The 143,502-nt window shown below is 43.4% G+C and overlaps 2 protein-coding genes, 2 long non-coding RNA genes and 8 pseudogenes across 5 annotated transcripts; 9 read left to right on the forward strand and 3 right to left on the reverse strand.

The window, feature by feature from the left end:
- The first annotated feature begins 1,486 nt into the window (after window positions 1-1,486).
- LOC115898334 lies at window positions 1,487-10,837 on the forward strand. Its single transcript, XR_004058044.1, has 4 exons — window positions 1,487-1,888; window positions 5,910-6,020; window positions 7,112-7,243; window positions 10,554-10,837. It is a non-coding gene; the product is annotated as an uncharacterized LOC115898334 (long non-coding RNA).
- A 1,067-nt stretch (window positions 10,838-11,904) lies between these two features.
- LOC115898335 lies at window positions 11,905-15,954 on the forward strand. The gene is made up of 3 exons (XR_004058045.1): window positions 11,905-12,128; window positions 14,181-14,239; window positions 15,892-15,954. It is a non-coding gene; the product is annotated as an uncharacterized LOC115898335 (long non-coding RNA).
- Window positions 15,955-20,632: 4,678 nt separating this feature from the next.
- On the forward strand, window positions 20,633-20,732 carry LOC115898429 (annotated as a pseudogene).
- A 20,881-nt stretch (window positions 20,733-41,613) lies between these two features.
- LOC115898332 lies at window positions 41,614-43,972 on the forward strand (annotated as a pseudogene). Its single transcript, XR_004058043.1, has 2 exons — window positions 41,614-42,552; window positions 42,645-43,972. The product of XR_004058043.1 is annotated as a putative uncharacterized protein FLJ46235 (transcript).
- An 837-nt stretch (window positions 43,973-44,809) lies between these two features.
- Window positions 44,810-46,179, forward strand: LOC115898320 (proline-rich protein HaeIII subfamily 1-like). The gene is made up of 3 exons (XM_030932928.1): window positions 44,810-44,839; window positions 45,346-45,800; window positions 45,938-46,179. The coding sequence occupies exons 1-3, from the start codon at window positions 44,810-44,812 to the stop codon at window positions 46,146-46,148; spliced, it is 696 nt and encodes a 231-aa protein (XP_030788788.1). The 3' UTR covers window positions 46,149-46,179.
- Window positions 46,180-46,540: 361 nt separating this feature from the next.
- LOC104675899 lies at window positions 46,541-47,315 on the forward strand (annotated as a pseudogene).
- Window positions 47,316-47,413: 98 nt separating this feature from the next.
- On the forward strand, window positions 47,414-49,814 carry LOC115898321 (annotated as a pseudogene).
- A 5,018-nt stretch (window positions 49,815-54,832) lies between these two features.
- Window positions 54,833-58,299, forward strand: LOC115898331. The gene has a single exon (XM_030933013.1). The coding sequence runs from the start codon at window positions 55,338-55,340 to the stop codon at window positions 55,875-55,877; it is 540 nt and encodes a 179-aa protein (XP_030788873.1). The 5' UTR covers window positions 54,833-55,337; the 3' UTR covers window positions 55,878-58,299.
- On the reverse strand, window positions 56,103-61,157 carry LOC115898322 (annotated as a pseudogene).
- Window positions 61,158-72,501: 11,344 nt separating this feature from the next.
- LOC104675882 lies at window positions 72,502-73,016 on the reverse strand (annotated as a pseudogene).
- Window positions 73,017-139,972: 66,956 nt separating this feature from the next.
- On the reverse strand, window positions 139,973-141,290 carry LOC104675883 (annotated as a pseudogene).
- Window positions 141,291-141,623: 333 nt separating this feature from the next.
- LOC104675900 overlaps window positions 141,624-143,502 on the forward strand; it is a 7,366-nt pseudogene continuing 5,487 nt past the window's right edge.

The raw sequence follows: 143,502 nt of genomic DNA on the forward strand, positions 1-143,502 counted from the left end.
CATGAGCCACTGTGCTCCACCACAAAACACTTTTTTTCTTTGAGATGGGAGTTTCACTCTTGTTGCCCAGGCTGGAGTGCAATGGCGCGATCTTGGCTCACCGCAAACTCCACCTCCTGGGTTTAAGCGATTCTCCTGCCTCAGCCTCCTGAGTAGCTGGGGTTACAGGCATGCACCACCACGTCCGGCTAATTTTGTACTTTTAGTAGAGATGGGAGTTTCTCGATGTTGGTCAGGCTGGTCTTGAACTCCCGACCTCAGGTGATCTGCCTGCCTCAGCCTCCCAAAGTGCTGGGATTACAGGTATGAGCCACAATGCCGGGCCCACAAAACACTCTTTTAAAAACTTTTGTCTATTTTTCTGGAGTGGTGAAATTATCTCTGTGGTGAGGACTTCCTTTTTATTTGGGAAAAGATATTTGCTGTGGGCCTATTGTTTGTGCAAAGATACTAACAGCTAACATTTTTTGAGTGTCCATTCATTCATTCAAAATATATGTACCGGGGCCAGGCATGATGGCTCACGCCTGTAATCCCAACACTTTGGGAGGCAGAGGCAGGTGGATCACTTGAGGTCAGGAGTTCGAGACCAGCCTGGCCAACATGCTAAAACCCTGTCTCTACTAAAAATACAAAAATTAGCCAGGCATGGTGGTGTGCGCCTGTACTCGAGAGGCTGACGCAGGACAATCGCTTGAACCCAGGAGGCAGAGGTTGCAGTGAGCGGAGATCACGCCACTGCACTCCAGCCTGGCGACAAAGCGAGACTCTGTCTCAGGAAAAACAAACAAACAAACAAACAAAACAAAAACAAAACAAAAAAAAAACAAAAAAAAATTAAGAAGTTCTAGTATCTAAAATGAGCAAAATCGTCGGGGGAGGTGGATCACACCCGCAATCCCGGCCGATCGCTTACATTTTTAAAAAGATGTTTTCTTCGTTTCCTAGCCCCTTCTACCCCGCTACGAAGTTTCAAAGGTTTAATGCTATTACAACCGGCCGTCAGAGGTCAAGCTCGGGGGTGCAGCTCCCTAATACGTGGCAGCCTCAGAGGGGCCGACCCTGCCCAGGATGAGCGGCGCCAAGTGGCGGGGGACGCTCCCGGGGTCCCCGAGCCCTGGCTGGGGAAGGTGTTGTGGGACGCACGTGGCCTCAAGTGAGTCCAGTGCGCCGTCAGGGCTGCAGCTGGCGCTGGCCATTGAGGAGCTTCTGCGCTACCTCGCGATCGTGCCCGGCACTTCCAGCAGGCCGGGAAATGGTAAAGCTCCTCCTGGTAGCTTATAGGCGGAGGCGGCCGGGCAAAAGCCCGCGGACAATGATCGGCAAGTTCAGTTGATGCCTGCCGGGCAGCCTGTGGCCGCCTGCTGGCCACCCGCCCGCGAATGTGCGCTCCTGGAAGACCCAGCAGCCCCGCTTCGAGTTCCGATTGGCTCAGCGTGAAAGGCGGGCCTCTGCCACGTCACAAGGGCGCGCCTCCGTCGACGTCACAGGGGTGGGCCTTCAGCGACGTCTTAAAGGTGGTCCTTCGGCTTCGTCACAGGCGCTGGCGTTCGGCGACGTCACCTGGGCGGTGCGGTGCTTGGAGCTGGGTAGTCTTCTTAGAGTGGAACCTGGTAACCGCGACCTCCCCGCCAGGTCCTGTGTGTTGCTGGCTGGAAAAGGGTGGCTGACAAACTCCGACCCATTCACAGTGTTTATGTGGTCAAAAATAGAAAACTATGTCCGGGCGCGGCCAGCGGGAGGAGCCCTTCAGGCCAAGAGCAGCCTGGCAGCGTGGCGCGACCCCATCTCTGTAGTCTTACCTCAGCTCCCCAGCTACTTGAACCCTAAGGTTCAAGGCTTCAGTGAGCTATGATCCCACCACAGCATTCCAGCCTGCGAGACTGAGGTAAACCCTGTCTAAAAAAATAAAAAAACTAACCAAGTGTGCAACAGGGAGGGACTGCTTAAAGAAAACATGAGGCTGGCTGGGCCCTGTAATCTCAGCACTTTGGGAGGCCCAGGCAGAAGGATGGATGGCTTGGGCGCAGGAGTTCGAGGCCGGCCTGGGCAACATGAGAAAACCCCGTCTCTACAAAAGATACACAAATTAGCCCAGCGTGGTGCGCGCCTGGCTTAGCTTTTGTATCTTTTGTAGAGCCCGGGGAGCGCGGGGGGGAGGTCTCGCTATGTTGCCCAGGCCGGTTTCGAACTCCTGGGTTCAAGTGATCTTCTTACCTTGGTCATCCGAGTTTTCGGGATTACAGGCTTGAGCCACCGCGCCTCGCCCGGGTTAGGCTATTTAATAGCATAAGAAAGTGTTAAGTGGCTCACGCCTGTAATCCCAGCACTTTGGGAGGTCGAGGCGGGTGGATCACCTGGGATCAGGAGTTCGAAACCAGCCTGGCCAACATGGTGAAACCCAGTCTCTACAAAAAATACAAAAATTAACCGGGTGTGGTAGAGCATCCCTGTAGTCCCAGCTTACTGGGGAGGCTGATACAGGAGAATCGGTTGAACCCGGGAGGCGGAAGTTGCAGTGAGCCGAGATCCCACCACTGCACCCCAGCCTGGGCGACCGAGCGAGACTCCAAAGTTTGACATCAGCCTGGGCAATGTAGTGAAACTCTGTCCCTACAAAACAAAAGACCCAGGTGTAACTGTCCACCTGTGGCCCCAGCTACTTAGGAGGCAGGAGGATCACTTGAGGCCAGGAGCTCAAGGCTGCAGTGAGCTGTGATCATCCCAACTGCTTTCCATTCTGAGCAACAGAATATGAAACCATGTCTCTGGATAGCTAGCTAGCTAGATAATTGATAGGTAGTTTTCTATCATAGTTTTTTTTCCTAGATTTGAACATGTTTTTCTAAAGTAGCATTCAACACATCAGCATTTTACAGTGTTATTGTTAATATTATGTTTTTCTGAAATACAGTATCCTTCACAAAAGCAGTTTTGTCTTTCAAAGCACATAGATAGGACCTCAAGTGAATTTGTCTGATGTTGGCGACCTTGGTACCCTTTTGTCCACTTCATTGGAGCAGTCAGTCAATAATTTCAGGTCACCGTTGGTCTTAGAAAAAGAGCCCAAAGGCAACAAGCAAGGGTGCTGGTGTCCAGTCACCTTCTAAAAGCATTTTCACCTTCCCTTGATGAACATAGAAGTGCTGTATGTAGAATTGACACAGTGCTGTCCTGGCAACTTTGTATATTAGGCCAAATTTACATTTTTTACCTTTATGAGAGGCACCCTGGTAGGCTAGTGGAGTTACACACAAAGTCTGATCTCAGCTGCACTGTCCAGAGATGCAACACGGTCCAATCAAATAACATTCTCTGAGCCCATTTCTTTAGCTGTAAAGTAAGAATAACAATTATACTGATTTAAAAAGACAGCTTACTGTATTTGAGTGGTCTTTTATTTTCTTTGAAACTGTCTTTAACACAGTAATTATTTTCATTTCCATACCACATGTGTTTTTTGTTTTGTTTTTGATTTTTTTTGAGATGGAGTCTTTTTGTTTTTTTTTTTTTTGAGATGAAGTTTTGCGTTGTTGCCCAGGCTGGAGTGCAGTGGCATGATCTCCACTCACTGCCACCTCCGCCTCCCAGGTTCAAGAGATTCTCCTGCCTCAGCCTCCTGAGAAGCTGGGATTACAGGTGCCCACCACCACACCTGGCTAATTTTTTTTAATTATTATTTTTAGTAGAGATGGGGTTACATCATGTTGCCCAGCCTGTTCTCAAACTACTGACCTGAAGTGATTCACCCGCCTTGGCCTCCCAAAGTACTGAAATTATAGGCGTGAGCCACTGAACCTGGCCTTTTTTTAAAATAAGGATTTCTTGGCCAGGCATGGTGGCTCACACCTGTAATTCCAGCACTTTGGGAGGCCGGGGTGGGTGATCACCTGAAGTCGGGAGTTCAAGACCAGCCTGACCAACATGGAGAAACCCTGCCTTTTCTAAAAATACAAAATTAACCAGGCATGGTGGTGCATGCCTATAATTCCAGCTACTCGGGAGGCTGAGGGAGCAGAATCGCTTGAACCCAGGAGGCGGAGGTTGCAGTGAGCCGAGAACACGCCGTTGCATTCCAGCCTGGGCAACAAGAGTGAAACTCCATCTCAAAATAAAAAAAAAGATTTCCTAAAATGATATTTTCAGTATTTTATAGATGATGTGTGTGCAGCAATCTTAATAGGACGTTACCTGACACTTTGCAGGACTAGAAGATGATGGTGGCAGCTGATTTGATCCATTTGTCTCTAATTCTTTTTTCTTTTTTTTTTTTTTGAGATGGAGCCTTGCTCTGTCGCCCAGGCTGGAGTGCAGTGGCATAATCTCGGCTCACTGCAACCTCTACTTCCCGGGTTCAAGGGATTCTCCTGCCTCAGGCTCCTGAGTAGCTGGGATTACAGGCACGTGCCACCACGCCCGGCAAATTTTTGTATTTTTTTGGTAGAGACGGCGTTTCACGACGTTGGCCGGTCTGGCCTGGAACTCCTGACCTCAGGTGATGTGTCTGCCTCGGCCTCCCAAAGTGTTGGTATTATAGGTGTGAGCCATCGCGCCTGGCCCAGTTGCCTCTAATGCTAACGTGAGATGTATTGCAGGATCATAGCAGAGTGAGTTGCTGGTGTATCCACAGGGAGATGAGCATGGAACTCTCACAACAGCTGCCCTGAGTAGTGTGTGTGTGCTGTGCTTGAATACCTCACTGCTCATTTATACACAGGCTTTCTGGTAACTGAGTCAACAGTATCTGTTTCATAAATAATATATCCCTATTTCTTTTCTTTCTTTCTTTCTGTTTTTTTTTTTTTTTTGAGACAGGGTCTTGCTCTGTTACCCAGGGTTGAGTGCAGTGATGTGATCTCGGCTAACCGCAACTTCTGCTTCCCGGGTTCAAGCGATTCTCCTGCCTCAGCCTCCCAAGTAGCTGGGATTACATGTGCCACCACTCCTGGCTAATTTTTGTTTTCTTTTTTTTTGAGACGGAGTTTCACTCTTGTTGCCCAGGCTGGAGTGCAATGGCACAATCTCGTCTCACTGCAACCTTTGCCTTTTGGGTTCAAGTGATTCTCCTGCCTCAGTGTCCTGAGTAGCTGGGATTACAGGCATGTGCCACCGCGCCTGGCTAATATTGTATTTTTAGTAGAGACGGGGTTTCTCTGTTTTGGTCAGGCTGATCTCTAAACTCCCGACCTCAGGTGATCTACCCTTCTTGGCCTCCCAAAGTGCTGGGATCACAGGCATGAGCCACCGCGCCCAGCCTAATTTTTGTATTTTTAGTAGAGATGGGATTTCACCATGTTGGCCAGGCTGGTCTCGAATTCCTGACCTCAAGTGCTCTGCCTGCCTCAGCCTCCCAAAGTGTTGGAATTACAGGCGTGAGCCACCATACCTGGCCAGCTCTATTTCTTTAAGCCTACACATTTTGCACATATTAAAAGTATTTGAACATACAATTATCCAGCTTCCCTTGTTTATGTATGCTTGAATTTTGTATAATCTTGAACTTTTTTCCAATCTAAGCTTTATTTTATCCCCTTCTGTATTCGTATAGCTTTAGGTGGCTGTCTTCATTGAAAGTTTTTTCTCAAAAGCCTTAAAATAGAATATAGTTCTTGGCAACAATTTGAAAGTTATTTGAGGAGAAGGGAAGATTTATAATGATGATTCAAATGAAGCAAACTCAAAAATAATGAAGCAAGACGGAGGAAAAAGCAGTATTCACTTGAGCACATCCCAAAAGAATAAAATTTTAAATGTAACTAGAAAAAAGTGTGCTGAAGATCACAATACAGAAATAATTATTAATACTCAAAATACCTTTAAACCTCCACTCAACTTTTGAATGTTGTTGACCAGGAGGTGGCTGTAACTCTACGATGGTTCCTTCAACAATGACCATTTTCTTTTTCAAGATGATGATGATTCTCCACCTTCTAAGAGACCAAAGACCAACGAGCCACCACAGCCACCAGTCCCAGAACCCGCCAATGCTGGGCAACGGAAAGTGAAGGGGTTCAACTCTGGTAAGTTCTCAGTGAAATCTACAACCTTTTCCTTCATCTTCTGGACTCTCAATGTGACTGATGAAAGTTACAACATGCTCTGCAGGGGGAAACGCTTTAGCATGTATTACTGCATTGTAATCTCATCTTTGTAAGGCCAGGAGCATTTTGAAAGTCACATTACAGACAGTGTTTAAATATAGTTTGAATTTACCAAAACATAGGACATTGTATTATCTCATATTAATTAGTTGGCTTAAAATTAGTACTAATGACTTCGTAATTCAATGATTTTTCTTAGCTTAAAAACCTTCTTTATTTCAGAACCATTTCACCTCTTGGTTTTCATTTTTGCTGTGTGTCACTGCCTACTAGCTGCTAATTTATTAACTCCCAGTGGTTCATGTGTCCTGTGAAGGGACTGCATGAGATTTTAGTAGCAAATTATGTTGATGATTTGTATTTTGAATAAATAGTTTGAATAAATAGAACATTAAGCTTGTAAAAATTTTAAAATAGTATTTTAATATTCTACTGTGTCATGTGTCATAGTCACAATGATTGGATGTATATTGAATTTATATGTACATTAACTTGTTATATGTTTATATTCTTTAGCATTCTGATTTGCAACTATATATCTGTTAAGGCCTTTTTTTTTTTTTTTTTTTTTTTTTTCCAAGAAGATTAGACTCTTGATTTATTGAGGCATCTGTTAAGTGGCCCAGGCTCTGTGTAGGCGGTGAGGTTAAAGTAGGAAGAAGGGTAGTGAGAGGCAGGGGTGCCAGGATTAGATTGGAATACTTGGGATGCTCTGAGGCTTCTCAAGTTTCCCTGGTCCTGGCTGGCTGTGCTGCTGGCCTGGGCATCTGATGAGCCTGTAAGGGTGAAGCCCAAGAGGTGGGTGATCCAGGGGCTAGGGCAGGGACTTTGGAGTCACGCTGTTGGCTTTGAATTTAGACTCCTACACTTAGTAGCTGTGAACTCTCCATGCCTCAGGGACCTGCAGAACTGAGCTCTGTCTGAGCCAGGTCCCATCCAGGCATTGGAGATCCATCCAGAGGGAAACCACTATCCACTGTCTTCTCAAGCAGAGCCTTGTCTCCTTCTAGGCCCTCACAATCCAGTGGAGGAGGTGAAACTCATCTGCCTCTGTCCCTTTGGTTGCCCCTCATGCCAGGTGCATCAGTGGACATGGGCCATGCTCCTGGGCCTCCGATGTTGGAGAAGGTTGCCAGGCTCAGGTGGGTACATTAGAGCAGCTGCTGCCCTCTGAACACAGTGACAAAAGAACACTGTGGGCCTGGAGCCCCGGTCTGGGGCATTGGGCAAGGCTCTTGCACTTCTCTGAGCCCATTTCCCCATCTGGATAGTGTGCTGATTCTATCTCCCTGTGGGCACTGAGGGCTCAGTGTTAGAGAGTCAGCATCTGGGGTTTGGGCTGTAATTCCCCTTCAGCCCCATAGCTGGGGGGAGCCAGGGACTTTGTCGGGATTAACCTAGGTGTCATTCTAGCTTCCTGTCCCTGGCTTGGGCTCAGCATCTGAAGTAGTCTAGGCGGCAGGTGGTCATGGTGGGGGTTGGGGCTTTTCCCCACTCTGAGGTCACACCCAGAGCCAGAAATGTTGGTGCCTGCTCTGGGCAAAGGTGCCAGCCTGTGCGACAAGAGCGAAACTCCATATCAAAAAAAAAAAAAAAAACCTTCCACCATTTCAAGGGGCTCACATCTCCCTAAGGGCCCGGTAATTGGCCTGATCTGGCCTGCACTTGGCCCCCAGGGTGCAGGTAACACCCCACCTTACCTGGCTTCTTTCTGCCGGGGCCAATCTTCAGACCTCAGGACTTTCCAGCCTATCCCACCTCCCTCTCTGGCCAGCCTTGAGCCCTTATGGGTCCAGCACATTTTCCAGGCTGTCTCCTGGTTGTCCTTCTGCCTCAAGGCCTGGTTCATGCTGCTCCCCCTCCCACTCACCAAGACCCACAAGGTCCACTCCACACCCAGCTCAGCCCCATCCCCTCGGATAGTCCTTTCTCTTTCCTCAGGTGGCCAGCTGCATATCTTGGTGTCAGGACCTTCACTGCACCTGGGAATGCCTACTGGTCACCTCGGTGACAGAGACCAAGGCATTTACTTGATATGACTGCCCTGGTTCACTGTCTACATGGCCAGGGAAGAAGTCAGTAATAGGCTTTTGACTTGCTGGAAGGACCAGTTCTCCTGGCCTCATGGTCTAGGGATGGAGGATGCTGCAGGAGATGCACCCCTCACTTCCCAGCTGAGGACTGTGGGTCATCTCAGGGCAATTTCACAGTCCCCATGTCCCCGACCTCCTCAGCTCTGCAAATACCAAGCAGCGCAGCCTGCCTAGGGGACAGTGGGCTCAGGTGCCCAGGTAGTCCCCAGAATGCCCTTGGCAGGCCCCTCACCTAGGTGCTCCCACAGCTCTGCAGCAAGAGTTCTAACCTTTTTTGACTGTGGAGCCTGCTGAGAATAAGCTGTGGACTGTTTTCCAGAAAGGCATGTACATGCTCTCCATGCAAAATCTTGCATTATGGCCAAGCGCAGTGGCTCACGCCTGTAATCCCAGAACTTTGGGAGGCCGAGCTGGTCGGATCACCTGAGGTCAGGAGTTCGAGACCAGCGTGCCCAACATGGCGAAACCCCACATCTACTAAAAATGCAAAAAATTAGGCGTGGTGGTGGCCACCTTACAGCCTACTCTGGAGGCTGAGGCAGGAGATTCACTTGAACCCGGGAGGCGGAGGTTGCAGTGAGGTGAGATTGCACCACTGCACTCCAGCCTTGGCAACAAGAGCGAAACTCCATCTCCAAAAAACAAAAACAAAAAACCTTGCATCCTTTCAGGGGGCTCACACCTCCCTAAGGGCCCGGTAGTTGAACCCCTTGGACCTGAGGGTGAGAAACCTTGCTTCAGTTCTTCCCTGGGTGATCAGCCCAGGTTAAAGAAGGAGATGCCAAAAAGGAGGACCCATGAGAAGGGCCCCCTCCTGGAGTCTGAGGCCCACTGTCTCCTCTCCTGCCTGTCCTCTGTCCAGGACTCCTCCCTGCTGTGCCCCACTCCTGGGGCCATAACCATTTGGAGCTGTGTTTTTCTACAGGCTCCTGGGCACAAAGTGGGCAGGCTCACCTGGAGGGGATCAGAGTAACATGGGAGGAAATGAGGGGGAAAGCTGCCCTGGAACCGCGCCTCTCTTCCCCGTCATGTCACTGGGGTGCACTCCTCCCTCACCTCACTCAGGCAGTGACATGGGTTCCATGTGAATGCTGTCCTGCTTCCTCTGCTGCCTCTTTTTTTCCTTAGGGCTGTCATAAAACTTTCTCTTTCCCAGCTCTGCCAATCTGGTGGGACATTGGGCTTCCCTCTCACAGGGTCCTGGGGACAGGCCCATCCTGTATCATACCTGCAGAGAGACCCTGTTTTTCTCCAGGGCCTGGGGAGCAGCCAGGTTCCAGAGTGAAACACAGATCTGAACCATACCAAGCTGGTATTGGGGTCCACACTCTCCTCTACTGAGAAGGAGCTAGGGATTCCAGCTAGGTGGGAGGGAGAGTGGACAGAGCCAGACCAGACCAGGACTGATCCCCTGGAAAAAGCCTGCCATCAAAGGCCTTGGCGAGTGCTGGGTGCGGTGGCTCACTCCTGTAATCCCAGCAGTTTGGGAGGCTGAGACAGGTGGATCACTTGAGGTAAGGCGTTCAAGTCTTGCCTGGGCAACATGGCAAAACCCTATCTCTACTAAAAATACAAAAATTAGCTAGACGTGCTATGTTCCTGTAATTCCTGCTACTCAGGAGGCTGAGGCAGGAGAATTGCTTAAACTGGGGAGGCAGAGGTCGAAGTGAGCTGACATTGTGCCACTGCACTCCAGTCTGGGAGACAGAGTGAAACTGTCTCAAAAAAACAAAAACAAAAACAAAAACAAAAAACACCATAATATGGCTTTGGCAGAGAGCCTGGCCCGGCAGTGCCTTCCTTTGGGTTTCTCCTGGGTGGATCTCTGCCATGAGGAGGTGCTTCGTTTTGCCTGTCCATGGCCCACAGCAATGGAATGTCTGCTTCTGGGGGTTGGGTGGGGGACTGCTGGCAGAACTGGAAACTTCTTCAGGTGGGTTTTTTGGTTTGTTTTGTTTTCGTTTTTGAGATGGAGCCTCGCTCTGTCACCCAGGCGGGAGTGCAGTGGTGCCGTCTCAGGTCATTGCAGCCTCCACCCCCCCCACCCCGGGTGCAAACAATTCTCATGTCTCAGCCTCCTGAGTAGCTGAGATTACAGGTATGTGCCACCATGCCCGGCTAATTTTTGTATTTTTTGTAGAGACGGCATTTCGCCATGTTGGCCGGGCTAGTCTCGAACTCCTGACCTCAAGTGATCTGCCCTCCTCGGCCTCCCAAAGTGCTGGGATTACAGACATGAGCCACTGAGCCCAGCCCCTTCAGATTGGTTTTGAGGTTTCACTACAATACTAGTTTCCCGTGGCTGCTGCAACAAATTACCACACACTTAGTGACTTAACACAAATGTATTCCCTTACAGTTCTGAAGACCAGAATTCTAAAGTAAGTCCCACTGAGGCAAGGTTTGAGCAGGGTTGTTACCTTCCGAGGCTCTGCGGGCGAATCTGTCTCCTGGCCCTGGAGGCAGCCTGCACTTCTCAGCTTGTGCTGCACGTCCTGAATGACTGGAGTTTCCTGCTTCCATCACTACACCTCCTACCCTCTCCATCACCTTCTCTGCTCTTATAAGGATCCGGGTGAGTACATCAACCCTGCCAGTACAAGCCAGCCAAAGACCCTTAACTTCATTGTATCTGCAAAGCCCCTTTTGCCATATAAGGTCATGTTCACCAGTTCCCGGGATTAGGATATGGGCATCTTGGGGGCATCAGCCTGCTACAGCTAGGCTGCAAAACTGTTACACCCTCCTGGTATTTCAAAGATTGAGAGTAAAAGGGTTGGCATTTTTTGCTTAGGGGTCCCTCTTAAACTTGTACCTTTAAGGTCTGGGGTCCCTTTTAACCTTATGTTTTTGTTTTTTTTTTTCTTTTTTGAGGTGGAGTGTTGCTCCAGGCTGGCAGTGGCATGGTCTCGGCTCACTGCAACGTCTGCGTCCTGGGTTCAAGTGATTCTGCTGCCTCAGCCTCCTGAGTAGATGTGACTACAGGCACCCACCACCATGCCTGGCTGTTTTGTATTTTTGGTAGAGATGGGTGGGGGTAGCGGGGGGTTTGGCTGTGTTACCCTAAGCTCAAAGCCATCCACCTGCCTCTGCTGCCAAAGTGCTAGGATTACAGGCCTGCACCACCACACCCAGCTGCTGTAAAGTCTTATTTCCACACAGCTGAGACATGTTTTAGGAAGTTTGCTAAAAGACCCCTGGAGACCTCTGCATTGTGGCCTCCCTGTTACCGTGTTTAATTTGACTGAACTTTTCTGCCCTCCTGCTTTTCAACTTCTCTAATAGTCTCTCATTAAACCAATTCTAAGAACCACCAAAGAAGGGAAAATTTTTTTTGAAAGTGGTAAAATGATGTGGACTGTTAGAGTGTAAAATATATGAAATAAATTCTTTTTTTTTTTTTTTTTGAGGCGGAGTCTCGCTCTGTCGCCCGGACTGGAGTGCAGTGGCCCGATCTCAGCTCACTGCAAGCTCCGCCTCCCGGGTTTGCGCCATTCTCCCGCTTCAGCCTCCCGAGTAGCTGGGACTACAGGCGCCCGCCACCTCGCCCAGCTAGTTTTTGTATTTTTAGTAGAGACGGGGTTTCACTGCGTTAGCCAGGATGGTCTCGATCTCCTGACCTCGTGATCCGCCCGTCTCGGCCTCCCAAAGTGCTGGGATTACAGGCTTGAGCCACCGCGCCCGGCCGAAATAAATTCTTATATGTTAGTGCTGCTCTGACATAGGGATGTATTATTGAGAAGCAGCTTTTGCTCAGTTTTCAGAGAAATGGAATAATCGTATTGCTGATCTACATAAACAAGTTGAAGAGTTGTCTGAAAGAAAATATGGTATGTCTAAACTGGAAAAGTCCTGTAATCCTGTGTTCATGAGCATTTACACAGTGGAGTTACTCTTCATCATGGGGGTACTGTGGACAGGCCCAGGGCTGCCGGTGAGTCATGCCTCCTTACACGTTTCTCCTTGTCAGGTGCTTTGTAGTGTCTAAATATTGGAAACAGTCTCTGTTTCTAAATTGCAGCAAAGCTAAGGAAAAGTTGCATTTCTTTAATTATTAGCATTTCTTTTAAACTTTCAGCATGGAGATTGGGAATTTATTTACATATTTATCGCAAAGCCCTGGATCTTAGGGATTTCGCTGAATTATTACTATTATTTTTTGAGACAGAGCCTCACTCTGTTGCCCAGGCTGGAGTGCAGTGGTGTGATCTCTGCTCACTGCAACCTCTGCCTCCCGGGTTCAAGCAGTTCTCTGCCTCAGCCTCCTGAGCAGCTGGGATTATAGGTGCCAGCCGCCACGCCTGGCTGATTTTTGTATTTTTAATAGAGACGGTATCATGATCTTGGCCAGGCTGGTCTTGAACTCCTGATCCACCTGCCTCGGCCTCCCAAAGTGCTGGGATTACAGGTGTGAGCCACCGTGCCTGGCCAAATATTATTTTTTTAAATGAATTGTTTCTCTTAGTCTGCTTCGTTAAATTTGGAATTTGTCCAGGCGTGGTGGCTCACGCCTGTAATCCCAGCACTTTGAGAGGTCGAGACAGGCAGATACTTGAGGTCGGGAGTTCAAGACCAGCCTGACCAACATGGAGAAACCCGGTCTCTACTAAAAATACAAAATTAGATGGGCACATGTCTGTAATCCCAGCTACTTGGGAGGCTGAGGCAGGAGGATTGCTTGAACCCATGAGGCAGAGGTTGTGGTGAGCCGAGATTGCACCATTGCATTCTAGCTTGGGCAAAAGGAGCAAAACTCCATCTCAAAATAAATAAATAAATAATTAATTAAATAAATAAAAATTCAGTACTCACCAAGGTGCCCTTATTGTCTCTACTTTTATCTTGATGCATCACTGAGTTGACATTAGATTTCAAATTCGTCATTGCACTTACACTATTCTATCCTGAAGCTACCTTTATATAATGATGAAAGAAATTAGCAATTTGTTATTATCCTCTGTTGGTATATATCAATTGCTTACCTAAAAAGAGCAATAACCAGTGGAAAACATCATGTGTTTTACTATTTGGATGACTATTTACTTGTAATCTACTAGCAAACTATAAAATTGTATGAGATGCAGAATTTTAACTGAATTGCTTTAAATGAACGTTTAAACATGATAAACCATATTGATGGTATTTATGTTAATATACTTAAAGTGAACATTTTTTTCTTCATCATGAGTAATATAACCTACTCCTCAATGAAAATCTAGAATTAAATTTGCTAATGAATTCAATAACATTTTCATATTTTTAGTTACGTGCTTAAGGTTCTCTTAGTGTTTCTCCCACTTTTTAATAGCTTATGCCTTTTTTGCCTTTGGTTTTTTTTGGTTCATTTTAAAGTAAAAATCTCACAACATGTGATACCTGGAAGCAGTGTAACGGTCTCACCTGGTGGTAAGACCATAGGCTCTGGGGACACAGGCTGGCCATGTCTCTTCTCCTGTCTCAGCTTTAGCGTCCTCTTTTGTGGTCATGAGAACTGAAGATCTATCCTGAAGATTTGATAAGACAGTAAAGTGCTTCACATAATACCAGGCATATACATGCACAGTAAATGCTTCCTCCTTACATTTTTACTGATTGATTGAGACAGAATCTTGCTGTTTCGCTCGGGCTGGAATGCAGTGGTGTGATCGTGGTTTCTGCAACATCCGCCTTCTGGGTTCAGGCAATTCTCCTCCCTCAGCCTCCAGAGTAGCTGGGATTACAGGTGCCTGCCACCATGCCTGGTTAATGTTTGTATTTTTAGTAGAGACAGGGTTTCACCATGTTGGCCAGGCTGGCCTCGAACTCCTGACCTCATGATCTGCCTGCCTCAGCCTTCCAAAGTGCTGGGATTAAAGGCGTCAGCCGCCGTGCCCAGCCTGTCTTTTCTTACGACAACCACCCTTGGTGATGAAATGTTAAATATGTACTAGTGGATATTATTTTGCTTAATGTTGCCTAGTGAATGTTAATTATTCTTACCTTTCAGACATGAACTTATGAATTCAACAGGTGAAGATTTACAACTTGATTAAACAGCTTCAGGAGGTAGGTCTTCAGTGTTAAGTCAGATTAGAAGATTATGTGAAATACTTATTTAAGGTTTAACATTGAATTCTTTTAATGGTACCCTCCACGTGAAATAATATGCCTCTAAGTATTAATTATGTGCCAGACAAGAGAATTCATGTTGTCAAAATTCTCATACTCTCTAGAACAATGAACTCATTTTCTTTTTATTAACCCGTTAGAAATACATGTAAATATTGCATTTACGGGTAGACAGAACTGGAAGAACAGTATTTGTCCTACTTTTGAAATGCAAGATTTATCTGGCGTAATGCATTGAACAGATTATTATTGAAGTCTACACCGGTCAACTGAACAAGCATTTGTCAAATGTCCATGATACGTAGGACAGAAGGTTTTCTTTTAGAGTATGGAGCCATGCATATTATCTTTTAATTAGATTTAGTTAGATATGTTTTTAAAGAAATAGAAATATAATTGATTTTCTTGTTTTGGCTCTGGAGTGGGGACGAAACAAAATGGAATGACACTGTTTAGATTTACTAAAATGGAAGGATAGCCAGTGAGATCATATCCCGTCTCCCTGGACTTTGGCTTTTACAGGTTGAGCTATAAGAACAATTAGAAAAAGGGGTATCATTTAAACACAGTATGTAGAAAAGAATAATTTCTACATATTGTGAGTAATTGCACCTGCTAGCAGTTTTTTTTTTTTTTTTTTTTTAGATGGAGTTTTGTTCTGTTGCCCTTGCAGTGCAGTAGTGTGATCTCAGCTCATGGAAAGCTCCACCTTCTGGGTTCAAGCAATTCTACCTGCCTCAGCCTCCCAAGTAGCTGGGATTACAGGCACCTGCCATGATGCCTTCCTAATTTTTGTAATCGTAGTAGAGTTGAGGTTTCACCATGTTGGCCAGGCTGTCTTGAACTTCTGACCTCATGTGATTGATCCACATTGGCCTCACAAAGCACTGGGATTATAGGCACGAGCAACTGGGCTTGGCCATAATTTTTTTAATAATGTTGTTTTATTTTAGGAAGGTAAATACAATGAGTAGGACTTTTGTCCTACTCCAGTTTTCTCTTACTGTTTTTTGTTTGTTTGTTTTCTTTTGTTTTGTTTTAAGATAGAGTTTAGCTCTTGTTGCCTGGGCTGGAGTGCAATTCCGTGATCTTGGCTCACTGCAGCCTCCGCCTCCCGGGTTCAAGTGATTCTCCTTCTTCAGCCTCCTGAGTAGCTGGGATTACAGGCGCCCTCCCCAATGTCTGGCTACTTTTTGTATTTTTAGTAGAGATGGGGTTTCACTGTGTTGGCCAGGCTGGTCTCGAACTCCTGACCTCAGGTGATTCACCTGCCTTGGCCTCTCAAACTGCTGGGATTACAGGTGTGAGTCACTACAACCGGCTTTAATGGGGTATTTCACTGCAGACTTTGATAAACAGAATATTAACATTTTTGCTGTTGTTTTTATTTCACTCATGCTCTTTTTCTTTAGACTCAATTATATTAACAGAAGTAAAGATAAAAGTATAAAAGTTAAAGACCAATACAGATTTAATAGTTACTCTATTCTACATATTGTGTTTAAATGATGTCCCTTTTTCTTTTTGTCCTTATAACTCAAGCTGTAAAAGCCAAAGGTCCAGTGATGATCCCATACCCTTTTTTCCAGTGTCATGTTGAAGATCTTTATGTAGAAGGCCGTTCCAAAGGAACTTTTTTTTTTGTGGTGGGGGATGGGGTTTTCATTCTTCTTGCTCAGGCTGGAGTGCAGTGGCGTGATCTTGGCTCACTGCAACCTCTGCCTCTTGGGTTCATGTGATTCTCCTACCTCAGCCTCCCGAGTAGGTGGGATTACAGGCGCCCACCATCATGCCAGCCTGATTTTTGTATTTTTAGTAGAGACGGGGTTTCACCATGTTGGCCAGGCTGGTCTTGAACTCCTGACCTCAGATGATCCTCCTGCCTCAGCCTCCCAAAGTGCTGGGATTACAGATGTGAACCACTGTGCCCAGCCAGGAATTTTTTTTAAGAAGGCTGTCTACTAATGGAATTCCTGGCCTGGAGAGGATATTGCTGTCAAAGGAATGGATTCATTTTTTTATTGAAAGGTAAGACTCTTGGATTCTTTTTTTTTTTTTTTTTTTTTTTTTTTTTTTTTTTTTTTTGAGGTGGAGTCTCGCTCTGTCGCCCGGACTGGAGTGCAGTGGCCAGATCTCAGCTCACTGCAAGCTCCGCCTCCTGGGTTTACGCCATTCTCCTGCCTCAGCCTCCCGAGTAGCTGGGACTACAGGCGCCCGCCACCTCGCCCAGCTAGTTTTTTGTATTTTTAGTAGAGACGGGGTTTCACCGTGTTAGCCAGGATGGTCTCGATCTCCTGACCTCGTGATCCGCCCGTCTCGGCCTCCCAAAGTGCTGGGATTACAGGCTTGAGCCACCGCGCCCGGCCAAGACTCTTGGATTCTTATTGGACTCTCCTCTCTGTTGTGAGTAATAAATTTTTTTTATTGTTGACAAATATTTATTCACCACCAGGGTTATATTTAATTAAGTCTGAGTTATTTTATGGTTTTGTTTGGTTTTTTTGAGATGGAGTTTTGCTGTCCTTGCCCAGGCTGGAATGCAATGGTGCGATCTTGACTCAATTCAATGTCCGCCTCCTGGGTTCAAGCGACTCTCCTGCCTCAACCTCCTGAGGAGCTGGGATTACAGGCATGTGCCACTATGCCTGTCTAATTTTGTATTTTTAGTAGAGTTGGGGTTTGTCTATGTTTGTCAGACTGGTCTCGAACTCCCGACCTCAGGTGATCTGCCTGCCTCGGCTTCCCAAAGTGCTGGGATTACAGGCATGTGCCACTGCACCTGGCCTATTTTAGGTATTTTTATCTTCCACTTTTTAATTTTTCTGGGTCCAATATTGAGTAGCTTTTAAAACGTGAAGATTGCTCTCACCTGACTGGCACGCAATTGACGTTTTCCTTCACAATTTTTTGCTACTTTTGCTAAAGAAAATAGTATCCATGTCTTGTTTTTAAGCCTGAGATTTTAAGCCTATGTGGGAATAAATGATTGTTTTTATAGATGTGTAGAGGAAGATAGTCTTGAATGCAATGTGATATTAAAGGATCCCATTTAAGATTATTGTAATATGTTTCAAAGACCTGTGGGTTGCAAAGTTAACCAGTTTACTTGTGAGGACACATCCTCTATGAAGCACCTGATGAGACCATTTGCAATTATTATTTTGTTTGGTTACTGTATAGAAACCTCAAATGAAGATTTAGTTGTGCTCACGCATCCCGATTGTCTTTTCTTTTCTTAATTAATTAATTAATTAATTTTTTTTTTCCCTCCTGAGATGGAGACTTGATCTTTCACTTAGGCTTAGAGTACAGTGGCATGATGTTGGCTCCCTGCAATCTCTGCCTCCTGGGTTCAGACAATTCTCCTGCCTCAGCCTCCTGAGTAGCTGGGATTACAGGCACCTGCCACCACACTTGGCTAATTTTTGTATTTTTAGTAGAGATGGGGTTTCACCATGTTGGTCAGGCTGGTCTCGAACTCCTGACCTCAAGATCTGCCTACCTCAGCCTCCCAAAGTGCTGGGATTACAGGCGTGAGCCACTGTGCCCAGTCTGTCTTTTCTTTTCACACCCACCCTTGGTGATGAAATATTAAATGTGTACTAGTGGATATTACTTTGCTGAATATTGCCTAGTGAATATTAAGTATTTATTCTTACCTTTCAGAGATGAACTTATGAATTCAACAGGTGAAGATTTACAGCTTGATAAATCAGCTTCGTGAGGTAGGTCTTCAGTCTTAAGTCAGGTTAGAAGATTATGTGAAGTAACGTTTAACATTAATTTCTTTTAATGGTAGCTTCTACATGAAATAATATGCCTCTAAGTATTAATTATATGCCAGGACAGAAAAATTCATGTTTTCAAAATTCTCATATTCTCTAGAACAAACTCATTTTCTTTTTATTAACCCATTTTTAAATACGTGTAAATACTACATTTTGGGTAGACAAAACTGAAAGAACAATATTTGTCCTACTTTTGAGATGCAAGATTAATGTGGCATAATGCATCGAACAGGTTATTATTGAAGTCTACACCAGTCAACTGAACAAGCATTCATCAAATGTCCATGATATTCAGGACATAAGAAGTTTTTTAAAATAGTATGGAGCTGTGCATATTATCTTTTAATTAGATGATTTAGTTAGATATGTTTTTAAAGAAATAGAAATATAATTGATTTTCTTGTTTTGGCTCTAGAGTGGAGTGGGGATGAAACAGAATGGAATCACGCTGTTTGCAATTACTAAAATGGAAGGATTGCAGCAAGATCATGTCCCTAGTCTCCCCGTAGCAAATGTCACATACTAGCTGTTTTTTCTTTTTTTGTTTGTTTTTTTAAGATGGAGTTTTGTTCTGTCGCCCATGCTGGAGTGCAGTAGTGTGATCTCAGCTCATGGCAAGCTCACCTCCTGGGTTCAAGCAATTCTCCCTGCCTTAGCCTCCTGAGTAGCTGGGATTATAGGCCCCTGCCACCACGCCTGCCTAATTTTTGTATTTGTAGTAGAGTTGGGTGTCACCATGTTGACCAGGCTGGCCTCGAACTCCTGACCTCAGGAGATTCACCTGCCTCAGCCTCCCAAAGTGCTGGGATTATGGGTGTGAGTCACTGCACTTGGATTTAATGGGATATTTCACTGCAGACTTTGATAAACAGAATATTAGCATTTATGGTGTTCTTTTTATTTTACTCATACTATTTTTCTTTGGACTCAATTACAATAACAGAATTAAAGATCAAAGTATAAAAGTTAAAGACCAGTACAGATTCAATAATTATTCTTTTCTACATATTGTGTTTAAATGACATCCTTTTTCCTTTTTGTTCTTATAGCTCCAACTGTAAAAGCCAAAGGTCCGGGGATGATCCCATACCATTTTTTCCAGTCTCATGTTGAAGATTTTTATGTAGAAGTTCTTCCCAAAGGAATTTTTTTTTTTTTTTGAGACAGAGTTTTCACTCTTGTCGCCCAGGCTGGAGTGCAATGGTGCGACCTTGGCTCACTGCAACCTCTGCCTCCTGGGTTCAAGCGATTCTTCTGCCTTAGCCTCCCGAGTTGCAGAGGATGAGAAAAAGGCTGTGAACAAGCTTGCTGCTCTCTCCCTGTCCTACAAAAGAGCATACCTCATCTGTAACCAGAAGACCCTTTTGATTAGTCAGGGCTGGGCAGGCTGAGATGAAGGGGGGTGTGTGTGTGTGTGTGCGCGCGCGCGCGCGCCACACCCAGCTCATTTTCTAATTTTTTTGTAGAGATGAGGTTTCACTGTGTGGCCCAGGCTGGTCTTGAACTCCTGGCCTCATGGGATCCTCCTGCCTTTGTCTCCCAGTGGCTGGGATTATAGGTATGAGCCACCTCACCTGACCTGCAATGTTTTTTCAACAGTATACATTCTGTTTTACAAAGCCACCTAAGCTAAAGATTCCCTTGAGAACAAGTACTGTCCTGTGGTTTCATGGCCTTTCTTCCATTTGTGGTTCTTGCCAAGTGGAATTTAAATGACATCTTACCAAGATGGATAAACCCAAGTTTCCCAGTGCTGGAATATAGAAAATGGATGGACAAGTAAGTCGCACTTAGTACCCATAGCCCAGGCATGGGGACCTCAACACACCTGAGCTCCAGACGTCACCTTTCATTGTGAGTAGCTCTGAGATGACACTTCTGGTTGGTAAGTGCCTACTGGCAATAGTTTATATAACAGCAAGTGAAGGAATAAATAGTCACCAAAACATTTTCTGTCCCCAATTCCAGCATTAATTGGATTAGATAGTTATTTTATGAAGAATTTTCCTATGCCACAGTCCTGACCATATCTTCAAGTGAACAGAAAAATTCTATTAAAAAGTGAACCTTCTGTCTCACTCTGTTGCCCAGACTGGACTGCAGTGGTGCAATTATGGCTCACTGCAGCCTCAACCTCCTGGGCTCAAGCAATCCTCCTGCCTCAGCCTCACAAGTAGCTGGGACTACAGGTGCTTGTCACCACACCTCACTAATTTTCCCATTTTTTTAATATGTGGATTCCACAGGACTGACTTCAGAAACTTGAGTATGCATGGATTTTGGTTTACACAGAAATGGGGGAGCTGGAATTAATCCCCCCATATACGAAGGGACAAATTGTATCTGTTTTTACAATTATGCTGTAGGATACATTATGTTCCATGACAGTGGTAATTTTTAATGACAATTTTTAAGTGAGTGAAATTACCGTAAAAATAATTTACTGAGCTGTTACTAGGTGTCTGTAAGTACTGTAGATTTTTTGAATTCCCCATATCTCTTCCTTATTTCACTTAACCACTCTATGTTAAATTACTCATGCTTGCTTCAGTAGCACATGTACATAAGTTGGAACAATAGAGAGATTGGCATGGCCTCTGTGAAAGTATGACATGCAAATTTGTGAAGCATTCCATATTTTTTTAAAAATGAGAAAAAAATTACTCCCAGATTTTCACTGTGTTTGTGCATATGACCTTTTGTTTGGGTTGAATTATATCCAAAGATGGTATTTCCGGAAGTGAGATTACTGTGAGTGACAGGGTATGAGCATTCTTATTATCCTTGATATAAATTGCTGAGCTTTCAGGCAGGGTGGCTGTCAGCCTATAATTCCAGCACTTTGGGAGGCTGAGGTGGGAGGATTGCTTGAAGCCAGGAGTTGGAGGAGGCAGTAAAATGAGTCACTGTCTGTATTATTTTTAAAAAATTTCCAAGCTTTATTCTGGAAGGCTTATATACAATTTAAACACCACTGATACTACAAGAAAATGACCATTTCATTGCACCTTCACTGGCACAGGTATTATAATTTAACAAGTTATTTTCTGTGTGATAAATAAAAGACTTCATATTAGTCACTTTTTTTTTTTTTTTTTTTGGAGACACAGTCTTGCTCTGTCGCCCAGGCTGTAGTGCAGTGGTATGATCTTGGCTCACTGCAACCTCTGCGTCCCAGGTTCAAGCAGTTCTGCCTCAGCCTCTTGAGTAGTTGGGATTACAGGCGCACACCACCATGCCTGGCTAATTTTTGTATTTTTAGTAGAGATAGGGTTTCACCATATTGATCAGGCTGGTCTCAAACTCCTGACCTCGTGATCTACCCGCCTCGGCCTTCCAAAGTGCTGGATTACAGGCGTGAGCCACGCACCCGGCCTATTTGTCACATGTTTTAACTTTCCTTATGTTAGCTTATTAACTTTATTTTTTTATTGTCCTTTTTTTTTTTTTGAGATGAAGTCTTGCTCTGTCTCCCAGGCTTGAGTGTAGTGGCACAGTCTCAACTCACTACAGCCTTGACCTCCTGGTCTCAGGTGATCCTTCCACCTCAGTAGGTGGGTCTATAGGCACATGCCACTATGCCTGGCCAATTTTAAAAAATTTTTAGTAGAGACAAGGTCTTGCTTTGTTTCTTAGGCTGGTCTGGGACTCCTAGCCTCAAGCGATCCGCCCAACACCCCCTCCCAAAATATTAGTATTATAAGCGTGAGCCACCATGCCTGGGCTGTCCATGTCTTTTCCATTTATTTATAGAATTAATCTGTCTTTTACTAATGCGATGATCTGTTTAATCTTTTATTAAATTTTAAAAATAGTAAATACTTTTAAATGAATAAGTGAAAAATTGCCTTCACTCTTTAGACCCATAATCTTATCTCAGGAAATAATTGCTATTGAGAAAATGGGCCATATCCTTCAAGATACATACATGATGATTGAACATCACTTCACATTTTCATATTTCGGGGACATTTGTGCCAATACCTATTGATCTATCTTAATCCCTTTCATGGTTGCATAATATTTTATTATATAGATGTATCACAGTTTACCCATCAGCTGCTGTAGGCATTTAGGCTCCTTCTAATATTTGCTTTGAGTTCTTTATATAATTAAAAATTAACCCCCTTAGCCAGGTGTGAGGTCACACCTGTGTGGGAATGTAGGCAGGTCACACCTGTAATCCCAGCACTTTGGAAGGTTGAAGTGGGAGAACTGCCTGAGTGTGGGAGATCACCACTTGCCTGGTCAACATAGCGACACTTTGTCTCTACTAAAAATTGAAAAAAAAAAAAAAAAAGAGCTACACATTGCACGTACACCTGTAGTCCCAGCTACTGGGGAGGCTAAGACTGGAGGATCACTTGAGCCTAGAAGGTTGAGGCTACAGTAAGCTATGATCACACCACTGCACTTTAGCTTTGGTAAGAGCAAGACTGCAGTTTCTTAAATAAAATAAAAATTAAATGGGAATATTGCTCGAGCCCTGGAGGTTGAGGCTTCAGTTAACTGTGATTGCCCCACTGCAGCCCAGCCTAGGTGATAGAGCAAGACCCTTTTTCTAAAAATAAAATAAAAAGTAACCTTCTGTTATATTTCCCAGTAACACCTTCCCTCCTATGTTTCTGCTGGAAGCCCTTGCATTTTGTTTGTTTTTCACATACCATTTAAAAACTTTTAAGTACTGATGTCTGTCTGTGTCATCCCTCTTTTTTCTTTTTTTTTTTTTTTTTCAAAGAGTGTATTTTTGTCACTCCAGCTGGATCTACCATGAAAGACTTCTGAATCCAGGAAGAGAGACTGACTGGCAACATGTTATTCAGGTACAAAAAGACTTGGACTATAACTCAGAAATGATCAAATAATAGTGCATGCATCAAGTGCAATGGGAAGCTCTTCTGGAGGGTGAGAGAAGCTTCTAGTTAAGGTGACATTGAAGCCAGGTCCTGAAAGATGAGGAAGAGTTGTATGAGAGTGGGGAGGGAAGGGGGAGGTGGAGGGATGAGGAATGGGCTGAGATGGGATGGAGTGAGCAGCCCAGGCAGGAAAACCAGCACTGTACAGACCTGGACAGTGAAGATGGCACATGTTGTTCAGGGAATGGTGAATTAAGTGTGGCAGGAATGCTTTGTAGAGATAGTAACTTGCTTGTGTGGAATTTTGCCCGAGACCTCATTACAGTTTCTAAGTTTTTGATGTTATCATGCATCACTGTCCTTGTCAAACAGTATGATGATCACAATAACATCAAGCATAGTATTTCATTAATTCTCACAAAAACAGGTAGGTGCGACAGTTATCCCCATTTTATGCACGAAATAATGAAGACTTGGGGTTAATGAGCGATTTGCCCAAGCTCACCTGGATATTAAGACCGAGTCAAATGTTAGGTCTGGTCTGACTTTAATGCTTGCCTTGTTCATGAACACCATGCATTGTCTCTCCTATGCAGTTAAGGAGGTAGACAGGTGAGAGAAGAACTCATGTTTTTTTCTACTCACACACTTCTAACCAAATGTGTATGTGGAGTTTCTACACCAGTTCTCCAACTCTCTGGATACCAACTGCGTATTCCACAATTCCATTCCGACACTACCTGGGGTTAGTGCAGACCTCACAGGTTAGGGGCTCAGTCCCACGAGACCACCCTCACTTCAGATGCCAATTGCAAGTCCTAGGTTGTCACCTGTATTTCAACCAACCAGTTAGAAATCAGTGTTTCCCATGACTCTCTTCTTGAGTTTAGTTATTTGCTAGAACAACTCACAGAACTTAGAAAAACAGGTTTTTCCTTTTCTTTCTTTTTTTTTTTTTAAGAGACAGGGCCTCGCTGTGTTGTCCAGGCTGGCGTGCAGTGGTGCAATCATAACTCATTGAAGCCTCAGCCTCCAGGGCTCAAGTGATTCTCCTGCCTCAGCCTCTCAAGTAGCTGAAATTACAGGGTTCCCACCACCACATCTGGCTAATTTCTTTTATTTTTTTGTATAGATGGGGTCTTGTTATGTTGCCCAAGCTGGTCTCAAATTCCTAGACTCAAGTGATTTCCACCCACCTCTGCCTCCCAAAGTGCTAGGATTATAGGCATGAGCCACCTCATCTGGCCAGCTTATTTTCTGTTACTGGCTCAATGTAAAAGCTCCATCTCAGGAACAGCCAGTGAAAGAGATGCACAGGGCAAGGTAAGTGGGGAGGGGCACAGAGCTTCCATGCCCTCTGTTGGGCACGCTACCCTCCCAGCACCTCCTTGTGTTCAGCGACACAGTTCTCCAAACCCTGTTGTTTGGGTTTTTATGGAGGCATAATTGATTGGCCATTGGTAGTTAAGTCAATCTGCAGTCTCTTTTGCCTCCTGGAGTTCAGCAGGTGAGGCTGAAAGTTCCAAGCCTCAACAAATGTGGGTGGGTCTGGGCACAGTGGCTCATGCCTGTAATCCGAGCACTTTGGGAGGCCGAGGCGTGTGGATCACTTGAGGTCAGGATTTTGAAACCAGCCTGATCAACTTGGTGAAACCCCATCTCTACTAAAAATACAAAAATTAGCTGGGCATTGTGGCACATCCCTATAATTCTAGCTACTCAGGAGGCTGAAATAGGAGAATTGCTTGAACCTGGGAGGCAGAGGTTGCAGTGAGCTGAGATTGTTCCATTGCACTCCAGCCTGGACTACAAGAGCCAAACTCCGTTTAAAAAAAAAAATTTGGTTGGTTCCTCTGGCAGCCAGCCTTCCTCCTGAAGCAGTCTGGGAGCTTGTAGCCACTCTAGTCAGCTCAAAAGCATCCCCCACATGGCATTCTTACCATGCTGCAGATCTGAAAGACCTTAGAGACCCTTGTGTCAGGAAACTGGGACTAAGACTAAATATTAAAACAGAAAATGCTCCTATTACCTCCGTCACTAAGGACTTTATAAGAGCTTTAGAAGTTCTATGCCAGGAACCAGGGGCAGAGACCAAGTGTATATTTCTTTTCTTATATTTGAGACAGAGTTTCACTCTGCCACTGAGGCTGGAGTGCAGTGATGTGTTCATAGCTCACTGCAGCCTTGACCTCCTAGGCTAACGCGATCCTCCACCTTAGCCTCTCCAGTAGCTAGAACTACAGGCGTGCATCACCATGTCCAGCTGATTTTAATTTTAATTTTATAAAGGCGGGGGGGGGGTCTTCCTATGTTCCCCAGGCTGGTCTCGAACTCTTGGCCTCAAGCATTCCTTCCTCTTTGGCCTCCCAAAGTGTTGGGATTACAGATGGGAGCCCCCATGCCCACCAATCACAAGGATCTTTATAAAAGAAAGAAGGAGGTAGGAGAGTCAGAATTAGAGAAGGAGATGTGGTGATGGAAGAAGAGGTCAGAGAGGGAGATTTGAAGATGCTGCACTTCTGGCCTTGAATATGGAGTCAGGGGCCATCTTCAAGGTGAGTCAAGGAATGGGGGTGGCTTCTAGAAGCTGGAAAAGGCAAGGGAGCACATTCTCTCTAGAGCCTCCAGAAGGAATGCAGCCCCTCTGACACCTGACTTTAGCCTTAATAGACCTAATTGGGCTTCTGGACCCCAGAACTGTAAGGTGGTAGATTTGTGGTGTTTCAAGCCACTAAATATAGGGTAGTTCATTGTAGCAGCAAGAAAAAATGAACATGAAGCTGGGGCTTTATGTTACAGTTGCTCATGCCTGTAATCCCAGCACTTTGGGAGGCTGAGGTAGGAGGATCGCTTGAGCCCAGGAGCTTAAGATCAGCCTGGGCAACATAATGAGACCTCATGTCTAAAAAAGTTTTTTTTAAAAAAGACTGGGCGCGGTGACTCACATTTGTGATTCCAGCACTTTTAGGAGGCCGAGGGGGTTGGATCATGAGGTCTGAAGTTCAAGACCAGCCTGGCTGAGATGGTGAAACCCCATCTCTACTAAAAATACAAAAATTAACTAGGTGTGGTGTCTGTAATCCCAGCTACTCGGGAAGCTGAGGCAGAGAATCACTTGAACCTGAAAGGCAGACTTTGCGGTGAGCTGAGATCACATTGTTATACTTCAGCCTGGACGACTGAGACTCTGTCTCAAAAAAAAAAAAAAAAAAAAAAATAGCCAGGTATTGTGGCATGCAGCTGTAGTCTCAGTTCCTAGGGAGGCTGAGGCGGGAGGATTGTTTAAGCCTGGGAAGTTGAGGTTGCTGTGAGCTATGATTGCATCACTCTACTCCAGCCTGGGCAATAGAGCAAGACTTTGTTTCAAAAAGAAAGAAATGAGCATGGTGGGAACGGGGACAAATGGCAATGTTGAGTCGAGTGGTCAGGGCTGGCCTCATAAGTGAATATTGAGCAAAAGTTTGAAGCAGATGATGGAGCTGGCCAAGGTGCTGAGGGAAGAGCACTGTAGGCTGAGTCAACAGGATAAAGGCATTAGGAGGAAACTCCCTGGTGTGTCTGAGGCTCTGGAAGGAGGCCAGTGGAGCAAAGAGAGAGAGGGAGCGAAGTTGGCGAGGAGGCCAGGGAGTTGCTGGCCTTGGTACAGATCATGTAAGCCCTGGGACACTATTGCTGGGGCTTTGGCTTTTACTCTGACTAAAATGGGAACCACCGAGGGGTTCTGAGCAGAGAGGCAACATGATCTGTCTCCTGATTTAAAGCACGCCCTGGCTGCCAAGTTGAGAAAGACTCTGGGAAGATTTGTGTAGAAGCGTGGGGGCCAAGCTGTGGCAACATCCCGGTGGGAGGTGATAGTGGTCCTGACCTGGTGCACGGTGGTGGTGAGAGATGGTCAGAGCCTGGATACATGTTGAAGTCAGTCAATAGAATTTCCTGACAGACTGGATGTGAGCTGTGAGAGAAAGCAGGGGTCAAGGTTGAGTTTGATTCTAATTGAATTATTAAGTAATTTAAAAAAAAACCCTACTACCTTTCCGAATCCTACCAAGTAAAGGATGCTAGATTAAAAAAATCCCAAGTCAGGCCAGGGGCAGTAGCTCACACCTATAGTTCCAACAGTTTGAGAGACAGAGATGGGAGTATGTTTTAAGGCTATGAGTTTGAGAGCAGCCTGGGCAACATAGTAAGACCTCCTCTCTACAAAAATAAAAGAAAGAAATTTAATAAAATAAATATAGCCAGGCATGGTGGTGTGTACCTACTCAGGAGGCTGAGGTGGGCAGATCTCTTGAGGCTAGGAGTTTGAGGCCAGCTTGGGCCACATATTAAGACTTCTCTCTCTCAAAAAATTAATAATAATAAACAAAAGCCTGACATGGTGGTACTTGCCTGTATTTCCAGGTATTGGGGCAGCTGAAGCAGGAGCATCTCTTGAACCCAGTTGGTCAAGGCTGCAGTGAGCTATGATTATACCACTGGACTCCATCCTGGGTGACACAGTGGGACCCTGTCTCAAAATACAATTACAAATGAAATGAAATCTCAAGTCAGACCAGTCCCTTCTAGGCTATGTGGCATGATCGGGTTTGTGTGGCTGCGGATGAGGAGACCCCTGCCCAATTGTTGTTGGCTTTATAATCAGTTGATTTTTCAGTATAGTAATCAACTATATTTCATCATACTTGATGGTCTCAGATATGTGTGGGTTTTGGAATTCCCCTTGGAACAGGTTGTAAGATCTTATTTGCTCCATCATTTCATAATTTTAAAAATCTGATCAGTGTTTAATAAGATCAGAATTGATATTAGGACTACCTAGTCAGTTTTGATTATTGAGAAAATGAAATTGTGTTGTTTGCACTTTATCCAAGATTGGTGTCATGTTGGGTAAATCTAATCAATACTTGAACAAATGCAAAATTAGAGCTTTATCATGAAAAACTATGTTATTCTTGAAGAAGATGCCATTTCTTTTTTTATTTTCTTTGTTTAAGATAGAGTCTTGCTCTCGTCACCCAGGCTGGAGTGCAATGATGCGATTTTAGCTCACTGTAACCCTTGCCTTCTGGGTTCAAGCAGTTCTCCTGCCTCAGCCTCCCGAGTAGCTGGGATTATGGGTGCCTGCCACCACATCCAGCTAATTTTTGTATTTTTAGTAGAGACAGGGTTTCATCATGTTGGCCAGGCTCGTCTTGGACTCCTGACCTCAGGTGATCTGCCTGCCTCAGCCTCCCAAATTGCAGGGATTACAGATGTGAGCCGCCACGCCTGGCCTCCATTTCTTTTTCGTAGTCTTTAGTAAACAGCTGGTATTGTTGCAGACTTGCTATTTAGGCACTTAGGAATTTTTCACTAGAAGGCGTGTAAAGAAAGACCGTGGGCATTTGTAATGAATTTAGCATTCATTTTTTGCATGACTATCCCCAGAGCTGTAACTTTACTAATGAATTCTTTAGAAACCACTTAGCCTAGCATCTGAGCCTAACCAGCCACTCATCCTGGTTGTTCAGTGCTCTTTTGTTCTTGTCTGTTTCTCCTCCAACTTGGCTACATTCAGAAAGTGATACAAACTTGCATTTGTTTTCTTTCCTTTTTAGAGACAGGGTCTTGCTCTGTTGCTCAGGCTGCAGTACAATGACATGGTCATGGTTCACTGTAGCCTCAAACTCCTGGACTCGAGCAGTTCTCCCACTTCAATCTCCCAAATAGCTGGGACTACAGACGTGTGCCACCATGCCCAGCTAATTTTTTCATTTTTTATCATAGAGATGAGATCTTGCCAGGTTGCTCAGACTGGGCTCAAAACTCCTGACCTCAAGTGATCCTCCTGCCTCAGCCTCCCAAAGTGGTGGGATTACAGGCAGGCATGACTACCTGTGCCCAGCCCCCTATTATTATTTTAAATAATAGCTTTATTAAAATATGATTCACGTGCCATTCACTTTGTTTATTGAAATCTGCAATTCAGTAGGTTTTAGAATATTCAGAGAGCTGTGCATTGATCACCACAGTCACTTTTAGAATCTTTTATTACCCTATAGAGAAATCCATACCCCTTAGCCACTACCTCCTACTCCCCCCACCTGCCTTGGCCCCCAGCCTTAGGCAATCATTGATTCATTTTTTTGTTGCTATAGATTTGCCTAATCTGGACAAATAGAATTGTACAATATGTGATCTTTTGTGGCTTTTTTCCCTCTTAGCACAATGTTTTCAAAGTTCCTTTATGTCATAGTGTGATCAATATTTCATTCCTCCTATGGCTGAGTAATATTCCATGGTAGAGACATGCTGCATTTTGTTTATCTGTTCATCAGTTGGTGGACATTTGGGCTGTTTCCATGTTTTGGCCATTATGAATAATGCTGCTATGAAGATTGTTGTACAATATATATTTGTGTGGATATATATTTTTATTTCTCTGGGATATATGCCTAGGAGTGAAATTGTTGCATTATATGATGACTGTACATTTTGAGAAACTGCCAGACTGTTTTCTTAAGTGGCTACACCAGTTGCGTGTGATGGCTCACACCTGTAATCCCAGCTACTCAGGAGGCTCTGATGGGAGAAATTGAGCCCATGAATTCAAGACCAGCCTGGGCAAGATAGTGAAACCCTGTCTTGATTAAAAAAAAAAATCCAGTTGAAATGACAGGAAAAGTAATACCCAAACAAAGTGTTTACACGATTTTATGTTCCCACCAGTAATGTATGTGGGTTCCAATTCCTCCACATCTTCACTGACATTATTTTTTTTTTTTAGATGAGGCTGCTCTATCTCTCAGGCTGCAGCCCAATGACACCATCACAGTTCACTGCAGCCTTGACCTCCCAGGCACAAGTGATTCTCTCATCTCAATGCCTGGCTAATTTTTATATATTTTTGGAGTGATCGGATTTTACCATGTTGCCCAGGCTGGTCTCATACTCCTGGCCTCAAGTGATCTACCCACCTCAGCCTCCCAAAGTTCTGGAATTACAGGCTGAGCCACCATGCCTGGCCTTCACCAACATTTGTCATTATGTTTTTTTTTCTTTTATACTTTAAAGCGGTATAAGAACAAGTGTCTTCGATTATAGGAAACAATATAATCCCAGAGCATTGGGAGGCTGAGACAGGAAGATGTGTTGATGCCAGGAGTTTGTTTTCTGTTTTTTTTTTTTTTTTTTTTTTTTAAGACAGAGTCTCACTCTGTTGCCTAGGGTGGAGTGCAGTGGTGCGATCTTGGCCCACTGCAGCCTTCGTCTCCCAGGTTCAAGTGATTCTCCTGACTCAGCCTCCCAAGTAGCTGAGACTACAGCTACACGCCACTACTGCCTGGCTAATTTTTGTATTTTTAGTAGAGTCGGAGTTTCACCATGTTGGCCAGGCTGGTATCAAACTCCTGACTTCGGGTGACTTGCCTGCCTCAGCCTTCCAAAGTGCTAGGATTACAAGCATGAGCCACCATGCCCAGCCTGATGCCAGGAGTTTTAGACCAGCCTGGGCAACCTAGCAGGACCTTGTCTCTACAGAATATTTAAAAATTAGCCAAATGTGGTGGTGCCTGCCTATAGTCTCTCTCTCTCTCTCTCTCTTTTTTTTTTTTTTTTTTTTTTAACTTTTTGAGACATGGTCTGTCTCTGTCTGAAACTCCTGGGATCAAGTGATCAGTCCTCCTACCTCATCCTACCAAGTAGTAGGGACCACAGGTGCATGCCACCCAGGTCTTGCTATGTTGCCCAGGCTGGTCTTGAGCTCCTGGCCTCAGGCAGTCCTTTCACCTTGGCCTCCCACAGTACAAGGATTACAGGTATGAGCCATCATGCCTGGCCCCCACCCTGCCTATTGAGAACCAAAAGAAGAATCCAAATTCTCCCTAGTTCAACTCGAGCCATTTCCTGATTGCATCATCAGCAAGGAGCTGGTTATTGAGCTGTCCAGACCTCCCAAGTGAGGTGAGGGAGTTTTCCTGCTGCTCCACTCTGTGAGGAGTTGGAAGATGATGTTTACTCGTTTGCAGAGAGAGATACCTTGTAGGCACCTTAGGATGGAGGGGACCCTGATTCCAATGTCGTTTTTTTCTTTAGAAACAGGACCTTGCCCTGTCACTCAGGATGGAGTTCAGTGGGCCAATCATGGCTCACTGTAGCCTCAAACTCCAAGGCTCAAGCAGTCCTACCACATCAGCCTTCTCAGTAGCTGGGACCACAGGTGAGCACCATGACACTCAGTGAATTTTGTTTTTATTTTTTTGTAGAGATGGGGCCTCAACTATGTTGCCAGGGCTGACCTTGAACTCCTGCACTCAAGGGATTTTCCTGCCTTGGCCTCCCAAAGTATTGTGTATTACAGGCATGAGCCATTGTGCCTACTGTCTCTGGTTCTTAACCTTCTGCCTCCCTCTTTCACTTTTAAAGAATTGCATGTAATTACATGGGCTCTCCTAGATACTCCAGGATAATCTTGTTTTAAGGTTAGCTGATTAGCAACATTAATTTTATCTGCACTCTTAATTCCCCCTTCCTATGTAATTGTGCTGTGTAACATAGGAATGAGCAATTGGTGGGGGTGGGGGTGGGGGTTATTACTTTGGCTACCACAGTAACTGTTTTGTGCCAGGTACTGAGCTAAGCACTGGTGAATTAAGCATGAATAACACACTCTCCCTAATCATCATCCACTCATGGGAGGAGCACCTCACCTGCCGTGCTCCAGAGAATCTGGGGAGTCAAGGAAGTCTTCCGTGAGGAGGTGATGCCAAAGCGGACAAGTGATGGAGGAGCTGAAGCTAGCCAGGAAGAGAGTAGAGGTTTAAGGGGAAGCGTATTATAAGCAGAGGGTATCACCCACTTCAGAGACTCCCAGAGGAGAAAGAGTGTGCATTCAGGGGACAGATGAGGCTCAGGTGGACTCCATAGCAGGTGAAATGGAGAGGGGCAAGCAGTGAGGCTGCCTTGCAAGGCAGGGCAGAGCAGGGGCTGTTAAGGAGTTTGGACTTAATCCCCGAGGCAAGGAGAAGTGATGTAAGTGGGGGAGTAACGTGATGAGATTCACGAATTAGAGACATGGCTCAGGCTGCTATAGAGAAGGCACCGGGGGAGCAGATGGCTCAGTGGGTGTGCAGGAGACCTCTCACTGAGTTTAGGGAGACGTTTTTAAAATAGAAGAAGTTTGAGTAATTTAAATGATGGTGGGAAGGAGCTAAAAGTGGGGGATAGGTTAAAGATACAGGAAAGTGGGAAGAAGAACTGACAAGTGAGGTTCCCGAGAGGGCAGGAGAAGAGGAGATTCCCATAGAGGGATTTACACTTTCTTTTCTTTTCTTTTTCTTTCTAAGACAGGGTCTTACTCGGTCACCTAGGCTGGAGTACAGTGGCATGATCTTGGCTCACTGTAGTGTAGACTTCCCAGGCTCAAGGGATCCTCCCACCCCAGACTCCCAAGTAGCTGGAACTACAGGCGTGCACCACCACTACACCTGGCTAATATTTTTCTTTTTTTGGTAGACACAGAGTCTCACTATGTTGTGCTGACTGGTCTCCAGCTCCTGGCCTCAAGCGATCCTCCTGCCTAGGCTTCCCAAACTGCTGGGATTACAGGCATGAGCCACAATGCCTGCCTCTGCTAGTTCTGTATTCTCTAGAGACATCTTTACTTTGTGCTAGTGTGTCCCTCATTATGCTGATCCTCTGTTAAAATTAATACCTTTTTTTTTTGAGATGGAGTTTCACTCTTATTGCCCAGGCTGGAGTGTAATGGCGCTATCTCGACTCACCGCAACCTCTGCTTGCCGGGTTCAAGTGATTCTCCAGCCTCTGCCTCCAGAGTAGCTGGGATTACAGACATGTGCCACCATGCCCAGCTAATTTTGTATTTTTAGTAGAGATGGGGTTTCTCTGTGTTGATCAGGCTGGTCTCGAACTCCTGACCTCAGGTGATCCACCTGCCTTGGCCTCCCAAAGTGCTGGGATTACAGGCATAAGCCATTGCGCCTGGCCAAAATTAATACTTTTTACATTAAATTTACATATATGTATTTTTTTCTTTTTGATACCGGATCTCACGCTGTCACCCAGGCTGGAGTGCAGTGGCACAACCTCTGCTCATCGCAGCCTCCACCTGCCAGGCTCAAGCAATTCTCCTGCCTCAGCCTCCCACGTAGCTGGGATTACAGGTAAGTGCCACCACACTGAGCTAATTTTTGTGTTTTTTGTAGAGATGGGGTTTCGCCATGTTTCCCAGAGTGGTCTCAAACTCCTGAGCTCAAACAATCCACCCACCTTGGCCTCCCAAAGTGCTGAGATTACAGGTGTGATCCACCTTGCTCATTCTAGTTTAAACTTTTGAGTTGATTGTGTCTCCTGATTGGATTCCTACAAATACAGAATTGATGCTAGGAAGGAAACCAGGAGATAGACCCACACAGATAGGATTTGGGAATAGGTTTGGTTATCCAAGAAGCAGTGCTGAACTCCTTCCTAATGGGATATAGGATGCTGGTGATTTCCAGGAAGTGACCTCACAATGACTCAAGCTACTGTTGATTGTGATGAAATGCCAGGTGAAGCATATGCCCTGTGAGCTTAGGGGTGCTACAGTTGACCACTGCCGCAGTAAATATGACTCTGAAGAATGGCATGGGATGGATCCTTTCGAATGCACTTGAGCAGTGGTCTCCAACCACAGGGCCACAGAACTGGAGGTGAGCAGCAGGCGAGTGAGGGAAAACTTCACCTGTATTTCTAGCCCCTCCCATCGCTTATGTGACCACCTGAGCTCCATGTCCTGTCAGATGAGCAGCAGCATTCGATTCTCATAGAAGCACGAACTCTGTTGTGAAGTGTGCATGCGAGGGATCTAGGTTGTGCACTCCTTACGAGAATCTAATGCCTGATATTCTATCACTTGTCTCCCATCACCCCAGGATGGACAGTCTCATTGCAGGAAAACAAGCTCAGAGATCCCACTGAGTCTGCATTATAGTGAGTTGTAGAATTATTTCATTATATATTACAATGTAGTAATAATAGATATAAAGTGCACTATATATGTAATGCGCTTGAATCATCCTGAAATTATTCCCTCCACTCCCAGTCTGTGGAAAAATTGTCTTCCACACATTCACTCTGTTTTTTGGTAGAGACAGGGTCTTAATATATTGCCCAGGCTGATCTCAAAGTCCTGGCCTCAAGTAACATACCTCTCAGCCTCCCAAAGTGCTGAGATTATAGGCATAAGCCACCACCCTCAACCAAGACTGTTTCTTAAACCAAATAAAAATTAAGTGAGATTAGTTGAGCCCAGGTGGTCGAGGCTGCAGCGAGCCCTGATTGCACCACTGCACTCCAGCCTAGGTGACAGAAAATAAAAAATAAAATAAAAATAATGTCTCAAAAAAAATAAAATAAAAATAATGTCTCAAAAAATAAAATACAAATTAACCCTTTATGACATTCCCAGTGACTTTCCCTCCGAAGTGTTCCCCACAAGTCTTTGAATTTTGTTTGATTTTCACATACTATTGAAGATGTTTAAGAACTTGTATCTGTCTGTGTCATCCCTTTATTTCCAAAGAATGTCTTTTTGTCACTTCCAGCTGGATCTACCATGAAAGACTTCTGAATCCAGGAAGAGAGACTGACTGGGCAACATGTTATTCAGGTACAAAAAGACTTAGAGTGTAACTCAAAGATGATCAAATAATAGTGCATGCATCAAGTGCAGTGGGAAGCTACCAATTAAGGTGACCCTTGAAGCCAAGTCCTGAAAGATAAGGAAGAGTTGTATGAGAGTGGGGAGGGAAGGGGGAGGTGGAGGGATGAGGAATGGGCTGGGATGGGATGGAGTGAGCTGCTCAGGCAGAGAAACCAGCACTGTACAGACCTGGACAATGAAGATGGCACATGTTGTTCGGCAATGGTGAATTAATTAAGCGTGGCAGGAATGCTTTGTAGAGACAGTAGTCTGCTTGTATGGAATTTTGTCTGAGAGACCTGACTACAGTTTCTAATTTTTTGATGTTATCATCCATCACTGTGCTTGTCAGATAGTTTGGAATAGGGATAATGATCACAATAACACCAAGCAGAGTATTTCGTTAATTCTCACAGAATCACAGGTAGGTGCCACAGTTATCCCCATTTTATGAATGAAGTGATGAAGACTTAGGAGTAATGCGTGATTTGCCCAAGCTCACCTGGGTATTAAGACTGAGTCAAATGTTGGGTCTGGTCTGACTTTAATGTTTGCTTTGTTCATGAGCACCACGTATTGCCTCTCCTATGCAGTTAAGCAGGTAGACAAGTGACAGAAAAACCCGTGTTTGTCTCTACTCACACACTTCCGACTGAATGTGTGTATGGAGTTGCTACACCAAATTCTCCAATGCTCTAGATATTAACTGGGTATCCCACGATTTTATTCTGACACTTCCTGGACTTAGCACAGACCCCACAAGTAAGGGACTCAGTCCCACGAGACCATCCTCACTTCAGTTGCCAGTGGCAAGTCCTAGGTTGTCACCTGTACTTTTGACCAACCTGTTACAAATCAGGGGTTCCCATAACTCTCTTCTTGGGTTTAATAATTTGCTAGAACAGTTTACAGAACTCAGAAAAACAGTTTATTTTCTTTTTTTCTGAGAGAGACGGTCTTATTTTGTTGCCCAGGCTGGTGTGCTATATTTCTTTTCTTTTTTTTTTGAGACAGAATCTCCCTGTGTCATCCAGGCTGGAGTGCAGTGATGTATCATAGCTTATTATAGCTTTGACCTCCTGAGATCAAGCGATGCTCCCACCTCAGCTTCCCAAGTAGCTGGGACAACACATGCATGTCACCCATGCCCAGCTCATTTTTGTAGTCAGAGTTTCACCATGTTGGCCAGGTTGGCCATGTTGGCCAGATGGGGTCTTGTTGTGTTGCCCAGGCTGGCCACAAATTCCTGGGCTCAAGTGATCCTCCCACCTCATCCTTGTAGAGATGAGATTTAGTTTATGTCGCCCAGGCTGATCTCAAACTCTTGGGCTAAATTGATTATCTCACCTCATCCTGTCAAGTAGCTGGGACTACAGGCACACACCACCATGTCGGGCTAATTTTTATTTTTATTTTTTTTTCTAGAGGTGGGTCTATGTTATTCATGCTAGTTTCAAACTTCGGGCCTCAAGTGTTCCTCCTGCCTTGACTTCCCAAAGTGTTGGGATTATGGGTGGGAGCCACCATGCCCAGCAATGACAGGGTCTTTATCAAAAAAAAGAGGGTAGGAGATTCAGAAGTGGAGCAGGAGATGTGGTGATGGAAGCAGAGGTAAGAGAGGGAGATTTGAAGATGCTTCACTTCTGGCTTTGAAGATGGAGTCAGGGGCCATGATCCAAGGAATGGGAGTGGCTTCTAGAAGCTGGAAAAGCCAAGGGAACACTTTAGAGTCTCCAGAAGGAATGTAGCCCTGCTGACACCTTGATTTTAGCCTTAATAGACCTAGTTTGTGTTTCTGGCCCCTAGAACTGTAAGATGGTAGATTTGTGGTGGTTTAAGCCACTAAATGTAGAAAACTGCAAATTACGTTGCAGCAGCAAGAAGAAATGAACATGAAGCCAGGCATGATGGCTCATGCCAGTAATCCCAGCACTTTAGGAATTTAGGCAGGAGGATTACTTGAGGTCAGGAGTTCAAGACCAGCCTGGGCAACATAGTAAGACCTTGTCTCTACAAAAAATGAAAAAATTGGCCAGACATGGTGGCTCACACCTGTAATTCCAGCACTTTGGGAGACTGAAGTGGGCAGATCACCTGAGAGCAGGAGTTCGAGAGCAGCCTGGCTACATTGTGAAACCCCGTCTCTACTAAAAACACAAAAATTAGCTGGGCGTGATGGCATGCACCTGTAATCCCAGCTACTTGGGAGGCTGAGGCAGGAGAATCACTTGAATCTGGGAGGTGGAGGTGGCAGTGAGCTGGGATTGCACCATTGCACTGCAGCCTGGGCAAGAAGAGTGAAACTCTGTCTCAAAATAAAATAAAATAAGATACTAAAAAAAAAAAAATAGCCAGACATGATGGCATGAACCTGTAGTCCCAGCTACTCGGGAGGCTGAGGTGGGAGGATTGCTTGAGCCTGGAAATTTGAGGTTGCAGTGAGCTGTGATTGTGCCACTGCACTCCAACCTTGGTGACAGTGAGATCTTGAAAAAAAGAAAGAAAGAAGGCAGAAAGTAAAGAAAGAAGAAATGAGCATGGTGGGCATGGGGACAGATGGCAATGTTAAATAGAATGGTCATGGGGTGGCCTCCTAAGTGAAAATTGAGCAGACTTGAAGGAGGGGAAGGAGCTGGCCAAGGTGCTGAGGGAAGAGGCTTGTAGGCAGAAACAACAGAATAAAGTGTCTGAGGTGTGTCTGAGGCTCTGGAAGGAGGCCAGTGGAGCAGAAGGAGAGAGGGAGAGAATTAGGGGAGGGGGCCAGGGATTTGCTCAGTGGGGATCAGTACAGATCATGTAAGCCCTGGAGGTTATTGCTGGGGCTTTGGCTTTGACTCTGACTCAGATGGGAACTGCAGGGAGGGTTCTAAGCAGAGAGGCAACATGATCTGTCTCCCGGTTTAAAAGCATTCTCTGGCTGCTGAGTTGAGAAAGACTGTGGGAAGATTTGGGTAGAAGCATGGGGGCCAAGTTATGGCAACATCCAGGTGGGAGATGATTTTGGTCCTGACCAGGGTCATGGTGGTGTTGAGAGATGGTCAGAGGGGAGAAGTAGGGGATGAGGCCAGGGTGTTGCTGGGTGGGGATCTTTAGTATGTGTTGAAGACAGTCAACAGGATTTCCTGACAGACTGGATATGGGGTGTGAGAGAAGGCAGGGGTCAAGGTTGAGTTTGATTCTTACTGAAATTATTAAGTAATTTAAAAAAACACGGCCGGGCGCGGTGGCTCAAGCCTGTAATCCCAGCACTTTGGGAGGCCGAGACGGGCGGATCACGAGGTCAGGAGATCGAGACCATCCTGGCTAACACGGTGAAACCCCATCTCTACTAAAAATACAAAAGACTATCTGGGCGTGCTGGTGGTTGCCTGTAGTCCCAGCTGCTCGGGAGGCTGAGGCAGGAGAATGGTGTAAACCTGGGAGGCGGAGCTTGCAGTGAGCTGAGATCCGGCCACTGCACTCCAGCCTGGGCGACAGAGCGAGACTCCGTCTCAAAAAAAAAAAAAAAAAAAAAAAACACTACTGCTTTTCCCAATCCTAGCAAGTATGGGATGCTAGATTAAAGAAATCTCTTCAAGCTCATTGCAGTGGCGCATGTATGTAGTCCCAGCTGTTTGGGAAGCAGAGATGGGAATATCTTTTAAGGGCAGGAGTTCAAGACCAGCCTGGGCAACACAGCAAGATCTGCTCTTTACAAAAATATTTTTCAAAATTAAATAAATGTAGCTAGGCATGGTGATGTGTACTTGTAGTTTCAGCTACTCAGGAGGCTGAGGTGAGCAGATCTGTTGAGGTCAGGAGTTTGAGGCCAGCTTGGGGAACATAGCAAGACCCCTCACTCTACAAAAAATTTTAAAAATAGCCAGACATGGTGGCACTCAACTGTAGTACCAGCTGCTGGGGAGCTAAGGCAGGAAGATGGCTTGAACCCAGGAGGTTGAGGCTGCAGTGACCTGTAAGTGCACAATTGCACTCTAGTCTGGGTGACAGAGCAGAACCTGTCTCAATACAAATAAAATAATGAAATCTCAAGTCAGAGCCTTTCAGCTCTGCAGCCCTTGCAAACCCTGAGCCGTGCAGTGGGGTTTGCATCGCTGGGAATGAGGAGACCCCTGCCTAGTGTTGTTGCCTGACTAATCAGTGTTTTAAGCATATATTAATCAGGGTGGGCGCAGTGGCTCATGCCTGTAATCCCAGCACTTCAGGAGACTCAGGCGGGTGGATCACCTGAGGTCAAGAGTTCAAGACCAGCCTTGCCAACATGGCTAAACCCTGTCTCTACTAACAGAATACAATAATTAGCTGGGCATGGTAGTGGGCGCCTGTAATCCCAGCTACTTGGGAGGCTGAGGTAGGAGAATCGCTTGAACCCGGGAGGCGGAGGTTGCAGTGAGCTGAGATTGCACCACTTCACTTCAGCCTGGGCGAAAGAGCGAGTATTATATCAACATGTAATGGTTTTATTATTAATATGTATGAATGTTAAATATTTTAAGAATCTTGTATTACTTATATCAACATGTAATGGCTTTATTAATATGTGATGAATAATATTTTTAAAATTTTGTCTTATTTTTTAGTTTTAATATAATTATTTATATAAAGAAATAGTCTTAGAGGTCTTTAATAAAGTTAAAAAATGTAAAGGCATCCTAAACCCCAGAAGATTGAGAACTTCTGGTTTAGATATTCAGAATAAGCCACATACAACTTGCTACTTGAACTATTTTTTTTCTTTGTTTTTTATTTTAGGAGATGGGGTCTCACCCTGTTACCCAGGCTGAAGTACAGTAGTACTATCACAACTCACTGCAGTCTTGAACTCCTGGGCCAAGGATCCTCCTGCCTGAGCCTCCTGAGTAGCTGAGACTATAGGTATACATGACGACACTTGGCTAATTTTTAAATTGTTTTGTAGACATGGGGTCTCACTTTGTTGGCCTCGCTGGTGTCAAACTCCTGGCCTCAAGTGACCCTTTCACCCCTGCCTCCCATCCTACAGGTATGTGCCAACACAACAAGCACTTGTTCAGTTTTCTAAAAAAATAAAAAATTTCTAAAGTAAGGCTGTGGGATGATGGCAGGAAGATAAAAATGGAAAAACAGAAGAAGTTCAAATGACTTATTCACACATATTCTTTTGACAACAAAAATAACTTTTAGTATATACATTCCTTACAAACAAACCTAAGGCAAATAAACAGTGTTGTATAGGAACGTCAACACACACTGTACAATATTCCCATTTTGCTGACATGAGTTATGGAAATTTCGTGGTTTACTTGAGTATCGCTATCAGTATTTTGCTTCTCTGATTATGTTTATCAACTTCTCATCTGTTAACTTCTCTCCAAGGTATGTCATATCGTGACATACTGCTGCTTCACGAACATGGCCAATGTTTTCCTATTAAACATGTAGAATGCTTTCCTAATTTCTTTTACCCTCTGTCTCTGTGTTTTGCATTTTTCTTACCTTTATTGTCAAAAACTCCAGAAAGTTAATCCTACTAATTTATCACCATTTGCTTTATTAATTTATACTTTGCTTATATGGAATTTTGCCCAACAGACCTCATTTCAATTTCTAACCTGTTTTGTTTTATTTTGTTTTTTTCTGAGACAGGGTCTCGCTCTGTTGTCTAATCTGGAGTGTAGTAGTGCTATCACAGCTGACTGCAGCCTCAACCTCCCAGGCTCAATCAATCCTCCCGTCTCAGCCTACCACGTGGCTGAGACTATAGGTGCTTGCCACTATGTCCAACTAATATTTGGAATTTTCCTGTACTTGGGTTCCAGAGGGGTGACGGTGAAACGTGAGTCAGCATGGATTTTGGTATATGCAGAGATGGGGGGCTGGAACTAATTCTGTCTGTATACTAGGGATGACTGTATATGTTTTTACAATTGTGCTATAGGACACATACTGTTGCATAGCCTTGAAAATAATAATTTTTAACTGAGTGGAATAATAATAATATTGATAAAAGTAGCAGCCGGCCAGGTGTGGTGGCTTACACTGGTAATCACAACACTTTGGGAGGCTGAGGCAGGAGGATGGCTTGAGGCCAAGAGTTTGAGACAGGCCTTGGAAACAAAGGGAGTCACCATCCCTATAGAAAAATACATGAATTACAGGCATGTTCCTGTAGTCCCAGCCACTTGGGAGGCTGAGGTGGGAGGATCGCTTGAGCCCAGGGAGGCTGAGACTGCAGTGAGTCATGATCAGGCATCTGCATTCCAGCCTGGGTGACAGAGTGAGACCCTGTCTCAAAACAACAAAAAAGTAGCAGCTAACATCAACTGACCTTTTACCAGATGCCTGTTAATACCATGGTTTAATTTCTTATAACTGTTTCTTATTTCCGTTAACCAGTCTGTCTTCAGTTACTCCCAGATTTTCACTGTGTTTGTACAGATGACCTTTTGTTTACATTGAATTGTCACCCCAAGGTATTTCCAGAAGTAAGATTGCTGTGAGTCATGGTGAATGGACATTCTCATTACCCTTGATGTAAATTGACAAGGTTTTGGGTGCCTCCCAGCTATAATCTCAGCACTTTGGGAGGCTAAGACAAGAGGATTGCTTGATGCCAAGAGTTGGAGGAGGCAGTATGACAGTATGGTGAGACCCTGTCTCTATTATTTTAAAAAATTGTCAGACTTTACCCTGGAAGGCTTATATACAATTTAAACACCCCTCATAGTATAAGAAAGTGCCCATTTCACTGCATCTTTGCCAGCACAGGGTATTATAATTTAATAAGTCATTTTTTGTTTGATTATTTTAAATAGGTAAAAGACCTCATATTACTTTACTTGTTACATTTCGACATCTTTCCTTAGCTTATTAGCTCTGTTTCTTTTCTGTCTGTAAATGGTGGTGGTTGTTGTTTTGTTCTTTGAGACAGGGTCTTGCTCTGTCACCCAGGCTTGACTGTAGTGGCATAATCATGACTCACTGCAGCCTTGATCTCCCAGGCTCAAACTTCAGCTTCCTGAGTAGCTGGGACTACAAGTGTGCACCACCACTCCCAGCTAAGTTTTTTCTTTTTCTGGAAAGAGACAGGGTCTTACTGTGTTGTCCAGACCGGTCTCTAGCTCCTGGCCTTAAGCAATCCTCCTGCATTAGCTTCTCAAATTGCTGGAATTTCAGGTATGAGCCACCATGCCTGGCCTGGGCTAGTCCTGTTTTCTCTAGGGTTCTCTTTACTTTGTGCTAGCCAATCTCTCATTATGTTTTTCCCCTGTTACAATGAATAATTCTCTGGATTAAATTTTACCACTTTAAACTTTTGAGTGGTTTATGTCTCCTGATTGGACTCTAATATGCTCGGAAGGGTCCCAGGAGATGAACCCACACAGATGGGATTTGGGCATAGGTTTGGTTTTCCAAGGGACAGTGCTGAGCTCCCTGCCAATGGGAAATGGGATGCTGGTGATTTCCGGTAAGTGACCTCACAGTGACTCAAGCTACCACTTACTGTTGATTGTGATGAAATGCCAACTGAGGCACATGCCTTGGGAGCTAAGTGGTTGCTGCACTGGACTGCTATGAAGACTGGTGTTGGAAGGGTCCTTTTGGATGCACTTGAGCAGGGGTCCCCAACCCCTGAGCCATGGAGCTGTAAGGAGCCACACAACAGGAGGTGAGCGGTGTCGAGTGAGGGAAGCTTCATCTGTATTTACAGCCACTCCCCTTTGCTCACATTCCCGCCTGAGCTCCACTTTCTCTCAGGTCAGCAGCAGCATTAGATTCTCATAGGAGCATGCACCCTGTTGTGAACCATGCATGTGAGGGATCTAGGTTGCGCTGTCCCTATGAGAATCTAATGCCTAATGATCTGCACTTTCTCCCGTCATGCTCAGATGGGACCATCTAGTCGCAGGAAAACAAGCTTAACATGCCCACTGATTCTACATTATGGTGAGTTCTATAATTACTTTACTATATATCACAATTTAATAATGGAAATAAAGTACCTAATAAATGTAACATGCTTGAATCTTTTGGCCCAGGTCTTGCCTCCCGGCAGCCTCTCCAGGCCCAGAACTTTCTCCAGTTGGCCTTTACAGACCAAGCTCATGACTCACAATGGTCTATTTAGGCCCATACCCTACGTCACAGCAGTTTCCGTGGATGAGGCTGCTGCCTCACAACAGCATCCACAGGCCCAGCTCCATCGTTACAACGGCCTCTTTAGGCCCAGCTCCTGCCTCAGAACAACCTCTTTTGGCTCAGCTCCTGCCCAGCTTCTAGTGGCCTTTGAAGACCCAAAAGTGCCTCAAGTCAAACTTTCCAGGCCCACCCTCTGCCTCCCAGTGGCCTGGACAGGCCCAGCGCCTACGTGACAATGGCCTCTCCAGGCCCAGCTTTTGCCTCATGGACATGTTCCCCAAACAAGCTCCTACCTGCCTCCCGGCCATCTTGATGGGCCCAGATCCTGCCTCACACTAACCTCATTACGCCCAGCTCATGCTTCACTGTGGCCTGTCCAGGCCCAGGTCCTGCTCCCCGACAGGCTGTCCGTGCCCGAAACGTCCTCAAGTCAGCCTCTCCAGTCACAGCTCCTGCGCAACATTGGCCTCTTTAGGCACGGCTCATGCCCTGGTGGCCTCTCCAGGCCTCTCCAGGCCTCTCCAGGCCCAGCTCCTGCATCCTGGCAGTTCTCTAGACCAAGAACTTTCTCAGGTCCACCATCCCAGGCCGAACTCCTACCTCCCGTCAGCCTCTATAAGCTCAACCTCTGCCTCACAGAAGACTTTCCTGGCCACCTAGGCCAAGCTCCTGCCTTTCAGCAGCCTCTGCAGGCCCAGCTCCTGCCTCTCAATGACCTCTCTAGAGCAAGCTCATGCCTCACAGTGGCCATTCTGGCTCAGCTTTTGCCTTTTGGCAGCATGTCCAGGCCCAGAACTTCCTCAATGGGCCTCTCCAGGCCCACCTCTTCCTCCCGGCTGCATCTCCAGACCCACCTCCTACCTCACAACAACCTCTTTCAGCTCAGCTCTTGCCCAGCTCCTGGCAGCCTTTATAGGTCCAAAGCTTTCTCACATCTCGTTCTCCAGCACAACCTGCCTCCCAGCAGCTTAAATAGGTCCAGCTCGTGCGTGACCATGGCCTCTCCAGGCTCAGCTCTTGCCTAACGGAGTTCGTCCTTGGCCAAGTTCCTGCCTGCCTCCCAGCAGGCTCGAAAGGCCCAGCTCCTGCCCCCGACCGTCTCTCCAGGCCAAAATCTTCCTCAAGTCGGCCTCTACACGCTGGTCTCTTGCCTCATACTGGCCTCTCCAGGCCCAGTTCCTGCATCTTGGCAGCCTCTCCAGGCTCAGCTCCTGCATCTTGGCAGCCTCTCCAGGCCCAGCTCTTGCCTCGTGGCAGCTGCCCCAGGCCAAGTTTCTGACTGACTGCCAGCAGCCTCAACAGGCACAGTTCCTCCCTCACACTGGCCTGTTTAGGCCCAACTCATGACTGTCAGGCCCTATCCAGGCCCAGTGCCTGCCTTCTGACTGACTCTTGAAGCCCAAAACTTCCTCAAATCAGCCTTTTTAGGCCCACCTTCTGTCTACTGTTGGACTCTATAGACCAGCCTCTGCCTCACAGTGGACTCTCCAGACCCAGATCATGTCTTACTGTGGCCTCCTCAGGTGAAGCTCCTGCCTCACAATGGCCTCTGTAGGCCAAGCTCATGTCTCCCGGTGGCCTTTCCTAGTTTAACTTTTGCTTTTTGATGCATACTCCAGGCCCAAAACTCCCTCCATTCAGCCTGTCCAGGCCAAGATCTTCCTCCCAAAGGCCTCTGCAGGCCCAAATCGTCCTGAAGTCAGCCTCTGCAGGCCTAGGTCCTGCCTTCCAGTGCTGTGTAGGTCAAGCCAATGCCCCACAGCAGGCTTTCCAGCCCGAGCATTTGCTTTTGTGCATCCACTCCATGCCCTCAAATTACTCCAGTCGGTCTCTCCAGGCCCAGCTCTTCCTCCCAGCAGCTAAACTGTCCTCAATTCGGCCTCTCCAGGGCCAACTCCTGCCTTCTGGTGGCTTCTGCAGGCTAAAATCGACCTCACGTCAGCCTCTTTAGGCCCGGCTCTTGACTCTAAGCAGACTCTCCAGGTGTACAACTGCCTCAAGTCAGCCTCTCCAGGCCCAACTCCTGCCTCCCAGTGGCCTCTTTACGACCAGCTCATTCTACGTAATGGATTTTCCAGGCCCAGAACGTCCTCATGTCAGACGCATAAGACCCATTTGCTGCCTCATGGTGTTCTCTCCTGGCCCGGGTCTTCCTCCTGACTGTTTATAGACCCAACTCCAGCCAGACGACAACCTCTATGGACGTACCACCTGCCCAGCTTCTGATGGCCTGTATACGCCGAAAACTTACTCAACCCAAGCTCACTAGGCCAAACTCAGGCCACATGGGGGCCTCTGCAGGCCCAATCTTGAACTTGACCCGTCCAGGTCTAGCAACTGACTCCTGAAGGCCTCTGTAGACCCAGTCTGTCTCATGGCAACCTCCCCAGACCAAGGTCTTCCTCATGGCTGCATATACACGCCCAACTCTTGCCTCACAAAAAACAACTTCTTTTCGCTCAGGTCCTGCACACCCAGTTCCAGCCTCTGTAGGCCAGAAACTTTCTCCAATGAAGCTTTTTCGGCATCCCAGTCCAGAGCTCCTCCTGCCTTTCGGCAGCTGCAACAGGCCCCGCTCCTGCCTCCCTGTGGCGTCTTTAGGCCCAGCTAATTGGTCACGGGGAACGGCCTTTCCAGGCCACGTCTTTGCCTCTTGGTGGGTTCCCCAGGCCCAGAACTTCCTCAGGCCGGCCTCTCCAGGCCCAGTTGCAGCCTCCTGGCCTCCTGACCAGGCCAAGCTCCTCCTGCTCCACGCAGCGGCCCCAGGCCCATCTACCTCCCAAAGGCCCACTCGGGCCCAGCCTCTGCCTCACAGCGGACTCTCCACGCCCAGCGCTCGCCTCACTGCGGCCTCCCCAAGCCAGCGCTCCTCCTGCCTTTCCGCAGCTCCGACAGCCCCGCTTCTGCCTCCCAGTGGCCTCTTTAGGCCCAGCTCATTCGTCACGGGGAAGGGCCTTTCCAGGTCCTGTCTTGGGCTTCTGGTGCCTCTCCAGGCCCAGATCTTCCTCAGGCCGGCCTCTCCAGGCCCAGTTGCGGCCACCCGGCCTCCTGTCCAGGCCCAGCTCCTCTTGCTCCCGGCTACGGCCGCCGGCCCAGCTCCTGCCTTGCAGCAACCTCTTTGGACTCGGCTCCGGCCCAACTCCTGCTCAGCGGTCTTTATAGGCCCCAAACGTCCTGAAGCCAGGCCCTCCAGGCCCAACTCATCCTCCAGTCGGCCTCCGCTGGGCCAGCTCCTGTCTCTCGGCGGCCTCTCCAGCTGCCAGACTTTCTCAGGTCAGCCTCTCCAGGTCCAGCTCCTCCTGCCTGCCACTGGCCTCTTCAGACCCAGCCCCGCTCACGCCTCTGGGCGGCCTTCCCAGGCCCCGCTTCTGACTTCTGGCGGCCTCCTCGGGCCCAGGACTTGACCTCCAGTCGGCCTCTCCATGCCCAGCCTCCTGCCTCCCGAAGGCCTGCACGGTCCCAGCCTCTGCCTCACAGCGGACTCTCCACGCCCAGCGCTCGCCTCACTGCGGCCTCCCCAGGCCAGCGCTCCTCCTGCCTTTCTGCAGCTCCGACAGCCCCGCTTCTGCCTCCCAGTGGCCTCTTCCTCACGGGGAAGGGCCTTTCCAGGCCCCGTCTAGGCCTTTCGGCAGCTTCGAGAGGCCCAGCTCCTGCCTCACAATGGCCCCTTTAAGCCCAGCTTTTTCCTCACAACGGCCTTTCCAGGCCCAGTTGTTCCCTTCTGGCCGTCTCTCCGGGCCCAGAACTTTCTCAGGCCGGCCTCCCCATACCCAGTTGCAGCCTCCTGTCGTCCCCTCCAAGCCCAGCTGCTCCTCCTCCCGGCTGCATGTACAGGTCCAGTTCCTGCCGCACAATCACCTCTTTGGATTCAACTCCTGCCCAGCTCCTGGTGGCCTTTGTGGTCCCCAAACGTCCTGAAGCCAAGCTCTCCAGTCCCAGCTCAGTCCTCACGGTGGCCTCCCCGGGCTCAGCTCCTGCCCTCCAGCGGCATCTCTGGGCCCAGAACTTCCTCCAGTTGGCTTCTCTGGGCCCAGCGTGGGCCTGCCGGCGGCCTTGGCAGGCCCACATCGTCCTCACGTCAGCCTCCCCGGGCCCAGCTCTGCCCTCACGTTGACCTCTCCAGGCGCAGAAGGTCCTCAAGTGGGCTCCTCCGTGGCTGGCTTCTGCCTCCCGTCAGCTTCTACGGGCCCAGCCTCTGCCTCCCTCATGGCAGCCTCGCCAGGCTCAGCTCTTGCTTCTCCTGGCCACATCTTCAGGCCCAAGTCCTGCGTCACAACCAACAACCTCTTTTGGCTCAGCTCCTGCCCAGCTCCTGCCAGCCTTTTTAGGCCCCAGACTTTCTCCAGTCAAGCTCTTTTGGCCCACCACCTGCCTCCTGGTAGCCTGCACATACCCAGCTCTGGCTCCAGAACAACCTCTGCAGGCCCTGCTCCTGCCTCCCAAGGGACTCTCCAGGCCCAGCTGTGGCCTCACGGCGGCTTCCTGGGGCCATGTTCCTTCTTGCCTGCCTGCCAGCAGCCTCAGCAGGCCCAGCTTCTGAGGACCCTCACGGTGGCCTGCTTAGTCCTAACTCGTGCTTCTCGCAGCCTGCCCAGGTGTGAGCTCCGGCCTCACACAGGCCTCTCTGGGCCGAGGTCCTCCCTCATGGTGGTCTGTTGAGGCCAAGCTCATGCCTCTGGTGGGCCCCGCAGGCCCATCTCCCGCCTGTGGGTGGCCTCTAGCGCCCCAGCCTCTGCCTCACAGTGGCCCCTCCAGGTCCACCTCTTGCCTCACTGTGGCCTCCTCCGGCCACGCTCCTGCATCTCGGCAGCCTCCGTGGGTCCAGCTCCTGCCTCCCAGTGGCCTCTGTAGGCCAAGCCCGTGCCTCAGGGCGGCCTTTCCAGGCCTAGCGTTTGCTGCTTTGCATCCTCTCCAGGCCCAGAACTTGCTCCAGTCGGTCTCTCCAGGCCCAGCTCTTCCTCCCAGCGGCCCACACTGTCCTCCAGGCGGCCCCTCTGGGGCCAGCTCCTGCCTCTGGGTGGCCCCTGTGGGCCCCAATCGTCCTCCTGCCTGCCTCCCCGGGCCCAGCTCTTGCCTCTCGGCAGCCTCTCCAGGTGCAAAACTTCCTCGAGTCAGCCTCTTCTGGCCCAGCTCCTCCTGCCTCCCAATAGCCTCTTTAGTCCCAGCCCAGCTCATGCCTCTCGGCGGCCTTCCCTGGCCCTGCTTTTGACTTTTGGTGGCCTCTTCAGGCCCCGGACCTGATCTCCAGTCGGCCTCTCCAGGCCCAGCCTCCTGCCTCCCAAAAGGCCTTTACAGGCCCAGCCTCTGCCTCACAGTGGACTCTCCACGGCCGGCTCTTGCCTCCCTGCAGCCTCCCCCGTGCGCAGCTCCTCCTGCCATTTGGCAGCTTCGACAGGCCCAGCTCCTGCCTCCCAGTGGCCCCTTTAGGCCCAGCTCGTTCCTCACAATGGCCTTTCCAGGCCCAGTCGTTCCCTTCTAGCAGCCTTTCCGGGCCCAGAACTTCCTCAGGCTGGCCTCTCCAGACTCAGTTGCAGCCTCCCGGCGTCCCCTCCAGGCCCAGCTCCTCCTCCCGGCTGCGTCTACAGGCCCAACTCCTGCCTCACGACCACCTCTTTGGACTCAGCTCCTGCCCGGCTCCTGGCAGCCTTTGTGGGCCCCAAATGTCCTCAAGCCAAGCTTTCCAGTCCCAGCTCAGGCTTCACAGTGGCCTCCCCGGGCTCAGCTCCTGCCCTCCGATGGCGTCTCTGGGCCCCGAACTTCCTCCGGTTGGCTTCTCTGGGCCCAGCGTAGGCCTGCCAATGGCCTCGGCATGTCCGCGTCATCCTCATGTTGGCCTCTCCGGCCCCAGCTCCAGCCTCGCGACAGCCTCTTCAGGCGCAGAACGTTCTTCTGTCGGCCTCTTCCTGTCCAGCTTTTGTCTCCTGTTCGTCTTTTTAGCCCAAGACATCCTGAAGTCGGCCTCTTCCAGCCCTTCTCCTGCCCCCCATCAGCCTCTCCAGGTGAAAAGCTGTGTCCATCAGTCTTTCCCAGCCCAGTTCCTCCCTTTGAGTGGCCTTTTTAGACCCATGCCACCTCATGCATCTCCGCAGTCTTCCCAGGCCCCACTTTTGATATTTGTCATTCTCTTCAGAACCAGAAGTTGACCTCAAGTCGGTGTCTCCAGGCCCAGATTTTTCCTTACGAAGGTTTTACACCCCCAACTTCTGCCTCACAGTGGACTGTCTGCGCCCAGCTCTTGCCTCTCTGTTACCTTCCCTGTCCAAAACTCGTGCCTTTCAGCAGCTTTGACAGGTTCAACTCCTTTCTTTGAATGGCCTCTTTAGGCCCACCTCAGTTCTCTCAACTGCCTTTCCAGGCCCAGTTTTTTCCTTTTGGCTGCCTATCTAGGCCCTGAACTGCCTCAAGTGTGCCTTTCCTTCCCCAGTTGCTGCCTCCTGGTGTCCTCCTCTGGCCCAGCTCTTCCTCCTGGGTGCATCTGCATGTTGAGATTTTGCCTCACAACAACCTCTTTGGATTCAGCTCCTGTCCAGCTCCTGGCGGCCTTTGTAGACCCAAAACTTTCTCAAGTCCAGCCCTCCAGTATCACTGCCTTCCTTGTGGCAGCCTGAACAGGCCCAGCTTTGGCCCAACAATGGTTTCTCCAGGCAGCCTCAACAGACCCAGCTCCTGCCTCACACTGGCATCTCTAGGCCCAGCTGCTGCCTCTCACTGTCCTCACCTGGCCCATCTTTTTCCTTATGCCTGCCTCCCATGTCCCAGCTCCTGTCTCACTGTCGTCCCTGTCATACCAGCTCCTGTCTCACGATGGTCTCTTGTGGCCCATCTTCGGCCTCATAGTGACAACTTGAGCCCATCTTCTGCCTCATCATGGCCTTTTCTGGCTTTGCTCTTGCCTCGCAGTCACCTCTTCTGGATCCATCTTTTTAGTCTTTGATGGTCAACAACATTAAGGAGCCTAAAGCTTCCCTGGACTCTTAATTGTTGGTAACTTTACAGCAGAGTACCTTAGCAAAACACCTGCCTCTCCTTTTAGCCTTGACAGTGGATTTGTGACAAATTTATAATAAATTCTGCCTGCGTGGTTTCATACTAATTTTTGTTTTATTTAGTGACTCATCATTTTTCTTGTTTTCTTTGGGTGGGAATGGGAATGAGCCTCTGCTTCAGCCCTTTTTCTTTGCTCTGGACATGGTAACTTCTCACTTCATGTCTTCTATATTTATATTTTTTACAGTTATCTTTTTTGTTTTGTTAGGGTCTTGCTCTGTCACCCAGGCTGGAGTGTAGTCATGTGATCATGGCTCACTGCAGCCTTAGCTTTTTGGCCTGAAGTGATTCTCCCAACTCCACATCTTGAGTAGCTGATACTACAGGCACGTGCCGCCATGCCTGGCTAATTTCTGATTTTTTCTGAGAGGTTGGTTCTCACTGTGTTGCTCAGGCTGTTCCCAGACTTTTGGACACAAGCAGTCCTTTTGCCTGAGCCTCCCAAAGTGCTGAGATTATAAGCATGAGCCACCATGCCTGGCCTGCTATTTGTTTGTCATGAACTATTAAGAATTTACTTTTTGATTAATATACTATTTCTGTATAGATTTATGTATATATAGATATTTTAAATTTTTCATGGATACCAATTTTTTCCCTCTTTTTGAGACAAGGTACCACTTTGTCATTCAGGATGGAGTGTGTGTGGTGGTGTGATCCCGGCTCACCACAACCTCTTCTTTTCTTGGCTTAAGTGATCCTCCCACCTTAGCCTGCTGAGTAGCTGGGACCCTAGGTGTGAGCCACCATACCCAGGTAATTTTTATATTTCTTTTAGAGAGGGGGGTCTCACCATGTTTCCCAGGCTGGTTTCAAACTCCTGGGCTCAAGCAGTCCTCCTGCTTCAGCCTCTTGCAGTGCTGGGATTACAGGTGAGAGCCACCACATCTGGCCTACCATTCTCTTTTCATGGATCATTAAGAATTTACTTTATGCCAGCACAGTAACTCACGCCTGTAAATCCCAGCACTTTAGGAGGACAAGGTGGATGGATTACGAGGTCAGGAGTTCAAGACCAGCCTGGCTAAGATGGTGAAACACCGTCTCTACTAAAAATACAAAAATTAGCCAGGTGTGGCGGCAGGCACCTATAATCCCAACTACTCTGGAGGATGAGGCAGGAGAATTGCTTGAACCTGGGAGAACTAGGTGCCAGTGAGCTGAGATCATGCCACTGCGCTCCAGCCTGGGCAACAGAGTGAGACTGCATCTCAAAATTTTTTTAGTATTTTATTAGTATAATGTAAATATATAAATATGTGTGTGTATATTCATATGTGAATATATGTGTGTATGTATTTTCATAGTGCGCACACACACACACATTGTGAAAGAGATATTTGAATACCTAGAAATTGATAAGCTTCTTCCAGGTTTTGAAACCACTCTTAGCACAAACACAAAAGAAGTACAAACTATCATTATTAATGACCATGGACCAAGATGACCGTAAGTCAGCACTTTGCACTTCAACCACCTTCCAGCAGAGCATCTCAAAGGGCTGGATATATCTGAACGTCACACACTTTCACATAGACTAGGATGGTTTTACCTAGTTACCTCTTTTTTTTTTTTTTTTTTTGAGATGGAGTCTCGCTCTGTGGCCCAGGCTGGAGTGCAGTGGCCAGATCTCAGTTCACTGCAAGCTCTGCCTCCCGGGTTTACACCATTCTCCTGCCTCAGCCTCCTGAGTAGCTGGGACTACAGGTGCCCGCCACCTCGCCCAGCTAGTTTTTTGTATTTTTTAGTAGAGACGGGGTTTCACCGTGTTAGCCAGGATGGTCTCGATCTCCTGACCTCGTGATCCGCCCGTCTCGGCCTCCCAAAGTGCTGGGATTACAGGCTTGAGCCACCGCGCCCGGCCCTAGTTACCTCTTTTAAGACCTCATTGTGATCCTTGTTAGAGTGAAATCAAACTATTTCTCAAACCACAGAGATACAGAATAACAGCTTTGGTCAGGAAATAGGTATTTCATTTGGTTTGTCATGACAAGCTCCTGGCCTAGTCAGATGGAATATAGCAGAAGTGTGTGTGTGTGTGTGTGTGTGTGTGTGTGTGTGTGTGTGTGTGTGTGTGAACATTCTTGTGCACAGAAGTGGGGATGGAAGTGGGGGATTGAATTTGATAAAATCAGCAGGGGACAGGCTGCCGGGAGGAGGGCACTTGTTTTGGCAGCATCTGTGTAACTCTAGAATGAACAAAGGCTTGTAATCCACAGTTTTGTCTCCTGAAAAATAAAGATTGTAATTCCTGCCTTGATATGTGGACTAGGTGATTTGCTGTATGCAGAATATCTAGTATATAATAGGTGCTGAATTAATACTACTTTCTGTAGCTCATTCTTAATCACTGCTTAACTTTAAAAAGTTTAGGATGACTACTACTTTCGTAAAAATTATTTGTAATTATTATATAAAGTCGAAGTCCTATAGAAAAGTACAAAGCAGGCCAGTGCTATAGCTCACACCTGTAATCCCAGCTCTTTGGAAAGGCAGGGTAGAAGGATTACTCGAAGCCAGGAGTGTGAGGACAGCATGAGGAACATAGCAAGATCCCCTCTCTATAAAAAATTAAAAACCAGTTATGGTAATATGTACCTGTAGTCCCAGCTACTGGGGAGGCTGAGGCAGGTGGATCACTAGAACCCAGGAGTTTGAGACTGCAGCCTGGGTAATAGAGTGAGACCCTGTCAGACGGAGTGAGAGAGAGAGAGAAGAGAGAGAAAAAAGTACAAAGAAACAATAAATCATGAAATTTTCAACCACCAAAAAATAACTCTTAACATTATGTGATATTGCTAGGCCTAATAGCTCACGCCTGGCTGAGGCACGAGAATTGCTTGAGCCTCGGAGGCAGAGGTTGCAGTGAACCAAGATTACACCATTCTACTTCAGCCTGGGCAACAGAGACTGTCTTGGAAAAAAAAAAGGGGGGGGGGGATAATCCATACCTCTTTTTGTGCAAATAGATAATTAGGTAAATTGATATATTAATGCATTAAAAATAACTTTGCCTGGTGTGGTGGCTCACGCCTGTAATCCCAGCATTTTCGGAGGCTGAAGTGGGCAGTTCGCGAGGTCAGGAGATCAAGACAATCCTGGCCAACACGGTGAAACCCTGTCTCTACTCAGAATACAAAAATTAGCTGGGCATGGTGGCAGGTGCCTGTAATGCCGGCTACTTGGGAGGGTGAGGCAGGAGAATCGCTTGAACCTTGGAGGCGTAGGTTGCAGTGAGCCAAGATCGCACCACTGCATTCCAGCCTGGCAACTGATCAACACTGTCTGAAAAAAAAAATAGCTACGTATTTTATATGTGTTTCAGTTTAAATATCTATAACTTTCATTTTGCTTGATACAACAGAAGCTGAAGAAACTAAAGTAAGGTGGGAGAATTTCTAAACTTCAGATAAGGCCGGGCGCGGTGGCTCAAGCCTGTAATCCCAGCACTTTGGGAGGCCAAGATGGGCGGATCACGAGGTCAGGAGAGCGAGACCATCCTGGCTAACACGGTGAAACCCCGTGTCTACTAAAAAATACAAAAAACTAGCCCTGCAAGGGGGCGGGCACCTGTAGTCCCAGCTACTCGGGAGGCTGAGGCAGGAGAATGGTGTGAACCCGTGAGGTGGAGCTTGCAGTGAGCTGAGATCCGGCCACTGCACTCTAGTCTGGGCGACAGAGGGAGACTCCATCTCAAAAAACTAAACTAAACTAAACTAAACTAAACTAAACTAAACTAAAATAATGAAATAAAAATAAATAAACTTCAGATAAATGCCTATGTGAAAGTGGTATCTTTTTATTCAACATTCATTAAAATTATGAAAAAAGATAAAGTATCATGATTCTTTTTAATCTGCAGTTTCTATTTTCACCCACAGCTGCTGTGTTTTTGGAACTGGTGCATGTTTGAGAGTTCCTGTTTAATGCATTTATATTTGGATAACTTTTTTTTTTTTTTTTTTTTTTTGAGACAGAGTCTTGCTCTGTCACCCAGGCTGGAGTGCAGTGGTGCCATCTCGGGCTCACTGCAACCTCTGCCTCCCGGGTTCAAGCGATTCTCCTGCCTCAGCCTCCTGAGTAGCTGGGATTACAGGTGCATGTTACCACGCCCAGCTAATTTTTGTATTTTTAGTAGAGACGGGGTTTCACCATCTTGGCCAGGCTGATCTCGTACTCCTGACCTCAGGTGATCTGCCAGCCTTGGCCTCCCAAAGTGCTGGGATTACAGGCGTGAGCCACCGGGCCTGGCCTCTAATTTTTTTATCTTTTGTGTATAAATTCCAAAAGTATGGAATTTTGGAATTGCAGCCACCATTATATAAAAATTCTGGGAGGTAATTATTTCAGAGTGAGTTTCCGCACCAGGCCCCAACAGATCATGCCAAACCAGCATGAGGTCAAGTTTTACATTATTATTATTTGGTGTTAAACAGCTTTAATGTCGGTCATTGCAGCTTCTCGGCACAGTAAAAAATATCTCACATGATCAACATGTTCTGTTCTGGGGACGGGGGCAAAGGCAGGGGGAATCACCTTCTTAAAAAGTACAACTCAAGTTGGGAGGGCAGAGGGGATGGGGAGGAAACCCTCCCGGTGCCTGTAGCAAAGTGCAGGAGTCCCAGCCCCCAAACTAACCTGAGTCCGGCCCCATCTGGGGAAAAAAAGGGGTGTATGAACTCCCCCTATTCCACAGGTGCTTCCCTGTGGCCCAAGGCCCGCACCATAGTCCATCCTGCAGCCCTGGCAGGAGCTATTTTGCATTAAGTGGAAAGCTCTGAAGGTCACACACTCCAAGTTATGTACAGGGGCTGGGAGGAGGGAAACTGCTGCTGCAGGTCCCCCAGCTCTCCCCCTCTCACAGCTGCAGGGGTAGGGGGTATATATATAAGAGGAGCAGGCCTTGGCCGGGTGCGGTGGCTCACACCTGTAATCCCAGCACTTTGGGAGGTGGAGGCGGGAGGATCACGAGGTCAGGAGATCGAGACCACCCTGGCCAAGATGGTGAAATACCGCCTCTACTAAAAATACAAAAATTAGCCGGGCATGGTAGCGTGCACCTGTAATCCCAGCTACTCGGGAGGCTGAGGCAGGAGAATGGCGTGAATCTGGGAGGCGGAGCTTGCAGTGAGCCGAGATCGCGCCACTGCACTCCAGTCTGGGGGACAGAGCGAGACTCCGTTTCAAAAAAAAAAAAAAAAGGAGCAGGCCTTATTCTGCCCCAAACTGAAAGGATGAAATGACTTTACCCAGGAGAAGATAACCATCCTGCCCTCCATTGCTACCCCCACATACTGTCCGTGTCCTCAGGGGGTACTGTGAGTCTTGGGATCTTCTCCGGGGTCCCCCACCTGCCTGTGGTAGTTATGGAGGGACCCGGGGGTGGGGGTCAGGACTGGGGAGTCCCCTTCCAGCCAGGCTGTCCGAGGCCCTGATTCTGGGGCAGAGGCAGTGGCAGAGCAGCCAGGGTTGCACCACAGCATGAGCAGGGTCAGGGGTCAGGCAGGCCTGGGAGTCAGAGCAGGGGCAACAGCGGTGGACTAGCTATGTACACATCTTCTCCTCCAAGGTTTGTGTGCAGAACATCCTGCCCACGCTGCCCCAGCAGCTTCAGGTGGCACCTGCCCCAGCCCAGCCTCTGGGACCCAGGCAGTGTCTCCCAGCGGCCCTGCACCCACCACCAGCATCGGTTTCACCTGCAGTTGAAGATCCGTGAGGTGCCCAGAATGTCATGCAGTTGTCACTGCCACCGAGCAGCCCGCGGGGCTGAGGCTCCTCTCATTGGACCACCCCCGAAATGGCACCACTGCTGCCCCTGCTCCGACTACCAGCCTCTCCGGACTCCTAGAGGCAGTGGCGAGGCAGTGGCGGGGCAGCCGGGGCAGCGCCAGAGCCCCAGCCAGGTGAGGTGTGGTCAGGACCCTCGCGGGGCTGGGAGTCCGGGCAGGGGCAGAACAAACCTTGGAGGGGAAGATGTGTGCATAGCAGGCCTGGAGGGCGGCTGTGTCTGGGGGAACTGGAAGAAGCCGTGGGCCTGGAAGAGCTGCATGACCAGGGCCGACACTGTTCCAGGACTCGCGCACTGAGGAGGACAGCGCCTTCTCGGACTTCGGTTCCCTGAGCCCGTCCTCGGCTTGTCTGCCTGTACAGGCAGAGGGGAAGCTGTCCCCCTCTCACATGGCGCACTTGGGAGTGTTGGGCTCCAGGCTGCAGCTGGAGCATCTTCTCATCTTGCATTTGGGAGTGGTGAGGTCCTCGGGTGCGGGATCCAGGTCCGTAGGGTTCCCTCTGCCCCGCCCGCCAAAGCCCAGTCAGTTTCTCCTCTGCAGGCCCAGCACCCCGGGTGGCTCAGCCCAGCTGCTGCCTAGGAAAGCCTTACTGTCGGGAGGGGCCACTATGACTGAGGGGCCGCCTGGCTCCAGGTCGCCCACACTTTCAGGTCTCTTGTGCCAGAAGGTGGCAGGATCCGTTGGGAGGAATCAGGTGGCCTCGGAAGGTGTTGCTGGGCCCCCAGCCCCAGCGGGTAGGAGCCTTAGGGGGGCCTGCTCTGCTGCCCTGACCAGACTCCTGGGCCTTGAAGGCTCCTGGGCCCAGTTAGAAGGAGGTGAATGCCAAGGTTGAGGAGGAAGCATCCGAGTATGTGGAGGAGCAGGACAGGGCAGGACCATAGCCTTTGCCAAAAACTGCAGATGGATCAGGGGGGCCCTGGGGGCTCAGGATCCAGCAAGGGGCGGCAGGGGATAAAGGAGGAAGGGATGACAGGTGCAAATGCCTTCCCATCAAAGTCCTTGTTGCCCTCTGGCTCCTTCCCAGATCTGCCCCCACTCTCAGTCGGTCACCCACTCCTTGAACTTGAGATCAGTGTCAGTGGTGCTGAAGCCATCATCAGCAATGACATCATCACCCCTTCCTCTTCATGGATGACCATGTGCTCTTGGTCACTCGCTATGTCCTCACTGGCCACATGCTGGGAATAAACAGCTCAAGTGGGCAGCAGCAGGGCTGCCCACTGGTCACCTCCTTCACCAGGGACTGCAAAGTGGCCTGGAGCTCCATACTGGGCAGAAGGCTTTGGGCCAGATATGATGCAGCCCCAGACACCACCTGTGTCAGTTCCTGTAGTGCCTGACGGTCCACTTCCTTGCTGTCCAGGCTGTGTACTCCACTGTGGCAGAAGGCTCAGGCCAGGCTGAGCCAGATTCCCTGACTGTGTGCAACTGTTCTGCCCCACAGAAGCTGCTCCTTGGTATCCCAGCTCTGGAGTGTCTGGGCTGCAACTGACAGGAGCTCAGAGGACATCCCAGGGGCATTGGCAGTGCCTGTCTCTGACATGCTCTGCTTCCATGAGCCCTTGTGCCCTCCTGCCAGCCCCTGGCTTGTGGGCTTGGCCTCCGGGCTGGACTTCTTTCAGTCCTTGTTGCAAGTGGGCCACCTTCACCTGGGAGGTCAGGTCATGGTACTTCTGCTTCTCATTGGGCCCCAGGGTGTTCCACCACTCACCCAGGATCTGGCTGATGGTCCGGTTGTCCTGGTTGGGGTCATGCTGGTGGGCCCCGCCAGGACTTGGTGCTGCTTGCTGAAGATCATGACCGCCACTTACGGGCCGCCGGATGTGGTCTTTGTCCCATTTGTTGGGGCTGCATTCATCCTTCTCAGATGAGTCCAGGCAGACCACTGAGGGACTGGGTCTGACATATTCTGGGTGCTAGAGGCAACTGGGTGTCAGGAGACATGACAGAGAGGAAAGCATCTTCATGGTCATTCTCTGTGTCACTGTCCAGCAGGGGCTCCCCTGAGGGGCCCAGGACTCCTCCTCCATGGTGGGAGGTGAGCTCTTACCAGGTTCAACCACCCCCAAAGTGTGTGGGGGTCCAAGCCCTGGGCTTTCAGGGCAGGTGGCTCCAGGAGGCCGCCCAGGGTGAGCACTCCCTGTCCCACCTGGTGGCCGCTCATGAGCAACAGCTGCTGACTTGGCAGGTTCTTTTGTCTGGTTGGAGGCCACTGAGTGACTGGCAGGTTGCTGGGCCTCACGCGGCTACAGGGAGGGGTCAGGAAAGGGACAGAGTGCCAGGGGAACACGGCCACAGAGCAAGGTTCCATGTTCCTCCACCTGAAGATGCTGATGCCACTGGAGGCCTTGCTAGACGCAGGCATCAGGGGCCTGTGTGCCGAGTACTTGGTCCTGGCAGTGGGTTCCTGGCAGGCTCTCACACCTCCTCAGCCCCCTCCTCAACCAAGACAGCTTGGACCTACAGAAGGGAGGGTGGGAGGGGAGCAGGAGCCCAGGCCTTAAGTTTTTTTTTTTTTTTTTTTTTTTTTTTTTTTGAGATGCAGTTTGGCCGGCTGGAGTGCAGTGGTGCAATCTCAGCTCACTGAATCCTCCACTTCCTGGATTCAAGCGATTCTCTGGCCTAAGCCTCCCAAGTCTATGCACCTTTGCCGCTGAATATTGTATATTTTCTTATGCTTTCATGTGATTAACTGGCATTCTTTTTTTTTCTTTTTGAGACAGAGTGTTGCTCTGTCACCTAGGCTGGAGTGCAGTGGTGTGATCTCGGCTCACTGCAACCCCCGCCTAGTGGTTTAATTGATTCTCCTGCCTCAGCCCCCCGCTAGTTGGGATTATAGGCACCTGCCACCACACCTGGCTAATTTTTTGTATTTTTAGAAGAGGTGGGTTTTCACATGTTGGCCTGGCTGGTCTTGACCTCCTGACATCAGGCGATCCACCCTCCTCGACCTCCCAAAATGCTGTGATTACAGGCATGAGCCCGGGCACCCAGCTGCTTTCTATCATTTTTACTTGAAAAACTCCATTAAGCATTTCTTTCAAGGTAGACCTAGTGGTCCTGAATTCCCTCAGCTTTGTTTGTCTAGGGAACATGTTATTTCTTCTTTCTTTCTGAAGGATAGCTTTGTCAGACATAGTATTAGTTGCTGGCAGTTTTTTCTTTCAGCACTTTGAATATATTCTTCAATTCTCTCCTGACCTGCAAAGTTTCTTCTGAGAAATCTGCTGATAATTTAATGAAGAGTCTCTTGTCTGTGTCATGCCACTTTTCTCTTGCCTCTTCAACATTTTAAAAAAATATTTGACTTTTGATTATTTGATTATATTGTGATTATGTATATTTGGTTTGAACCCCTTAGGAATCTTTAAGCTTCATGGATTTGGATGTCTAAATCTTTCCCTCAATTTAGGCAGTTTCAGCCATTCTTTCTTTAAATAAACTTATTTCTCCTTTCTCTACTTTCCTTCTCAAACTCACATGACAGTGGATTGCCTAATGATGTCTCGTTGGCTTTCTTTTCTCTCTCCTTTTTTTTGAGCTGTAGTCTTGCTCTGTCGCCCAGGCAGGAGTGCAATGGCATGGTCTTGGCTCACTGCAACCTCCCACTTGGGCTCTGCAGCCCAGCCTGTCTTATAACTGCTGCCTCCTTGAAGCGACACCTGGAAGATTCTTCTTCCCTTTGAGGGAGAATCATCATTGATTGCTTCATCGCTAGTAAGGGACTGAGGTGGGAGAATCACTTGAACCCTGGAGGCAGAGATTGCTGTGAGCCAAGATCACACCACTGCACTCCAGCCGGGGTGACAGAGTAAGACTCTGTTATTTAAAAAAAAAAAGTTCTGGAGATGTATGGTGGTGATGATTGCCCAACACCAAGGAACTGTACAGTTAGAAATGGTTGTGATGGTGAATTTTACATGTATTTTAGCACAATTAAAATATACATATATGATAATGTATGTATCTATGCATCTAAACCAGATGCTGAGAGACAGGAAGAGGAGCTGGTGAAGGCATGCAGTGCCTGAGGGGGACGGTCCCCGCCCAGAGTCCTGGGAAGGCTGGCCACTGCTCTCTGCAGACAGAGCTGGTTGTCCCGGCTGCCCTGGACTCCCTAAAGGCAGGTGCGCACACAGCCACTAGTGGGCAGCATGGGCCCTCGAACAGGGAGCCTGGGCATGAATGATTCCATCATCAACTTCTCCAAATGTAAGAGGGGAAGGGTCATTCTGGCCCACCCGCCACGCATGGTTGCAGTGAAGCTGAGAGGAGAGGACAGATCGCAAAACTAGAAAGTGTCCAGCCAGGGCCGGGCATGGTGGTTCATGCCTGTAATCCCAGCACTTTGGGAGGCCGAGGCAAGTGGATCACCTGAGGTCAGGAGTTTGAGACCAGCCTGACCAATATGGTGAGACCCTCGTCTCTACTAAAAACACAAAAATTAGCTGGGCATGCTGGCATGCGCCTGTAGTCACAGCTACTCAGGAGGCTGAGGCAGGAGAATCGCTTGTGAAAGAGATCAAACACACACACATTCACACATTCCTCAGCCCTGGGCCCAGCACAAGCACATTCCTCCATATATCTCAACTTCCTGAGCCCAGCACAAACACATTCCTCCATATATCTCAACTTTGGAAAAACACCACCTGGAGAGTCCCCTGATAAAGGTCATGAGTGTTTGAAAGAGTAACTGAAACTCCCAGAAGGCGGGAACCAATCATAAACGGCCAAATCGCCTTGTTCAAATATCAGCCAATCCCAAACCTGTATTGCATAAAAATCCCCTGTGACTCTGTGCCTGTTTACTGCTGACTATATAACGCTGTCTCAGACCCAGCCGGGGGCTCTCGAACAGTTTTTGGTCGGGAGTCCAGGTTCGAACTTGTATTAAAGATCCTTGCCATTTGGCTTTGACCTCGGATTCTGGTGGTCTTCTTTGGGGAATTAAAGGACTGGGGCACAACACTTGAACCTGGGAGACAGAGGTTGCAGTGTGCCAAGATCCTGCCGCTTCACTCCAGCCTGGGGGACAGAGCTAGACTCCATCTCAGAGAAAGACTCTGTCAAACAAACAAACAAACAAAAAACAGAAAGAAAAGAAAGGAAAAAGAAAGAAAGTGTCTAGCCTGGGCAACATGGAGAAACTCCGTCTCTACTAAAAATAGAAAAATTAGCCGGGTGTGGTGGTGAGAATCTGTGGTCCCAACTATTTGGGAAACTGAGGTGGGAAGATCAACTGAGCCCGGGATGCAAAGGTTGCAGTGAGCTGAGATCGCACCACGCCACTGCACTCCAGCCTGGGCTACAAAGCGAGACCCTGTCTCAAAAACCAAACAAAGCAAAAAAAAAAAAAAAAAAACTAGAAAGTGAGTGATACGGATGTGGAATTGCTGCAGCTGTCCTGCAGACACGACCTTTTGGAGGGAGACCTCTGTCAGGAGACTGAATTCTTCATTGGCTCAAACCTCCACCTCTGGGAGGGGCCCACCTGGAAGTCCCCATGCTGCTACCCTGCAATTCCATACTTGGGCACAGTAAGCACAGAATCAGAGATGAGACAAAGGACAGCATGGCGCACTGGGGAGCCCTGAGCCTTTCCTATGGTCACCCTGTCCCCAGGGGCTCCTTTCCTGAGGGCACACCCAGGTGTGAACTTCACCCAGCACAGGCCAGCCCCTCCAGGGCAACCCAAGCCCCTCCCTACCCTGCTAGAGAGACAAATGGTAGAAATGAGGAAATGAATGGAGAGCTGGAGGGGACTGGGATGGGGAGAGGGGAGGAGGCTGGGCTAATAAGTAAGAATTGCAGGGACTGAGGACATTTTCCAAGAAATGTTCTCCTCACCTGAATGTAGCTTAGGTAACAAAATAATCTATGAAGTAGCAATATTGACACATCAATATTGACACAGCAATATTGGCACATCAGAGAGCTGGTATAACTGCACAAGGCCGCACAGCAGAGACAGGATCAAAGCAGGTCCAGTGAAAACTCTGTAGGCCTCCACTACAGACCCACGTCAGAAAACACATTCTAGAATGTTCCAGAACCAATCGTGTAACACAGGTGCCAAAGTCCAACTTAAAAAAAAAATCCTTAATGTCTTGAGCTCTGCCTTTTTTTTTTTTTTTTTTTTTCGAGACAGGGTCTTACTCTGTTGCCTACGCTGGAGTGTTATGCCCAGACCGTTTATTCCCTGAAGAAGACCACCAGAGTCCAGAGTCAAAGCCAAGGGGCAAGGATCTTTACCGCAAGTTCGAACTTGGTCCCTCTGCTCCACAGCATACAAGAGGGCCTCGAATGATGCATGTGCTCGCTTTTTATAGCCCGATGTAAACAGGATATGTAAGGTTACAGAGAAACAAGGGAATTCTTTTGGTTACAGCATTACAATTGGTTAACATTTTAAGTTATACATTTAGCAGTTTTTTTTTTTTTTATTGGTTCCCGCGCTTTCAGTAAAACCACTCCACAAACGGTTGTGACCTTATCAGGGACTCTTCAGGTGGTGTTTTTCTAAAGTTGAGACAAATGGAGGAATGTTTGTACTGGGCCCAGGACTGAGATATATGGAGGAATGTGTTTGTACTGGGCTCGGAAGTTGAGACAAATGGAGGAATGTTTGTACTGGGCCCAGGAAGTTGAGACAAATGGAGGAATGTTTGTACTGGGCCCAGGAAGTTGAGACAAATGGAGGAATGTTTGTACTGGGCCCAGGACGTTGAGACAAATGGAGGAATGTTTGTACTGGGCCCAGGACGTTGAGACAAATGGAGGAATGTTTGTACTGGGCCCAGGAAGTTGAGACAAATGGAGGAATGTGTTTGTACTGGGCCCAGGACGTTGAGAGATATATGGTTTATCTCTTTCATTTCCCCCTTTCTCAGGTACCTCTGGAGCCAATCTTGGGTCTTATAAGTCTGATTCTGTTTCCGCGTTTACAGGTTGGTATTGGGCTCTGAGGACCATGAGCTGTATGGTGTCAAACCTTTTCCTGACAAACTGCAAAATTCGGTTAATAACACAGGGTCCTATGGTAAACAGAAATAGTAGGCTTAGCAGGAGTCCAAGGAAGGGAGCTAACAGAGAAAACATGGAGGAATTCCACCATTGGTTTGCAGCTGAGGCAAATTGCTGTTTTTTCATTTCTATGCTTAACTTGCCTAACTGTTGGACCCGGTTCTCTACAAGCCCTGATTCATTTATGTAAAAACAACAGTCTTCCTTCAGGAACATACATGTACCACCTTTTTCAGCAGTGAGTAGGTCTAGGGCCCTCCGGTTCTGCAAGGTTACCTGAGCTAGGGATGTGAGCTGTGGCTGAAGGGAGGCAAGGGACTCAGCCAACTCCTCCATAGCAACGGCAAATTGTTGGTACAACTTGTTGCTTTCTATGAGGGTGTGACCTAGGGCTCCCCCTGCCAGTCCGGCCGCAATGAGGGATGTGGTGAGGGAGATTCCCGCAATGAGGGGGAGAAATATGGCTCGTGCAGGTCTCGGTCTAGGGGCTGGGTGTATAGCAGTGCTAGTCCAGTTACCGGTGTACCCCAGGAACTCGCCAGCAGTTGGTAGAGTTAACCGGGGAACTAGTGTGACAGGGAGACACAGTAGGTTGGTAACAGAGGGACCAGATGGTCTTAGATAATGTTCCATTACACCAAAAGAATATGCCCGGCGGGGCCCTCAGGTTGGTATTAGGGGGCATTACAGTGATGTTGCAGAGGCTAGAGTTAGTGCCTGAAACACAGTAGGGAAACTTCTCCTGACTGGGGTTCCGGTACAGTGGCACATTAAGAATAGGGGCATTCGAGAGATTCCGAAGGTTGTTAGTTTGGGTAAAGGATTCCCATGGCAGAGGGACAGCGGTTAGCGGTGGACGCCCTAGGGTGGCACACAGAAAGCAGCCAGACAAGCTGTGAAGTCCTGTAAGGTTAGCAAGTTCTAATCTTTCTTGTAATAATTCTAACCAGGAGAAAGGACGTAAATCTTGTGTTAGTCTGTCTTCCTGTCATTGGATATCCCCATGGACCAGGGGCCGTACCTGAACTAGGCCACGCCACAGAAAGAGGTGACTGCTAGGCCACGTGGAGGAAGAGGAATAGTATACAGCCCCATGTTGAGGCGTGGTCCAGCGGGAGTTCCAAGGGTCCTTAACTATCCAAGTATAGATGCCACCTCTACCCTGCTGGTAGAAGTTCCACCCGGATTGCTCATTCCACCCTCTGACTGAGTGCATTTTACAGTAACTGTAGGGGCAGCCTGCGTTTTGGTGCCACCAATAGTGTTTACAATTGTACTTAGTCTGATCAAACTCAAAACATATTATTGGCGCCATTGGTTTGGCTATCTGAAAACCAGTAAAATTCAGCAAAATTGGGTCACTGCACCCTGTGGAGGGGCAATCAGCACTGGCCAATAACTTCCCGGGCTTACGAGGTTGCCCAGGGTGGGTTCGGTTTTCGTAAAGCCAGAATCTCCAGACAAAGGGGTTAGGAACTGGTTTTGTGTTTGCCCCAGCAGCCACTAGGGCGACTAACGTTAGGGTTAGACTACCTAGCTGCATGTTTGCAGTGAGCTATGCTGCCGGCGCAGGGTGAGTTTTAAGGGGTTGTTCTTAGCTCTGTCCACAGTCCACGTGGCTGGTGCTTCAGTCACTGCCGTGATTAGTCCAAGAAGGTCGGAGGTTGGGTCCACTGGTTTGACGTGGGTGTAGTGGATCCACGACGCGATGCCTTCTACCTTTAGGGTGGTGGGCATGGTTAGGAGTACCTGGAGTGGTCCCTTCCACCTGGGTTCTAAGGTCTCTTGTCGGTGTTGCTTAACCAGGACCCAGTCTCCCGGCTGGTACGGATGGGGTGTTGGTGGGGGACCGGTCTCATATAGTTCCTTCAGCTTAGGCCAGATTTCTTGATGAATTTTCTGCAAGGCTTGTAGGGAAAATAAGAGTTCAGAGACATTTTCTGTTTCAGATTTGAGCAGATCATCTTTTAGGCTGGGAACCAGGGGTGGGGATCTGCCATACATGATTTCATAAGGGGTAAGACCCAGCCTGTAAGGGGTATTACGCACCCGGAACAGAGTGTAGGGGAGAAGGACCACCCAATTAGCGCCAGTCTCCATAGTCAATTTAGTTAAGGTCTCTTTTAAGGTCCGATTCATCCTTTCTACCTGTCCTGAACTTTGGGGCCTGTAAGCGCAATGTAGTTTCCAATTTGCCCCAAGGATGGAAGCCAAATCCTGACTTACCTTAGCAACGAAGGCCGGCCCATTATCTGACCCTAGCTGGATGGGGAAGCCATACCTGGGGAGGATGTCTTCCAGAATTTTCTTTGCTGTAACCTGAGCGGTTTCTCTTTTGGTTGGGAATGCTTCAGTCCACCCTGAAAAAGTATCTACAAAGACAAGTAAGTACCGATACCCGTATTTTCCTGGCTTTATCTCAGTAAAATCTACTTCCCAGTAGATACCAGGCCTGGTTCCCCTGAGCCTTGTTCCCGTTGCAGCCTGGGATTGGGGATAGGTGTTGTTAAGCTGGCAGACTTTGCAACTTGTCACGATGCTGCTGGCCGTCTCAGCTATATGTCTGATCTTGAGCTTGGAGCGTCTGATCAGGTCTATCATCTGCCGGGCACCCAGGTGGGTGGTTCGGTGGATGTGTTCCAACACTTGTTGTCCTAATTTTTCTGGTAGGATAGTTTGGTCATTAGTATCAGTCCACCACCCATTTTGGATCCGTTTCAGGGGAAGTTTGTCAATCCACTGGAGATCTTGTTCTGAATAATCAGGGAGATATGGCAAGTCCTGGGGGCCCGGATCAGGGAGCTGGAGTGCAAGGAGTTGGTTGGGAGCCTTTGCCACACTCCTTGCAGTTTGGTCTGCCAGAAAGTTGCCTTGAGCAATTGGAGTGGTTGGTTTCTGATGCCCTGGGCAATGTACAATAGCCAATTTTTCTGGTCTCCATAGGGCTGTTAACAGGGCTAGGATCTCTTGCTTGTTTTTTATCTCTTTTCCTTCAGCCGTTAGTAACCCTCGCTCCCTGTAAATGGCCCCATGTATATGCGCCATAGCAAAAGCATATCGGCTGTCTGTGTATACTGTCAGTTTCTTCCCTGCCCCTAAGGTAAGAGCTTGGGTGAGCGCTATCAGTTCGGCCTTCTGGGCCGATGTCCCCGGGGGCAGGGGTTCCGCCCAGGTTACCTTAGTCTCTGAAGTCACTGCTGCTCCTGCATACCTCTGGCCTTGGTGTATGAAGCTGCTCCCATCAGTGAACCAAACGAGGTCAGCATCAGGAAGTGGGCGGTCCTGCAGGTCCTCTCGAACTCCGTGCACTTGAGCTAGTATCTCGGTGCAATCATGGAGCGGGGCGTCCAGGTCTGGGTTGGGCAGCAGCAAGGCAGGGTTTAAGGTTGTTGGGGGCAGGAAAGTTATCCTGAGGGGGTTTAGTGGTAGTCCTTGGTAGTGGGTGAGCAGGGCGTTACTTATCCATCGATTAGGTGGATGTTTGAGTACACCCTCGATGGCATGTGGGGTAACGACCCGTAATTCTTGACCCATGACAAGTTTATCAGCATCTTGTACCATCAGGGCTGTGGCTGCGATCATTCGGAGACATGGGGGCCACCTGGCAGCCACTGGGTCTAATTTCTTTGACAGGTAGACAACTGGCCTCCGCCAGGGGCCTAAGTTCTGAGTTAGCACCGCCTTGGCGACACCCTTGCTCTCGTCCATGTATAAGTGGAAGGGCTTGGTGACATCAGGTAGTCCTAGTGCAGGCGCAGAGAGTAGGGTGGTTTTGATCTGTTGGAAAGCCGACTCGGCTTCTTCTGTCCAATTAAATGGCTGCTGTCCCCGTGTTGCCTGATATAAGGGTTTAGCCAGCTCTGCGAACCCAGGTATCCATAGTCTACAAAATCCCGCCGACCCCAGGAATTCCCTTACTTGCCGGGTGGATTGTGGCCTGGGGATCTGCAGAACAGTCTGCTTCCGGGCATCTGTTAACCAGCGCTGCCCTCCTTTTAGCAGGTACCCCAGATATATTACTTCTGGTTTACAGATTTGAGCTTTCTTTGCCGAGACCCGGTAGCCTAGATTCCCTAGAGCTTGCAAGAGACCCTTGGTCCCTTGGAGGCAAGTTTCTTGGGTCTCGGCCGCAATCAGGAGGTCATCACCATACTGTAGTAAAGTTACTTCAGGGTGTTTGCGTCGGTACTCACCCAGGTCTTCATGGAGGGCCTCATCGAACAGGGTAGGAGAGTTTTTGAATCCCTGCGGCAGTCTGGTCCATGTCAATTCGCCACTTATGCCCCTTTCAGGGTCAGTCCACTCGAAGGCGAAGAGCTTTTGGCTCTGAGGGGCTAAAGGCAAACTGAAGAAGGCATCTTTCAGATCTAAAACAGTGTACCATTGATGTTTAGGGTTTAGAGTACTCAGGAGGGTGTATGGGTTAGGCACAGTTGGATGTATGTCCATAACCCTCTTATTGACTTCGCTCAAGTCTTGTACAGGTCTGTACTCTCCGCTATTGGGTTTCTGTACTGGCAACAATGGAGTATTCCAGGGCAAGTGACATGGGCGAAGGACCCCTTGGTCGAGGAGCTGGCGAATATGTGGTGCAATCCCTTCTTTGGCCTCTAGGGGCATCGGGTATTGGCGTACCCGAACTGGGTCTGTCCCAGGCTTGAGTTCAACAAACAAGGCAGGATGGTGTTTTGCTAGTCCTAAGCCCCCTGTTTCCGCCCAAGCTCCTGGATATTGCCGGAGCCAGGTTGCTATGTCCTGGTCAGGGGCCGCTCGCTCCTGGTGGAGCCGGTACTCATCTTCTAGGGTTATAGTCAGGACGGACATGGGCTGATTTTGGGAGTTGGTCATGACAGGCCCCTCAGGGAGGAAATGGATCTGTGCTCCCTTTTTAGTTAGCAGGTCTCTCCCTAATAGGGGACAGGGGTGTCTCAGGGATGACCAGGAAAGAATGGGTTACATTCCTGGCTCCGAGGTTTACTGTTCTTTGTGTCTTCCAGGGGTATTTCTTAATCCCTATGGCCCCTTGTACCCACGAAGACTTGGAGGATAATTTTCCATTAGTTTTAACTAGGACCTGAGTGCTGTGCTCCCGTATCGACCAAGAACTGAACTGGGGACCCCTCCACTTGCAAAGTTAACCTAGGTTCGGGGAGGGGGTCCAAACCCCGTCTTCCCTAGTCTTCGTCTTGAGTGACTAGCATGGGTTTAGACCTAGGGGGTCCCTGTCCTCTGTGTTGTTTCTTTTTAGGGCAGTCCTTTATCCAATGGCCAGCCTCCTTACAGTAGGCACATTGGTCTTTGCTTAGATTATCATGTCTGGGGGACCGCCTAGGTTGGGCGTCCTCTGGCTGTAGATGCTCTTTTTGTACTACTGCTGCCAGGACCTTGGTCATTTTTTCAGTGGCCTTAAATTGCTTTTCCTCTGGAGTATCTCTATTATTGTAAACTCGCTGGGCTATCTGAAGGAGGTCCTGAATCTGTTTTCCCTCTAAGTCTTCTAATTTCTGGAGTTTCTTTTTAATGTCTGGGGCCGCCTGATTTACAAAAGACATTACAACAGCTGCCTGACTTCCTGGGGCCTCTGGGTCTATGGGGGTGTACTGTCTAAAAGCTTCCATTAATCTTTCTAAATAGGTAGCTGGGCTTTCTGTCTTTCCCTGCAGAACAGAGTATACTTTAGCCAAATTAGTGCGCTTGCGAGCAGCTGCCCGGAGACCCGCCATTAGAGTCTGGCGATAAAGGTGTAGCCGTCCCCTACCTTCTGCTGTGTTGTAGTCCCACGCCGGCCTGGTCAGCGGAAAAGTCGCATTTATGAGGTCGGGGTTGGCAGTCGGTTGACCGTCGTCCCCCGGGACCAACTTTCTAGCTTCTACCTGGATTCTCTCTCGCTCCTCCGTTGTGAATAAAATTCGGAGGAGCTGCTGACAATCATCCCAAATGGGCTGGTGGGTGAACATGACACTATCTAATAAAGCCATTAAATCTTTGGGGTTGTCTGAAAACCGGGCACTCTGAGTCTTCCAGTTATACAGATCACTGGTGGAGAATGGCCAGTACTGGAGCCTGGGGATTCCCGTGTCATCTGGGGGTCCTATTTCCCAAAGGGGTAGAGCCACTGTGGAGTCAGGCGGCTGGGGGGGGGGCTAATCCGCAAAGTGCGCCCTCGCGTCCGCCCCGGTGGTCCTTCAGAGTTACTTTCACTTTCAGTGAGCTCGGGTGCGCCGGCCGCCTCCCGTCCGCCTACTTCTTCCTGCGGCTCAGCCCGGGGGGCTGGGGCTTGGGGCCCGGAGGGGTACGGAGGGGGATCTATGGACAGTGGGTCCCCGCTATCAGGTAAAACAGGATGGGGGGGTGGTCGGTTGCTTGGATTTTAGCAGCCGAGCAACCAGTGCCTTGCATGGTTTGGGGGCTAGTAGGAAAGCGGACAGCCAAGGGGGAGGGTTCTCAACAAGGTCCTGCCATATGAGAATATATGGGATTTGATCCAAGTGGCCAGCACGCCCAGGTAGAAAAACCTTGGACTTTACTTTAGTGACGACAGGAAGACAGAATGTCCCTTCAGGTGGCCACCCTACATTAAAGGCGGGCCATTCGGAGCGGCACAGAGTGATTAGCTTTCCCCTCCTGATTTCCACACTAATATCATGGCCCCTTGCCCTAACATCCTTGAAATTATTTATAAGGAGAGATAGGGGTGTGCTCTGGGTATTACCCATTCTGTAATAGTTTGTAGTCTCCTTCTGCAATAGAATATGGGTTAGAATTCCTGCAAAGGAAAACTGGAGTATCTATACTATCTAGCCGCGTGCGCACTCCGGAAGCCCGGGTCAGAATCAGTTCAGATAGAAATCTAAATCAGGCGAGAGCCAGGGGACGTCTTCCACTGGTCTCCGCTGGCCATCCTATAGCACGTCCGCCAGGACTGTGTCAGCTTCAGTTTCAGACCTCACGAGTCACAGATACAGGTTCAGAACAGACACAGACAGACAAGACAAACGGAGACGAGCCGGCTCACCTATCTGCAGCTCCTGGTAGATCCGTTGACCAGGGGTCTGGTGGGCTTGGGGAATCCCGGACGAGCCCCCAGATGTTATGCCCAGACCGTTTATTCCCCGAAGAAGACCACCAGAGTCCAGAGTCAAAGCCAAGCGGCAAGGATCTTTACTGCAAGTTCGAACTTGGTCCCTCTGCTCCACAGCATACAAGAGGGCCCCGAACGATGCATGTGCTCACTTTTTATAGCCCGATGTAAACAGGATATGTAAGGTTACAGAGAAACAAAGGAATTCTTTTGGTTACAGTATTACAATTGGTTAACATTTTAAGTTATACATTTAGCAGTTTTTTTATTGGTTCCTGCACTTTCAGTAAAACCACTCCACAAACGGTTGTGACCTTATCGGGGACTCTCCAGGTGGTGTTTTTCTAAAGTTGAGACAAATGGAGGAATGTTTGTACTGGGCCCAGGAAGTTGAGACAAATGGAGGAATGTTTGTACTGGGCCCAGGACTGAGATATATGGAGGAATGTGTTTGTACTGGGCCCAGGACTGAGATATATGTTTGATTTCTTACAAAAGATTTCTTTTGTTGTTGTTGTTGAATCTTTTACTGATCTGGATTTTCCATTCCTGCTATGGCTGTCTCTTGTAACACAATTAGGAGTAGGAAGGTGGGGGAAAATAAAGTAAGGAAAGGAACATACAGTGGTTTGGGTGGAACACATTTTTACAAGAATTGAGTCAGATATACTCCAGAAATGACGAAGAGAAAGTCAGTCTGAATCATGGAAAAAGGGCAAAACCTCAAAGAACCAGTCCCTCAACCCTACCCAATCATTTTTATCCTGAACATGTACAACTAACAACTACAAAATCAGAAGTAGAATTGCTAAGCAGAGTGTGTATATGTGTGTTTGGAGAAGGTGGGGGAAGAAAAGGTAGGGAAAACCAAAGTAGAAGATACTATGTTTGTGTAAGACTTTCTATATAAGCCCAAGTACAAATATAGTTTGAAAATTGAAGATATTAAAGTGATTGGAAGACAGAGAAGAAAAACAAAGACAGTAAGTAGAAATTTAAGGCAGAATAACAAACATGATGCTCTGTCACACTCCCTACCCACCCACTACCATGCTTCAATCACCCAAATGGTAAGAAACCACCAAAAAATTCATCTGCCCTACCCATTTTCCAGCCTCTAACATCTGTTTATCATTGACCCCGTTTTACATTTTCCTGGCACTGGCTGTTAAATTTAATGCCCTTGCCAAACCTTTCCCCATCCCAGTGACAAAGTGTTCTCTCATGATCACTTGTCCCTCATTCCAAGGACAAAGTAGAGAACAGCTGGTTTAAAATGAAGGAAAGGTACAAGGACTTCCCAGGGCCCCTCTAGTAAAAAGCGAAAAGCAATCATTACTTAACGTCAAATACTATTTGGGACCCTGAATGAAGACTGTTAAAACAGCAGGTCCTCACCTTAACTAAGGTCTTCCTATCCAATTGACACCAGCCAGTTACCATTTCCCTTCTTTGACCCATAGCTTTAACTGGCTGGCCAGCAACTCAAAGTGACAGACCAGATAGGTCTCTTATTCCAGAATTCCCAAAAACTATCAAAACAGCATGCCTGCTAAAGCCTGGCCTATATGGATTTTAAAAGCAGCAAGTTTTCTCTTTAAATTATACATTTTTGCCAGGTTTTCAACAATCTCTCTCTCTTTTTTTTTAATCTCTGTTCTTCATTCACCCCAAGCCTATAACTTCAGGTCATCATCCCTTAGCTGTCACCAACACTGGTCTTCTGTGGCACTCAATGAATCATAATTTGCTGAACTGTACCATGAAGCTTATAAGCAGTCCTTAATGGGATTTTGGTGCCTATAACCCAAAAGCACTCTACATGCATCACTTCTTTTCTTTTTCTCCTTCCTTCTCTGAGGCGTCTCTTTGATATTTAAATCTCTGGCTAAGTTCTATCTGATTCCCTGAAAACTTTTCCAATGATGAGATGTAGGAAAACTGTTTCCCTCCTGGGAAAGGTCAGATTGTGGGGAGAGGGAGGATGTAAATGTCTGAGACCTGAGGGAAGAGGAAATTGGTTCCTTCCCAACAGCCATTTTCTTGGTTTCTCTAGATTTCAAGGAGAGTCAAAGATAAAATGAGTATTTTAATTCAGTTTCAGAAAAAAAGGGTACATGACTTCGATGACAAAGCATAAAATTAAGAGGCTTTTCTGGAAATCCAAGAAAAAGAAATAACCATTAATATGTTCAATGATGATTTTCTGGATCTTCTTCTTGTGTCAAAAGTTATATATTTTCTCCTCAAAAGCAGCTGCTCCAAGAACTAACTAGCCCTCTTTATCTCCCTCTAGCTGGGACAGACTGATTCCCCTCCACCCCCACCTCTCTTCTTTCAATAACACTGCATAGGTGTTAATGGCCTGGGCTCTCACCAATGAACAGAATTGTCCTTTAAGCCAGGAACCCACAGGCAGTGGCACCCAAAGCCTTGCCCCCAGTCCCCAGGGCAGAAGCCACAGAGCTGGCATTGTTTCCACTGTCTCCGGAAGAAGGAGCCGAAAGCTGATCCTCAGCACAAATCCAAGCCCAATATAGAGACAGAATAACTGCTTCTAGGCCGAGAGTAGGCAAGCTGAGGGCAAAAAAAGGGGAGTTTTTGCAGCCACCCCATCTTTAGAAACAAGGGGAAAACTAGACCCTTTTCCACTATTATGGTCTACAAGGTACTCTACTGCTCCAGGGGGATCTGAAAGTACAAAATGATCTAAACAAATAAGGAGAACTTTTCCCAGGCTGGAGATAAGAATGACAAACAGAAAGATAGGTGAATGTAATAACGTAGGAAGATGATGCTGGGAACCTCCCTTCATCACATGGCTGCCAGCCCCATAGAGGACAACACAGTAAGAACAAGGACAACCACTCCAGACTGGTATAGCTGGGGAATCTTCAGGCCTTTTCCTAGGTCCCACATCATATGTCGGATCTCATATCTCATGTGTGATACATGAGAGGGAAGATGAGTGCAAACTTAGCTGTATGGATCAGTGCTGGCCCCAGACACAGGGACTTCACGAGTTCCAAATAAGATTCAAAGTTCCCAGGGGGTAACAGGGCTGACATGCCAAAAAGAGAGACTCCCGCACTCAAAGCAATACCAGTGCCACTGTGGCAGATGGACATCGCCATGGGAAGAGACCAACTGTAGATAGTGATGTGGGGAGATACAGGACGGTTTGAACCCATAATGTTCTTATTCCAGAACCACGCCATCTCTTCTTTGGCCATGGTTCCCAAAGGAATAACATTTCTGATACAGAGCTGAGGGCTAAAGTGGGCTCGGAGGCAATGACAACCAACATGTCTCAGCAAGAGTGCAGCCATCTTGGGTTTCGGTCTGGACGGAAGTCTGGTCACCGGAAAGATTAAGGCATGATTAGAGGATTGGAACTTCTAGCCTCCTAGGAGAGGAGAGGAGCTGAAGATTAAGCTGATCACCAATGACCGGTGATTTAGTCAGCCATTCCAGTGTAATGAAGCTTCCATAAAAACCCAACAGGATAGGGTTCAGAGAGCTTCCAGATACCTGAATACATGGAGGCTTCTGGAGGGTGATGCTCCCTCAGGGGGTATGAAACTCTACACCCCTTCCCAAAACCTGGTCCTGTGCAACTCTTTATCTGTATTTTTGGTAATGTTCTTTGTAATAGCCAGGAGACGCAAGGTTTTTTTTTTTTTTTTTTCTTTTTTTTTTTTCTTCTCTAAGCTCTGTGGGCTGCTCGAGCAAATTAATGAAACCCAAGGAGAAGTCATGGGAACCATAACTTGAAGTTAGGCATTCTGGAGGCCCAGAATTGTGACTCGTGAGGGGAGGGGGCAGCCTTGGGGACTGCACCCTCAACTTGTGAGGAATTGATTTAGAGGACCCCCAGCTGGTGTCTGCTGCAGGATTGATTGCTTGCTTATTGGTGCAGAAAAGTCTTCCCCTCATTTGGTCACAGAAGGTCTTCTGTGTTTGTTATTGTTGTTGTACTTCGAGAGCAGAGAAAAAATACATTGTGGTCATTTTTTTTTCCACACATAAAATGGGTAAGGGGGTGTTACAGTGCACGCTGTTCTAACTGCTCCTAGTCCATTAGTCCAAAAATCATGCTACATTTGACACTGCTAGCTTATGATACAGATTTTGTTAATGATACCAGTGAGACTGATAGGGTTCATTTAGGATTATAACTGTACACAGCAGTTCCTTTTAAGGACCACATTTTGATAATTCCCATTCTTCCTTGCATTTTATAAATGGAAAGGAGAGGCAGTAAGAGTTCTTAATGCATTAATTTCCTACCAATAGTATAGTTAACATTCTAGGATAATATCTAGGTATGGCCCCAAGGGAATACTTTGTAATAAAGCATCAGTCTTATGCCTTTTTAAAACACAAAGTCTAAAGCATGCAGAAAAGTGTGCACGGTTTTTAAAAATAAAGGTAGAGTTTTGCTCTGTTGCCCAGCCCGTTCTTGAACTTCGGGGCTCCTCAAGTGATCCTTCAGCCTTAGCCTACCAGGCCCTTTTATGCTTTCAGTATTCTATGTGTTTCTATTGTTGATTTAAAAGGTATTTTACTTTTTTCTTTAACAGTGGATGGGAGTTCTGAAGACTCTGTAATCAGGTAGGATTTACAGATTTTAAATATTTATCTGTTAACTAAGGGAATACAGGGAAAAGAAACGAACATCTGCTGATGGTTGCACCCTGCTGTGCACTCAAAATAGCACATCATATTATGTGCCTAACTCATCCCATATAGTCATCACAACAGCTTTGCAAAGTGTCTGTGCAATTACAACCTACTTTTTACTAATCAGGCAACTGTGGTTTAGAGAGGTTGATTCATGGGCCCCAATCCTATAATTAACAAATAGCTGACTCATAGAACAAGAGTAGAGATCTGATAGAGACTTGTGCAGCACTGGGATCAAGGTACACGTCCAAATCAGATTAATTCAGAAAGTCACATTTAGTTATATATTAACTCTGATTTATACATTTCCTTAGAAGTCTGATTAGTCCAATAATTTGTCCTATGTATTTTTGGCAGTTTCAGTGCTAACCAGCAACTTGTTTTTACCATCAAAGATTTTAGGGCAGATCTCATTTAGCTAGGCCACAGAACTATAGGTTTTACATAAGCAAGACCAGGCAAATTTTAGAGACTTATTGTAAGAATTATTTTATTTTAAGTGAAAGATATGTACATATCCATGTTATGTTACATATCCATATTTACATATCTGTGTCATGTTAATTATATTTATTGTTTATTTAGAATCTATGTCTAGATGATTTCTCTACTTAGACTTGCAAGTTTAGTTTTCCCATTAGTTTACTCTGCCTAGTTCCATGAAGCTTTTTTCCCTAGAGACTTTTTTCTTCTTCCACTAGTTTCTATAATCTTCTCTTGAGTTTGTTTGTTTGTTTGTTTGTTTGTTTGTTTGTTTTTGAGACGGAGTCTCGCTCAGTCCCTCAGGCTGGAGTGCAGTGGCGCAATCTTGGCTCACTGCAAGCTCCGCCCCCTGGGTTCACGCCATTCTCCTGCCTCAGCCTCCTGAGTAGCTGGGACTACAGGCACCCGCCACCACGCCCGGCTAATTTTTTGTATTTTTAGTAGAGACGGGGTTTCACCATGGTCTCGATATCCTGACCTTGTGATCCGCCCACCTTGGCCTCCCAAAGTGCCGGGATTACAGGCGTGAGCCACTGCGCCCGGCCTTCTCTTGAGTTTTTAACTTCTTCACTTTTGGAGTGTCTTTCGTTCTATTATTTTTTCCATTTCTGCCAGCTAAGTGTTCCTTTTTTTTCTGCAGACAGAATCAAAAGCACATAGAATTTCAGAATTTTAAGGAATCTTAGTGGTTAATCAAAACACCCTCTAGTACTTAAAACTATGTTTAACATTCTAGTCAAGTCGTTATTCAGATGGATAACCTGAAACTTAAAGAGGTTAAAGTGACTTATTTGGATATAGGAAGTGGCAGAAATGAGATTTGAACTCCTTTGAAAGCCCAGTCCTCTCCCTTCTTCATCATCCTGTCAGTGTGCATTTTAATAATAGAAAGGCAAGTTGGGAGTAGTGAACACAGTGGAAGAGGAAAAGAATGGAATCAACTGATTAACCCAATGGAAGAGGATAGGAATGAAAGGAGTAGGAGAAGGCCTAGTTTGAAGAGAACACTGAGTTAGGTAGGAATGAGGATTTTAGAAAAGAGGTCAGAATATTGGGGTTTATGACAAGTTTGATAGATTTTAGAAAGAAAAGGCACAGGATGTTGGGAGTTATCTAGAAAGGCATATTAAAATAAGAGATTCGAGGGAATCGCAAACGAGTGGCTGCTTTTTTCGTTGTTTAATTGGAGCAACTGACAAACTTCAGAGTTTCTATTGAATGATGGTAAAAGAATTTGAGTCACTGGGAGGAGTCTGTATAGCAGATAGGATTGTGGTATCATCTACTTTCATTGCAACTTACAGAGGAGTGGCTCAGAGCCCCTCTAGTACTAGGGGACTAGAGTTTGCTGAACTTGACAGATCTATGGCCCAGGGCAAGTGTCCCCTCACTTCTATTTCTTTTCCAATCTACTGACTTTTTCCCATGTCCATGCAGACTAGGGCAGAGGTAGAACTGGCTGTCAAATCAGTCATGGAGCTTCAGTTGGGTAACTGAATCTGTCATCTGCTGGGGACAGATGACAGACTCCATTTAGCTTATTTTCCAGGAGCAAGGAAATAGCTTCTACTCTTGGTTATTTGACCCTATCCTTTTAGGAATTTGTATTTCCATTGGCTGAAGATTTAAAGGTTGGAGATTGCCATAGAACCTTGCCTAAGAGGAATCTAAAAGGAAGGAAGATACTTAGATAGTACTTAATAATATTTAGGGACACAGAGCTGTACAACTACCAGGACTGTGTTTTTTTCAGCAGTCTCTCTCCTTAGGTATCTGAGTGCCTATAACGGTTGTTAAGGGCTTGCTAGTTTATGTGAACCTGAACAGGACGGACCTATTTAGGGACAGGACCTATACTAGGATTTTATAATTTTTAGTGTTTCAATATTTCTGGGAAGAATATTTTTAATAACAACATAGACATTTGTCCTCTGACTTTCGTATATTTAGCTTTCAAGTATTTCGAATGTTTCAAGGGAATCCTTGTAGTGTTTCAGGGTAAAGGTAAGCACTGAGGTCTTTTTTTTTTTTGAGACGGAGTCTCGCTCTGTCGCCCAGGCTGGAGTGCTGTGGCGCGATCTCGGCTCACTGCAAGCTCTGCCTCCCGGGTTCATGCCATTCTCCTGCCTCAGCCTCTGGAGTAGCTGGGACTACAGTCCCCGGCCACCACGTCCGGCTATTTTTTTTTTGTGGGGGGGGGGGGATTTTTAGATCACCTGATCTCGTGATCCACCCGTCTCGGCCTCCTAAAATGCTGGGGTTACAGGCATAAGCCACCACACCCGGCCTGCACTGAGGCCTTCTTAAGTGATTTCCATGCTGAAGAACCCAGGCTGCCATTTTTTGAGTGATGCAGATTAGTCTTTGAACCAGTGGTAAATGAAGAAGAGGAGACACTATTTTTCTACCTTGTTTTAAGTTATCAGGTTTGTTCCAGTTTAGGTATTAAAAATTATGTCAGCAATTAGTTGGATTTTCAGCTCAGCCTCTAGGACATACAATTTGTGACGACAAATTATTCTCAGACTATGCCAGTGTATTGGCTGCCATGATTTGTTATGGAACTACGCGTGGGTCTTTATTGACGATTTTGTAGATTGGGAGATGTGGAGATAGAAATAAGTAACTAAAATCTACAACAGTGGCCAAATTTTAATTTTCTTAAGCAACATTAATATACAGATAGCTGGCCTCTCACCAGATTTGTTTCCCTTTCTGTTTTTTTGGAGGTGATACCCAGGTATGGACCTGTAAATTACTTTTTTAAAGAAATGAACACCCTCATTTTTGTTGTATATTTTTGCTCTAAAGGCTTTCCGGCAAACAGGCGATCGATGATTTACAGCCTACATCGATAAGGAAGACCGTGATTGTGTTATCAAGGTAAAGTGCTCACACGTGAAATTAATTTTCTCATTATGACTCTAGTTTTTTAATATAATTTACTCTTAAAATTTAGCTGTGGTCAACCTGTCATTGTTTTATGTTTGTAATGGAAAGTTGGTCAGAGAAAAGCACTTTAAAGAAATATGAATAACTGAATTTGTAAAAATTGTACTTTGGTAAATAATACATTGTTAAATACTAAGAGGGTGTGTGGGTGAGAGAAAGAATGTGCTGGAAAATGATTACATTGTGACAGAAAAATTATATTTGGCTAAACTTTCTCACAATACAGGAAATTTGAAATGCTGTCAGGGTTTGTTTGGATAAGTATTCTTTCTGTGACTTTTAAATTCATACTAACATGACTTTTATAATCCTTATGCCTAAATAAATTCTTATAGTAATCATGGACCTTGAAAATATATAATTGTTTAAAATTATTATATATTTTTTAAACCTTAAAAATATTTAATAAAATATTTGTTATATAAAACTTGAAAACCACAGCTAAACAAGAAGAAAATTAGATAATCCACACTCGTGATGTCCTTGAAAGAACTGTCTACACTCATGGACTCAATTTTTTTTTCCATTCATTTTTGATCTCATAGCAGTAGTCTTCAACACCAACATTCCTCCGAAGTTGTTTTTCTCAAGGTTACCACTAACTTTCTCTCTAATAAATCTAGGCATTTTTTTCTTATACCTTATTTTATTTAACCTGTCAGCAATATTTATTTTATTTAACCTGTCAGCAACCTAATGGAGGACACTCTCCTCCATGACAGCGTCTTTACTTGGCTTTCAGGACCTCATTCCCTCATCTGGCTTTTCCACCTGCCTTTCTAGTCCATCCAGAATGGTCTGTTTTGCTTGCTCCTCCTCATCTTTCACTTTTTGCACATTGTCGTTTCCCAGGGCTCTGTCCTTGATCTTCTTTCTCATGACTTTTTCTACTGTGTATATGCTAGTGATTTCCAAATGTATGTGTCCGGCTCAGATTTTTCTCCTTAATTCCAGACCTCCTGTCAGCCTGCCTACTTGACATCTCTCTTTGGTTAGCTGTTGGGTATCACATATCTGTCAGGTCCAAAACTGGACTACTGACGTCTGTCCTCATACCTACTCCTCTTGTAGTCTTTCCTACTTGGGTGAATGGCAACTCTTCCAGTTGCTCTCCCAAAAACCTCAGCATCATTCTTGACTCATCTCTCTTTCTCTCTCTGACACCTCACATCTAACCTAGTTGCAGATCTTGTCAGGTCTACCAGTGAGCTGAGATCGTGCCGTTGCACTCCAGCCTGGGCAACAAGAGTGAAACTCCATCTAAAAAAAAAAAGAAGTTGCCTTTCATCAACTATATTCAAAATGAAAACAGTTTCATATTCCAGAACTGTAGAACTGTAAACTTAATTTTAAAGTTTTAGTCAAGATGAATCGTTTAATTCATCTTTAGAGATTTCTCAGGAAGATTTTTTTTTTATACTTAGTCTCAACCAGAGGAGTTCTCTACATAAATTATTTTTAAAAAATAATTGTAAGTTTTGTTTCTTTTTTTGGTATTTTTAGAGGCTTCTGCTCCAGTACTAACATAATCTTCAGTGGGAGACTTTAGTCTCTTTGTCAATTTTTGTATGTACATGATAGTAGTATTCTGTCTTTCTTCTTTCCTTTTTTTGTTCACTTTCTGTTCCTTGCAATAACAGTGATATTCTTATGTGTGTTTACTTCATCAAAATGTAATTACAATTTTCTGCTGGCAAATCCAGCTTTTTATATTAGGACTAAATATTAGGCTAAAAGTAAAGAAAAATTACCAGAAAGTTTTATTTTCAAACAAAATCATAACTAATAAAAAATTGCTGTTTTGTACTGCATCTATCTATCTATCTATCTATCTATCTATCTATCTATCTATCTATCATGACATTTAGATATTTTAAATTAAGGATTCCTCTCAATATGGTTTGTCTTTGTGTCTCCACCTAAACCTCATCTTGAATTTTAATCCCTGGGTGTTGAGGGAGGAACCTGATGAGAGGTGATTGTATCACAGGGGCAGTTTCCCTGATCTGTTCTCATGATAGTGAGTTCTTATGAGATCTGATGGTTTTATGAGGGACTCATACCCCTTCACTTCTCTCTCTCCTGCTACCTCATGAAGAAGGTGCCTCCTTCCCCTTCACTTTCTGCCATGATTGTAAGTATTCTGAGGCTTCCCTAGCCAGGCTGAACTGTGAGTTAATTAAACCTCTTTCCTTTATAAATTACCCAGTCTCCAGTATTTACTTATAGCAGTTTGAAAACAGATTAATACAGTGAATTGGTTCCGGTATAGTGGAGTACTGCTATAAAGATAACCTGAAAACATGGAAGCAACTTTGGAACTGGGTAATGGACAGAGGTTGGAATAGTCTGGAGGGCTCAGAAGAAAACAGGAAGATGTGGGAAAGTTTGGAATTTCCTAGAGACCTGTTGAATGGTTTTGACCAAAATGCTAATATTGATATGGACAATGAAGTCCAGGCTGAGGTGGTCTTAGATGGGGATGAGGAACTTGTTGGGAACTGGAATAAAGGTTATTCTTGCTATGCTTTAGTAAAGAGACTAGCGGCATTTTGCCGCAGCCCTAGAGATGTGTGGAACTTTGAACTTGAGAGAGATTTAGGGTATCTGGTTGAAGAAGTTTCTAAACAGCAAAGCATTCAAGATGTGACCCGTTGATTCTGAAAGTATTCAGTTTTATGTGTTCATAAAGAGATGGTTTGAAATTGGAACTTTTGTTTAAAAGGGTAGCAGATTGGGAGGCCTAGGTGGGCGGATCACGAGGTCAGGAGATCAAGACCATTGTGGCTAACACGGTGAAATCCCATCTCTACTAAAAATACAAAAAATCAGCCGGGTGTGATGGTGGGCATCTGTAGTCCCAGCTACTCAGGAGGCTGAGGCAGGAGAATGGCGTGAACCTGGGAGGTGGAGTTTGCAGTGAGCTGAGATCGCGCCACTGCACTCCAGCCTGGGCGACAGAGCGAGAGTCCATCTCAAAAAAAAAAAAAGGTAGCAGAGCATAAATTTGGAAAATTTGCAGCATGACCATAGGGTAGAAAAGAAAGTCCCATTTTCTGGGGAGGAATGCAAGCTGGATACAGAAATTTGCATAAGTAATGAGTAGCCAAATGTTAATTGCCAAGACAATGGGGAAAATATCTCCAGGGCATGTCAGAGATCTTCATGGCAGCCTGTCCCATCACAGGTCCAGAGGCCTAGGAAGAAAAAGTGGTTTCATGGGCTGGGTCCAGGGCCCTACTGCTGCATGCAGTGTCGGGACTTGGTGTCTTGCATCCCAGCCACTCCAGCTCCAGCTATGGCTCAAAGAGGCCAAGGTATAGCTCAGGCTGTTGCTTCAGAGGGTGCAAGCCCCAGGCCTTGGTGGCTTCCATATGGTGTTGGGCTTGTGGGTGCACAGAAGTCAAGAATTGAGGTTTGCGAACCTCCACCTAGCTTTCAGAGGATGTACGGAAATGCCTGGATGTCTAGACAGAAGTCTGCTGCAAAGGCAGAGCCCTCATGGAGAACCCCTGCTAGGGCAGTGCAGAAGGGAAATGTGGGGGTGGAGCTCCCACACAGAGTCCCCACTGGGGCACTGTCTAGTGGAGCTGTGAGAAGAGGGCCACTGTCTTCTGGGCCCCAGAATGATAGATCCACCAACAGCTTGCAGTGTACACCTGGAAAACCCACAGACACTCAATACCAGGTCATGAGGGAGCTGCCCAAGGCCATGGGAACCCACTCCTTGCATCAGCATGCCCTGGATAAGAGACATGGAGTCAAAGAAGATTTTGAAGCTTTAACATTTAATTACTTTGCTGCATTTCAGACTTGCGTGGGGCCTATAGCCCCTTTGTTTTGGCCAATTTCTTGCATTTGGTAATGGGAACATTTATTCAATGCCCGTACCCCCATTATATCTTGGAAGTAACTAACTTGTTTTTGATTTTACAGGCTCATAGATGGAAGGGACTTGCCTTGTCTCAGATGAGACTTTGGACTTGGACTCTTGGGTTAATGCTGGAATGAGTTAGCACTTTGGGAAGTCATGATTGGTTTTGAAATGTGGGGACTTGAGATTTGGAAGGGTCCATGGGTGGAATGATATGGTTAGGCTTTGACTTTGTGCCTCCACCCAAACCTCATCTCAAATTGTAAGGTGTTGAGGGAGCGACCTGGCTGGAGGTGATTGGATCATAGGGCTGGTTCCCCCATTCTGTTCTCATGATAGTGAGTTCTCACATGAGGTTTGATGGTTTTATAAAGGGCTCTTCCCCCTTCACTTCTCTCTCTCCTGCCACCTTGTGAAGAAGGTCCCTGCTTCTCCTTCAGCTTCTGCCATGATTGTAAGTTTCCTGAGGCCTCCCCAGCCATGCAGAAATGTTAGTCAATTAAACCTCTTTTCTTTATAAATTACCCAGTCTTGGATATTTCTTTATAGCCATGTGAAAACAGACTAATACACTCCCCCTCAAGACATTTTCCTGATTTCATCTTTCATGTTATATGTGCCTCGTGCTATTTTCAGAACTCCATTTGAAGGCAAGCATTATTATATTTAACAACAGAATCAGAAATACAGCAGAAATCTAATTATGACTTTCTTTCTTTTTTTTTTTTTTGAAACAGAGTCTCGCTCTGTCGCCCAGGCTGGAGTGCAGTGGCCGGATCTCAGCTCACAGCAAGCTCTGCCTCCCGGGTTTACACCATTCTCTTGCCTCAGCCTCCCGAGTAGCTGGGACTACAGGCGCCCACCATCTCGCCTGGCTAATTTTTTGTATTTTTTTAGTAGAGACGGGGTTTCACTGTGTTAGCCAGGATGGTCTCGATCTCCTGACCTCGTGATCCGCCCGTCTCGGCCTCCCAAAGTGCTGGGATTACAGGCTTGAGCCACCATGCCCGGCCTAAGTATGACTTTCATGTAATACAGTCATTGCTTGCATGCAGTGGACTCCAGCTTTTTAGTGTAGCATTCAAGTGTAGTGTGGCATTCATCTCTTATTCTTAGCTTCCAAGTATTTTACACTTTTCCTTTCAAGTTTCTAGGAAACACCTAGACTTCATGTGCCTAATCTTTCTGCTCACATTCTATTCTTTAACTGTAATGGTTTTCTCTCACTGGATTTCCCTTTGAGCTCCTCTTATATTTTGCCTCTTCTCTAAAGCATTCCTTGTGCTAAAATGTAACTTTTTATATATCAACTCTGTCATAACACATTGTATCATAATTGTATATTACCTTGTTTTTGAAGCATGGAATGCACATTTCCTTTTATGCTGCTTGTGCTTCATACCTGTTTTTTAAATTAATAAATTGACATGGGGAAGAGTTATAGTTTTACAAAAATTTGGATTTTTGTTAATTTTCATTACAGTTATTAAAAAACATTGGCTTTTTATAGAGTTTTAAAAGTAGTGGTTTTGCCTTGCATATGAAGAACGTAAAGAAACATAAAAATAAAAAATGGACCTCAAAATAATCTGTGATTATACCCATGTTAGAGAAGGCAGACCAATTTACTAGCTAATGGTCTGCTACAAGTAAATGATGATAGCAATTTAAGTGAAATAGGTAAGGATGAAGAAAGGTAAAATGTATAAGTCCTTTCTAAGAAATCTCTGAGAAAGAATGTTAACAATGATTACTTTTTCTGGAAATAGAATAGTGTAGTCTGCCAAAACTGGAGAAGACTCAACTGTGTCAATGCTATTGAAAGATTGATTATGATAAGGATTAGTGACTTTGACTAGGAGCAGGTTTCAATAAATAGTAGCCATAGAATGCTGACTGTAGTGGATGAACTTAGACTAACTCTTGAGAAAAACTTTGCTGGGAAAGGCAATAAAGAAATGAGTAATAACTGAAGAAAAATGTGAGATACTAGGAAGTTTTCTCTCTTTTTATATTTTAAAATGAAAGTTTATAGAGTATGTTTGTTTGCTTTGGGGAATGATTCATAAGAGAAAAACATGTTTATGAAATGTAATTTTGTTTGCATGTCTAAACATTGGCTTGAATTATTATCTTTTAAACATTTTTAGCAAACTAATTGTCCTTAGAACTTCTATTCATGTATAGTTTTATGTTTAGAGTTTTTTCCTTCAGAACTTGTTCAGAAATGTAACATATTAGTGTGACTGAACATGCAGATGATTACTTAAAATTAAACTATCATACACAGATTTTTAAAAATAATTTAATAATAAACATGCACACAGGCCATACTGAATAGAATTAAAATATTTCTTCATAATTGTACATATTGCACTACCTTTGACGGTAGCATCATGAATAACCATGATTTGCTAAGGTACTTACTCTAAAATATCAGGTATATCAACTTTATAGTTGTTTAGATTTTGGGGAGAAGGAAACAATTTTGTTCACGTACTTCAGGAAAGCAGACTATGGACAATCTCTCACAGATTATTACTTCAGGATTCTAAAGTTCTAAAGTGTCAAAACCATGTTTCCCTGGGCCAACAGTGTCCAGCATGCATTGTGTGCTCATTGAGTATTTGTTGAATCCATGAATAAACAGTTGAATAGATGAATGAATGAATGCCTGTTGGTGGATTTCTTTTAAAAACTAAATTTTTAGTTTTTTGAAAGTAGGTTTTCAAACTTGTTTCTGTAAAAACTATTTTTATTTCAAAAATGCAAGACACAGAAATTATTAGTTATAATTACAGCCAGAAATAAAATGAGAATGTGGATTCATCTGCTATCATATCTCTTAAAAACACTTGAAAATAAATACTACCTTCACAGCATATTGCAAAACACATATTTTGGAGGCAGAATTCTTGGGTTTGAATTCTGTGTATACTATTGACCAGCTGCACGGGATGGGGAAAGTTGTATAGCCTTTCTGTGCCTAGTTCCTCTCTTTATAGAATCCCTAATATGTTACCTACCTCATAGAACTGTTATGATGATTAAAATGAACTGGACACATGCACAGTGCTTAGAACAATGCATAGTGCCTGCATAGGAAGTCCTGAAAAAGCTAATGCCATCATTAAAAAAGGGTTACCCTCATATGAGAACATAAATAACATTTTCCAAATAAATTTTAGTGTCAGTTTTTATTGAAAAGGGCAATAATGAGAAGTCCTGGTATATTTCTTTCTATCACATAATGCAATTAACATGTTTTTCCTTTTGCCTTGATGTCAGAAAGCTTGATCTAAATTCAGTTGTTTGTAATGATATTATTATTACTATATTTTCTTTCTCCCTTAGTGTTACTCTTTGTTTATATGTGAAATTATTTTGTATGTTTATATGTGAAATTGTTATGTTTTACATTGCCTGTAAAAAAAAAGAGCTGGACACTGAGTGAATAGAAGAAATAACCTATAAATGCAGAGATGGTATATAACTAAACAATAATTTTAGATATTATTTGTATTTTATGTATTTATTGTTTGTCTAAAAGGAAATTTTTTAGGCCTCCAGTGAAAACATCTGATAAAAAGAACAAGGTATTGTAAAAAGTAAATTATCTGAAGCATTATTGTTAAAAAAGACCTACATTATAAAAGGTAATGTGAAAAACCAGAGAATCTTTTGTTATAAAGACATTTATTTAGAAAAAGGTGATTAAGAAACAGTAGCCATTGATAACAGTACCTTTTTAAAAAATCTGTTTTAAGAAGTTCCTGTGGTTTTGCTCATATAAAAGATGAATAAACACCACATCTGTACATCTAATACATGCTGTAAATATTTTGAGGACCTTTTGAAATAGAATTATTTATCTTACAGGTTAAAAGCCAAATATATTCTGTGAATGACCTCGACAACTTAACTTGGCTATCTGAAACATCCTCCGAGGATTGTGAGTTGCTTTACTCTAATTATGAGACTTTTATGTTGCTCATGAGCACTTGGAATGTATTGTAACGGGAGGACCATTGCATAAATATAAGGCCTTTTCGTGTATCCTACAGTAATGTGTGCACAGATTGCTTAGCATTGCACCACAGAGCACTGATGTGTGACAGTGCTGCTCATCTCAGAAATATGCTCATTGTTAAAATAGACTGAGAAATAATGTATATTGTACACTAAGGAACTATGATAACTCCACTGTACTTTTCTCAGTCTCAAAAAAAAAAAAAAAAAAAGAAAAGAAAAGAAAAGAAAAACTGCCAGCCAGGCGGAGTGGCTCACGCCTGTAATCCCAGCACTTTGGGAGGCCAAGGCGGGTGGATCACGAGGTCAAAAGATCGAGACCATCCAGGCCAACATGGTGAAAACCGGTCTCTACCAAAAATACAAAAATTAGCTGGATGTGGTGGCATGCACCTGTAGTCCCAGCTACCTGGGAGGCTGAGGCAGGAGAATCACTTGAACCTGGGAAGTAGAGTTTGCAGTGAGCCAAGATTGCACCACTGCGCTCCAGCATGGCAATACAGCGAGAGTCTGTCTCAAAAAAAAGGAAAAAAAAAAAAAAAGAAACTGCCAAATATTTTCCAAAATATTTGTACTATTTTCCATTCCCATTAGCAGTAAGACAGGTCTCGTTCTATATCATCACAAGCTCTTGGTATTGCTGTTTTTTAGTCTTTATTTTTAGCCATCTTGATGGGTATGTACTGTGCATGTCATTATGGTGTTGATATGCATTACCCTAAGGACTAACAAAGTTGAGCATTGTCCCGTGTGCGTATTTGCTTATTTGCCACCTGTATTACATCTTCTTTAGTGAACTGTCTTTTCTAATCTTGGTAGCTTACAAACATTTAAAAGTTAGATAGTTTATGTTATTTGTTGAGTTTTAAGAGTTTTTTGACCGGGCCTGGTGGCTCATGCCTGTAATTCCAGCACTTTAGGAGGCTGAGGCAGGAGGATCATCTGAGATCAGGAGTTCAAGACTAGCCTGGCCAACATGGTGAAACTCCGTCTACATAAATACAAAAATTAGCTGGGCATGATGGCGGGTGCCTGTAATCCCAGCTGTTTGAGAGACTGAGGCAGAAGAATCGCCTGAACCCAGGAGATGGAGGTTGCAGTGAGCTGAGATCATGCCATTGCACTCCAACCTGGGTGACAGAGCGAGACTCCATCTAAAAACAAAGAGTTCTTGATAGATTCTGGATATTATTCCTTTATTAGCCATGCCTTTTGCAGGGATTTTTCCCCAGTCTTTGGGTTGACTTTTTTGTTTTTTTAATAGCATATTTTAAACACAGAAGATTTTAATTTTGGTGAAGTCTGGTTTACCTGTTTATTTATGGATTTTGGTTTTTGTCTCGTATCTAAAATATCTTTGCCCAGCACAAGATCTCAAAGATTTTCTCCTCTGCTTTCTTGTATAATATTTATTTATTTATTTTTATTTTATTTATTTATTTATTTATTTTGAGAAAGGGTCTTGTAGAATTTTTTTTTTTTGAGAAGGGGTCTTGTAGAAGCGGCCTGTAGAGTTTTTATAGTTTTAAAATGATCCACATTGCATTCATTTTTACATATGGAGTGAAGTGTGGATGCAAGTTCATTTTACGGATGTGGATATCTACTGGTTCCAGCAGCATATGTTGAAAAAGTTGTCCTTTCGTTGTCCTACATTGCCATTGTGCCTTTGTGAAAAATAAGTTGACTATGTGTGTGTGGGTCTATTTCTGGACTGTTTGCTGTGTTCCATCATTCTACAGATTCTCCTTGAGTTACCCTGATAAACTGATCTTAAGTTGAAAATCTACTTAGTACCCCAATAAACCCATCATACAGTTGAAAAATTGTAAGTAGAACCATCTTAATATGGGGTCTTCCTGTAACTGGCTTTCTTTGTGTCGGTCTAGCATCCCTAATCCAAAAATCCAAAATCAGAAATGCTCCAAAATCCAAAACTTTGTGGGTGCCAACATGATGTCACAAGTGGAAAATTTCACACTAGACCTCATGTACACAAACTTTCATTTGCAAATTTACTAAAAGTACTCCATAAAATTGCCTTCAAGCTCTGTATATAAGGTGTCTGTAACATGTATGTATTTTGTGTTTAGACTTGGGTTCCATCCCCAAGACATCTCATTACATATATGCAAATACTCAAAAACTCAAAACACTTGGGTCCCAAGCACTTTGACAGATACTCCACCTACAACAGTATCACGCTGTTTTGATTAGTGTAAATCTATACTAAATCTTGAAATCAGCCCTTCAGTTTTCTTCTTTTTTAAGGTTTGTTTTGACAATTCTGGATCTTTTGCATTTCCACATGAATTTTGGAATTAGATTGTTAACGTTTTTAAAAGGCTGCTGTGGGCCAGGTGCAGTGGCTTACGTCTGTAATCCCAGCACTTTGGGAGACCGAGGCGGGTGGATCACGAGGTCAGGAGATCGAGACCATCTTGGCTAGCACAGTGAAACCCCTTCTGTACTAAAAATACAAAAAATTAGCCGGGTGTGGTGGCGGGTGCCTGTAGTCCCAGTTACTCGGGAGGCTGAGGCAGGAGAATGACATGAACCTGGGAGGCGGAGCTTGCAGTGAGCCGAGACTGCACCACTACACTCCAGCCTGGGTGACGGAGCAAGACTCCATGTCAAAAAAAAAAAAAGCCTGCTGTGTTGGGAATTACACCAAGGTTGTGTTCAATCTATAGATTAATTGGGGGAGGACTGACACTTTAACAATAGTGTGTCTTTCCACTCCTGTAAAGTTGTTTCTCTCCATTTATACAGGTCAAATTTAATTTTCTTAGTAATATTTTGTAGTTTTTTTTTGCATGTCTTTACATATATATATATATATATATATTTTTTTTTTTTTTTTTTTTTTCTTTTTTTGAGCAGAGACTCACTTTGTCACCCAGTCTGGGGTGCAGTGGTATGATCGTGGCTCACTGCAACCTCCACCTCCCAGGTTCAAATGATGCTCTGGCCCCAGCTATCCAAGTAGCTGGTATCACAGGCATGAGCCACCATGCCCGACCAATTTTTGTATTTTTAGTGGAGATGGGGTTTTCACCATGTCAGCCAGGCTGGTCTTGAACTTCTGACCTCAAGTGATCCACTTGCCTCAGCCACCCAAAGTGCTGGGATTACAGGTATGAGCCACTGCATTCCCCCCTTGGTTTTTCGATATTTTTTCAGATTCATCTGTATCTCAATTTTTTTGGTGAAGTTGCACATGATATTTTTAAAATTCCAGTTGATTGCTTATTGCTAGTATATAGGAATATAATTGGCTTTTGTATGTTGAGTTTTGTATCCTCCAATCTTGCTAAACTCACTTATTAGTTCTAGTAGCTTTTTTGGTAGATTTGATCAGATTTTCTGTGTACATCAAAGGTTATCAAAACTTGTCATTCTCAAACTATTGTCTTACTAAAGACAGGAAATCTTTTTTAGACTTGTCACAAAATAGTCTCTGTTGCAGCTAATCAACTTGCCATTGTAGTATGAGAGCAGCCAGGGAGGATACATACATTAATGAACACAACTGTCTTCCAATAAAACTTTATTTACAAAAACTCCCACCGGTTGGAGTTTACCCACCCCTATTATATGATCATGGTTGTGAATAAAGACAGTTTTACTTCTTCCTTCCAACCTGGATGCCTTTTATTTCTTTTTCTTGTCTGACTTCACTAGCTGAAATCTTCAGCACAAGGTTTATTTACTAAAGTTGTGAAAGCAGACATTCCTGTGTTGCTCCTGATATGGGGAAAGCATTCAGTTTTTCATCGTGACACATTTTTCATCATGACACATTACTTGTATATTAATCATAGATGCTTTATATCATGCTGATGAAGTTCATTTGTATTCTTAGGTTGCTGAGAGGTTTTTGTTTGCTTGTTTGTTTGTTTTTTAGACAGAGTCTCACTGTGTCGCCCAGGCTGGAGTGCAGTGGTGAGATTTTGACTCACTGCAAGCTCTGCCTCCTGGGTTCACGCCATTCTCCTGCCTCAGCCTCCCAAGCAGCTGGGACTACAGGCGCCCGCCACCACGCCCAGCTAATTTTTTTTTGTATTTTTAGTAGAGTCGGGGTTTCACCGTGTTAGCCAAGATGGTCTCGATCTCCTGACCTTGTGATCCACCTGCCTTGGCCTCCCAAAGTGCTGGGATTACAGGCATGAGCCACCATGCCCGGCCGAGGTTTTTTTTTAAATCAAGAATTAATGTTAAATTTTATCAAATGCCTTTATCTACTCAAATTATCATATAGTTCTTCTCTGATATTTTAACGTTAAACCTTGCATTTTAGGAGAAACCCCATTTGTTTATGATGTAGTCTCCTTTTAAAATATCATTGGAGCCAGATACAGTGGCTCACGCCTATAGTCCCAGCACTTTGAGAGGCCAAAGCAGGAGGATTGCTTGAAGCAGGTGTTTGAGACCAGCCTGGGCAACAAAGCAAGATCCTATTTCTATTTACAAAAATAATTATATATATGATTTATATATACATATAAATTGTTATATGTATATATAAAATTTATATATATATAAATTGAATACAACTAGAAATATTTAAAAGTATTTTTAGTGTAGTTTTAAGTTCACAGCAAAATCGAGAGTCAGGTACAGAGACTGACCACGCACTCTCTGCCCCCGGACATGTGTAGCCTCCCTCGTTATCAGTGTGCCTCACCATAGTGGTACACTTGATACTACTGATGAATCAAAAATAACATGTCATAATCACCGAAAGTTCATAGTTTATATTAGTGTTCATTCTTGGTGTTGTACATCCCGTGGGTTTGGACAAAAACCTGTATTCATCATCATAGTATTTTACAAAATATTTTCACTGCTTTGAAATTCCTTTTGTTTCCTGTCTGTCCTTTTCTGCCCTCCCATACCCCAGGCAACCACTGATCTTTTTACTGTAGTCATAGTTTTGCCTTTTCTAGAGTGTCATATAGTTGGAATCATACAGTATGTACCCTTCAGATTGGCACCTTCCACTTGGTAATATGCATTTATGGTTCCTTCATATCTTCTTATGACTTGATAGCTCATTTCTTTTTAACATTGAATACTGGTTTATTATATGACTGTACCAGAGGTTGTTCATTTGCCTATTGCAGCATATCTTAGTTGCCTCAGAAATTGGTAAAATTTTTATGGCAACATTCATGACAGAGTTTTCTTTTTTGTAATATCATTATTTGGTTCAGGGTAATGCTAGCATGATAGAATGAGTTGTGTTGTATTTCTCCTCTTTATTTTGCAGGGGAGAGGTCGTGTAAAATTATGTTACATCTTCCTAAAATGTTTGGTAACATTCACCAGCATAGCTCGGGCTGGGAGTTTTCTTTGTGGGAAGGTTTTACCCACAACTTTTTTCTTTTGTAGATATAAGGTGATTGGATTACCAATTTCCTGATTGAGCTTTGGTTAATTTTGTGTTTCAAGGGCTGTGTCCATTTAAATTGTCATGTTTAGTTATGTAAGCTCACACTATTATCTTGCTATTCTCTTAGTATCTGTGAATCCAGAAAAATGTCACATTACTTATTTCTGAAGTTAGTAATTTGTATCTTCTCTCTTTTGTGATTAGCCTGGCTAGATGGAGGTTTATCACTTTCATTCCCCTCCTCAGAGTGTTTGACTTTATTGATTTTCCTATTGCTTTTCTGTTTTATTGGTTTCATCTTTGATGTCATGGTTTGTTTGGTCTGCTGTCACAAAATACCATAGACTGTGTAGCTTATAAACAACAGAAACTAACTTCTCACACCTGGAGGCTGAAAAGTCCAAGATCAAGGTGCTGAAAGATTTGATGTCTACTGAGGGACCAATTCCTGGTTTTTAGGTTCCGTGTTTTCCCCTGTGTGCTTCATGTGGCAGAATAGGTGAATGAGCTCTCTGGTGTCTCTTACATAAGGGCACTAATCCCATTCATGAGGGCTTAGATTCCATGAGCTAATTGCCCCCACAAAGCCTCAGTTTCTAGTAATATCACCTCTGTGATAAAGTTTCAGCATGTGAGTTTTGAGAGGTCACATGTTCACACCATAGCAGATGTTTATTATATCATTTCCTTTGCTTCCTTTGGTTTAATTTGCTCTTTTCTTCTTAGTTTCTTCTTTTTTACTTTCTTAAGATAGAAGTCAAGGTCATTGATTTGAGAGTCTTCCAATATAGACATTCAGTACTGAAACTTTTTATTTAACTACTGTTGTAGCTACAGCCCATAAATTCTGACATGTTGTATTTTTATTTTATTTCAGTTCAAAATAGTTACTAATATTTCTTTGCATCAGCTCTTTGGCCTAACGTTATTTAGATGTGAGTTACTTTGTTTCCAATTTTTTGAGTATTTTGATGAGACATTTTGTTACTGATTTCTAATTTGATGCTCTGTGGTCGGGCACCATACTTTGTATTAACTTAAATCCTTTCGACTTAATTCTTTTATGAAGATTTATTGTGTGGCCTAGAATAGGATCTGTTTTGCTAAGTGTTCCATAGGCCCTTGAGAAGCATAGTGTTCTTCAAGTCTACTCTAGTCTTACTAATTTTCTCCCTCCTTGTTCTGTCACATATTGAGTAAGTGATATTGAAATCTCAGACTATACCTGTGAATTTGTCAATTTCTTCTATCAGTTTTTGCCTCATGTATTTTGAAACTGTTATGTTACTAGGTACATAAACATTTAGGATTGTGTGTTCTTGATTAATTGAACCATTTATCATTATGAGATAATTTTATTGATAACTAGTAATATGTTTTGCTCTGAAATCTACTTTGGTATTAATATAACCATTTCTGCTAGGCTTTATTTGTTAACTGTTAGCATGGTATATATTTTTCCATCCTTTTAACTAATTTACATCTTTACATTTAAAGTATTTCTGGGTTTGTTGTTGTTGTTGTTGTTGTTGTTTTTTCTGAGACGGAGTCTCGCTTTGTCACCCAGGCTAGAGTGCAGTGGCGGGATCTCAGCCCACTGCAAGCTCTGCCTCCTGAGTTGACGCCATTCTCCTGCCTCAGCCTCCCAAGTAGCTGGGACTACAGGCGCCCGCCACCTCGCCCAGCTAATTTTTTGTATTTTCAGTAGAGACAGCATTTCACGTGTTAGCCAGGATGGTCTCAATCTCCTGACCTCATGATCCGGCCCGCCTCAGCCTCCCAAAGTGCTTGGATTACAGGTGTGAACCACCACGCCTGGCCTACATTTAAAGTATTTCTTATAGGTATCAGGGAGTAGGATCTTGCTTTTTTATACAGTTTGACAATCTGCCTTTTAATTTAGGTTATTAGGCTGGTTTCATTTATAATGTGATTACTGGTATAGTTAAGTTTATCTGTTATCATGCTCTTTGATTTCCATTAGTCACAGCTGTTCTTTGTTTTCTTTTCTTCTTTTTCTGCTTTCCTTTCAATTAGCAATGTAAATTTTTTGTTTGTTTGTTTTGAGATGGAGTCTCACTCTGCCACCCAGGCTGCAGTGCAATAGCACGATCTCTGCTCACTGTAACCTCCGCCTCCTGGGTTCAAGCGATTCTCCTGCCTCAGCCTCCCAAGTAGCTGGGACTACAGGCTCCTGTCATCACACCTGGCTAATTTTTTGTATTTTTATTACAGGCAGGTTTTTGCCACATTGGCCAGGCTGGTCTTGAACTCCTGACCTCAGGTGATCTGCCCTCTTCGGCCTCTGAAAGTGCTGGGATTACAAGCGTGAGCCACTGCACCTGGCCAGTCATGTAATTTTTATGATTGTTTTATCTCTCTCTTTTTGCTTATTAGCTATAAGTCTGTTTTTGCTATCTTTGTGATTTCATTATAATTTGTACTATATGATTTTATCTTATCACAGTCAACCTTCAGGCAGTATTATACCATCTCATATATGGCATAAGAAAATTAGAATAGTATAATTTCATTTCCTCTTTCCCAGCCAGATCCTTCCTGGATTTGTGGGATTATAGTTTTCATTAAGTTTAGAAAGTTTCTGACCATTTGCTCTTTATGTTTTGTCTGTCTCTCTCCCTTTCTCTTTGGGGACCTGTATGTTACTACTTAAAGTTTCTCATAATTCTCTGATGTCTCAAATTTATGAATCTTCTCTTTTGTGATGTCTAGTCTGTATTTATTTCCATCCAGTATAGTTTTCATTTCTGACATTTTAATTTGAATCTCTACACATACAGTTTGCTTTCAAAAAGTATCTTCCATGCCTCTGCTTGAGATTTATTTTGGGACACAGTTGAGTTACTTATACATAGCTTGATATTTCTGGTCTTGCTTTATGGTTTGGTCTAATTTTCCACTTCTGAGGCAGGGTGTTTCTAATAACTCTATTCATTGCCCCATAAAGCCCGAGTTTTTCTAGTTTTGCTCATAGGAATGGACACTCTTCCCTACACATTGTGAGCAACAGGCATTATTTTTCACTGTTTCTAATTTTTAAAAGATTTTTTCCCCTGGTCTCAGGTAGTTTCCTAGCACACAGGTACTGTTCATTACTCTGTTATTGGTTTTTTGAGACTCTCAGCTTCATCATTCCAACTCAGGGAATCTGGTGGACTCTACCTCAGTTTTTTTCTCCCTGTGTCATGGCCTTGGGATCAAGTGATCCTTCTGCCTCAGCCTCCCGAGCAGCTGGGACTATGGGTGTGCGCCACCGCACCCAGCTAATTTTTGTATTTTTAGTAGTTACAGGGTTTCACCATGCTGGCCAGGGTAGTCTCGAACTCCTGACCTCAGGTGATCTGCCTGCCTCGGCCTCCCAAAGTGTACCTGAACTCCACTTTCTTGAAAATCATTGTAAAATGTATTTTGTCTTTTTTGTTTTTGATTGTTTCAGACAAGAAGGTAAATCAGTACCTGTTTCTCTATCGTGGCCAGAAGCAGATTGCAGCAGAGCTTCAGCGCATACCACAGACTGACTAGAATGCTTTTCTCCCCCCTTTACTTAACTGCTTCCTTCTCATCCTTTATTTCTCAGTGTAGCCATCTCTTCATCAAAGAAACCTTCCCTGAGCCCAGTATACATCAGATTGTATGTGACCATAGAACTGTTTTCTTCCAGTGTCTGTCTGAATTTGTAATTTTCACTTTTATTGTCTTTGTTCTTCACTACACTGAAGGCTGAGCAAGAGCAGAGGTATTGTCTGTTGTATCTGCAAAGCTCAGTAGACCACATGTTAGGAACTTAGTCCATATTTGTTAGGTGTATGGATGGGTGACTGTTAAAATGTGCAGTCCTTTATATGCAAAAAGTACTCATATTTTATTTCCACCTTGTTTTCTCCCTCATGTTGATTCTGTTAGCCTACTGAAAATGCAAGATGCAGTTCTTTCATGGGAACACTTATTAGAACTTAAGAATAATCACTGTGAACAAGTTACAGTAAATATTTAAAAAATGGAAAATATGGTTGGTGTACTACAAAAGGAGCTATCTGAAGCAAAAGAAACACGATTACAGTTAGAGTGTGAAAAAGGTCAATGGGAACAGGAACGCTACAGTTTGAGGTATGACATTTGAGTTTTCAATAAATATTTTAACTGTCTACTTTATACTAAAGATATATGTAGGAATTTTTGCAATTGCAGACTTTCCGGGGCTTAAAAGGGAAGAAAATGTCTTGGACTTGTGGAATATGAAAGTCTTGGAAATAATGTAACAAATTTTTAACTGTGAATTCTTCTAGTAATTGCATATTTTAAATCATGATCTTAATGGCTATATGGAAGTCTACCGTATGGGAACCTCAATATTTAACAAATTGAATTTGGGATTTTAAATTAGTTTGTATTAGAATTAATGCTGTGAGGAACATCTTTTATTATTATTATTTTTCGACACAGGGTTTTGCTCTGTCACTGAGGCTGGAGTACAGTAGTGTGATCATAGCTCACTGTAACTTTGAACTTTTGGGCTCAAGGGATTCTCTGGCCTCAACCTCCTAAGTAGCTGGCACTACAGGCACATGCCCCCATGCCCCACTAACTTTTTAAGTTTTTCATTGAGACAAGGTCTCACTATCTTGTCTGGGATGATCTCCAAGTCATGGCTTCAAACAATCCTCCTGCTTTGGCCTCTCAAAACATTGGTATTACAGGCGTGAGCCATGACATACAGCCCAGAACATCTTTTATCTAAGTCATTTTCTACATTTCTAATTATATATTTTGAATAAAGTCTTTAATACAGAATATTTTGGTTAAGATATCAGAACTTTTTTACAAAAGGCCTTCGAGTAATATTTCTAAATTGTCCTCAAGAATGTTTGTATTATTTTACAGTTCAACCAACAGAGCATGAAATGGCCATGTGTCGCAACCTAGAATACTTTTTAAAAATGTTACACAGTTTTATTCTTCTTTTTACTCTCTATTTTTTTTTATTTCAATAACCTTTAGGAGTACAAGTGGTTTTTGGTTACATGGATGAATTGTATAGTGGTGAAGTCTGGGATTTTAGTGAACCCATCACCCAAGTAGTTTACATTGTAGCCCAATAGGTAGCTTTTGTCTCTCCCTGCCCTTATGCTTTTCTCCCTTCTGAGTCTCCAAGGTCATTATACCACTCTGTCTGCTTTCACATATGCGTAGCATAGCTCCCACTTGTGAGAACATGCGGTATTTGCTGTTCTATTCCTGAGTTACTTCACTTAGAATAATGGCCTCCAGCTCCATCAAGTTGCTGCAAAAGACATTATTTCATTCTTTTTAGTGGCTAATATTCTGTGATATATGCATGTATATATATTCCTCTCATCGGCTGATGGACACAGGTTGATTCCACATCTTTGCATATTGTGAATTGTCCCACAATAAACATGTGCATGCAGGTGTCTTTTGGATATAATGATTTCTTTTCCTTTGAGTAGATACCCAGAAGTGGGAATGCTGAATTAAAGAGTAGGATCTACTTTTAGTTCTTTGAAAAACCTCCGTACTGTTTTCCCTAGAGGTTGTACTAATTTGCATTCTCACCACCACTGTGTAAGTGTTCCCTTTTCACCACATCCACACCAACATCTATTGCTTCTGAGTTTTAATAATGGCCATTCTGGCTGCAGTAAGGTGATATCTCATTGTTGTTTTCTTTTGCATTTTCCTGATGATTAGTGATATTGAGGATATTTTTATGTACTTGTTGACCATTTGTACATCTTCTTTTGAGAAATGTCTATTCATGTCATTTGCCCACTTTTTAATGGATTATTTGTATTTTCCCTCTTATTTGTTTGAGTTTTTTGTAGATTCTAGATATTAGTCCTTTGTCTAATTTGTGATTTGCAAATATTTCCCCCCATTCTATATGTTGTTAGTGTACTCAGATGATTATTTCTTTTGCTGTGCAGAAGCTTTGCAGTTTAATTAAAAGTTTAATAATTAATTCGTTAAATTATTTGTCACATTTGCTTTTGGGTTCTTCATCATAAATTTTTTCCATAGGCCAACGTTTTCAGGTCTGAGACTTAGGCCTTTAGTCCATCTTGAATTAATTTTTATTTTATATATGGGGAGAGATAGGGATCTAGTTTCATTCTTCTACATTTGGCTATCCTATTTTCCCAGCACCATTTATTGAATAAGGTGTTGTTTCTCTAGTTTATGTTTTTGTATACTTTGTCAAAGAATATTTGGTTGTAAATGCCTTTATTTGTGGGTTGTCTATTCTGTTCCATTGATGTATGTATCTACTCTTATACCACTACCATGCTGTTTTTGTTACTGTGGCCTTATAGTATAATTTGATGTCAGGTAATTGGATGCCTCCAGACTTTTTGTTTTTGTTGTTTTTTGTGTTTTTTTGTTTGTTTTGTTATTTTTTGTTTTTGCTAAGTATGTCTTTTGCTATTCAGACTCTTTTGTGGTTTTACATGAATTTCAGCATTTTTTTTTTCCTAATTCTGTAAAGAATGTCATCAGTATTATGACAGGAAATGCATTGAGTCTGTAGGCTGCTTTGGGCATGAAGGTCATTTTCACAATATCAATTCTTACAGTCCATGATCATAGGATGTATTTCCCTTTGTGTCATCTATGATTTCCTTCAGCAGTGTCTTCTAGTTATCCTTATATGGATTATTCACCTCCTTCATTAAGTATATTTCTAAGTATTTTACACTTTTGCAGCCATTGTAAAAGGGATTGGGTTCTTGATTTGACTCTCAGCTTGGTCATAGTGGGTGTATATGGGTGCTACTGATTTGAATTCATTGATTTTGCAACCTCAGACTTCATTGCATTCATTTATCAAATCTTGGAGTGTTTTGTAGGCATCTTTAGGGCTTTCTAGGTATAAGATCATATCATTGGCAGAGATAGTTTGACTTTCTCTTTTCCAATTTGGAAATCCTTTTTTTCTTTCTCTTGCCCAATTGCTCTGCCTAGGATTTCTAAGTTTTATGTTTTATTTTATTTTATTATTATTATTATTTTGAGATGCAACCTAGCTCTGTCACCCAGGCTGGAGTGCAGTGGTGTGATCGTGGCTCACTGCAACCTCTGCCTTCTGAGTTCAAGCAATTCTCCTGCCTCAGCCTCCCTAGCAGCTGGGAGCACAGCTGCGTGCCACCACGCCTGGCTAATTTTTTGTATTATTTTTAGTAGAGATGGGGTTTCATCATGTTAGCCAGGATGGTCTCGATCTCCTGACCTTGTGATCCGCCCGCCTCAGCCTCCCAAAGTGCTGGAATTACAGGCATGAGCCACCGCACCCAGCTGGGGCTTCCCAGCTTTATTAATATGCATGAAATAAAAACTAAAATGGAAAGTAATGATTAGTTTATTTCACATCTCTCTCTCATATACAGATAAAATTAATTCAGAGTTCTATGTTGAAAACACGTTATTCTTTATTGTTTAAATATGAGATCCTGTCTTCCTCTAAAAGGAATCTTTAAATTGTTTATAAAATACATAGGAATCAAGAAGATAAGTGGAAAGTGTTACCAAAAAATAAACATAAAAAGTATTGGTTAACATAGGGGTCCCCAATCCCCAGGCCACGGACCATTACCAGTCCATGGCCTATTAGGAACCAGGCCATACAGCAGGAGGTGAGCAGCAAATGAGCAAGCAAAGCTTCAGCTGTATTTACAGCTGCTCCCCATCACTCACATTACCACCTGACCTCTGCCTCCTGTTAGGTCAGCAGCACCATTAGATTCTCATAGGAGCGTGAACCAAATCCTACTGCCAGCTGTGTACGTTGGGGATCCAGGCTGTGCTCTCCTTATGAGAATCTAATGCCTGATGATATGTCACTGTCTCCCATCACCCCCAGATGGGACTGTTTAGTTGAAGGAAAACAAGCTCAGGACTTTCACTGATTCTGCATCATGAGAGTTATATAATTAATTATTTCATTATGTATTACAGTGTAATAACAATATAAGTAAAGTGCACAATACACGTAATGTGCTTGAATCATCCCTAAACCATCCCCCTCTCCCCTAGGTCCGTGGAGAAACTGTTTCCCACAAAATCAGTCCCTAGTGCCAAAAAGATTGGGGCCAGCTGGATTAACAGATGTTAGACCCCATTGCCTTGTATTGGACTATAGTAATCTGCAGATATGTATTGTGTGACTAACATCCAATGGTGCCATCTTTTTCTTTTTTTTTTTTCTTTTTGAGACGGAGTCTTGCTCCGTCACCCAGGCTGCTGGAGTGTGGTGGCGTGATCTCGGCTCACTGCAACTTCCACCTCCCAGGTTCAAGCCATTCACCTGTCTCAGCCTCCCGAGTAACTGGGACTACAGATGCCTGCCACCAGGCCTGGCTAATTTTTGTATTTTTAGTAAAGATGGGGTTTCACCTTGTTGGTCAGACTGGTCTCGAACTCCTGACCTGGGGTGATCTACCTGCCTTGGCTTCCCAAAGTGCTGGGATTACAGGCGTGAGCCACTGCACCTGGCCCCATGGTGCCATCTTGCACTGTAAATCATTTTAGGGATACCTGCAGTATTTCATGAAATATAAATTTATTTCCAGTGAATTTACAAAGTTGTTTATAAGTAGTATGTTCTTTTTAATTAGTTAATTTGAAATGATCTGTCCTAATTGAGTTCTTATGACTGTGTGAAAAAGGTAATTTTCTTTTTTTTTTTTTTTTGAGACAGAGTCTCGCTCTGTCGCCCAGGCTGGATCTCTGCTCACTGCAAGCTGTGCCTCCTGGGTTGAGGCCATTCTCCTGCCTCAGCCTCCCAAGTAGCTGGGACCACAGGCACTCACCACCACACCCAGCTAATTTTTTTGTATTTTTAATAGAGACGGGGTTTCACCGTGTTAGCCAGAATGGTCTCAATCTCCTGATCTTGTGATCCGTCTGCCTTGGCCTCCCAAAGTGCTGAGATTACAGGCATGAGCCACCACGCCCTGCCAAAAAGAGGTAATTTTCAACGTGTAACTATACTAAATAATTTCTAATATTCTTTTCCATAACATTTATCAGAATTGCTAGTAACAGAAACTCACAAATTAGCAGGATGTTTTTTCGTCACTGCCTTTCAAGTATATTTATCCCTTGGAAGAGATTGAAGTGAGAAATTAAGAACATGAGAACTAGAAAGGAAAAATAGTCAAGAACATAGAAATTTTATTTGAAAAATTAACACTATGTAGGAAGAGCCAGATAACAAAATAAACTTTTTATTTTCTAACAAAAGAAATTCTAATATGTTTTACTGTATCATGACCTTAAAGGAAGGAGAAAAGGGAAGAAATGCTGATATGTTGCCTAGAAAAGATAGTGAACAGTTAAAAAGAAAAGAAAAGGAATGTGGGAAAGAAGTTGAAACGAAACAACAACTCAAAGAGACTCTGACATCACTGGTCACAGAATTGAGGATATTAAGAAAGAATTTAGATTAGGTAAATTAATTCTTGGTGAAAACTTTGTATTTCTAACTTTATATTTCATCAGTATTACTTATAATATTCCTTTGATAATATGATTTAGTTTCAAAACATACCAAGACTTTCATTTAATCTTAAAAAGGAAGTATGACATTTATAGCTATTTATTGTAAACTTTGGCATCTCTGCCTGTGATGTTCAGTCTTAGACGCTCAAACTATCTCTGTGTTTTCTGAATGAAGGAATGGAGGATAAATTGAGTTTAATCACTGACATAAATATTTATGTATTTTTATGTTAAAATGCAGGCTGTATAGCTTTGAGACTATAACAAAGCTAGTTAAATGTTTTGAAAGAAATTTTATTACACAATACTATATTTTTCTGTAGGTAAGAACTGTTTTTCCTCTTTGAGAAATTTAGCTGTCATGTGTGCAATTAAAATTTGAGTGATTCTTGAGAGATAAAAGTCCTTGTGTTTTAATAGGCTACCTTCTTTTTTAAAGTTTTACAGAAGAGGTTCTGTTCTTTTAGACTTTCTTTTTCAATGCTATTAGACCAAAAATGTAATGTATGTCTAGGTTGTGCAGGAGCGAAGTGATACCCACAAGCAACTTTCTGAAGGGCAGAATGCCAGAATATTATAAGATGAGATTCTGACCAGTAAGCAAAAGGAGGTCAAAGGGGCTCTCAAAAGAAAATGAATTCTGAGGTATTTTCTTTAGACATTTTCAAATATATTTTTGTATGTGTATATATTTGAAAAACCAACTCTATGTACGTTGGAAAGTATAAAGGATTTTAAAATTATATATACATAGAATATACACGTGTATGTGTGTTTGTGTGCGTGTTTGTGTGTGTGTAGGATAAAGCTATATTCTTAATTCAGCTCCATTAGTCTGCAGCAGTTGGGTAGTGACATTCACAATGGCCTCAATCCAAAGAAGAAGCATTTGATATTTGATATTTTTTATAAGAATATAATCTTTCCATAATCTCAAAACTTCTGCTACTAACAACCAATGTTCTAGTTTTCGGACATTGTTTTATCTTCTCAAAATATTAATGGAGAAGTCTGTTTATTATTTTCACTGATAGGTAAGGAGGAAATGTATAGCCAGTTTAGAGGCCATATTGTGGATGTCATTCTTCTTACTTTTGAAGAGGTTAAAAGTTTTCTCCAAGTAGTATCTAATTTCAATGCAAATGGCTTTGAAGACAATGATATGGCATAATATACATTTAATGATAATTTATTAATAAGTGTTTTGTTCCTAGAAAAATAGTTCAGTGTATTTCCCCCTATTTCACACTTATTACTGTTTTAAACATTATAAAGAGGAAATAAAAGTTATTGGCAATAGCAAATAATCTCATGATTTTTAAAGAAGATCTCTATAAATTTTACCATTGGTATTTTTAAATAAGAGGCTTCTTTTGTATTTATATATTTGCACCACAGAAGTAACTGCAATTTGATGAAGAAGCATAAGAAGTAGAGTCAGAAGACCAAGGGAAAATCTTGCATCTTGCAGATATTTTGACCTCTCCTTTTCAGAATTGTGACCTTAAATGAGTTCAGTGATGTATGTAAAAGTGCAATGCTTAGATGTAGAAGTGTAAAATGTAGAAATGTGCACAATGCTTAGATTTAACATTTATGAATAAATGTAGTCTTTATAACTTACAATAAAATTGTTAGAAAAGTGGAATATCTATAGAACATTCTCAGGAAAAAGGAGCTTAAAGAACTTTGAGACATTTCTTCTGTCCAAATGAATGCAGAGCTAAGAGTCTTACAATGGGGTGGTGTATAGGTTAGATATCAGATTTTAAAATTTAAAAATTTTAAAAATGTAGTCAAGTCTATCAATCTCATATTTTATGCCGCTGGGTTTTTTGTAATTCAGAGAAAGGCTTTGCCAATTCTGAGACTCTTAAAAATCCTCTAGTGGTTTATTTTTTACTTTATGGATTCATTGTCTTCAAATAGATATTTTTAACTTTTGGAAATTTACATTCTGAGGTTTGAAATTTTGATTTAACATTTTTTCCAGTTAAATATCCACTTATGGGAATCCTGTCATTGTACGATACAGGTGATTATTTAATTTCAGAAGAAGCCGTGATATGTCATTCTATTGAGTGCTAAGTTTCCTTTGTTTACTTAGATTTCTCAAGGCCATAAGAAAGAAGAAGACCTGTTGCATAAAAACAGTATGTTGCAGGAAGAAGTCACCATGCTAAGACTGGAACTAGACACAATAAAACATCAGAAGCAGCTGAAAGAAAAGAAATATTTGAAGGATGTTGAAAGTGTGAAATAAAAGAATGATAACCTTCAAAATATGATAAAACTGAATGAGGAAACATTAACAAAAATAGTATTTCAGTACAGTGGACAACTTAGCATTTTGACAGCTGAGAATAAAATTCGCAGTTCTTGACTTGAGAATGTAAAACACAATGAGGAAAGACTGGAAATGGAAATTCAGTCATATGGATGCTGCTGTATATGATTGTGATCAAAGTCAGACAACATAAGCAAACCTAGAACTTGCTTTCCAGAGAACAGGATGTGATTGGGTTCATTTACAGGAGAAAATGAATTCTGATATGTCTAACCTGAAAAATAACAGTGAGATTCTTTCTGAAAAACTCTGTAATGCTGACAGTAAAATTAACAGCCTAAAAATTAAGTTTCATCATGCAAGAGAAACACTCAGAGAAAAGACGTGGGTTTTAGAAGGTTTCCAAAGAGACCTAGGCCAAGCTCAGTGTCAGAAGAAAGAAATTGAACGAATGTATAAAAATGAACAAAGCAAAGTAAATAAATACGCCAAAGAAGCAGAAATCTGTAGAGGACAGATGTGCTCAACTACAAAGTGAAAACAGGTTGCTTTGACAGCAACTGGATGATCCCACAAGTAAGCTGACAGTCAAGAAAAGACAATCAGTACTATCCAAGACCAAATCCGTGCTGTTGTAAAAAAATCTATCTGGGAGTGAAAAGCAGAGTCTTCTGCTAGAAGAGAAAAACAAGGAATTAATCAATGTATGTAATAATTTGAAAGAAAGAATATATCAGTGTGAAAAAGAGAAAGAAAAAAGGTAAGTATCAAGAAAGGTATTTTTCAAACTGAAAGAAAATTTAAAGTAATATTTGGTTATGCTAGATGTTATATATAGTTGAATATAAAAGTATGTAGAATAGGCTGGGCGCAGTGGCTCATGCTTGTAATCCCAGCACTCTGGGAGGCGGAGGAGGGCACATCACCTGAGGTCGGGAGTTCAAGACCAGCCTGACCAACATGGGGAAACCCCCGTCTCAACTGAAAATAAAAAAGTAGCTGGGTGAGGTGGCAGGCACCTCTAATCCCAGCTACTCGGGGGGTTGAGGCAGAAGAATCACTTGACCTGGGAGGCGGAGGTTGCATTGAGCCGGGATCGCGCTATTGCACTCCAGTTTGGGCCGCAAAACTCCGTCTCAAAAAAAAAAAAGAAAAGTGTGTACAAATACACTTAGAATATAAGTGTATTTGCTGTGTTAGCCTAGAAACATACCAGCAAAAAGAAAGAACTGAAATACGCTTTACTTTGAGTAAAGAAATTATATCACTTTGGAAATGTTAAGAGGTTAAGTTACAAATTGCTAGTAGATATAGACTAATATTTATGATGTAGACACATTGCTAAAATAATTTTAATATTTGTATGTGGCCACATTTTAAGACCATGATGAAGCAGATAAACAGAAATGCCTTGTATCTGAAATAAGTCTTTTGAAATTAAGATTCAATTAGGTGGGTTACTTTGTTAATTCAAGATTTCCCAGGTGAACTGAAGTATATACTGTTGTATCTCATAATACTTTTTATTCAGGGGTTTTTATGTATTTAAGTTGGTATAATTTTATTTTTATTCATATAAATTTGACTTTAATCTGAGACTGTTGCAATATCACAGTATTATTATGACATCTCAATTGTTTAGAAGCATTTACTTTTTATTAAATCATAATTTGGGACAAATGTGAATTTCCAGCAAAACCATATTTGATTTAATCTTACCACTGGTATTTATAATTTGAATGTTCTTAAAAATAATTTGCCCATAATTTTTATTTCAAGGTTCAATGGCTATCATTTGGATATAACTTTGTCCCACACAAAGATAATTGTGGCTATCTGCGATTGCTTTGTTTGACATTGGGTCCCCATTTTCAATTTAATGGGAGGTGGCAGGATTCACATACAGTGAGAATGCAGTGAGTAGGGAAGAGATTTATAGGAGCTGAGGTCAGGGAGGGAGGTGGAGGCCAGGTGACTACCTAGAGCCTGGAAGGCCAGTGGAATTTTACTTGTATTCTGAGATAGAAATCTATTGGAATGATCTGAGCTGGCAATTGAGGATGTCAGTAGTGAGGTTTCTTTGAGCTTCTACTAAGAAGGAGGAAAAGCATTTTATAATGTTGCATTTTCTACTGCCAGTCCCACCCACATACTGATTTCTTTTGAGACTTAAGTAGGAAGTTAAGCATTGCAAATGTATCAGGAATGAGTGAATAGTGAACTGAATCTAAGCAGAACACTAATTTGGCAGGAAATAACACCTTCTGTGTCCTTAACTGAATTCAGTAATAAAGAAACATGTATACACATAGGAAAAGAAGGTAAATTCATGTATGTGGTGCTATTTTTCAGAGTACACGTTTAATCTTTTTCCCATTATTTACTAATAGGTTAACATGTAAAATCAGTAACAAAAATATCTGAACAGATAGTTATGAGACAACTTCAACAAGAACTGGCTGATACCCTAAAAATGCAACCTATGTCAGAGCCTTCTCTAGAGGCTACACCACATTGCCATATTAATTTAGAAGAGACACAGGATTCATAGGAGGAATTAGGTAAAATCAGAAGTCAGGTATGTATGAAACATAACATGTCAATGGTTAATCTATAGGTGGTGGAATAATAGCTAATGTTTTAGGATACTAATTGCATTGGATAGTTTTCTTTTTTATTTTTATTGTAATTAATTTTATTATCTTTATCATGTACTTATTTCTTAACCTCTGATTTTCATTCTGTCATGTTTTTCTCATGAGTATATACATTTTAAAAATAATATTTACCTTTATGAAAGTTGGGAATTATACGTCATTCCTCACAGAAGTTGAGAGAGTTTTTTTCTTCAAACCATTATTTTTTAGCTGTTTCTCTACTGTCATGGTAAGGCAAGCCAGATTAAAATCAGAGGATGTTTAACATAATGTTCCGAAGACGTGTCTTACTGCTTGTCGTTACTTTCATGAATGGGTACAGAATCTGTGTCTGTTTATTGTATGAATTTCAGGATCACGTGTACAGAAAGGCCATTAAACTCTTCTCCAAAATGCAAATGTTTTAGATTAATTTACAAAGTACTTGAAATGTTAGGCATTTCCTTCATTTTTGTTTCATTTTAAGTATATTGTAAAAGCCTGGAAATACTCAGATCATGTAGAGTATATATCCAAAGTAGACAATTAAGAAATGTATCTAGTAGATCCTGCCATTGGATTTTTTAAAACAACTGTGTTGACATATAATTTGCATACCATACAGTTCACCCGTTGAAAATATACAAGTCTCTCAGTATATTCATTGAGTTGTGTAGTCATCAGCAACATCAATTTGAGAACATCTTGACGACCCTGAAAGGAAACCCTGCATCATTTAGCCATCATCCACCAGTTTGCCCTTCCTCAGCTCTAGGGAACCACCAGTCTACTTTGTTTCTATACGGTTGCCCATTCTGGACATTTCATATCAATTGAATCACAAAACATGTGGTGGTCTTTTGTGACTGGCTTCTTTCATTTAGCAAAACTTTTTTTTTTTTTTTGAGACGGGAGTCTTGCTCTGCCGCCCAGGCTGGAGGGCAGTGGCATGATCTCGGCTCACTGCAAGCTCTGCCTCCCGGGTTCACACCCTTCTCCTGCCTCAGCCTCCTGAGTAGCTGGGACTACAGGCGCCCGCCACCACGCCCGGCTAATTTTTTTGTGTTTTTAGTAGAGACGGGGTTTCACCGTGTTAGCCAGGATGGTCTTGATCTCCTGACCTCATGATCCGCCTGCCTCAGCCTCCCAAAGTGCTGGCATTACAGGCATGAGCCACCATGCCTGGCCTCACTTAACACAACATTTTTAAGGTTCTTCCGCATTGTAACATGTATCAGTACTCAACTTCCTCTAATTGCTGAGTAACATTCCACTCTGTGGATATACCAGTCATTTTATTTACCCATTCATCAGTTATGGACCTTTCGGTTGTTTCCATGTTTTGGCTATTAATCATACTGCTATGAACTTTTATGTACAAGTTTTTATGTTTGCATATGTTTTCCTTTCTCATGGGTGTATAATTAGAAGTGGAATTGCTGGTGTATACTTACAAGTGGAATTTGAGGAGCTGCCAGTCTGTTTTCCAAAGTGGCTGCACCATTTTACATTTCCATCAGAATTGTATGGGGATTCTAGTTTCTCTAGATCTTTACCAACATTTTTCACATTTTTGATTGAAGATTCCATCCTAGTAGTGTGAAGTGATACCTCATTCCTTTTTTTTTTTTTTTTTTTTTTTTGAGGTGGAGTCTCGCTCTGGCACCCAGGCTGGAGTGCAGTGGCACGCTCTCGGCTCACTGCAGCCTCCCCCACACCAGGTTCAAGCCATTCTCCTGCCTCAGCCTCCTGAGTGATTGGGATTACAGGTTCCAGCCACCAGGCCTGACTAATTTTTTGTATCTTTATAGAGACGGGGTTTCACCGTGTTAGCGAGGGTGGTCTCAATCTCCTGACTTCGTGATCTACCCCCCTCGGCCTCCCAAAGTGCTGGAATTGCAGGCATGAGCTACCGCGCCCGGCAAAGCAATACCTCATTCTTGTTTTGATTTGCATTTCCCTAATGACTAATGATGTTAAGCATCTTTTTATGTGTTTATGAGCCACTTGTGCATCTTTGGAAAAATGTCTATTTAAATGCTATGCCCATTTTTAAATTGCCTTCCCCTTTTTCCTGAATTTTAAGAGTTTTTCATATATCGTGGCTGTAAGACCCTTAACAGATATGATTTTCAAATATTTTCTTTCACTCAATGGCTTTTATTTTTACTTTCTTGATGATGTCTGTTCAAGTGCAGACATTTCAAATTTTGGTAAAGATTTTTTAGTTTAGCGCTTATATTTAGCAGGTCTATTTTGAGTTAATTTTAGATATGGCCTATGTTAGGAGTCCATCTTTATTCTTTTGCATGTGGATAGCCAGTCGTCCCATTACCATTTGTTGAAAAGGCTATTCTTTTTAACAAATTAATAGTTTCATTTAATTGTTTTTTTACCCTTGTTGAAAATCAATTGACCATAAATATGTGGGTTTATTTTGGGATTTTCAATTTTAATATGTTGATCTATGTCTGTCATTATGCCAGTACCGAATCTAATTTTAGGAGAATTGTTTTTCAGTCATGTTGCTTATTATTCCAATTGTCCTAAGTAAGAATAGAAATTCGAGTAGTAGGATGCCTTTAATTTCACTGTTTGCTTCCTGAAGGAACATGCGGCCGGCTTGTATTAATACCTTGCTGACTTCTGTGACACAATGGGAAGTCAGGCTTACAAAGAGCATATTCATTTCCTTTTCTCTATTCAAACCGTTTTTCTCTCAGTCCCTACCTCTTCACTCCCATTTTCATCAAATCTTGGTTAGAGGATCTGCTGACTCACTCTACTATTTACTGAATTATATTTACTAATTCATAATAAGTCATAGAATCGTGTAGATTTTTGCCATGTAGGAAGGAGAAGATTAAGTCTGGGCTGTTGCTATCCTCATTGGAAATTGAACTAATTCATCATCTTACAGCTCACAAATAGATCCTCTTTTGACCTGGTGCCTGGTTCTTTGTATAACACTGCAGCTGATCCTGTTCTTGGCACAGATCCTACATTCTCAGAAATTACAGTGTTCTGTATTTACCTGCTTTTACTTAACAGAAGTGCCTAGCTATGCTTTATAGCTCAATACATAATCAAATTAGTAGTTCAACCCATTCAAATAAAAATTTTCAGGAATGCAGCACCTAAAAATCAGGGGATGTCCAGGTATTTATCAGAGACAAATAGTCAAATTAGTTATATGAATTTCAAAATTTCAGAGCCAATTTGTATGATGTGGAGTAGCATTTTGGTGCAATGTAAAGATGAGATGGTCTTACCTTCTCCATACAAATAAGCTTGAAGGGAAATTGTATTTAATTTTTTCACATGTAAAGGACACTACATTTGTTTTACTACTGAGAAGATTAAAACTGATTCCCTAGTATTCTTTTTATTTTCTCATTGAGGAAATTAAAATGAAGATCAAATACTAGATTGATTAATAATTACTCAGTGCTGCTTATCACTTTTAGAATTTGAGTTAATTGAAATCAGGTAAAATGTCTGATTTAGGTTATTATATCAAATACTTACAGTTTTTTTTCAACTTTTATACTTCAAATTGTATATCCTTCCTTCCTCATCTTCCTTATCCCATAACTTGAGGGGCAAATGCTAAAGAGCCTCATTTGCTTAGTTGTGAGAATTTGTAACTGAGGGGAACTTTTTCTAAACATCCTCCTCAGTAGTTCATACGTCTGCCTCCTAGTTGTCTGTTGCTTCTCATTAGCATTGTTTCTCATTAATAAATTAACCTCAACATTTAGTAGATCCTGCTTTAAAAGAGACTAATTACTACTGTGTAAGCTGTTATATTTCTTATTGTCTTTTTATTTAAGTCCATTTTCCTGTTTATTTTGCCCTAACAAACTACCCAAAGGTGAGCGGCTGAAAACAGCAGCATGTGTTTAGTTCACCAACTTGTGGTTTGGAAAATCCTTTTCCAGGACAACCTCCTCTGTTCCTCTCAGCTTCACTTGCAGTAAATAAAATGTTGGGGGACTGGAATCATCTGAAGGTCTGGTCATTGACATGTCTGGTTGTTGACAGTGGCTGTTGATTGTAACTTTAGTTGGGGCAGGCAGCCCAGATACTTGCACTGGAACTTCTGTGTGCTTTTTGTGACCTGAGCTTCCTCACAACATGGAGGCTGGGTTCTAAGGCCAAGCAGTCTGAGGTTGAGAGCCTCTTCTAACCTAATGTTGGAGGCCACAAGGTATAAGTTGTATCACATTCTTTTCATTAGAAGCAAGTCACTAAGTGTGGCCCATAGTCTATTTATAGGATGAATTGTTTATTTATTTATTTATTTATTTATTTATTTATTTATTTATTTTTTATTGTTTGATAGTGTCTCACTATGTTGCCCACGCTGGCCTTGTACTCCTGGGCTCAAGGAGTCCTGCCTCAGCCTCGTGAATATCTGGGACTACAGGTGTATTACATCATACCCAATTTCCTTTTTACTTTTTGTGGACATGTATAATTGTACATATATATGGGATTCACAGTGATATTTTGATAAGTGTAGCCAGTGTATAATGGTCAAATCAGGCTAATTAGCAAAGCCATCACCTCAGATATTTACTATTTCATTGTGCTTTGAACATTGAAAATCCTCTCCTCTAGCTTTTTAAAAATACACTATAAATCATAATCATAGTGACCCTACAATGTCACAGAACATTCTTACTATATAACTATAATTTTGTATCCATTAACCAACCTCTCCCCATCCTCCACTCACCCTATCTTTCCCACCCTCTAATACCCACAGTTCTGCTCTCTACATCCATGACCTCAAATTTTTTATTTTAGTTCCCACGAGTGAGAACATGCAGTACTTACGGTTTCGTGCCTTATTTCACTTAACATAACGTCCTGCAGGCTCATTCATGTTGTTGTAAATGACATGATTTTATTTTTTGACTAAATAGTATTCCATTGTGTATGTATATCCTATTTTCTTTATTCATCAACCACAATCATCTGTTGATAAACATTAAGGTTAATTCCACATCTTAGTTATTGTGAATAGTGCTGCAGTAAACACGGGGGCGATGGTGTCCTTTGATATATTGAGTTTCTTTCTTTTGGATAAGTACTCAATAATAGGATTGCTGGATCATACCACAGTTCTATTTTTAGTTTTTACAGAAGCTTCCACACTGTTTTTCATAACTAATTTACTATTTCCTACACCAGTGCATAAGAGTTCCCTTTTTCTCCCCAACCTCACCAGCATTTTTTACTTTTTGTCTTCCTGATAGTAGCCATTCTAACTGTGGTGAGATGATATTGAGTGCTTTTTCATATATTGGCCATTTGTATGTCTTCCTTTGAGAAATATCTACTCAGAGCCTTTACCTACTTATTAGTTGGACTACTAACTTTTTCACTGTTAAGGTGTTTGCTTTCCCATATATTCTGGATTTAGACCTTTGTCAGGTGAATAGCTTACAAGTATTTTCTCTCATTCTATGGATTTTCTTCACTCCATTGGTTGTCTTCCTTGCTGTAATGAAACTTTTAATATAGTCTCATTTATCTATTTTTGATCTTTGTTTTTATTTTTTACCTTTTTTTTTTTTTTTTGATGTCTTAGCCATAAAATCTTTGCCTAGACCAATGTCTTAAAGTATTTTCCCTATATTTTCTTCTAGTAGCTTCATAATTTGGGGTCTTATTTTTTTTTATTATACTTTCAGTTCTAGGGTACATGTGCACAACGTGCAGGTTTGTTACATATGTATACATGTGCAATGTTGGTGTGCTGCACCAATCAACTCGTCATTTACATTAGGTATATCTCCTAATGCTATCCCTCCCCCCGAACCCCTCCCCACAATAGGACCCGGTGTGTGATGCTCTCCTTCCTGTAGGGAGGTCTTATGTTTAAGTCTTTAATGCATTTTGAGTTGAATTTATGGTGAAAGATAAGGATCTGCTTTCATTTTTCATCCTACTGATATCCAATTTCCCCAGCCCAATTTGTTGAAGAGAACATTCTTTCCCAATGTTTTGTTGTTGACACCTTTGACACATTTGTCAAAAATCATGTGCCTGTAAATACGTAGATTTATTTCTGGGTTCTCTATTCTGTTCCATTGGTCTGTGTATCTGTTTTTATACCATTCCATGTTTTGGTCACTGTACTTTGTAATTTTTGTTGTTGTTGTTGAGAGGGAGTCTCGCTCTGTCACCCAGGCTAGAGTGCAGTGGCGCGATCTCTGCTTGTTGCAAACTCTGCCTCCCCGGTTCACGCCATTCTCCTGCCTCAGCCTCCCCAGTAGCTGGGACTACAGGTGCCCACCACCACGCCCGGCTAATTTTTTGTATTTTGATAGAGACAGGGTTTCACCGTGTTAGCCAGGATGGCCTCGATCTCCTGACCTCGTGATCCGCCCACCTCAGCCTCCCAAAGGGCTGGGATGACAGGCCTGAGCCACTGCCCCTGGCCCCTTGTAATGTATTTTGAAGTCAGGTAGAAGTCATGCCTCCAGCTTTACTCTTTTTCCTCATGATTAGGTGGACTAGTCTGGCTTTTTTTTTTTTTTTTTTTTTTTTTTTTTTTTTTTTTTTTTTTGCTTCCATGTGAATTTTAGGATTGTTTTCCTATTTTTTTGGCAAGTTTTTTTGTTTGTTTTGGAGACGGAGTCTCTGTCGCCCAGGCTGAGTGCAGTGGCGCGATCTCGGCTTACTGCAAGCTCCGCCTCCCGGGTTCACGCCATTCTCCTGCCTCAGCCTCCCCAGTAGCTGGGACTACAGGCGCCCGCCACCACGCCCAGCTAATTTATTTTTGTATTTTTAATAGAGACGGGGTTTTACCGTGCTAGCCAGGATGGCCTCAATGTCCTGACCTCGTGATCCGCCAGCCCCAGCCTCCCAAAGTGCTGGGATTACAGGCGTGAGCCACTGCACCCGCCTTTTTTGGCAAGTTTTAAAAAGCATTTTATTTATTCGTTTTCTTTCTTTTATTTTAGATTGAGGGGGTACATGTGCAGATGTTTTTACAAAGGTATATTGCATAATGCTGAGGTTTGGGTTATGATTGACCGTGTCACCCAGGTAGTGAGTATTTACTACTCAATAGGTCATTTTTGAGCTTGTTCACCTCCCATCCTTGCCCTTCTTGTAGTCTTCAGTGTCTGCTGTTCTCATCTTTATGTCCATGTGTACCCAGTGGTTAGCTCCCAGTTCTAAGTGAGAGAGAACATGTAGTATTTGGTTTTCTGTTCCTGCATTAGTATGCTTAGGATAATGGCTTCCAGCTGCATCCATGTTGCTGCAAAGTACATGATTTTGTTCTTTTTATGGCTATATAGTGTTACATGGTGTGAATGTACCATGTTTACTTTATCCAGTCCACCTTTGATAGGCTCCTGGTTGATTCCATGTCTTTGCTATTGTGAATAGTGTGGCGATAAACATACAAGTGCATGTGTCTTTTTGGTAGAATGATTTATATTCCTTTGGGTATATACGCAATATTGGGATTTCTGGGTAGAATGGTAGTTCTGTTTCAAGTTGTTTGGGAAATCACCAAACTTCTTTTCACAATGGCTGAACTAATTTACATTCCCACCAGCAGTGTATAAGTGTTCCCTTTTCTGTACAACCTCACCAGCATCTGTTATTAAATATTTTTGACTAATAGCCATTCCAACTGGTGTGGGTTAGTCTCTCTTTGTGGTTTTGATTTGCATTTCTCTAATGATCAGTGATAGGGATCTTTTTTTGAAATGTGCTTACTGGATGCATGTATGTCTCCTTTGAGGAATATCTGTTCATGTCCTTGGCCCACTGTTTTATGGGGTTGTTTGTTTTTTCTTGTAAATTTGTTTGTTCCTCATAGATGCTGGATATTAGTCCTTTGTCAGATGCATAGTTTGCAAAAATCTCCCATTCTGTAGGTTGTCTTTTTACTCTGTTGATAGTTTCTTTTGATGTACAGAAGCTCTTTAATTAAGTCCCATTTGTCAATTTTAGCTTTGTGTTTTGTTTTTTGAGACAGGGTCTTACTTTGTCGCTCAGGCTAGAGTGCAGTGGTGCAAACACAGCTCGCTGCAGCCTCAACCTCTTGGGCTCAAGCGATCCTCCTGCCTCAGCCCTCCAAGTAGCTGGGACAGCATGTATGTGCCAGCATGCCTAGCTAATTTTTGTATTTTTTGTAGAGACAGGGTTTTGCCATGTTGTCCAGGTGTTCTCAAACTCATGGATTAGGGAGGGATCCCTCCGCATCAATATTTTGGAATAGTTTCATCAGGATTGAGAACAGCTTTGGTTCTGATTCAGCTGTGAATCCATCTGGTCCAGGCCTTATTGTGGTTAGTAGGCTTTTTATTATTGCTTCAATTTCAGAACTTGTTACTGGTCTGTTCATGATTTCAGTGTTTTCCTGGTTCAGTCTTGAACATTTTTGTGTTTCCAGGAATTTATCTGTTTCCTGTAGAAATTCTAATTTGTGTGCATGGAGGTGCATGGAGGTGTTCATAATAGTCTCTGAGGATCTATTTTATTTCTGTTGGATCGGTTGTAATGTCATCTGTGTCATTTCTGATTGTGCTTATTTAAATATTCTTACTTTTTGGTTAATCCAATTAGAAGTATATCAATCTTTTTTATTCTTTCAAGGAATCAATTTTTGTTTATCCTTTGTGTGGGTTTTGGGGTTTCAGTGTCATTCAGTTCTGCTCTGATTTTAGTTCATTCTTTTCTTCTGCTAGCTTTGGGGTTATTTTCTTTTTTTTGGTTCCTCCAAGTGTAATGTCAGATTGTTAATTTCAGATCATTCTAACTTATTGGCACTTGCATTTAGCACTGTAAACTTTCCTCTTAGCATTTCTTTTGCAATATCCCAGAGGTTTTGATATGTTGTGATCTGTTTTTGTTTATTTTGAAGATTTTTTGTTTCTTATTTAATTTCATTGTTTACCCAAAAGTCATTCAGGAACAAGTTTTTTAACTTCCATGTAATTCTGTGGTTTTGAGATATCTTGGTATTGATATGTTTTTATTGCAGTGTGATACAAGAATGTGTTTGGTATGATTTTATTTTTTAATTGATGGAGACTTGCTTAATGGCCAAGCATGTGGTTGACCTTATAGTATGTTCCATGTGCACATGAGAAGAAAGTATGTTCTATGGTTTGGGGATAGAGTGTTCTACAGATGTCTGTTAGGCCTAATTAATCAGGAGTCAAACTTAAATCCAGAATTTATTTGTAGGTTTTGTCTCAGTGGTTTGTCTAATGCTGTCAGTGAGGTGTTAAAGTCCCCTATTCTTATGTGGCTCTCTAAATTTTTTCATAGGTCTGGAAGTACTTGTTTTATGAATCTGGGTGCTCCAATGTTGGGTGTGTATATATTTAGGATAATGAAGTCTTCCTGTTGAATTGAGCCTTTTATCATTATGTAATGCTTGTCTTTGTGTGTTTTTTTTTTTTTTTTTTTTTTTACTGTTGTTGATTAAAGTCTGTTTTATCTGATACAAGAATAGTGGCTGGGCGCAGTGGCTCAGGTCTGTAATTCCAGCACTTTGGGAGGCCAAGGCGGGCAGATCATGAGGTCAGGAGTTTGAGACCATCCTGGATAATATGATGAAACCCCATCTCTACTAAAAATACAAAAATTAGCTACTTGGGAGGCTGAGGCAAGAGAATCACTTGAACCTGGCGGCAGAGCTCGCAGTGAGCCGAGATCACACCACTGAGCTCAAGCCTGGGTGACAGAGCAAGACTGCATCTCAAAAAAAAAAAAAAAAAGAATGGCAACCTTTACTCTTTTTTGCATTTTATTTGCATGATAGATCCTTCTTCATTCCTTTACACTGAGCCTTTGCATGGTATTATATGTGAGATGGGTTTTGAAGACAGCCAATGGTTGTTTTTCATTTTTGTGTTCAACTTACCACCCTGACTTTTGAGTGGAGCATTTAGACCATTTAATTTGAGGTTAGTACTGGTATATGAGATTTTGATCCTGTCGTGATATTGTTAGCTGGTTGCTCTGTGTTCTCCATTGTGTAATTGCTCTATAGGATCTGTGGGCTATGGACTTAAATCTGTTTTTGTGATAGCAGCTATTGTTTCCTTCCTTTATGTGTTTGTAACTCCCTTAAGAATTTTGTTTGTTTGTTTGTTTGTTTTTGAGACAGAGTCTCGCTCTGTCGCCCAGGCTGGAGTGTAGTGTTGCGATCTCTGCTCACTGCAAGCTCCACCTACCGGGTTCACGCCATTCTCCTGCCTCAGCCTCCCAAGTAGCTGGGACTACAGGCACCTGCCACCATGCCTGGCTAATTTTTTTGTATTTTTAGTAGAGACAGGGTTTCACTGTGTTAGCCAGGATGGTCTTGATCTCCTGACCTTGTGATCCACCCACCTTGGCCTCCCAAAGTGCTGGGATTACAGGTGTGAGCCACTGTGCCCAGCCTCCCTTAAGAATTTTTGTAACACTTCTAGCAGTAATGAATTCTCTTAGAATTTGCTTTTCTGAAAAAGTTTTGTTTTTCTACTTTACTAATGAAGCTTGGATTGGCAGTATATGAAATTCTTGGTTGAAATGACTTTTTTTATTTTAGGATGCTGAAAATAGATTCTCACTCTGTTCTGATGTGTAAGATTTTTGTTGAAAAATCCACTGTTAGCCTGTTGGAGTTCCCATTGTATGTCATCTGACCCTTTCTCTAGCTGCCTTTAAGACTTTTCTTTCGGCTGGGAGTGGTGGCAGACGCCTGTAATTCAAGCACTTTGGGAGGCCGAGATGGGCAGATGACCTGAGGTCAAGAGTTCGTGACCAGCCTGGCCAGCATGGCAAAATCCCGTCTCTACTAAAAATACAAAAATTAGCTGGGTGTGGTAGCAGGTACCTGTAATCCCAGCTACTCGGGAGGCTGAGGTGGGAGAATTGCTTGAACCTGGGAGGCGGAGGTTGCAGTGGGCCGAGTCACACCACTGCCCTCCAGCCTGGGTGAAAGAGCAAGACTCTGTCTCAAAAAAATAAAAAATAAAAATAAGAAATTTTTCTTTCACTCTACTCTTGGAAAGTGTAATTGACTTTGTGTCTTTTATACATGTGATCATCATGTATAATGTTTTGTCTCCAAAGCTTTGTTTAAAGAATGATTATTTACTTGATATTTTGGTTTCTCTCTGAGGTTGAGGCATTTTTTACTGCATCTACTTGGCCATCTTGTCCCCTGTAAAAACATCACAGATATTTTAATACAGATTGCATTGAATCTATAGATTGTTTTGGGTAGTATGGTCACTTAACAGTGTTAATTCTCCCGATCCATGAGCATGGCGTATTTTTCCATTTGTGTGTCCTTTTCACTTTCTTTCATCGTGTTTTGTAGTTTTTCTTGTAGAAGTTTTTCACCTAGGATTAATTTGTTCCTAGATATTTTATTATTTTTTTAGCTGTCATAAACAGGATTTCTCTCTTGATATCTTTTTCAGCTAGTTCATTATGGGTGTATAGAAATATTCAAATGCTATTGGCTTTATTTTTGTATGTTGATTTCGTATTCTGCAACTTTGCTGAATTCATCAGTTTTAAGAGGTTTTTTTGGGTGGAGTGTTTAGGTTTTTCAGTATATAAGATGGCGTCATGTGAAAAGAGGGATAATTTGACTCCCTCTCTTTTAATTTGGATGCCCTTTATTTCTTTTTCTCACCAGTTGCTCTGGCTAGGAGTTCTAATACTGTGTTGAATAAGAGTGGTCAAAGTAGGTATCTTTGTCTTGTGCTGGTTCTTAGAGGAAAGACTTTCAGCTTTTCCTCATTCAGTGTAACATTAGCTGTGAATTTGCCATATATTGCCTTTATTGTGTGTGCTGAGGTATGTTTCTACTATGCCTAGTTTGTTGAGAGTTGTTACAATGAAGAATGTTGAATTGTATCAAATGATTTTTCTGTGTCTATTGAGATAATTGTATGGTTTTTAATCTTCCTTCTGTTGATTTGACACATCCCATTTATTTACTTGTATATGCTGAAACATCTTTGCATCACTGGGATAAATCCCATTTGATCATGGTATATTACCTTTTTGTGGTGTTGTTGGATTGCTTTTGCTAGTATCTTGAGGTTGTTTGCATCTCTGTTCTTCAGGGATATTGGTCTGTAGTTTTACTTTTGTGTTGTTGTCTGCTTTTGGTTTTGGGGTCGTGCTTACCTTGTAGAATAACCTGGGAAGAAATTGGAATAATTTCAGAAACTTGGTGTTAGCTTTTCTTTAAAAGTTTGATATAATTCAGCATTAATGTTGTAAAGTTTTGGACCTTTATTGGGAAAGCTTTTGTTGCTGATTTAATATTATTACTTGTTATTTGTCTGCTCAGGTTTTCATTTATCTTCGTTCATTCTTGGTAAGTTATACAGTTCCCGGGATTTATCCATTTTCTCCAGATGTTCCAATTTGTTGGCATATAGTTATTCATAATCGTCTTTCATGACCCCTTGTATTTCCCTGTTATCAATTTTAGTATCTCCTTTCTTGTTTCTGATTTTGTTTCCTTGTTTTTTTTCTCTTTTTTTCTTGTGTAATATTAGCAGTTTATCAATTTTGTTATCTTTTCTGAAACCAACTTGTTACCAAAATCCTTTGTATTTTTATTTTAGGCTCTACTTCATTGAGTTCTCTTCCTTTATCATTTTATTTCCTTCTACTAAGTTTGCATTTGGTTTGTTCTGGCTTTTTTTTATTCCTTTGGGTGCATTTTTAGGTTGTTTATTTGAAGGCTTTCTAATTTTAGATGTGTTAGTTACTGTAAACTTCCATTAACAGCTTTTGCATTTTTTCACAGGTTTTGATGTGTTGTTGTTTCCATTTTCATTTGTTTTGAAAAATTGATTTTTTCTTAATTTGTTCATTGACTCTGGTCATTCAGGAGTATGTTAGTCTGATATAGATTCCCTTGTATCTGACTGGGTGTTTTTCTCTTGCTTTTTTTAGAATTCTATCTTTTTGACTTTTGACATTTGACTATGATGTGACTAGAAGACCGTTTTAAATTGAATTTATTTGGGCTCTTTTGAATATCTTTATCTAGATGTTTATATTTCTCACAAGACATGGAAATTTTTTGGCTATTATTTCATTAAATGGATTTTCTATGCTTTTCCCCATCTTTTGTCCTTCTGAACCCCAGCATTCAAAAACATTTTTGCCTCATCATGTCCCATACATCATGTAAGCTTTCTTCATTCTTTTTTTTTTTGAGACGGAGTCTTGCTCTGTCGCGCGATCTTGGCTCACTGCAACCTCCGCCTCCCAGATTCAAGGGATTCTCTTGCCTCAGCCTCCCGAGTTGCTGGGAATACAGGCACGTGCCACCACACCTGGCTATTTTTTGTATTTTTACTAGAGACAGGGTTTCACCACATTGGCCATGATGGTCTTGATCTCTTGACCTAGTGATCCACCTGCCTCGGCCTCCCAAAGTGCTGGGATTACAGGCGTGAGCCACTGCATCCAGCCTCTTCATTCTTTTTTGATTTTTATTTTTCTGGCTTGATATAAAGATCTGTCTTCAGGTTCAGAAATTCTGTCTTCTGATTGATCTACTCTACTGCTGAACTTCTCAGGCATTGATTTTATTTATTGAATTATCAGTTCCTGGATTTCTGTTTGCTTCTTTTTAATGCTATCTATGTCTCTGTTCAATTTCTTATTTAGATCATGAATTGTTTTCCTGATTCCTTTGTGTTATCTATGTGTGTTATTTTGTGTCTCACTATGTTTCCTTAAGATCATTATTTTGAATTCATTTGTAGGCATTTTGTAGACTTCCTTCTCTTTGGGATCTGTTACTGAAGAATTACTGTGTTCCTTTGGAGTTGTCATGTTTCAGTGCTTCTCTTCCTGTTTTTCATGTTTCTTGTGTTTTTATGTTTGTATCTGTGCAGCCGTGGAAATAGTCACTTTTTCCATGTTCGGGGGCCGGCTTTCATAGAGAAAGACACTTTTTTTGTAGATGAATCTATATTGTTGGTTGAGTGTGGTGTTTTGGTATTGAGTGTGGTAGTGGTGACTGTATGGTGGGCACATTGGTGTCGTCTCCATTTGCGTATGCTTTGAAAAAAGCTGTAATCAATGTCAGCAGTTTCTGTAAGTTCCTCAGTGGCTCAGGCTGCTACTTGGGGGAGACTGTGGTGAGGCCTTGATGGGCATGGGGAGGTCAGCAGTCTGGTCCTCAGGGCATTTTGGTGGCATCATGGGTACTAGTACTGGCAGTACCAAGCCAGGCATGCCAGTCCTTGGTAGCAGTGGGTTGCCTCGGTGGGTTGGTCCTGGGGCCTCCAGGTAGTGGGTGCCGGGATAGGAGGTGGCAGTGGCATGACAGTCCTAAGGACCCTGGGTGGAACTTGTGTTACCTACAATGACAATAGCAGTGAGGGGCCAGATCCCGGGTAGCATGAACGAGCAGTGGTAATGGTGACAGCAGTCTGGCTGGGCATTTTCCTGGGCCCCTGTGTGGCACATTTGGGTGGGTTTCTACAGCCATGGGTAGGGCAAGTTTGTTTATGGGTTCACTGAGTGCACATGCAGGAAGCTTTGTCAGTGGCTGATGGGGCAGCCCTGTCCTCAGGCTCTGGAGGCATGTGTGGGTGCCAGTGGGGCAATGGAATTGTTCTCAGGCCCATGGACGGCGTGTAGGGACACTTACAGAAATAGGGATGCCAATCCTCAGGCCCCCAGAATACAGGCACTTGTGGTGATGGTGGTCGATGGGGCAGGCCTGTCTTCAGGCCCCAGAGTGCACATAGGCCTGGGGGAGGTGGGCTCATCCTTCAGGCCCTGGACGGCATATGTAGGCACTGGCAGCAATAGTGGCAGTGGCAAGCAAGGTGACCTTGTCTTCAGGCTCCCATATGGCTCACACAGGCACTGCCCCTGGTGGGTTGGGCAGGCTGGCTTTCAGGATTTAGGATGGTGCACATGTTAGAGTCAGTCCTCAGGCCTCCTGAAGGTATGCACGGGTGTGCAGCAGTGCTGCACCTGGAGGGGACAGAGTTGTTGTTGGTGGCAGTGGCCTCAGTCAGGTGGCTGTCAGGCTCTGGGAGCACACACTTATGATTCCTTTGTCCTAGCGTAGCTTTTCTGGTGTAGGGTGCTGCAAGGTTAGGGTTTTGGGGACCCAGCCACATCAGCTGTTGTGGGTCCAGCTGGCGCATGATGCCACAAGTCCTGTCTGTGAATACTGTGAAATGTCACCGGGGCTCCACTGAATGTGGAGATGCAGGAGCTGTTGGGTCTCTGGGCAGGATGTAGTCTGGTAGTGGGGGGCGGGTTGGGCTCTTAAACAGATGCTGATTTAGGTGCTGCAGCCTGAGTCTCAGGGTGAGTGGGACAGGCTTCCACTAACAGTCTCTTTGAAGCCCTTTCAGCATTCATTCTTACTCTTCTCTAGGTCCTTTCAGCTTCTCCCTAGCTCCTGACCCAATGGTATCCTGCCATGTTTTAGTAGTATCTTTTAATGGCAGTAACCCATATTTAGTGTCAGTATCTGTATGTTACCTATTGCCGTGTAATACATCACCTCAAAATTCAGTGTCTCCAGACGGCATCTATTTTGTTCACAATTTGCAGTTTTAGGAAAGGCTCAGTGGGGCCAGCTCACTTTCTCTAATATCAGATGAGGTGACTTCAAACTCTCCAGTTTGAAGAATCATTGAAAATATTAAAGTCCTGTTGATTTGCCTGTGTGGCAGTTGAAGCTGGCTTTTGGCTGGGAAGTGAAGCTGGGGCAGTCAGCTGGAACACCTACATGAGGATTCATCATGTGGCTCAGTCTTCCTCACAATGTGGTGGCTGGATTCTAAGAACAAGCTTCCCTGGAGAGAAAGTCAGGTGAAAGCTTTATTATAATACATTTTCTTATCCAGTGTTAGAAGTCACACCCAGTTCTGCCATATGATGTTCACTAGAAAGCAGTTACCAATGCCAGCTTGTATTCAGGAGAGGGAATTTCATGGGAGACATGTCCAACAATTAGTAGTGGTGTGACTCCACTTAACTTTTTTAAATAAAATATTCATTCCATCTAAAGGAAAAATTACTCTTTCCAACTCAGTAGCACTGAAATTTTAGCAAGATCTTTTGTTATCATTGTTTAGTATGGCACCCTTACTTTGTGTAAAGTAACAGAGGATTATAAGATTGTGCTATTGAATTCAGACATTTTTGTTCAGAAAAATTGTATGGATCATCATGCTATTGAACTTTTATACTAGGAGATATAATTGCTGCTTAACCCCAAGAATCATTACTCCTTGAAATGTAATTCAAATTAGCATAAAACATTTATAGTTCAGAAAAAGGCGTATACCATTGGAATCCACATTTACAGGATTTACAAATTAGAGTCTTATTTTCAAAGTTTTATTTTGGGAGCCATGTATTGACTGAGACCTAAATAATTCAATATGATTTCCCTGAAACCTCTTTGGAATTTATGGAGAATGACAATGTAGGGGAAAGAGTAAAAGTCTTTGTAGTAAGGGGTGACATAGAGGCATTATAATAGAAAAAGGAGTGTAAATATTGTATGGCACAAATGATGACAGTAAAGAATACATTTTTGTGACTCCTGGTGGTTTTAACTTTCTTTTTGATTTTGTGAATAACTCAAGGGTCCAAATATTATGAATCTACTACAGTATATATAACATTTTATTGCAGCTGAATTTCTTTCAAAAGTAGTTATTGGTTTTGTGTTAGACCATTCTCGGCCTTCCTCCTTCATTACCAAACTATTGTATTTTACTCATGCAGGTTGATCTTCCAGAAGCATGGAAAACTGCATCTTCAAAATGTCTACATCTGGATGCAGAGAATGAAGTTCTTCAACAGATGTTAAACAATATAGAAGAATATAGAAGAAATAATGAAGACAATACAGAATATGAAAACAATGCAGAAGAAATACGAAAACAATAAAGAAAAATTGTGAAACACTATAGAAGAGCAATAGGCAGTTAGCACAGGTAGTATTAAACCTCAAAAGTTATATGGAAAGAAATATGTTAGAACATGGTAAAGCTGAACAATATAAATGAGAGATGAAAGAGCGAGCAAGACAGGAGATTGTAGAAAAGTTAAGCCAATCTCTTCTTGCAGGTGGTTGTGTTTACCTGTAATGTGCTTTCATTCATTTCACAGCAGATTATATTTTGGATATACACATTGTATGTGTTTTCCCTACTTGCCTTTATAGCAATTTGTTTGGTAGATTTTAAGAAGGATGGTAGTAGCTGTTTCTTCCTTTAAATAATTTTAGTTCCCATCATTATTATAACTAAGTTGATCTGCCATAATAATGATTCTTATTAGAGAATCCTTTGATTACTAAGACCACTTGGCATAAAACAAGATGAAGAGAGAAATAAAACATTTGTGATTTAGAAATTAAACCATATTCTTGGATTGTTCTTAAGTTATATTGTTCAAATTTTTAAATTTAAAATTGATTATATTATGCTCTGGAGTATCACATTGCATAAGTACGACCATAAGAGTGACTCAGTTTTTTTACAATTAAGATTAAGTTGTGAATTCAGTTGATACTCATGATAAATATATTAAACTTTAGCTTCTTTTTAAAAAATACCTATAATCACTCTCTGAACCACTGACTCAAAACTAAATGAAACAAATACACAGTAATTATTCAAGTGATAATTACTATTAAAATGTCTCTTTTAAATGCTCATTTTAGACATAAGCAGCATCTCAAGAAGAGTTAGAGCAGTTAAGAGAAGACAGTATTACTTCACTGAAAAGTCAGATGAAACTCTGAGTTAAAGATCTGGAAGCCAAACTCTCCAAAGTGAAAACTTCACAAGCAGACTTTAATAACAGTGAATTGGTAAACTATAAGCAGCTCTATCTGGAAGAATTAAAAATTAGAGGATCTGTTCAGGCGCAGTGGCTCACACCTGTAGTCCTAGCACTTTGGGAGGCCGAGGCAGGCGGATTATGAGGTCAGGCATTTGAGACCAGTCTGGCCAACATAGTGAAACCCCATCTGTACTAAAAATACAAAAAAATTAGCTAGGCGTGGTGGCGGGCACCTGTAATCCCAGCCACTTGGGAGGTTGAGGCCAGAGAATTGCTTGAAGCCAGGAGGCAGAGGTTGCTGTGAGCCGAGATCGCTGCAGTCCAATCTGGGCAACAGTGCAAGACTCCGTCTCAAAAAAAAAAAAAAAAAAGAAAGTTAGAGGATCCTTGTCAGGTGAACTAAATAAGTCAAGACACAGAATCACTGAAAATAAATTAAGCTCCTTAATTTGCCTTCAAAACATAACTTTTAGTGAGACAGGTTTCTGAGATTCGTGGGAAGTCAAAGCTAACTGGATTCGACAATTTTCAAAAGTGATATTAGTAGATGAACTTACCTTTAAAATGTTACTCTGGGACAGTTCATGTGCCTCCCCTGTTTTGAGGTTTTATGTGGCATTTTTCCCTTAATATTCTCATGTAGTTAACCTGCTCTATTAGGTTTTCAGCTAAGTATTTTTTATCTTTATAATTTAGACAGTGATAGTATCATAAAATTGTTAGTCATCATTCCCCTAAATAGAAATATCAACAAATGTAATTATTTTCTGAAAGATGACAAAGCAAGAGTCAAGTACTACCATTCTGGGCACATTCTGGCACTCAGTAAATTTCCTTTCCTTGGTTGTGATCTATCTTGGGTATTAGAGGGTGCCTTGAGACAACAAATACTGTATAGTTTTTCCACTCCACATAAAGGCATACTTCTGAAATAGGGAATGATTAACATTAGGCTGAAGGGAAGTATAATCCACAAAGTGGTGAAAAATAACACCTTGGTCAGCCTGAGGGGGGGTGTGGAAGACAGAAAGCGCAGGTCCCACCTCTGATGCCTGGGCCACAGTGTTTGGAGCTAATTGCCTTTGGAGCTGCTTTAGTTGTCTTTGATCTCAGCTATCTCATTCTCCCCCAGGAGTTGTTGTTCTGTGATATGGTTTGGCTGTGCCCCCACCAAAATCTCTACAGTTCTTATAATCCCCATGTGTCGTGGGAGGGACCCAGTGGGAGGTAACTGAATCATGGGAGCGGTTCCCCTGCCCCAGCTGTTCTCCTGATAGTGAGTGAATGCCCCTGAGATCTGATGGTTTTGTAAGGGGCTTTTCTCACTTTGCTCGGCACTTCTCTCCTGCTGCCCTGTGAATCAGTGACTTCCACCATGATTGTAAGTTTCCTGAGGCCTCCCGAGCCATGCAGAACTGTGAGTCAATTAAGCTTCTTTTTTTTATAAATTACCCAGTCTTGGGTATTTCTTCTTTCTCTGTATTGAAAACGGAGTAATACACTCTGAATAATTCCTCAGTGGCAAACCCTTAATTTTTCCCAGACAACGGGTTAAATGTAAAAGGCTGGTGAAAATGATTGCTCAGAGATGTCTTTGAGAGATAGGTTTCCAAAATCTTCTCACTGGTTTACTAAATACAAGTATTTCTAGCATTTTTGAACTTTGTTTATTGTATAATTTAAGAAGTACAACATGATGTTTTGATATGTTTATATGCACAGTGAAATGGTTATTATAGTTAAGAAAATGAACATATTCATCACTTCACATAGTTACCCTTTAAATGCAAGTATTTTTAATGGAATTCCTAAGAATCTCATAGATAGAGCCATTCCAGAAAGCAGGAAGTATTATCTGTTAAGCCATACATTATTGAAAGCCTTTTCCCTCCCCTCCCTATTTTGAATGACTTGTTTGCTATAAATCCCCCTAGAAATATACGTACTTCTTCAGAACAATTTAAAAACTATAATTGCAGCCAATAGGCATGCTCTAATACATTTTTGGAGTTAAAACATGACTTATGGTATATTCCACTTACTCTTATGGCAACTTTTAAAATGCTGCAAGTCATTTAGGAAAAAAATGAAATACTAAGCATTTGTCTTTTGCAATCTTCACAGAACTAATGACATGCTAGCAGACATCAGCACCCTACCTCCTGTGAAGAAAGAGCAGACCAGATCTTTAGTCACTGTTCATATTAGGAGGCCAGGCTTAGAGTCACTGTGTGCCGGAAATCTTAATGATAGTTTGGGTCTCAACAAAAGCCATTTTCCAAGAGAAAACTTAAGTATCTCTGCCTCAAGCTCACAACACAGAGACCTGTTTGTTGAAGGTCAGTTATATTATCTTTTATCCTTTGGCTTTCAGATTTCTGATATAATTATTGCATTTTATTTGGAGAGCTGTTTGTCTTATGCATGGAAGTAGAGGTCATAATTATCTGTGTTAATAGAAAGAGGAAACAGAAATTCTTTTTTCTTTTTTTTTTTGAGACAAAGTCTTGCTCTGTCACCCAGGCTGGAGTGCAGTGGTGTGATCTCAGCTCAGTGCAACCTCCACCTCTAGAGTTCAAACGATTCTCATGCCTCAGCCTCCTTAGTAGCTGGGGTTACAGGCACCCACCACCACACCCAGCTAATTTTTTTGTATTTTTAGAAAAGACAGGGTTTCACCGTGTTAGCCAGGATGGTTTCAAACTCCTGACCTTGTGATCCACCCACCTTGGCCTCCCAAAGTGCTGGAATTACAGGCATGAGCCACAGCACATGGCCAGAAACAGAGATTTTACAGTTATATTTAAGTCTGTGGAACTCTCATTTTCCAGAGATACCCATTTAACTTTATTCAATAATTGTAACTGAACTGACACATTTTAATTTGTGTTGAAAACTCCATTTAAGTTACATTTTAGAAATGGAATGTTATTGCCTAACAGCTAAAGGTATACTTTGGGATGCTTACTTTGTAGTTGATTTTAGTTTGTTTGGGGTTAATAACACCTTTAAAGTTTTCCTGCACCATCTCAAGTTTTCTACCTCAAAAATGTGAATGAATGGTATCCAAAATTTAACCACATGCAATGTTCATTATTTAAAGGAATCCAAGATAATATTTTTATTAATTACATGAACCTGTATTACTAAAAAAGATTAATTTCTATATTTTTAAGTTAAGCTTTGTGTCTTTCTTACAAGTGTATCCTTAATTGCTATTGTATTTACAACATTTTACTTCCAATTATGTGGTCAATGTTAGACTAAGTGCAGTGTGGTGCTGAGAAGAATATATTCTGTTGATTTGGGGTGGAGAGTTCTGTAGATGTCTATTAGGTACACTTGGTCCAGAGCTAGTTCAAGTCCTGAATATCCTTGCTAATTTTCTGTCTCACTGATCTGTTAATAGTGACATTGGGGTGTTAAAGTCTCCCACTATTATTGTGTGGGAATCTAAGTCTCTTTGTACGTCTCTAAGAACTTGCTTTATGAATCTGGGTGCTCCTGTATTGGGTGCATATATATTTAGGATATTTAGCCCTTCCTGTTGCATTGATCCCTTTACCATTATGTAACGCCTTTCTTTGTCTTTTTTGATCTTTGCTGGTTTAAAGTCTGTTTTATCAGAGACTAGGATTGCAACCCCTCCTTTTTTTTTGCTTTCCATTTGCTTGGTAAATATTCCTCCATCCCTTTATTTTGAGCCTATGTGCATCTTTGCACGTGAGATGGGTCTCCTGAATACAGCACACCAATGGGTCTTGACTTTTTATCTAATTTGCCAGTCTGTGTCTTTTAATTGGGGCATTTAGTCCATTTACATTTAAGTTAATATTGTTATGTGTGAATTTGATCCTGTCATGATGCCAGCTGGTTATTTTGCCTGTTAATTGATGCAGTTTCTTCATAGCATTGATGGTCTTTACAATTTGGCATGTTTTTGCAGTGGCTTGTACCAGTTGTTCCTATAGATGTTTAGTGCTTCCTTCAGGAGCTCTTGTAGGCAGGCCTGGTGGTGACAAAATCTCTCAGCATTTGCTTGTCTGCAAAGGATTTTATTTCTCCTTCATTTATGAAGCTTAGTCTGGCTGGATATAAAATCCAGGTTGAAAATTCTTTTCTTTAAGAATGTTGAAAATTGGCCCCCACTCTTCTCTGGTTTAGAGGATTTCTGCAGAGAGATCCTCAGTTAGTCTGATGGGCTTCCCTTTGTGGGTAACCCAGCCTTTCTCTCTGGCTGCCCTTAACATTTTTTCCTTTATTTCAACCTTGGTGAATCTGATGGTTATGTGTCTTGGGGTTGCTCTTCTCGAGGAGTACATTTGTGGTCTCTGTATTACCTGAATTTGAATGTTGGCCTGTCCTGTTAGATTGGGGAAATTCTCCTGGATAACATCCTGAAGAGTGATTTCCAACTTGGTTCCATTCTCCCTGTCACTTTCAGGTACACCAGCCAAACTTAGGTTTGATCTTTTCACATAGTCCCATATTTCTTGGAGGCTTTTTTTCATTCCTTTTCATTCTTTTTTCTCTAATCTTGTCTTCACACTTTATTTCATCAAGTTGACCTTCAATCTCTGATATCCTTTCTTCTGCTTGATTGATTTGGCTATTGATACTTGTGTATGCTTCACGAAGTTCTTGTGCTGTGTTATTCAGCTCCATCAGGTCATTTATGTTCTTCTCTAAACTGGTTATTCTAGTTAGCAGTTTCTCTAACCTTTTTCCAAGGTTCTTAGCTTCCTTGCATTGGGTTAGAACATGCTCCTTTAGCTCAAAGGAGTGTGTTATCACCCACCTTGTGAAGCCTACTTCTGTCAATTCATCAAACTCATTCTCTGTCCGGTTTTGTTCCCTTGCTGGTCAGGAGTTGTGATCCTTTGGAGGAGAAGAGGTGTTCCAGTTTTTGGAATTTTCAGCCTTTTTGCACTGGTTTTTCTCATCTTCATGGATTTATCTACTTTTGGTCTTTGATGTTGGTGACCTTCGAATGGGGTTTTTGTGTAGATGTTCTTTTTGTTGGTGTTGATGCTCTTTATTTCTGTTTGTTAGTTTTCCTTCTAACAGTCAGGCCCCTCTGCTGCAGGTCTGCTGGAGTTTGCTGGAGGTCCACTCCAGACCCTGTTTGCCTGGGTATCACCAGTGGAGGCTGCAGAACAGCAAAGGTTGCTACCTGTTGCTTCCTCTGGAAGCTTCATCCCAGAGGAGCACCCACCAGATGCCAGCTAGAGCTTTCCTGTATGAGGTGTCTGTCGACCCCTGTTGGGAGATGTCTTCCTATTTGGCCATCTTCAGAAGCATTTTTTACAGTACAACTTTATGGCATTAAGCACATTCACAATGTTGTCACATTCACTCTTATATTCTGATTTTTTCCTGTCTTTGTAAAAATTTCATTTTATTTTAAATTTCAGGATATGTGTGCAGGACATGAGGTTTGTTATGTAGGTAAACGTGTGCCATGGTTGGTTTGCTACACCTATCAGCTTATCACCTAGGTATTAAGCTCCACATGAATTAGCTATTAATTTTGATGCTCTCCCTCCCCCTGCTCCCCTGATAGGTCCCAGTGTATAGTGTTCTCCTCCCTGTGTCCATGTATTCTTATTGTTCAGCTCCCACTTGTAAGTGAGAACATGTGGTATTTGGTTATCTGTTCCTGTGTTAGTTTGCTGAGAATAATGACTTCCAGCTCTATCCATGTCCCTGCAGAGGATATGATCTCACTCCTTATAATGGCTGCATAGTATTCCATGGTGTATAGGTACATTTTCTTAACCAGTTAATCATTGGTGGGCACTTAGGTTGATTCTGTGTCATTGCAATTGTGAATAGTGCTGCAGTGAACATACACATGCCTGTATCTTTATAATAGAATGATTTATATTCCTTTGGGTATATACCCAGTAATGGGATTGCTGGGTCAAATGATATTTCTGGTTCTGGGTCTTTGAGGAATTGCCACACCATCTTTCACAATGGTTGAACTAATTTACATTCCCACCGACAGTGTAAAAGTGTTCCTATTTCTCCACAGCCTCACCAGCATCTGTTGTTTATTGACTTTTTAATACTCACCATTCTGACTGGTTTGAGATGGTATCTCATTGTGGTTTTGATCTGCGTTTTTCTAATGATCAGTGATGTTGAGCTTTTTTTCATATGTTTGTTGGCTGTATAAATATCTTCTTTTTTTTTGAGATGGAGTCTCGCTCTGTCGCCCAGGCTGGAGTGCAGTGGCCGGATCTCAGCTCACTGCAAGCTCCGCCTCCCGGGTTTATGCCATTCTCCTGCCTCAGCCTCCTGAGTAGCTGGGACTACAGGCGCCCGCCACCTCGCCCGGCTAGATTTTTGTATTTTTTAGTAGAGACGGGGTTTCACCGTGTTAGCCAGGATGGTCTTGATCTCCTGACTTCGTGATCCGCCCGTCTCAGCCTCCCAAAGTGCTAGGAAATATCTTCTTTTGAAAAATGTCCATTCATTTCCTTTGCCCACTTTTTAATGAGGTTGTTTGCCAATTTGTTTACGTTTCCTTGTGGATGCTGGATATTAGACCTTTGTCTCAGGTGGATAGATTGCAAAAGTTTTCTCCCATTCTGTAGGTTGTCTCTTCACATTGATAGTTTCTTTTCCTGTTCAGAAGTCTTTTAGTTTAATCAGATCCCATTTGTCAATTTTTGTTTTTGTTGCAATTGCTTTTGATGTTTTCATCATGAAATCTTTGTCTACGTCTATGTCCTGAATGGTCTTGCCTAGATTTCTTCTAGGGTTTTTATAGTTTGGGGTTTTACATTTAAGTCTTTAATCCATCTTGAGTTAATTTTTCTATAAGGTGTAAGGAATGGGGTCCAGTTTTTCTGCATATGGCTAGCCAGTTTTCCCAGCACAATTTATGAAATAGGGAATCCTTTTCCCATTGCTGGTTTTTAATCAGGTTTCTGTAAGATCAGAGGGTTGCAGATGTGCAGTCTTATTTCTGAGTTCTCCTTTCTGTTTCATTGGTCTGTGTGTCCATTTTTGTACTAGTACCATGTTGTTTTGATTACTGTAGCTTGGTAGTATAGTTTGAAGTCAGGTAGCATGATGCCTACAGCTTGTTTTTTTTTGTTTGTTTTGTTTTGTTTTTGTTTTTTGTTTTATTGAGATCGTGTTGGCTATATTGGCTTTTTTTGGTTCCATATGAATTTTAAAGTGGTTTTTTCCAATTCTGTGAAAAATGTCAATGGTAGTTTAATGGGAATAGCATTGAATCTATAAATTACTTTGCTTAGTATGGCCATGTTCAGGATATTGATGCTTCCTATCCATAAGCATGAAATATTTTTCCATTTGTTTGTGTCCTCTTTGATTTCCTTGAGTAGTGGTTTGTAGTTCTCCTTGAAGAAGTCTTTTACTTCCCTTGTTAGTTGTATTCCTAGGTATTTTATTCTTTTTGTAGATATTGTGAATGGGAGTTCATTCATGATCTGACTGTCTGCTTCTCTATTGTTGGTGAATGCATATGCTTGTGATATTTGCACATTGATTTTGTATCCTGAGACTTTGCTGAAGTTGCTTTTCAGCTTACGAAGTTTTTGGACTGAGACAATGGCATTTTCTAGATATAGGATTATGTCATCTGCAGACAGAGACAGTTTGACTTCCTCTCTTTCTATTCAAATACTATTTATTTCTTTCTTTTGCATTTATTGCTTTCTACTGCCCTGACCAGAACTTCCTATTATGTTGAATAGGAATGGTGAAAGAGGGCATCCTTTCCTTGTGCTGGTGTTCAAGGGGAATGCTTTCAGCTTTTGCCCATTCAGTATGCTATTGGTTGTGGGTTTACAATAAATGGCTCTTATTATTTTGAAGTATGCTCCATCAGTACCTAGTTTATTGAGAGTTTTTAATGTAAATGTTGAATTTTATTGAAGGTCTTTTCTGTATCTATTGAGATAATAATGTGGGTTTTGTCTTTAGTTCTGTTTATGTGATGAATTACGTTTACGTGTATTCATTTGCCTATGTTGAACCAGCCTTGCATCCCAGGGATGAAGCTGACTTGATTGTGGTGGATAAGCTTTTTGATGTGCTGCTGGATTTGGTTTGACAGTATTTTATTGAGGATTTTGGCATTGCTGTTTATCAGGGATATTTGCCTGAAGTTTTCTTTTTTTGTTGTATCTCTGCCAAGTTTTGGTATCAGGATAATACTGCCTCATAGAATGAGTTAGGGAGGAGTCTCTCCTTTTCAATTTTTTAGAATAGTTTCAATAGAAATGGTACCAGTTCTTTTTTGTGCCTGTGGTAGAATTCAGCTGTTAATCTGTTTGGTTCTGAGCTTCTTTTTGTTGGTAGGCTACTTATTTCCACCTCAATTTCAGAACTTGCTATTGGTCTATTCAGGAGTTTTATTTCTTTCTGGTTTAGTCTTGGGACAGTGTATGTCTCTAGGAGTTTATCCATTTCTTCTAAATTTTCTAGTTGATTTGCATAGATGTGTTTATAGTATTCTCTGACCTTTGCTTGTTTTCTTCTCGGCTCAGTGGTGACATCCCCTTTATCTTTTTTATTGTACTTATTTGATTCTTCTCTCTTTTCTTCTTTATTAATCTGGCTAGTGGTCTGTTTTATTAATTTTTTCAAAACACCAGCTCCTGGATTCAATAATTTTTTTAAGGATTTTTTCTTTCCCTATCTCTTTCAGTTCTGCTCTGATCTTGGTTATTTCTTGTCTTCTACTAGCTTTGGGGTTTGTTTGCTCGTGGTTCTCTAGTTCTTTTAATTGTGATGCTAGGGTGTCGATTTGAGAACTTTCTGCCTTTCTGATGTGGGCATTCAGTTCTATAAATTTCCCTCTTAACACTGTTTTAGCTGTGTCCCAAAGATTCTGGGATGCTGTCTCTTTGTTCTCATTGGTTTCAAAGAACGTCTTGATTTCTGCCTTAATTTCATTATTTCCCCAGAGTCATTCAGGAGCAGGTTGTTTGATTTATATGTAGTTGTGTGGTTTTGAGTGAGTTTCTTATGTGAGTTCTAATTTGATTGTGCTGCAGTCTCAGAGACTGTTACGATTTCAGCTCTTTTGAATTTGCTAAGGAGTGTTTTAGTTTCAATTATATTATCAATTTCACAATAAGTGCCAAGTGGTGCCGAGAAGAATGTATATTCTGTTGCCCTTGGGTGGAGAGTTCTGTAGATATCCATCAGGTTCACTTGTTCCAGAGCTAAGTTAAAGTCTTGAATATTCTTGTTAATTTTCTGTCTTGATGATCTAATATTGACATTGAGCTATTAAAGTCTCCCACTATTATTGTGTGAGAGTCTAAGTCTCCTTGTAGGCCTCTCATATGAATCTGGATTCTCCTATATTGGGTACATATATATTTACGATAGTTAGCTCTTCTTGTTGAATTGATCCCTTAACCATTATGTAATGCCCTTCTTTGTCTTTTTTTGATCTTGTTGGTTTAAAGTCTGTTACATGAGAAACTAGGATTGCAACCTGTGCCTTTCTGTGTTTTTTATTTGCTTTGTAAATTTTTCTCCATTTCGTTATTTTGAGCCTATGTGTGTCTTTGCATGAGATATATCTCTTGTGTACAGCACACTGATGCATCTTGACACTTCATCTAGGTTGCCATTCTGTGTCTTTTAACTGGGGCATTTAGCCCATTTGCACTTAAAGTTAATATTGTTATGCGTGAATTTGATTCTGTCATCATGATGCTAGCTGGTAATTTTGCAGACTTGTTAATGTTATTGCTTCATAGTGTCCTTGGTCCCTGTGCTTCAGTGTGTTTTTACAGTGGCTGCTACTGGTTTTTCCTTTCCATATTTAGTGCTTCCTTCAGGAGCTCTTGCAAGACAAACCTGGTGGTGACAAATTCCCTCAGCATTTGCTTTTATGAAAAAGATTTTATTTATCCTTCACTTATGAAGCTTTGTTTGGTCAGATATGAAATTCTGGGTTGGAGATTTTTTTCTTTAAGAATGTTGAATATTGGCCCCCAATCTTTTTTTTTTTTTTTTTTTTTGAGATGGAGTCTTGCTCTGTTGCCAGGCTGGAGTACAGTGGCGTGATCTCAGCTCACTGCAACCTCTGCCTTCCGGGTTCAAGCGATTCTTCTGCGTCAGCCTCCCAAGTAGCTGGGACTACAGGTGTTCACCACCGCGCCCAGCTAACTTTTTGTATCTTAGTAGAGACAGGGTTTCACCATGTTGGCCAGGATGGTCTCGATCTCCTGACCTCATGATCCACCCACCTCGGCCTCCCAAAGTGCTGGGATTACAGGCTTGAGCAATTGTGCCTGGCCGGCCTCTAATCCCTTCCGGTTTATAGGTTTCTGCTGAGAGATCTGCTGTTAGTCTGATGGGCTCCCCTTTGTAGTTGACCTGGCCTTTCTCTCTGGCTGCTCTTAACATTTTTTTCTTTATTTCAACCTGGGAGAATCTGATGATTATGTGTTTTGGGGTTGATCTTCTCATGGAGTATCTTACTGGGGTTCTCTGGATTTCCTAAATTTAAATGTTGGCCTCACTTGCTTGGGGAAATTCTCCTGGATGATATCCCGAAGTATGTTTTCCAACTTGGTTCCGTTCTCCCTGTTTCTTTCAGGTAGCCCAATCAGTTGTAGGTTTGGTCTTTTTACATAATCCCATAGTCCTCAGAGGTCTTGTTTGTTCCTTATCATTCTATTTTCTCTAATCTTGTCTGCCTGTCCTATTTCAGCAAAATAGTCTTCAGGCTCTCAAATTCTTTCCTCTGCTTGGTCTATTCTATTCTATTCTATTATTGATACTTGTGTTGCATTGTGAAGTTCTCACATTGTGTTTTTCAGCTCCATCAGGTTGTTTATGTTCCTCTCCAAACTGGTTATTCTGGTTAGCAGCTCCTGTAATGTTTTATCGTGGTTCTTAGCATTTTTGCATTAGGTTAGAATATGCTCTTTTAGCTCAGTGAAGTTCATTATTAACCACTTTCGGAAGCCTACTTCTGTCAATTCATCCATCTCAACCTCTACCCAGTTCTGTGCCCTTGTTGGAGAGGTGTTGTAATCATTTGGTGGAAAAGAGGCATTCTGGCTTTTTGAGTTTTTAACATTTTTTTGTTGATTCTTTTTCATCTTCATTAGCTTATCTAGCTTTGATCTTTGTGGCTGCTGACCTCCAGTTGGAGTTTTTTGGGGGACTTTTTTGTTGATGCTGTTGTTGTTGTTGTTCTTTTAATAGTCAGGTCCCTCTTCCATAGGGCTGCTGTGGTTTGCTGGGGGTCCACTCCAGACCCTGTTCACCTGGGTCCCTCCCACACCTGAAGGTGTCACTAGTGGAGGCTGCAGAACAGCAAAGATAACTATCTGCCCCTTCCTCTGGGATCTCTGTCCCAGAGGTGCACCTACCTGATGCCAGTGGGAATGCTCTTGTATAAGGTATCTGACAACCCCTGCTGGGGGTCTCACCTAGTCAAGAGGCATGGGACCAGGGACCTGCTTAAGGAAGCACTCTGGCTGCCCCTTGTTGGAGGAGCTGCACTACACTAGGGAGAATCCCACTCATCTGTACTGCCCAGATTCCTCAGAGCCAGCAGGGGGAAATACGAAATCTGCTGATCCATGGAGACCATGGCTGCCCCTCCCTGCAGGGCTCAGTCCCAGGGAGGTCTGAGTTCTGTCCCTAAACGCCTGGCTGGAGCAGCTAAAATTCCGCAGGGAGGCCCCACTCTGTAAGGAGGGATAGATCAGGGTCTGGCCTAAGAGGCAGTCTGGCCACAGTCTGCCACAGCTGCTATGCTGCACTGTGGGGAATTCCTCCTGGGTCCAAACTACCCCATCTCCCAGCACCAGCAGGGGAAAATGGCAGACTGGAGCTGCAGTGATGGCTGTCACCCTTCCTCTGAGGGAGCTCAGTCATCTTCAGTAGCAGGCAGCTGCAGTGATAATGGCCACCCCTTCACCAGGACACTTGGTCGTTTCTAGCAGTCTCCAGCTGAGTGGCCTCTGAGAATCTGCACAGCTCTGTGTTTGGAACCCAAGGCCCCAGTGATGTGGGCTCACAGGAGGGATCTCCTGATCCACAGGTTACACAGATCTGTGGAAAAAATGTGGTTTCCCTGGCAGGGTATCATGATCACTAACCGTCTCCCTTGGCTGTGGGTGGAAGATCCCCTTGCCCCATGTGGCTCCCAGGTGAGTCGTTGTACCACCTGCTTTTTCTCACTCTCCATGGGCCATGCCAATCACCTAGTCAGTCCCAGTGAGAGAGCCTGGATACCTCAGTTGCTGGTGCAGGATTCACTTGCTGTTTTCATTCTCTCTGGGAGCCTCCAACTGCAGCTGTTTCTAGTCAACCATCTTGGCCCCTCCCACTGTATTCTGATTCTTAAGAATTAAGCCTGGATCACAACCTAGAGTCACAATTTGCCATAATTTGTCACAATTTGACAGCCTCTCTATCCCTTCACCACTTATTTTGCCAAAGCAATTTGTCATTCCAGGGTGCCTTCTACTGGGTTTGTTCATGTTCGTCCATCTGCCTATTTTTGTTGGTAAAGAGGCATATGAAATCACTTCAGCAGGCGACTGCCATGCATGAGTGAAGTGCAGCTGAGGATTACCCATGGAAGTGCATGGGAGAGTGAGAATACATCATGAATCCTCAAGATGAATGGTAAAAACATGCACCTAGAACAGAGTGGTGCAGCAGGGAGTATGTTAAACCCAAAACCAAGGGTGTATGATTCAAAACTAAACCCTGCTAGGTCTGGGTCTCTATCACTCCACTCCTGTGTTTGACACCACAAAAGTCAATTTAGTATCCCCCTTTCACTGAGCCACTTCAGGACACAGAGTAAGATGTTAACCTCCACAGCAATGGTTCTCAGAGGGCTTAGTGGTGTTTCCTGAGTTGGGGAGTGACATTTTGCCCCAGACAGATGGAGTTTCTTACACACACACTCCTCTCCTGTTCTCTGCAATGTGAAAGGCTCAGCCTATGCAAGGGATTGTGAAATGAAGTTTTTAAGCCCTAGACTATAGATGTCATCAGCTCTGACAAGATGAGAGTTTTCTGCATTTGAATGAAGCAATAGAATGGGGAGCGTTTGAACAGATTTGCTGAAGCAAATCAATTTGGGTGCCTAGGATAGGAGTTTTCTCTTACTTGGTGAGCTGGGCCCCATTCTACAGAAAATCTTTCAGAAGAGAAGCATAATTTGGTATTTTGGGCAAATGGTCACAGTGGCAAGGTTGCATGAGGAAGAGATGAGACTTGTTCTGGAAATACCTTCTCACATACCCCTGGGTCTTTCCCTCATGACTTTGGCCTGAGAGGGGGACAGGGAAGTGGGGTGGGAGAACCTCTTTTTTTTTTTTTTTTTGAGACAGAGTCTGGCTCTGCCGCCCAGGCTGGAGTGCAGTGGCGGGATCTCAGCTCACTGCAAGCTCCACCTCCTGGGTTCACACCATTCTCCTGCCTCAGCCTCCCAAGTAGCTGAGATTACAAGTGCCCACCATCTTGCCCTGCTAATTTTTTTTTTGTATTTTTAGTAGAGACGGGGGTGTCACCGTGTTAGCCAGGATGGTCTCGATCTCCTGACCTTGTGATCCGCCCGTCTCGGCCTCCCAAAGTGCCAGGATTACAGGCTTGAGCCACTGCGCGCGGCCGAGAAAGCTTAATTTATTCTAAGAAAATTATGTGACTTCTAAGGCACCAGTACTTTTGTTCTACTTTAGTATAGATGCACCATGCATTTCACTCATGCATGGCAGTAGCCTGCTGGAGTGATTTCATGTGCCTCTTCACTGCCAAAAATTGGCAGATAGACAAACATGAACAAACGCAATAGAAGGCACCCTGGAATGACAAGTTGTTTTGGCAAAATAAGTGGTGAAGGGATAGAGAGGCTATCAAATTGTGTATATTCAATTATTATTCTGTTTTTAAACATTTTTAGGGTTGCCAATTATTTAGTCATACACCTATTGCTGCAAGAAGTATCTTGGTTTATGTATTTTTGTGTACTAATGTTTTTAATTATTTATTTTTGATTTTATAAAATTGTGGTGAAATACACATAAAATGCACTGTCTTCAATTACAATGTTATGCCACCATCACCACCATCTGCATTCCTCTTTTCATCTTGTAAAGCCAAAAAATTGTAAGCATTGAATAATAACGCCCCATTCTTCCAACTCTTTCCTCCTTGCCCCCACCCACTCCCTGGCAACCACTATTTTTCTTTCTGTCTCTATCATTTTGACCTCTCTAAAAATTTCACAGCATTTTTCCTGTGTTTTAAAAAATTAAAAAGACAAAAAAATCCCATAAATTTTACCATGTGTTAAAAAATGATTCTATGACCCTTTTAAAACGTGGCAAGGAAGACTTTATTCAGAGCCATTCTGATAGGTACAGGGATCACTGTATGTGAGTCTTACAATGGGGAAGAGAGATGGGGCTCTCTCCAAATTCAGCATGGGCAGTTGGAAATTGATAGCTGCTGTTAAGGGGTAGCGGGTGGGTACAGTGGATGGAGAATGACAAAGAGTAAACGTCAGTAGTGAAGGGGAGGCAGACTGTTGGACCCTGTCACACCAGATGAATGAATAATGCTTGTCCCCAAAATAGGGCCCAGTTTGTGAAGTAAACTAGGTCCATCATGGCGATATAAGTTGTGCTTGTGTGTAATTCAGGAACCTAAGGAAAGCTCTGAGGCCCTAGACTATGCATGTGGTCTTGGGCCAAAAGCAATGTTAGCTTTTCTGTCTAGCTGTGGGGTCACTAAGACTAGGCTAAGAAGTGTATGGCCACGTAAGCCAAAAAATACCCCATCTCTCTTGTTCTTAGAAGCTCAGAGAGCTAGTGACCAAATAGGACTTGAAATAAAAAAACTGCCACGTCCCATAGGCTTTTGTCTTTCTTATTTGCCAGTCAATTCTCTCTTTGCTCTCCTAGGGCAGGAGGAGGATTTCTCTCAAATGGCAAAGGATGAAATGGCCTTCACATCTGAAGTCAAATAAACAGCTACATCTTTTACACGACTGAGAAAACAACACTCAGTGAGATCTCAGTGTTTTGATCTCAAGAAACGGTATAGCATAATTGGTCAGTCTAAAGTGTTTCACCCATATATGACACACAAGCAAAGATAAAATGACAAATAAATATATATACACACACATAAATGCATATATTTTTGTGTATAAAGAAATAGGTACCATATATGAATATACACAACACATAAAGGAATAAAATTAAAATAGAGGATTTGTATATACAGTGTTGTAGAGTGGTCTGCCAGTTGGTGGTGGTATTTCTCCATACAAGAGAAATAAAAACATATTTTTTCATAAATATATATTTAAAAATAAACATAGATATTACCTATAATGACAGATATATACATAATAAACATGTGTGTGTATGTAAAATATATGTATAAAATACATATTGTGCAGAGAAATACACAGACACACTGAAATGCACACAGATGCACTTACATCTAAACTAGATGCCTTAAGATTGTCTCATCACCCGTTGGCAATAAAAGAAGCCAGAAAGACACAGAAGTCTTTCCATGCAGGTTTCATGTGACCCTACACTAATGGCAAACACCAGGCCAGAGACTTAAACCAGATCCAGCCCAAGCAGCATCACCCAACAGTGGGAAAACTGTCTGCTTCTAGACAACCTCTTGATCAGGATAGGTGCCCTTCTTTGGAACACCTGAGGTGGGTGCATCCAATGGTGTCCCAGTATGACACTTCACTCTGTGGAGGAAAAGCTTTTCACAGAGAGTTGGAAAGGCTAGGTCGAGACCCGAGGATGTGCTGGGATAAGATGGTATCAGGCCAGGGTTGAACTGAAATGCGAGACACTGGGAGCTTTTTCAGAGCCAGGAAAATGGCCCCAGAAGCCAAAGGGGGCTTGAGTAATTCTATTCTGGCTGTTTCCAGCTGATTCTAGAGAACCCTACAGGGCAGTACTAAAGAATCTCTGAATCAGAAACACCCGAAAAACCAGGTGTCTGAGGCCTCCTCCACAAGTTTCAGAAGCAAGAAATACAGATGTCTGGCTTGACAAACACTTCTGGATACCAAAGTAGGTGTTAGAAAAAGAAAACTAGGTTAGAGGCAGACTGTTGGACCCTGCCACCCCAGGTGAATGAATGATGCCTGTGCTCAAACTAGAGTAGGTGAGATGAGTCCATCATGGCAGATGAGAACTGCGCATGCACGAGCCAGAAAGCTACAGAGGGCCTGGAGTTTCTGAGCCAGGCATGTAGCCCTGGTTCAGAAGCGCTGGTCAGTGTCAGACCAACCTTTAGGTCATCAAGGGTATTCTGAGAAGTGTATGGCCATATAAGCCAAAAAACTTCTGCATCTTTTCTGTTCTTTTTTTTTTCAACAAACAAGTGTTTATTGAGCACCTACTATGTGCCAGGCACCATTCTAGACCCCTCAGCAGAGAAAAAAACAAAACACAAGATAGAAACAGCAAACACAAATTCTGAGGGAGAGGAAAGGGGCAGTTGAGTAAGACAACTAAGGGGAACTGAGAAGCCTGGGGTGATGGGGGGCCTCTGCCTTAGGCCTCTTCTTCAGCCTCCTTACTGAAATCCTCCTCCTCTTCTGTGGTAGCATCCTGGTACTGCTGATGCTCAGTGATGAGGTCGTTCATGTTGCTCTCAGCCTCAGTGAACTCCATCTCGTCCATGTCCTCGCCTGTGTACCAGTGGAGGAAGGCCTTCTGGTGGAACATGGCAGTGAACTGCTCCGAGATGAGCTTGAAGAACTCCTGGATGCCAGTGCTGTTGCTGATGAAGGTGACAGCCATCTTGAGGCCATGAGGTGGCTGTCACAGACAGCTGTCTTGATGTTGTTGGGGATCCATTCCACAAAGTAGCTGCTGTTCTTGTTCTGCACGTTGAGCATCTGCTCACCGACCTCCTTCATGGACTTTCGACCACGGGAGACAGCAGCCATGGTGAGGTATCAGCTGTGGCGGGGGTCACAGGCAGCCACCATGTTTTTGGCATCGAAGACCTGCTGGGTGAGTTTGGGCACTGTGAGAGCTTGCTACTACTGGCTTCCACGGCTGGTGAGAGGGGCAAAGGCAGGCATAAAGAAATCGAGACATGGGAAGGGAACCATATTGACTGCCAACTTGTGGAGGTCAGCACTGAGCTGGCCAGGGAAGTGGAGGCAGGCGGTGACACCTCTCATGGTGGCTGAGACAAGATAGTTCAGATCCCAGTAGGTTGGTGTGGTCAGCTTCAGAGTGTGGAAGCAGATATCCTAGAGGGCCTTGTTGTCAATGCAATAGGTCTCATCGGTGTTTTCTACCAACTGATGGATGGAGAATTGTAGGGCTCGACCACAGTGTCATATACTTGTATGAAGGTACCACACTGAAGGTGTTCATGAAGCAGTCAGGATACTCTTCTTGGATCTTGCTGATAAGGAGAGTGCCGATTCCAGAGCCTGTGTCCCAGCCAAGTGAGTGGGTCAGCTGGAAGCCCTGCAGGCAGTCAAAGCTCTCCGCCTCCTTCCATACCACATCCAGGAATGAATTAAACCAGCTTGGCTCCCTGTGTGTAGTGGCCTTTGGCCCAGTTGTTGCCTGCCCCAGATGGATCAAAAAGAAAGTTGTCTGGTCTAAAGATCTGGCCAAAATGACCTGAGTAAACAGAGTCCATGGTCCCAGGTTCTAGATCCACCAGGATGGCACGAGGAACATATTTGCCATCTGTGGCTTCATTGTAGTACACGGAGATGCGGTCCAGCTGCAGGTCGCTGTCCCTGTGGTAGGTGCTGGTGGCATGTTCATCACTGATCACCTCCCAGAACTTGGCACCAATCTGGTTGCCACAGTGACTGGCTTGGATGTGCACAGTTTCCCTCATGGTTAAAATTTAATTTTTTTGCTCGGCACAAGGTGTGTATGGAGCAAGAAAATATGTGATTTTTTTCTCTGCTAGTCGCAGGCTGAAAGGATGGAATGCGCCCCAGAGGTTGGAGCAGTGAGGTGTGAGCACCGTGGCAGGAAGGCTCTGAGAGCTTTTCTTTTCTTAAAATCTCAGAGAGACAGTGTGCAAATAGGACTTGAATGGAAGACTGCCTAATATTGCCAGGTTCCATAGACATTTGGTTCCTTCGTTTGCCCTGAAACAGTCAGCCAACTTTCTCTGCTCCCTCCTATAGGAGAAGTGAACTTTTTCTAAATGCCAAGGGAAGAGATGGCCCTGACGCGTGAAGTCCAATGTGTAGCCGCATCTTCCCACTTAGACCAGAAAAAGCCTCAGCAGGATCTCGGCGTTTTGGAATCTGTAGTCTCAGGAAACAATGTAGCACAATTAATCAGTCTGGAATGTTTAAGCATACAGGGCACAAGTAAAACCATAACTGGAAATTAATATATACATACACATAAATGCATACATTTTAAATGAAATAGGAAACATTTACAAATATATCATCAACATATAAATAAATAGAAATCAAAATATAAATATTTATACATACAACATTATAGCACTGTCTGCGTTTGTGGTGGTGCCTTTGCATGCAAGCAAGAAAAAATTCATATAGATTATAAATAATAAAATATAGATCTTATATGTAATAACACAAAATTATACGTTTATGCATACATACATACAGATTTGTATAAATATGCATGTAATAAACATAACGCAAACACACACACACACAGACACACACACACATAGTTGTGCTTATAGTTATACTAAAGGCCATAGGGCTAGTTTTTCACCTACTGGCAGGGAAGGGAACCACAAAGGCAACATTAACCTTTCCCTGCAATTTCTAGGTGACCCTACAGCTACAGCAAGCACTAAGCCAGAGAATTTTAATCAGAGCGGCCCGAATTCTGTCACCTTCCACTGGGAGAGTTGTTTACTTTCACAGATGTGTCAATCAGGGTAGGTGCTTTTCCTTAGAACACCTAAGGTAAGTGTATAAAACGATGTCCCTGTGTATCTGGGTAGAGAAAGGTCTTTCTGCAAAGAGGAAGAAAGGCTAGATCTGAGCCTTCAGGATGCCCTGGGGTCAGTGTGAGTATTGGTGAGATAAGATGGTACTGGGCTGGAAAAACAGGTAGGCTAGGGTAGGACCAGCTCCTCTAATACCCTCCAATATGTCCCATGAGGTGAGACAAGATAGTATCTCCTGTGAATGGTCCCAGAATAATAGGATAGCTAAATATTCACCTCCAATTTTTTTCTCCCTCTGAAAAAATAACATGATTACTGGAAAACGCTGTGTGTATCACTGTGCAGTTTGGGGAGAGGAGCAACTTGGTCGAAGTGAAATCATTCCTCGTACACTTTATGTGTGGCTCTTGGTCTGTAGTTCGAGAAGATGTCTCAGAGTCACTCCCACGTTCTGAGATATTTACAAAGGTATTCTAATCTGTGGAAAACTGTTAGTTGCATTTTTATGGAAGCAAGTAGAGTGAGAGAGTTTCTATTCTAACAACTTGCTGACATCACCGTCTCTGATAACAAATATTTTTAAAGAAGCATATTTAAACACATTATTACATACTATACAGCTTGGTAAACACTTAAATTTACTGAATACAGTTAACAGCACATCTTTTAAGTAGCATTCTTAGATTTATCTTTCAACATATAAACATCTCACTACATATATTACATACGTTAGATCCACTCATTAAAATAAAAGCTTTTTGCCGTAGAATGTTTCTTACCCAAAATGCAATGGTAAGAAACATCTTTAAAAAAATATGCTTGGCTGGCCGTGGTAGGGTGGCTCACACCTGTAATCCTAACACTTTGGGAGACCGAGGTGGGGCAGATCACCTCAGGTCAGAAATTTCAGACCAGCCTGGCCAACGTGGTGAAACCCCATCTCTATTAAAAATACAAAAATTAGCGGGGTGTAGTGGCGGTCACCTATAGTCCCATCTATAGGAGGCTGAGGCAGGAGAATTGCTTGAATCCAAGAGGCAGAGGCTGCTGCTAGCCATGATCGCACACTGCACTCCAGCCTGGGTGACAGAGTGAGACTCTGTCTCAAAAAAAAAAAAAAAAAAAAAAAAAGCTTAAACGCTTCACACATATATGATAGCTT

This window comes from Rhinopithecus roxellana, chromosome 6 (assembly GCF_007565055.1).
Source record: "Rhinopithecus roxellana isolate Shanxi Qingling chromosome 6, ASM756505v1, whole genome shotgun sequence".
Lineage (NCBI taxonomy): Eukaryota > Metazoa > Chordata > Mammalia > Primates > Cercopithecidae > Rhinopithecus > Rhinopithecus roxellana.

Coding starts and splice junctions, on each gene's coding strand:
- LOC115898331 (XM_030933013.1), top strand. CDS start 55,338: ATGTACACATCTTCTCCTCCAAGGTTTGTGTGCAGAACATCCTGCCCA.
- LOC115898320 (XM_030932928.1), top strand. CDS start 44,810: ATGGATTTTCCAGGCCCAGAACGTCCTCAT. Junction 44,840..45,345: donor CAGGCCCAGAACGTCCTCAT/GTCAGACGCATA, acceptor TGGCGTCTTTAG/GCCCAGCTAATTGGTCACGG. Junction 45,801..45,937: donor CCACCCGGCCTCCTGTCCAG/GCCCAGCTCCTC, acceptor CAGGCCCTCCAG/GCCCAACTCATCCTCCAGTC.